Source organism: Chroicocephalus ridibundus, chromosome 3 (genome assembly GCF_963924245.1).
Source record: "Chroicocephalus ridibundus chromosome 3, bChrRid1.1, whole genome shotgun sequence".
Lineage (NCBI taxonomy): Eukaryota > Metazoa > Chordata > Aves > Charadriiformes > Laridae > Chroicocephalus > Chroicocephalus ridibundus.
In genome coordinates, this window is record NC_086286.1 from 122565525 (window position 1) to 122697206 (window position 131682).

Genomic DNA, 131682 nt, shown 5'->3' on the forward strand with positions numbered 1-131682 from the left:
AAGCATCCTGAAGGACTGAATTTAAGGATTAAGGACTCACAAGCTTGTGAATATTGGTGCAAACGTTTCCCAGGCTATTAGATTCTATATGGACAAGGAGAGGCCCTCCCTTCATTAAGGGGACAGATATGAGAGTCCTGGAGCATATCCAGGTTCTGTTCTTCTTTGAAGCAAAAAATACATTAGGAATTTGTGGGAAAAAAAAAAAATGTTTTTACCTTAGATTGATAATATTACTATGATATTTCTCTTTTGGAAACACGTTTCTCATGGTTCCTTGGTGAAATAATTTGTCCTTAGAGAAAGTTTTTCATTATGAAGGTGTCTGCTAGGGCAGAGAGAGGGAGCCATTTCACATACTTTGGTATGGAAGTAAAGAGAGATTGCCAACATTGTCCATTCCGGGCACAAAGGTCTTCAGTCCAAGGCTGGAGATTGTGTAAGAGCTTGGGATTGTTTTCTTACAGATGATACTTGAATTGCACCTTTTATCAAAAACTGTGAGAATCTTTCCAATTAAGTGCTATGGCTTTTTACAACTGGGGAAAAAGTCTTGGCAGGACACAGGCATGTGTAACGATCTTGGCTTTTAAGATCATTACCAGGCAAAGGGTAACTTCTGTGTGTTTTCAGAAGAAATAAACCATGCATCACGGTGGCAATTTCATTAGGCTGTCTTGTGTGTTTTCTCTGAAGTCTAATAGGCTTACTGGCTTTTCTGTCAACAGCACCATCAACAGGGGATCTCTTCTCTTACCAGCCAGCTATCTGTATTGCAGTTTATGAAAATGCATTATGGCAAAAAACTGCTACGATGCTACTAAATTGGGGGTTGCAGATCACTAATGTGGGAACAGGTGCACACAGATGCACACACAGAGCACAATCCTATCAATATCAGCCTTATTTCCCTTTAGAGGAGCAGGCGTCTTTCAAATGGTTTCAGCAGAAGTTTTCTACTTAATGAGTTTGCCTAACTAGAAAATTAGATTTTATAGCATGGATAAAAACCTACAAAATATAGGAATTGATTGTAAGGACATCAGGCCAGCCCCAGGACTCCATTCAGAATAGTGTCACACTAAAGTCCATCATCTGTACCATTTTTTTGGTGTTCCAGATTTGTAGCTACTGAATACACCACGGATAAGTTGAGAGGACTCAATAATACATTTTTTTGAGGAAAAAAAAAAAAACAAACAAAAAACAACAATCTGAGAACGGGAACTGTTTTGTGGAGCTTTTCGATATCTCTGTACATCACGGAGCTCACAATAGCACATTGTAAGACTTTTTGCTTTGGAGGCAGTTCATTGCAGTGTACAGAAAAAGGGGCCCAAAAGTCAGAGTCTAGATACTGTTAACATCATCATCATCTTCATCAACATGATTCAAGATAAGACCAGGTGAGTAACAAGATTAATCACTTTTAGTGCTGTTCCTGGTCTTTGATCAGAGAAGTTGTATCAAAATCCAGCTACAGCTACAGATTGACTTACAGTGGTCCCAGGCGTGGCCCAGTGTTTCTAAAATCATATCTTTAAGGAGGTCTTAAAATCTAGGGTGGAAAACAAGCTACTGACGAACCTGCACTTCACAGAATCTGACTTGAAGGTCAAAACCCACCTGTAATAATTTCATCCCACCAGATTGTCACGTAGTCATCCCGGTCCATCCTCGACTGCTCATGGTAAAATCCTAACGCGTGCAGGATCTCATGTTCCACGATTGCTCTGTAGTCACACCCTGCCCCAATGGAGAGGTTCTGCCCAGTCTGCAGGTCCCCCACCATGGACCAACACCTGAGAAAGAGAGACATCTTACTGTCTGTTAAGTAGATTTCTTCTCCATATTTAAGTTCTTGGTAGGCTCATTGGATTTAAAGTAATATCAAAAAAGGTTTAAATGTAAAAGGAGTACTTAAATCATTGTTTAGATGCTGACCAGATGCCTTGATACTCTAAAGATAGTCTACCGTGAAAACAGACTCAAAAACATGTTCACTGTCACTTGCTTGAGGCCAGCATTTTACGTACACTCTATTTAGACGTGCTCACCCCTGATTTTTGAGATCCAGAGAATTTTAGCCCCATATCAGCTGCCGTTTTGCCAAGAAACATAATACATGTGCAGAACCAGTAAACTTGTCAAGACAGACTGAGCTTTTTTGCAGTCACTTGGGCTAGAGAAGAGATCTAGGAGGATTTATGGTCCTTTTTAACAGCAACTATGCAATGCATTGGCCACAGGTGTGAAATCACATTTTTCTGCGAGGGCCCAGCCACTCTTCCATGACTCAGCAGAAGCTAATCATGATTGAGCAGGAAAAGAGCTCCTCAGCAAATTCTCTGGGAAGTTTTTAGGGCAGTCCAAGGGTGATGTGACAGGCAACTGCTAAACAGCATCTGCTGGGGCTGTAGCTACATTTGCACGTCCCAAAGCAGTGTTGGGTGGAGTTTGTTGAAGGAGCTCTGAGCACACTAATGTGGGTACTTAAAACAAAGAACTTGAGCCTATGGTCCCTTGAATGGCTGCTACCAGGGAGTTTCTAGTACCAGGCTCTTCAGCAGCAACTTGTCAAAAATCATGGTACTTGCGGTCTTGTAAGAGAAGTGTCATGGGACGTATTACCCAAGGAAGAGCTGAGGGCAGAAAAATCAGTGCCTCTAGGCCTTTATGAAGTTCTGGGAGAACAAGAAATATTCTCAGCTGACACAGTGAGAAGATTTTTGTGCTTTTCTAGGTGTTCTTTCAAAACACATTTAGATATAGGAAATAAAATAAATCTTTCCCGTTCCTGAAAACCCGCATCTCTGAGTATAAAACCCTTTCAAATTTTGATAGAGCCTTTCACTAAAAGAAGAGCCGCGCCAAACCAGTAGCAATATTACAATAAACTGGCTTTCCACAGTTTTTTTTGACCTGTCTGCCAAAGATTTCAAAACCTAAATTCTGGCTTTTCATATCCTTGACATGTTTAGAGGATGTACATGGGGGTCGTTTCGCCCACCACTGAAATGGAAAACATCAAAGTGGAAGCAGTTGATGAAAATCCAGAGATGCTGGAATTCACCTCATCAAAGAGTAACCATCCAAACATCAGATGCCCATTCCGAGTTCATCATCTAAATACCCTCTGCAGTCAGCAGAGGGAGGCAGCTGCTTCCAAGCTTTGGGTCTAAGAAGGGAAGATGTGTTGCTTTCTTAGTGGCCTCTTTTTTTCTGATGACAAGAACCTTAGACTAAACTTTTAGACTGATGCAGTCAAATGGAATGAATTCCCAGGTGATTCTACACAGAAAAACTAAACAGAAATTGATATAAACCTTACCCGCTTTCTTTTCTAAAGAATATGTAGGTTCTCTCTCCTTCATATGGCTTGAAATCAATGCAAGACTTAAGACGGAACATTTCAAATGCCTGGAGAATTACTCCTTTGGCATTCAGATCTGGAAAACAAAAAGGAAAGCACCTTTAATGCATTGCAGAACATTCACCCTGGAGAGGTAAGGTAGGCACACAGATATACACATGGGACCAAAAGAAAAATGATTGAAAAGAAAAATGATTGAATTTGATTAAATTGTCTTTTGTTATGACAGCTGTAGAATTAAAACCACGGTTTTGATACAAAAGAGCTGTCTAGTTATTAGTGAATTTTAATGTGAGAGAACCAGTTCTAAAAAAGGCACATTTTTTATCACAGTGACACCAATGCAAATAAGGATTGGAGCTAAAATCTGAATAAAGTATCTGCATTACCTAGGTCATCACCCAGAATATAGGGAATGGGGAACTTCCATCTGTAGGTCTCATTTCTTAGGGCATTTCGCTGATTTTGCTGAAAAGGGAATTAAGAAATGGTGATGTACCTGGTGAGGGGAGATGGGCTGATTTGTGCCAAAAATACAATTAGGACAAGTGCTAAAGTTTTTAATTACTTACAGGGAGCAAGATATCACCCTGAAAGAGGTCGAGTCCAGCAGCTGAAAAGTAATTTAATGAAAGATAATGTAAATGAAATATCAAATATCAAACATATTTCACCTCATAAACCATATTGAGCCTACTTACACAAGGTCAATGTCCTTGAGCATTTACAAAAAATAAGGAAGGACCAGCCTCTTTACACTAAAATATAGAGACAGGCCTAAAAGTTTCTACTCAATATTTGCTACTCAGCAATGTCTGCATTTTTAGTGGCAGAAATCTGGTGGCCACCGTTATCCATGTCTAGTTTGATAACACATTGAGACAACGCTTTAGAGAATACAGTAATATTGAGTAATGCATCAGGAAGAGTATTGTACAGTGCCCCATCAAAGGATGTATAGAAATTTGCATTACGGGAAATAAAAATAATTTAGGAAGACAGTACAGCGTGTTGTGTCTTTTCCATCTGATTTCCTTACGATGTATAGAAGTTCAATAAACATCTAAGCTATTTCCACTTTGCAAAAATTTATAAAAGTCACATAGAGCTTGTAGGAATGCTGGTGGGACTCCAGAGCCTTTCCAATTGATACAGTGTGTTACTGCCTTAACACTGTAGGTCTGTCCAAAATTCAGAAGTGACAGACACCTGCATCCCTTGTTTACGTAGGGTTACAGCCCGAGGAGAGATTCATGTGGCATAGCCAGAGGAAGGTAATTCAGAGCTCACTTAACCTCATTTCCCTTGTTACCATGAACTACCTGACCATCACACACACACATCTTTTTAACAATAATGAAAACTTGGCATTTTGCTCACAATTTTTCAGGCCCTGTGAGAATTTAGACATGAACTCACCTAAGTTTATGTCTGGAATGTCTTTGATTATCTCACCAGCTTCAGCATCTGCTGCTGCAAGACAGACAAAACGTTATGTGCTCAGATGTGGTGGCACACAGCAAGCAGAAGAAAATGCTTCAAAACTCGAAACGGCTCGCAGAGCACTTACCAGCTTCACTGGAGAGGTGCCCAACCTGAAAGAGAATAAAATACAAGCAGTATAAGGTATGAGACGTCTCTGGACTGAGAGGAGCCTGTGGAAATTAGGTTTTTACTTACAGAGACTGGACTACCATGAGCATAACATGATAGAAGCGCTAGGCAGAGCGGGAAGACGCTGGAGCGCATTTTTGCAATGGAAAAAGAAGCTGGTCCCTCTCATCTCTTGCAATATATAGGGCGTGCTGCTGAGCTTTCCACAGAACATCAGCCAACCAGCTTTGAACTTTCCACCTTTGTATTATTATTATTATTATAACAGCAAGATTTTCCTCCTAAATGACACGTAACAGCACTGTTGTTATCAGTTACCTAAGTCCACTTTGAGGAATGTTATGGAGAGGAATGTGATAACTTCACGTCTCTAGTGCAGCTGGTGAAAGGCCCACCCAGGCTTTGTGTAAGAAGATCTCAATCTGCCCCAAAGCTGCTGACTCCTTCCACTGTGCTCATTATCTGTCAGCGTTACAACCTCGACTGCACAGGAAGAAAGCTTAAGCAGAATTATTCTGGGTTTATAGCACTCCAGTAACATTAGAGTTTGGCCCAGTGCTGTTTTCGATTAATAATTAACATCACATTGTAAAGATTAGAGATAAAATAAATATGATTGTGAATGCCCAAACAGTGTTTTCCCACAGCTGAACCCATCCCGGGACTGATGCCCTGGTGCACAACATGACACTCTTTGCCTCCGGAGGTGGTCACATACATCAGTAGATCCTTGGCATTCTGGCTTGATGCTCCTTTCTTCTGTGGTGGGTTTCAGAGATGAAAAACTCTTGCCCTGCACTTTTCTGTCTTCTTTCTTGGGGGACAAGGGTCAGGGAGGGCATGTGGGCTAAATAAGCCAAGGGTCCAGAAAGCTCTGGACTTGTGGAAGCGGTAATGGCCATGAGGAGATCTTAGAACACGATCTTGGAAAGTCAAGCATTGGTGCTTCTGGCCAGGGAAAGCTGGCCAGGGAGATTTCAGACACAAGAACTGCGGGGGAGTAAGCATTGCCATCAGCAAAGATAAACAAAAGGAATGAAACATGGGAAGAAAAAAGATGATCTAATTAAGACAAGCGCTTTCCTGCTTGGGCCAAAATAATCTTTGGAGAGCCTATGGGTTTAGTCTCTTAAAAATAACAAGGAAGCTTAGTTCAAATTCTTAAAATACAGAAACCACAGAATACAGTTTCTTTGGGGAAGTAATATATTTCATCTGTCACAGATGACTGTTTGCACTTGTGGTGAAGAGGTTGAGGGCGCTTCAAGGATGGACTGGGACTTAGATGTAACCAAAGGGGTGAGACCTGCAAGAAAATAAAAGAAAAAAATAATTAATTTAATAGATGGAGTATATCGTACAGTTCTACCACGTATTTTGGGATGACTTTCAGGCCGATTCCAGGGGCAAGAAACGAAGCAGCAATAATTCACTCAAGTATCTGTAGAGGCTGCAGCAGTACCCAGCGAAGGAGGTGGGAGGGGAAACTGGAAGGACAGGGAGCTGCAGCCGTGCGTGGGGCTCCCATCGGGGTCTTAGAATCATAAAATCATAGAATCATAGAATGCGTTGGGTTGGAAGGGACCTTTAAAGGTCATCTAGTCCAACCCCCCTGCAGTCGGCAGGGACATCTTCAACTAGATCAGGTTGCTCAGAGCCTCATCAAGCCTGGGTCTTTGTCAACCCCAGCAGGGGATCCCGGGTTTACTGCACTGGAGGGAGACTGAGGCAAGAGAGTAGAGGGCTTGGGTTGGAGGTGATCTGAAACAGGGCTGGGGGGTGAGGAGAGAGGGTGGGAAGGCTCGTGGAGAAGTGGGAGGGATGGGGCAGATGGGGCAGGGTTGTGAAGTTTCTGATGTGCCAGATGTTGGTGGGGCAGTTTGTCTCTGTCAGGCTGGTGCCATTGATGGCAATCCCTCTTGCAGACTTGGCTGGATCTCCTCTGAGGCCCTGAAACCCATACCGGAATTCGGTTTGGACACCAAAAGGCATGCTGGCCAATTTCCAGCGATGTTCTCCACCAGATGAAGGGGAAAATAAATACGTGTGAGAATGGAAAGTGCAGGACACAATCCCAGATAAAACTGTGTCTTCCTCAAGCATCCCATGACCCCTTTGGATGGTGATTGTCTGATGCCCTGCACCCCAGCTGAGCTGGGAACAGCCTTAAGGAAACCGCCTCTGAGCCAAATTCTGTTCTCATGGGCACTAACTCGGGAGTTGCTGAACTGAAGCAAACGGAGGTTAGATTTATTACTGGACACTTGAGCAAACTTTTATACAATAAACCACGCCAGTGTTGTCTCGTATCACACTTTGCCAGCACTTCAGATATGAAATCACACTTTTACTGACCTGTAATAGCGTGCAGATTTTCCATCAGTTCCATCATTTTTCTTAACACGGACAACTACATTCCTGTGCTTGGATGTGCTCCCATAAACGTTGCTGGCCATCTGCAGTAAGTTCCCCTTAAATAAAGCTGCTTATTTTCCAATAACTGCTGACCCGTTTGCTCTCAGGAAACTTCTGAAGGCTGACTAGTTAAGTTTTAAACTTTTTTTCTTCCCTCTCCTTGAAGCTGAGCAGTTAATTGTCTGTCACCGGCCACGAGAGGCAGGAAGCTGCTGTCAGCTCCCCAGCCACATGCTCTGTCACACATCCAGAGCCTTTACAGTGTCAGCAAACCGCACACCCTGCAAACCGCAAGCAAACAGCCCGTCAAACAACAGCCAAACAGACTTGTTCCTCTAGAAACGAGAAACTGCCAACGATGGGACTTATACAACCCTCCTGTTCATTTTTTCGCTCCCTGCTCGGAGGGTCTTCCAAGCGTTGGTTTTTGCAGGGTGCCCTTCACCGGGCGCCCATCTGCCCCCTCGAGCCCCACATGTGATGAGAACCGGAGCATCCCTGTGCCCCGCGTGCCGCACCCCTGCTCTCCTCCTCACTGCCCCCACATTTGGTATAACCACGGGATCTCCGAACTGTAACCAAACGCAAGTGTGTTCCCGAAACAGAAGTGACGGTTTGTCACAAAAGCTGCTGCCCAAAGCCATCTCTTGCTCTTTCCTCCGTGGAAGCAGGTTCCACAGAAATGGCTTTCTTTTCTATGCAGCATTTTTTTCCTCTCCTGCACCACGGGACGCTTCTGTGACTAACCGTCACTGGTGTTTTGGGAGGCCTAACTGTGCCTAACTGTAGGAGTGCCTAACTGTGACCACTCGCACACCGGGCAGCTAGGCTCATGACTGTGAGTTTCAAAAGAAACACTTGGCTTGGGGATTTTTGGGCTGTCTGTGTAGTACTCTTCTTCAGAGTTTCATTTTCTCCCCACTGCCTCTGAAACAACAGGCCTTACTCAATCCCTGTGTCCCAACAGCAATTGAAATTCTGCAGAACTCAATACAATCGTATTTGTTCAATATACGCTTAAATCAGTGTAGTTGGAGCCATGATCAAAAGGACCCCATGCAACACTCTCCTCGGAAGAGGGGAAATCACTGCAGGTTTGCCTTTTAGATAATCCTTTTAGATAATCCTTTAGCCTCCCTGTGCGGTGCGGCTCGAACAAACCTCGAATTACCAGCGGCTGGTACAGCTCTGTGTCACACGGCAACCCCATCCTCAAAGAAGTCTTCTGAGGGTGGTTTCCTCCTGCTCTGTGACACATTGCTGAAGCTCAGCTTCCTATTTTGATGATTCTGGATTGGTTTCAATGTCAGAATTTGTCTACAAACAAGATTTGTGTATTGTGGTATTTGCTTACGCCTGTACTTCTGTGGGGATGCCTCAGGTGAACTCCTGTACAAAAGGAAAGTGTCTTTCAGCTTTAAACAAAAACTAGAAAATTACTCAATATCCTCTAACATCTGCATAAAAGGAGAAGAGTCTCACCTGATTCATTTCTATGGAGTTTCACCAAAGTCAGTTGTGGCAACCTGGCGGAGCTCCCTTCATTTTAATGGAGCTGCCACCAATTTACAGCAGCAAAGTCTCAAACTGTTGTTTCTTCGTGAGATGTTACAAGGTAGGGAAGAGATTTAAGGAAACATTTCAAATGAAAATTATTAGCCTTTCTATCTGAAAATTCAAGAGTCATGTTTAGCATCAGGTATACAGTGATTAACATTAATAGAAGGGCACTCCTAGTGACTTATTTATCGCTGTATATCTTCATTCTTGCATCTCATAAAAGCATGGTGAAGTCTAATAACCATCTAAAACTATATGCGCTCAATTCCAGACTACTGTTACTTGAAGAATTTATCATCATCAACAGCACGATGATCATCGTCCATGAAGGAAACTGTAACTATTACAAGTAATATTATGGGAAAGTCTGTGTGAATTAAAGGTGTTAGACCCTTGATTCACTCCAATGTTATTCTACAAAGAAATTGGGATCTGGCCACCACGGATCTTGCTGCTGCATAAGGACTATAGTTTCTTTTAGCACTGCGAGAGGATCCCAAGGGTGAAGTGTTCCTGCTCTTCTCATGTCACTCCATCCATGTTTTCACAAAGCTTGAGGAAGAATTTTCAAATACCTGTGTGAGGAGAAGGACTTATTGCAGTTGTACATGAGACTCAGCTTCAGTAAGTCAGTCCTGATGAAATCCAATCTCTGCCCAAAGATCCCATTAAATTCAGGAATTTTTGTTGTAGTGGAAGGAGTGTTGCTATTGATGTTGAAAGAATATGCATGGTCCGTAGTGCAGGACTGACTCATAATCATATGGGGTATTGAGGTCATGAAGGAAACTCTCATTATGTTTGTCAAAGGCATATGCAAAACCTATACAAAAACATACACACGTGATTAGGCAAGACCAGAAATAAAACTTAGTATGTAACTTCTTTTCAATATGTTTTACCTGCGACTAAATAATGGTCTGGCTATCAACATGTAGGCAGCCATTCTTAACCAGACACCTTTTAGCATTGTCAAAAAATGCTAAAACGCACCTACAGACGATTCTTAGTCATTTCAGACCTGCGATGTACCTTCAATAATTTCATCCCACCATAGCTGAATATAGTCCTTGTGATTTGTCCTGGATTGCTCCTGGTAAAATCCCAAGGCATGCAGGAGCTCATGTTGCCCTATGGCTTTGTAGTCACATCTCTCTCCTATAAACACTGTCTGGCCACTCTGAAAGTTCCTCATGTAAGACCAGCACCTGCAAGGCAAAGACTCAGATATTGCACCCATTTTGCGTAATACCTTTTATGACTTGTATCTACACATTAACTCAACTGCAAGACCAAGGTAAAAGTAAAAAAATCATATTTTTTAGAATTTCCCATCTGTGTTTTCCAGTCTTGCCCAGACTAGGTTCGCAATGCCAGAACACAGAGCAACATGTACCTTCAGCATCCTGCCACAGCTTGGCAGTGAGTCCCTGTCCCAGGTGTGATTGGCCTCTTTCTTCCTTTTTGCTTTCCACGGAGGGCAGCACATGCATGTTCTTGTAAAGGAGGTGGTGATGGCAAATGTTATTGCTCTTCAACTCTGGGTAGCCCCAGACCAAGCAGTGTAGGATGGGGAGAAGCAGAAGATGAACAGCACAGGGTACGGCAGGTTCCTGATAACCTCATATTCTGCATTGCCTGTCGTTTATATGTATGTTTATCTAAGTTTTTAAATAACTGGCCCGATTTTCAAAGGCGCTGAGCAGTCTCCAGTGTACTCAGGATGCACTGTCTTCCTTGGTTTGGTTCCCAAATACAGATTGAAATCCTAACTTTTCATGTCCATTCAGAAATAATTCTGTGGGTTTAAAAAAAAACAAACAAAAAACACAAAAAAACACAAAAAACAGCTGCCCAAAAATGCCATGCACCAGTCTCCCCCGCACCCGAGGGCAGATCTACACTGGAATCCTTGACATAGACACCATCTGGTGTCACCAGCTCCTTCCCAGCAAATGGGGAGGTCCCCCGACCTAACTTTAGGCAGTCACACTGTTGGCATCTGCTGCTGAGCTGTCTTCCCTGGCACCTTTACAGTCCCTGGACAGTAATAGGGATTTGGGTTGTGAGTCACCAGACCTGTTTTAGACTGCTATTTTAGGAGAGATGGTTTGTGGCCTGGAAGAGTCACGTCACCACCTCCCTGCTGACTGCAAAGGCAACCTGAGGTGACCTGCCCAGCCGTCGAGGTTGGTGGCTTCAACATTTGGTCGGTTAAACCCAACCCTGCATCTGGAAGCAAGGAGGAAGCTACAGGCTAATGCCAACACACTAGTGACAAACCCTGCCCCTAATGGACGCCAGGAGGAGATTATTTGCTTGTTTTCCCTGAAAGAGTGCCAAGAAAGGGATTCATTTCAGTAGCTAGGATGTGAATGGAAATAAAATAATGTTTTCTTATACTAAGAGAACATCAAATGCAGATAATACCTTTGGTCAGTCTGTTTGCATTGGGTTTATGTCCCGTGTAATACAAATAAATTTGTGGGCAGAAACGTGGCTCAGGTATTTATGTCCTTTGTACAAGCAAGAATGAAAACGAATGTCTCCTGAGCTGGAAAAACTATCATATCAAACAAGGTGGTACAAACCGGATTGTTAATACAAAATTACCCGTCCAGCTTCTCAAATTTCAGGTAAGTCTGTTCCCCTTCGGAGGGCTTGAAATCAACACGAGACTTCAGCCTGAACACGTCCTACGCCTGCAGGGTAACGCCTTTGGCATTCAGATCCGAAACACGCAGCAGAGGAGAACAATAGCAGTTGTTCTGCTTTTACAATATCTGTAAACATAATTCTACATAGAAAGTATGACCAGCGAGCATTAAAAATATGAACATATATAAAAAATATCTACCTGGATCAAAGGGCTGTTAGCAGAATTCCCTGACTGGAGTAATTTTGCCAGAGGCCATAGGGAGAGATATTAACTTTTATTAGATAAACTGATAATGCTGAAACAAACAAGCTGACTTCTGGACATCCAGGGCATTGCTCAGGTTCTGCTGGGGAATTTTATTGCATGTTATTATGTGATTTCAAGTTTATAGTAAACTTTGAGCTCAGGGCTGGTAAACACACAAGAGATCCATATGATTTTAACGCTGATTTACTCTTAATTTTGCCTCCTAAATTGTTCAAAAATTAAAATAGTGCCTAAAATTAGATGAAAACAAGCAGGGTGAATGCTCTGAACTTTTTAACTTATACAATACCTGCATTTCCTTTCTGCCTGTGCTGAGCTGGGGCTGTTAAGAAGAGATAAAGCACGAAGATCAACACGCGTGTTCTTGAGATTAGGATTTCCTGACTTCGTTATCTAGACATCTCAGCCAGATACAACGATGCTAATTAAATCGGCTGCTCATCAGCATCCGGCCGGTGACTGGGGCTCTTACATTGAAAACTACATGTGCTGGGGCAGAGCTGTGTCGCGCTGTCCGTCCCGCAGTTACAAGGGCATTGATGCAGCGTAACTCAAAGGCAAATGAGACAAAAGCAGCCCGGAGAGCTGGACAGAGAGAGTATGTCTAATGCAAGTAATATAGTGCTAACATAATAAAAAGCCTTATTACCCAGGCTATTAGCTAGGAAATAGCGGATGGGAAAATTCCATCTGTAGGAGTTGGTTCTTGGAGCATTCCTCTCCAGCTGTTGATGAGATCAACATGCTTCTGTTAACATTTTAAGCCCAATCTACACTCTTGCTGATGTTGGTTTAGATCAGCAGCCCATACCGGTAAGATAATATCACCTTCAAAAAGCTTCCTTCCCGTTTCTGAAATGACGTCATCAGCCATGTAGGCCAGAGTAACATATCAAGAACTACAGTGTGTGTTTTTTCAAAGACCACACCACTTATCAGGCCACCTCATCAACCAACCCATCTCGCTTTAAACAGCAACTGCCCAGAAACAAGCAAACAAATAACCGTTGCCAAACTATAACTTGACAGTCCTCCACCTGCAGCTAAGGAGGATTTGGGGGCTGAATTAAGATTCCCATAACAATTTCATAACAACTGCCCAGAGGAGATTTTATTCTTTTTTCCGGGCTTGTACCTCAAAACAACTGTGGACTTCTGAACATGGAAGTTGATATATAGGTCGAATGGATTTGTCCAGAAGTTAGGCATCTAATAGCCTAATGAGTTAGCTAACCTAGGCTAATCATCTGGGATTCCCCATGTGATCAAAGGAGACAGACAAGGACTCTGTAGAGGGAAGAAGTTCTGTCCACCTTTTCAAACACCTGAATCTGAACTAAGCTCAGATTCGAGCAATTAAATCTAAATGCCTACGCCACAGTACCCATGTATGTACTGTATGTCTCAGATCCCATTACAGCTGTGTGTCCATCCAGTTGCCAAAACGTAGGTGTCTGCTGCCATATGAGATGCACAAGGGTATCCGAAATATCCACATGGGCTAGTAGATAGAAAGTTTGGAGGACTTCTTCCCCTTCTGGAGTGGTGCTGGAGTGGGTGGATTTGAACTGGGAACAGACACCTGTGTTTTAAGCACCTGATCCACACCTTCCATGCTTTAAAAACACAGCATTTGAGACTCTAATTTTATACCCTGATTTTTTAAGGTGCCAGATTCCCCATGGAGAGTTAAGTCCAGACCCCAGCCACTGTATGGTCCTGCTAGTGTAACATTTTCATTTAATGTCCTGATATAAGCACATTCCCAACACAGACAGTTCATATTCAGACCTTTTGTTATAGTAATCAGTTATATTGTCCTCACATACATATGGAGAAAAGAAGAAGAAAACAAAAACAACAATAAAACCAAACCCTACACCATGTTTTCTGTTCTGACAGCAAAACCAGAGGAAACTTACACCACAGCATAAAGCAGATAACAGGCAATGTCAGGAAACAAAAACTCTCTCAAGGCAATGCTCTGAAAACCTGGGGCAGGGCTGAAGGTACTTAAGCTCCATGTCTTGGTCTTCAGTCATGTGAAACCAATCAACTCACTTAAGATAAATGCGCATCAACGAAGCAGAAGACAAATTAGAACCACTGCCAAGGTTTCTCCAGAAGTTGTGTTGCAGAAGAGTGCAGCGGGGAGGGATGCAGGTTCAGTCCAAGGGTTGCTGAGCCTTCCCCAGAAGCAGTTGACCACGTTTCCAAATTTAAGATAAAAAGATCTTGGGCTTCATATAAAATTATCCTTCTGGAAATTTCTTGGCCTTTCAATCTTCCCTTGCCAACACCAACCTTTTCTGGACCTTTCTGTCCTCTGCCCTGTGCTCTGCTCCTGCCTTTCCATCTTCTCTGGCTGTTACCAAACTCCAAAGTAGAGATCTTCTCTCCAGAAGTAGCTGGTGTTCACCCCACACATTTTTAATTGTCCCGCAAAACTTATTGTATCCATGATGCATTTGGGGTTTTTTTTCACATAGGAGGGAACTTTCACTCCCCTCTGGTGCCACCACATCTGCCAGACTTGTAGTCCCCAAAGCCTAGCTCAGACCTTTGTAATAATTCAACACTCTGCTTATTTACTGTCCTGACTTACCTGAGTTTATTTCTGGAATGTCCCTTTTTAGCTGCCTCCCATCAACATCACGAACTATCAAAAGAAATACTACACCTAAGTTAGTGACCAAATGACATGAGTTGATATATAGTTCCCCACTTGATGACTGATAGGCTTCCACTAATATAAAAGTATTGCATCTTTACCTGTCTTCAACAGAGCTTTGCACCTGACACATAGAAAGTACAGTTTCAAAATCACACACAAATTAAGTGAAATCTCACCTTGATCCCAAGCCAGAAAATGGAGGATCAGGTGGGAATACCATAAAGGCTGAAGAGCAGGTAACCAGTGCTGTGAAACAACATATCCTCCAGGAATCCATTTCAGAAGATCATCTGGTGCTACCTGCCTACATAGATACAGTGTCCTGCAGGTGAATAGCCTTCAGAAGTACTGATAAGCATAACCCGCAAAAAAAGTGAACTGTAAAAGGAAGAGCAGATTTTATTCTTATTAGATATAGTCGTAAGCCAACCCAATAAGCAATCTGCCTCCCCATTTTATAACTATTCTTAACGTATTAACCCTTGTAGCAATCAGGAGCTATTGAACTGTGACTTCTTCAGAGATAATCTCACTCTTTTCTTCTGCTTTAGGAACCATCCTGGCCCCATCCTGACATGAGACCACTGAAGCTGCTGAGTATGGAAGTAACAACCTCTTCAAAAGAAGAGGCCTATGGTCTGCAACCTGAATAAATCACTTTAAGAGAAGGTTGGCTTGGTGGGATGTGGGGTTTTTTTGTATTTCTGGAAACATCTTGGGAGATGCAACTAAATTTTTGTTTTCTTCTGATTCTATGGGTAAAACATCATCTTTAATTTAAAAATAGCATTATTTTTGTAATCAACATAATGTCAGCCATCAAGTTCCAGCAAAATGTGTTGGTTTGGGTTTCCTCAGGAGATCTTGAAGACATAGTCTCTCAGAGTAGAAGCACAGCGAGGGGTCCTGGTTTGGTCCCTCTCACGTACCTATGAAGCCATGTGCTCCCAGTGTTTTGCATGGGAACCACACCCGGGTCTTTCCCTGTGAACACAAATCATGTGGGCCCGAGTGAAGCAGGGCAGGAGAACGTCCCCTTGGTGAGAAGGCAAGAGCAGGGCTGAGCTTTGCCTCTGACTGTTCAAAGGGTTTCTCTTCCTGGCAGCCACAAGAAGGGGCTTTGCACGCTCCTGCACACTCAGTACTGCTACCCGCATGGGGCATCTGCCTGGCCGATCCCATCAGTCCAGTGGTACCAGAGAGGGGAGTGAGGATCAGAGAGTGCAAAGCAGGAGTTAATCCACGTGCCTCATCTGCATCCTTCCCCTAGAGGCATGAACACAAACATAAAACCAGGGTCAGAGGAAACAGAAACTGAATTCACCGAAGAGCACCCAGCAGCTGACGCTACCCAGCCTGCCTGTCAGAGGAGCAGCAGAATGGGGGTTACGGGGTGAGGACTTGCCCAATCAGCCTCCTGAAACACAACTTGCAGGGGAAGAAAATCCACTAATGGCCAGCTGGCACAAGCCATCCCCGACTCCTGGACTCAAAGGCATAGACCAAAAAAACAGGAACAAATGTCATAGAATCATAGACTTGCCTGGGTTGGAAGGGACCTTTCAGATCATCGAGTCCAATCATCAAAGTAACTCTGACAAAAACCATCACTAAACCATATCTCTAAGCACTATGTCTACCCATCTTTTAAACACCTCCGGGGATGGTGCCTCAACCACTTCCCTGGGCAGCCTGTTCCAATGCTTCATAACCCTTTCAGTGTAAAAATTTTTTCTAATATCCAACCTAAACCTCCCCTGGTGCAACTTGAGGCTGTTTCCTCTCGTCCTATCACCTGTTACTTGGGAGAAGAGACTGACCCCCACCTCTCTACACCCTCCTTTCAGGCAGTTGTCGAGATTGAGAAGGTCTCCGCTCAGCCCCTTCTACTCCAGGCTGAACACCCCCAGCTCCCTCAGCCGCTCCTCACAAGACTTGTGCTCCAGACCCCTCACCAGCTCCATTGCCCTTCTCTGGACACACTCCAGCATCTCAATGTCTTTATTCTAGGGAGGGGCCCAAAACTGGACACAGCACTCGACGTGGGGTCTCACCAGTGCCAACAATTGGGGGGACAATCCGGGGGACAATCAGATCACTTCCTTAATCCTGCTGGCCACACTGTTCCTGATACAAGCCAGGATGCTGTTGGCCTTCTTGGCCACCTGGGCACACTGCTGGCTCATATTCAGCTGGCTGTCGCCAAACACCCCCAGGTCCTTTTCCATGGGGCAGCTCTCCATCCTATAGCGCTGCACGGGGTTGTTGTGACCCAAGTCCAAGACCCGGCACTTGGCCTTGTTGAACCTCAATGCATCCTTGCCTCCCAGTCTCTACAACTTTCACCCTCTCTAGACATGAAAGTGATGGCAAATGAGATACAGTGAAGTGGGTCATTCACTAAATGCTGCTTCCTACTGATATTCCACTGCAGGGCAGCATCATTGTATCCAGTGCCCATAAGGTTGCTCTTCACACACACAAGAGTCTGATCTTCATCATTTTTTGCAGGCCGTGGGGATCATCTGGCTTCATATTAATTCTTGTATTTTTAGTCTCAGAGAAGTGGGTTGCTTTCTTTAAGCGCCTCTCTTGAGCTTATAGACAACATATATTTATAACTGCAGTGACTATGTCTAACGTATTCACAGTCAAGCCTGACTTGTTTTAAATGATCCATAAAATTTTTGAATGACTGCATCCAAACCTAGCTATGATGTTGATGTCTTCTAGGCAATATGATAAATAAACGGTGGTGAAGACCTCACTAGAGCTTTTACTAAAACCATCGGACTATCTCAATAGATTTTATGGGAACATCTTGGTTGAATTTTGCAGTTCCTGGACTCTGCAGCGGAAGAGGACAGTGGCTGCCCTGATTGTGCTTTGATGACAACCCCTCCACGTGACAGTTGGAGGTGACTACAGGACAGGAGAACCCAGATCATGAATCCTGAGAGCCATCAAACACACGACGGTCGTTAATCACAATGCTGTCCACTGCAGACAAGCATCTGCTTTGATCTACTTTGCTTGTGTCACACAACGCAGCTCTTCTGAACTGAAATTCAAATATCGGAGACAGACGCTGATACCAGCTAAGGGAATAGCCCAGCACATTTACATTCCTGCACCTGCCCTGCTCTGAATAGGAGCAGCACCGCAATCCCCACCACCACCACCACCTCTATAAAGCTCCCGTTCCATACGTGACACTCGGGAAACGGCAGCCGCCAACCTGCGCTAAGCGTTAGCGCAACAACCTAGTGTTCTGGCGCAGCACCGCTACCCATCCTGGACGATGGAAGCTTGTTACTCTCAAGGCAAATTCAATGCCACTTCCTATGATGTCATGGCTATAGTCATCGTCTCCCTTCAGACATTTGCTGGCATGTGGATCAACGCTTTCATGACTTCGGTGCTTTGCATTGCCTGGCTCAAAAAGAAAAGCTTTAACTCTAATGAGAAGATCTTGCTGTTTCTGGGATGCTGCAGGTTTTGCTTTCTGGGCATCACATGGGCATATTCCTTTCTTTCAACAATTTATCCCCGGTGCCTTTATGTTCACCCCATACCCCAAATATTGTCAGCTATTCAAAGCTTTTTAAATTTTTCCAACTTGTGGGTTTCTGCCTGTCTTTGCATTTTTTATTGCCTAAAAATTGCAAATTTCAGGAACACCTTTTTCATCTACCTGAAAGGAAAAATTGACAGGATCGTGTCGTGGCTCTTGTTGGGTTCAGGGATTTTTTCCCTGGTCATCAGCATCCTTGTCTACAACAGCATTGATGAAGCACACAGTGACAACTTCAATTCCACTGGCCAAGGAAATTTCTGGAAACTGAACATCAAAATGGATGAACACTTGTTCCCTCTTTTTTTTCTCAGTGGCGTTGGATTTGCCATGGCATTCATGGCGGTAATCTTTTCTGCCCTTCTCCTCCTCTTTTCTCTCTGGAGACACAAAAGCAAGATGCAGACAAACTCCGGGAAGAACCTCAGCATGGACGCCCACGTCAAAGCCATGAAATCTATTCTGTCCTTTTCCTTCATTTACAGCGTTAACTTTGCATGTTTGATCTTGACCATGATTTATGCCACAAAGAAGGCAAATCCTGTGGTGTTTCTCTCTTTAGTATTACAGTGTGCTTTTCCGTCTGTTCATTCCCTCATTCTGATTTTCAGCAATCAAAAACTGAAAAAGACACTGCGCAGGACTCTGTCCTGTGGGAAGTGCAAGGGTTGCATGAGGTAGGAAATGTATTGAAAGCTGGAGCCCACTAAAAATGTTGCTGTTCTACAAAACACATAATTCAATCTCTAAGGTAACTCTCCAGCCCGTGTAAATAATACAGATGTTCTGTCTTCACCGTCTAAGTTAAGGAAACTTCATTAACATGCTTTGAAGTAAATTATTATGAGTTAAACAAATTATTATTATCATTTGATGTAGGTAATTCCTTGGGTTGAATTATTGTCAATAACAGAGTAATTTAGAGCTGGTACAATGGCTAGCTGCAAAAGGGGAACAGCAAAACTGCAAGCCTTCAGAAGGGCTTTGGTATTTTCGGATCAAGACTACTCAACTAACCTACATGTTTATATCTATTTTGCTTTACATTTATTTCTGCTGTGGCGTTGTACTTTGTAATATTATCACTGCTTGCATTGGTCTATAACTTTTGCGTGAATATGTTGATCACTCTTTAATTCACCCGAGGTGTGGGAAGGACCCACAAAGGAGCAGGGGAAGAGCGTGAGGCGGAAGGAGTGGAAGAGACAATGTGTGTTACGAACTAACCGCAATCCCCAATCCCCATCCCCCTGCACCGCTCGGGGTGAGGAGGTAGAGAAGTTGGGAATGAAGGACTAAGTTGAGCATGGGAAGAAGGGGTGGGTGGAGGTACGGTGTTTTACTTTTGTCTTTGTTCCTCATCATCCTACTCTATTTTCAAATGGTAATAAATTAAATTGATTACCCCCAAGTCGAGTCTGTTTTGCCTGTGACGGTAACTGATGAGTGATCTCCCTGTCTTTGTCTCAAACCGTGAGCTTTTCCACCCCTGTCCTGTTGAGGAGCAAGAGGGAAGGAGTGGCTGGCTGCGGGTCTGGCAGCTGGCCAAGGTCAACCCACCACAGCAGATAATCTAAACGTGAAATAGTTCCAGCATGAACAGAGCTGAACCTGAATTGTTCTTTCTTTCTCCATCTCTGGCCCAGAGGAATACCTTACCTCATGCCAAGTGCCAAGTGGGTATTTCTCATGCATCTTGGCAGCTTTTGTTTCTGCCTGTTTTAAAACACTCATCCATAAGGAATACATTTGCCAGGTGTGGAGCCTCAAATCTCAGAGGCTTCCCTACGGTCTGCAGAGTTCAAATATACCCAAAATGCTCTCCAGGGAGTCACCTCAAGTGTTGCATCATCCCTGCTGGACAGCCATTCACCCCACACAAGTCCTGGGGCTTTTTCTCTCATGTTTTCGAGAACAACCTTTCATAGAATCATAGAATGTGTTGGGTTGGAAGGCACTTTTAAAGGTCATCTAGTCCAACCCCCCTGCAGTAAGCAGGGACACCTTCAACTAGATCAGGTTGCTCAGAGCCTCATCAAGCCCGGCCTTGAATGTCTCCAGGGATGGGGTCTCCACCGCCTCTCTGGGCAACCTGGGCCAGTGTCTCACCACCCTCAGTGTAAAGAACTTCTTCCTCATGTCTCATATAAACCCACCCTGCTCTAGTTTAAAACCACTGTCCCTTGTCCTATCGCTACATGCCCTTGCAAACAGCCCCTCCCCAGCTTTCCTGTAGGCCCCCTTCAGGCACCGGAAGGCTGCTATAAGGTCTTCATGGAGCCTTCTCTTCTCCAGGCTAAACAACCCCAACCCTCTCAGCCTGCCTTCAAAGGAGAGGTGCTCCAGCCCTTGGATCATCTTCGTGGCCCTCCGCTGGACTGGCTCCAACACGTCCATGTCCTTCTTGTGCTGAGGGTTCCAGAGCTGGACACAGGACTCCCGGTGGGGTCTCACCAGAGCAGAGTAGAGGGGCAGAATCACCTCTCTGGATCTGCTGGCCACGCTGCTTTTGATGTAGCCCAGGATGCGATTGGCCTTCTGGGCTGCAAGCGCACATTGTTGGCTCATGTTCAGCTTTTCATCCACCAGTGTGGATTGGTGTTCTGCTACTGGTGGATTTTAAAGTACTGCTATTAGCAGAAGGCTTCTCAGACATTCTTTTCCCACAATAAAGGAGATGTGGTCATCTCGTAGGACAACAGTGTGAAGGACTCACTAATTTCTATGTACTCTCTATTAGAAATCAACACAGATGAAGAGTTTCTGCTCAGAGAGCATGAGTGGCCCCGGGACGCTAATTTGAAAAGATGAAGTGAAGGCAAAAAAACTTAGTTTGTAACCGTTCTATTTTAAGGGTTGCCTTTTCCATGGGCAAAACAGCACTCCCTTCCCTCTTCCTCTCCATCCCCACAAAAACGAAAGGGGAAGAGGTAAATAAGAAAGTATAAGAAAGGGGGTTTGAACCATTAGCTTTCACTCTTTTCCGGCTTTTCTCGCAGGAGTAAACCAAAACAATTACCTTCACTAAAAAGAAAGGGTTTGAGTCATCTGATCACAATTAGACACTCAGAGAACACTGCCTTTAGCTTTTTGCCTTTAGCTGCAATTGCATTTTTACATCAGATGCCAGACTCCACCGAGTCCCACTTCCACAGCAGGAGACATTCCGCGCTATCCCATATCCCAGTGGAGGCAGATCTTAAACATCTCATCTGGACACATCTCCCCACCTGAAAGGCCTTTAAAGGACAGGCACCACCTCCCTTCCCTTCTTTCCCTGCCATTGATCCATGCACTTGATCCTTTAGCATGACAGTCCCCAATGGCTTCCACAAAAACACCATGGAAAATCCTTCTTACTCCCTACATCCCACGCAACACCAACCCTCAAAAGCTCGCAGAGCGCAAGACTCAGTAGATGAGTTTTGAACACTGGCTCCGGGAATCATGCCTAAGTTTGCCCTTTTCTTCGATAGGTTTCAGTTTAAAAGCAAGCCTGATTATCCATCAACGCCTTCCCCGCCATGTGGCTGTGCACTTACAATTAAGGCATCACCACTGGGAAAACGAACATGGATTTCAGTGCCCTCAAAGGATAAAAATGAACTCCCGTTTCCAGCATCTTGGTTGAATTTTGCAGTTCCTGGACTCTGCAGCAAAAGAGGACAGTGGCTGCCCTGACTGTGCTTTGATGAGAGAACCCCTCCACGTCACTGTTGGAGGTGACTACAGGACAGGAGAACCCAGATCATGAATCCTGAGAGCCATCAAACACACGACGGTCGTTAATCACAATGCTGTCCACTGCAGACAAGCATCTGCTTTGATCTACTTTGCTTGTGTCACACAACGCAGCTCTTCTGAACTGAAATTCAAATATCGGAGACAGACGCTGATACCAGCTAAGGGAATAGCCCAGCACATTTACATTCCTGCACCTGCCCTGCTCTGAATAGGAGCAGCACCGCAATCCCCACCACCACCACCACCTCTATAAAGCTCCCGTTCCATACGTGACACTCGGGAAACGGCAGCCGCCAACCTGCGCTAAGCGTTAGCGCAACAACCTAGTGTTCTGGCGCAGCACCGCTACCCATCCTGGACGATGGAAGCTTGTTACTCTCAAGGCAAATTCAATGCCACTTCCTATGATGTCATGGCTATAGTCATCGTCTCCCTTCAGACATTTGCTGGCATGTGGATCAACGCTTTCATGACTTCTGTGCTTTGCGTTGCCTGGCTCAAAAAGAAAAGCTTTAACTCTAATGAGAAGATCTTGCTGTTTCTGGGATGCTGCAGGTTTTGCTTTCTGGGCATCACATGGGCATATTCCTTTCTTTCAACAATTTATCCCCGGTGCCTTTATGTTCACCCCATACCCCAAATATTGTCAGCTATTCAAAACTTTTTAAATTTTTCCAACTTGTGGGTTTCTGCCTGTCTTTGCATTTTTTATTGCCTAAAAATTGCAAATTTCAGGAACACCTTTTTCATCTACCTGAAAGGAAAAACTGACAGGATCGTGTCGTGGCTCTTGTTGGGTTCAGGGCTTTTTTCCCTGGTCATCAGCATCCTTGCCTACAACAGCATTGATGAAGCACACAGTGACAACTTCAATTCCACTGGCCAAGGAAATTTCTGGAAACTGAACATCAAAATGGATGAACACTTGTTCCCTCTTTTTTTTCTCAGTGGCGTTGGATTTGCCATTGCATTCATGGCGGTAATCTTTTCTGCCCTTCTCCTCCTCTTTTCTCTCTGGAGACACAAAAGCAAGATGCAGACGAACTCCGGGAAGAACCTCAGCATGGACGCCCACGTCAAAGCCATGAAATCTATTCTGTCCTTTTCCTTCATTTACAGCGTTAACTTTGCATGTTTGATCTTGACCATGATTTACGCCACAAAGAAGGCAAATCCTGTGGTGTTTCTCTCTTTAGTATTACAGTGTGCTTTTCCGTCTGTTCATTCCCTCATTCTGATTTTCAGCAATCAAAAACTGAAAAAGACACTGCGCAGGACTCTGTCCTGTGGGCAGTGCAAGGGTTGCATGAGGTAGGAAATGTATTGAAAGCTGGAGCCCACTAAAAATGTTGCTGTTCTACAAAACACATAATTTAATCTCTAAGGTAACTCTCCAGCCCGTGTAAATAATACAGATGTTCTGTCTTCACCGTCTAAGTTAAGGAAACTTCATTAACATGCTTTGAAGTAAATTATTATGAGTTAAACAAATTATTATTATCATTTGATGTAGATAATTCCTTGGGTTGAATTATTGTCAATAACAGAGTAATTTAGAGCTGGTACAATGGCTAGCTGCAAAAGGGGAACAGCAATACCACAAGCCTTCAGAAGGGCTTTGGTATTTTCGGATCAAGACTACTCAACTAACCTACATGTTTATATCTATTTTGCTTTACATTTATTTCTGCTGTGGTGTTGTACTTTGTAATATTATCACTGCTTGCATTGGTCTATAACTTTTGCGTGAATATGTTGATCACTTTTATTCACCCGAGGTGGTTACTGACTTGCAAACAGCAGTGCAGAAATGACCTCAGGGGGGACAGGTGGAGTGGAGAGTCCACTTCCCACCCCAGCCTCACCTGTCCTCTCTCTGCCCCGCTTCATGCAAAAACATGATTTCCCCCACTCTGTGTGACTGCTCTCCTCATCTACTCTTCTTTTTTTATGAGATCATAGAATCATAGAATGGTTTGGGTTAGAAGGGATCTTAAAGATCATCCAGTTCCAACCCCCTGCCATGGGCAGGGTCACCTCCCACCAGACCAGGTTGTTCAAAGCCCCGTCCAGCCTGGCCTTGAACACCTCCAGGAATGGGCCATTCACAGGTTCCCTGGGCAACCTGTTCCAGTGCCTCACCACCCTCACAGTAAAGAATTTCTTCCTAGTATCTAATCTAAATCTCCCCTCTTTCAGTTTAAAACCATTACCCCTCATCTTATTGCTACGCTCTCCTGATAAAGAGTCTCTTCCCAGTTTTCCTGTAGGCCCCCTTTAGGTACTAGAAGGTTGCTATAAGGTCTTCATGGAGCTTTCTCTTCTCCAGACTGAACAACCCAACACTCTCAGCCAGTCCTCACAGCAGAGGTGCTCCAGCCCTCGGATCATCTTCATGGCCCTCTGCTGGACCTCCTCCAACAGGTCCGTGTCCTTGTTGTGTTGAGGACTCCAGAGCTGGACACAGTTCTCCAGGTGGGGTCTCACCAGAGCAGAGCACCTCCCGCGACCTGCTGGCCATACTTCTTCTGATGCAGCCAGGATGCAGTTGGCTTTCTGGGCTGCAAGTGTGCATTGCCGGCTCACCCTGAGCTTCTTGTCCACCAGCACCCCCAAGTCCTTCTCCTCAGGGCTGCTCCCAAGCCCTTCTCCGCACAACCTTTATTTGTGCCTGGGATTGCCATGACCCAGGTGCAGGACCTTGCACTTGGCCTGGTTGAATTTCATGAGGTTCGCATGGCCCCAAATCCCTGCATCATGTTGATGCAAGCAGAGGGGAAGTGAGGCAGACGCAGTAAGGGGAGGGGAAGTAAACACATAAAAGATGTCAGAAGTCTCAGATTCACAGAATCACAGAATGGTAGGGGTTGGAAGGGCCCTCTGGAGATCATCTAGTCCAACCCCCTGCCACAGCAGGGTCACCCAGAGCAGGTGGCACAGGAACGTGTCCAGGCAGGTTTGGAATGTCTCCAGAGACGGAGATTCCACCACCTCTCTCAATACAAATGGCTGCCGAGTGCTAGCATGACATGGAAAACTGCTTTGGCTCAAATTCAATTTTTTTATGATTGAGAAGTGAAACATTTAAAAACACCTTTGTGATGGCAACTGTTGATGAGCAGAGGGATCGCTCAGGACCAGTTCCACAGCATTCCTATGAGCATAGACATGAAAACGGCTGGGGCACTGCTAAAAATAAGGCAGTGCTCTAAGTGTCTTGGCAGTCACAGATGTCTGAAAGTAGCAACGAGGGAGCACGTTTTCCCTTCTGCTGGGCCAGGAATGGTCGATACAGGCTGTTAGACCCATGTGTCCAGCAAAAGGTCAACATCAACGTCTCCTCTTCAGCCAGAAGAAGCCACTACACAGCACTCCCAAAGAAAAGAGAGAGGCACCACCAGAGGCTACGAGCCTCTACAGAGCCCCCTGGTTGACTCAGGACCAGAACCAAACAAGCAAAAGCCACAAATGGCACCAGAGTGAGCAGAACCACAGTCCCAGATACTTTCATGAATCAATTAAGAGCAAAAACATTTCCCTCTCAGACGACATGGGCAACTGCTGTAATTTCTGTAAATGTACACATTTCAGTGGGTTAGATTATTGGCATATTTAAACTCCTTCTGCAGTTTCCTGATATTTGAGATCTGATTTACATAGAAGTGCAGACAGACAGGAGCACTTCTACCTGCTTCCTATTAATGGTGGTATTTCCAGTACATCACAAAATGCATTCTTGTGCCCATCTGCTTCTCCTGTCCATCCGTATTTCACCCTGCAGATGCACCTGGGGTCTGCCAGTGTCTTTGCTCTGCACTGCAAGTTCTCAGTGGCACCAAATAGTCCAGGCACACTACTGCTTCCTCCCTTTTTTTTTATTTTTCTTTTGAGCAGAGGATGTGTAGTTCTCCCGAGAACACGGTGGATTTCTCTCAAGCTCTTCTTTCTTGAGTTCCCAGTCTTCATCTCTCTGGTCTAAGGGGATTCCTTTCATTGCGGCTGTCCTGCGATAGTTTCTGCTCTCCACCTCTGCTCTGGGGAAGAAAGCAAGAGTGTACCTTCAGACACCGAGCACAGCACAGTCACACCACTGCTCATGAGAGGCCCATCTACAGGATCAAGGGGATCGTGTATTTGTATGGTCAAAACACCGTTGCCAGCACTACATGAAAAACCACTGAGGATCATCCCAAATCCAACAGCATTCATCACCCCAGGTGTCCAGGTACTCAGTGAGAGTTGGGCTGAAGTGGGAAACCTTCAGTAAGGATCTATGGTGAGACTGGACTTTTACCAGTGGAATCATAATTTTAACCATAAAAAGCTCCCAAAGATTCATCTTGTGAATTTGTGTGCTGTTAAATAAATTTAAGCACATTTAATGCAATTGTACATGGTATATTAACTTACTGCAACTGCAACATTTCTATTTTCTTTTATTTTTTGTACTGCTCATTCGTATGTACTAGAAATTCTTAATGCCAAAACATTAATGCCAGATCTGAAGGTGACTGGAATTTGGGAGGATTCGTACCTAGTTCTTTTTTATAGGTGACCTTCTAACCTCAGAAATCATCTAATCCTAATCCAGTTCAGCCCTGAAATTTTCTAAACTTTGCATTCAAATTCAGAACTGAACTTCACAATTCATGCTTATTTCTGTTTGTTTGGTTTTTGTTTTTTTTTTTTTAATAATAACTTGAATTAAGCAACGTCATAGAAATAAGGCTGTGCTTCAAGTGCTTCAAATTTTGCATGGGAAAACATTATGCAGAAGATGCCGTTTTTGCCAGTCCAAAATCTCCATCCACGAGTCATTCACAACTCTCCTCTGTTGCTGGGGTTTTTAGCTGTGTTTTTCAGCTGTGTTTTTCAAGTTAGCTCCATGATTTCAAGAGTGTGAAACCTGTGGATGTCAGACACTGAACCATCATCCGTCCAGACCTTGGGATTTCCAAGTCAGCGGTGAGTTTGCTCTTGGCATCTGTGATTTTCCAAAGTCCTAATTTTTTTATGATATTCATATAGTTTCTATTAAACGAGTATAGTCCTGGATCTTCAGTGAAAGACACTGTACAAGTTAACATGAAAATAAACAGGCTACGCTGGAGTTTTCCTTATAGCCTTGAAATGTCGATGTTTTTTCATTACACTTCCCATTGCAAACAACCAAAGCAAAATAAAAACCACTTTCATCAAGGCCAAAATGCTCCTTTGAGCAGCAGAATTTTTTTTTTTTTTTATCATCTCCGTTATGGTTTTGTTAATCACAGCTCTTAAATATTTTTCCCATTAAGTGTTGTTAACTTTCTCTTTATAATCTTTACACGTGCCTGGCACTGACACAGCCAATTATTTTGGAAAAAAGTGACCCCAAACTAAAAAATAGATAGCAACTTTCTGCATTTTGTAGACACCAAGGGATTTTAAAAGAACGAGTACATCTATCCTTCATGTCCAAGTCACACAGCATAGGATCATGGAATGGTTTGGGTTGGTAGGGACCTTTGAAGATCACCTAGTCCAACCTCCAAGTTTCAAGTCACTGAAAGTTTCTTTCAGCTCTCTTTCAGAAATCAGCAAAGGCAAAAACTCAGGCCTTCTTTTCTTTCTCACATGAGCAGTAAGCAGGGGAAAATGCTGAAAAAACAGGAGCTGCTGTGGTGGGTTGCCCTTGGCCATCTGCCAGATGCCCACTCAGCTGCCCTCACTGCCCCTCCTCAACAGGACGGGGGGAGAACGATGAAAAAGCTTTTGGGTCAAAATAAAGACATTGAGATCACTTACCAATTACTGTCGTGGGCCAAACAGACTTGGGGAAAATCAATTTAATTTATTGCTAATTGAAAATAGATTAGGATGGTGAGGAACAAAGACAAAACTAAACCATCTCCCCGTCACTCCCTCTTCCTCCCAGGCTCAACTTCAGTCCATTCCAAACTCCTCTACCTCCTCACCCCATGTGGTGCAGGGTGATGGGGAATGGGGGTTGTGGTCGGTTCATAACATACATTGCCTCTTCCACTGCTTCCTTCTCCTGCTCTTCCCTTGATCCAACATGGATCCTTCCCATGGACTGCAGTCCTTCAGGATAAGCCAGCTCCAGCATAGGCTTTCCATGGGCTGCTGCTCCTTCAGAGCATGTCCACCTACTCCAGCATGGGGTCCTCCACGGGCTGCAGTGTGGATATCTGCCCCACCATGGTCCTCCATGGGCTGCAGAGGAATCCCTGCTCTGGACCTGGAGCATCTCCTCTTCCTTCTCCTGCTCTGACGCTGGTGTTGCAGGGCTGTTTCTCATACTTCTTCCCTCACTCCTCAATCTGCCCTTTCTTAGACATATTTTCCAGAGGAGCCACCAGGGTTGCTGATGGGCTGAGATATGTCTTGTGGTGTGCCCGGTGTGGTGCAGCCCTGGTCTCTTTTCACAGAGACCCCCCCTCCACACCCCCACTTCCAGCACCTGGGCACGGACACCCCAACTTGTACATCTTGTCCAAGAGAAGACAAACCCTTTTTTCCTACTGCAGAGGTCTGATTTTGTAGGTACTCAGTATTCATGGAACTCTGTCAAAAATACCACCAAACATTGGGGGAAAAAAATCCTTTTTTTCTGTAATACAGCAGCACTGTCACATCAGCACAATGCTGTCCTGGCTGAGCTCCATGCAGATGTGCTTCATAGCGTGGGCTTACTATATAGATGTGTATATATCATAGAATCATAGAATCATAGAGTGTGTTGGGTTGGAAGGCACCTTTAAAGGCCATCTAGTCCAACCCCCCTGCAGTCAGCAGGGACATCTTCAACTAGATCAGGTTGCTCAGAGCCTCATCCAGCCTGGCCTTGAATGTCTCCAGGGATGGGGCCTCCACCACCTCTCTGGGCAACCTGGGCCAGTGTCTCACCACCCTCAGTGTAAAGAACTTCTTCCTAATGTCTCATATAAACCCACCCTGCTCTAGTTTAAAACCATTGCCCCTTGTCCTATTGCTACATGCCCTTGCAAACAGCCTCTCCCCAGCTTTCCTGTAGGCCCCCTTTAGGTACTGAAAGGCGTCTATAAGGTCTCCCTAGAGCCTCCTCTTCTCCAGGCTGAACAACCCCAACTCTCTCAGCCTGTCCTCATAGCAGAGGTGCTCCAGCCCTCGGATCATCTTCGTGGCCCTCCACTGGACCGGCTCCAACACGTCCATGTCCTTCTTGTGCTGAGGGCTCCAGAGCTGGACACAGGACTCCCGGTGGGGTCTCACCAGAGCAGAGTAGAGGGGGAGAATCACCTCTCTGGATCTGCTGGCCACGGTTCTTTTGATGCAGCCCAGGATGCGATTGGCTTTCTGGGCTGCAAGCGCACATATATTCACATACACACACACAAACACGTGTGTGGGGGTGTATATATACGCATATACACATGTACACACATATGTGTATGTACATATGTGTGTGTATATATGTATATGCCCTGGGATTAGACAGCAGGAGCTGTTGGTGCGGTTTCAACGCACTTTGCAGAGAGGCTGGCACGAGCCACGGGTCTCCGTGTCACCTCAGTGCCATTGCCGGCAGCTCTCACAGCATCCAGGGTAAAGCTCTTCTCATGCAAAAAAAAAAAAGAAAAAAAAAATTAAAAATTATGATGCAAATTACACATTTGTTACTCAGAAGCAGCTGTGTTCTGAAGGCCGTTTCTTGTTCTTTGCATGTCCATGCAAACCTCGGTGAGTGGTACGGATACTCTGTAGCAGAATATTCCTAATATTTACATGTTAATAATATTTACCTGTCGATACATGTAATATTTCCATGTTGATGTCATATTTCCATGTGGATGCAGTCAGTGCCCAGCTCAGAGCAGTCGCTCAGCCCAGGCGTAGGTCCATGCAGACCCGGGGGTCAGATACACAGCGCGGGAGGATCACGGTGGTGCTAGAGGGGGCTGAACTGGGATTCAGGAAGGATTTGGATGCTCCTAGCCCTGTTCGGACATGCACATCAGCCCTGCATTTGGCGCAGGCTGTTGTTTTTAAAATTGCCTTTTCTCTCTTTTTTGCATGACAGGCAAATAACCCAAACTGACGGTGATGCTCTGTAACAAAATATCCCCCATATTTACATAGTAACCCCACAGACACCGTGAGCGGAGGGCAGACCTACTCCGCGCGCTTCATTTTCTGCCCACAGCACACATCGGAACTGCCCAGCTCCCACCGGAGCCGCGGACCCACTGCCTGACCATGGACATCCCCTCTGGGACCTTCTGCACACCCGAGGGAGCAGAAGGTAATCCACATTATCCTACAAATGCCAGTAATTCCTCCTAGTTACCTCCAAGTTTGCTGACGCGAGGAGGTGAAACCATTGCAGGAGGGTAAAGGCATCCACTGTGGTTGTCAACTAGAGTGGGTGGGCTTTAAAAAAGGGTTCCTGAGCCCTGGTGATAAACTCTTGGCTGCCCACGTGATATGTTATGGCCGTGAGGTGATCATACAGGCTTGGTGTGCCTTATGAAACGTCCTAGGCATGGGCATTCAAAGCACTTTCCCAGGTATTAAGTTCTCCCAGCCACGCAGCTGCAGGTCAAGTCAGGCCAGTACGCGTCCCTGAAAGACAAGTTTTCCACCTTAAATTAGCCGTTCCCCCCAGAAAACCTTCCATCAGCTACAAAAGATGCCCTAGGCTGTTGACTTGGTGGCTCAGAGTGGGGGTGTCAACCGTCCTGTCAATCAATCCTCATCCCGTCAATCGTTCTCCCAGCCGCCTCCACCAGCGCCGGTGTCTCCGTCAGCCACAGGCATCGCCCGTCAGCATCATCCTGGCAATTCCCCAAGTCTTGCCCGTCACCTCACCGCTGCTGCCCAGCCAGGAGCACGGCAAATGCTACAGGCTTGGCCGGACTCGCTAAGCAGGATTTAATGGGGAGATTAGTGCAAAAATGACGGCGCTGAATAGGTAAGCGATTGCCATAAATGATTAATCCAGGGCAAGAAGCCTGCAGACCTTTCGCTCTCTAGGATGGACAATATTTACCTCTTCTGATACAGAAACTAAGCAAGCCAAGAACTGAGAACCGAAAAAAAAAAAAAACAAAAACAAAATCAGAAAACCCTCCTCTGGAAGAAAGTGCCCCATTTTCAAAGAACGGGCAAACCTGAGGCTATCCCAGCTAGGGTCAAGGTCGCAAAAAACCTAATTTGCAAAACTCAGATATCAGCTGCTTGTTGTTTAAATTTCTTTAAACTGAAAGCCTAAGGGAAATAAGAGCTGATTATTCTGTGTGGAATAGTGACGGTTTTCTCCGTAAACAGCGAGGCTTCAGCTGTGCAGCTGTGAGGTGTCCTGGATGTGGGGTGGGCAAGTAAAATGCCAAAGTCCCATCAGCTTCCACAACAGCCAGGGCTTAGAAACAGGAACGTGTGGCTCCCCTAGAAAGTTTTTTGGGCTCTACAAGGGGATTTTACACAGTTTGGGTGTCTTTTCCTATGGAAGGAGGCTGACGCTGTGTCAAGATTAAAGGTGGGCATGGAGCATTTCAAGCTGTGGGAGCACAGCAAAAGGATGGCAGCACCCACAGAAAGGTTTACGTGGATTAATGAAAGGTGGCATTTGGTAGGCACTGGCCACCTCAGACGTTGGCCCAGCCACTTGGCAGCTCTTGTGCTGAACTGGCAAGCTGGAGACTTTGAGTTGGATATGTGCCTATAAAAAAATGCATGATTTCTACGGTGCCCAAGCAGTCTTGAGAACGTGACAGTGGTGAAAAAGGTGCCAGTTAAGGACTATGGTGTAAATTCACAGGAAAACCCAGGGAAGGAAAAGCCTTTGGGGGCTCTCAGCATCTCAAGTTCCAGCATGTACAGTTGGCACTTGCTTGTAGAGATCCAGCCATGGTTGCTACCCGGTCGAAGGCTGTTGTTAGAAAAGCTGTGGGCAACCAGACAGAGCCCCCACGCAAAAATATGGGAGCCCAGGCCTCTGGCTGCAGAGAGTGCCGGAGCCTGGCACTCGCGATGGAGGGCAGCGGAGACAACACCTGTGTCAGATGTGACCAGGTGAATGATCTGCTCATTCTGGTGGCTGAGCTGAGGGATGAAGTGGAGAGGTTGAGGAGTATCAGGGAAAGTGAGAGGGAGAGTGACTGATGGACCCACTCCCTGAGAGAGAGGGAACAGGGTGAGGCCCCACATAAGTCAGAGGACCCCCTCCCCTCTCGTCACCAGGCAGCAGGAGGGGATCGCAGAGAAGAGGGGGAATGGAAACAGGTCCCTGCTCGGGGAAGCAGGAGAACCCCCTCCCGGCCCCTCCCACCTTCCCAGTTACCCTTGCAGCACAGGTATGGAGTCCTGCAGGAGGAACTGGCTGTTGGAGAGGAGGATGAGACACCCAGGCCAGGAATGTCAGAAAGACCAAGTCACCATGGACCCAGCATCACCACTGGCTCCAAAAGGAAAAGCAGACGGGTCATTGTTGTGGGTGACTCTCTACCGAGGGGGGCGGAGGGGCCAATATGCCGTCCTGACCCACTTCACACGGACGTCTGCTGCCTCCCTGGGGCACGGGTCAGGGATGTGTTGGACAAACTTCCGGCCCTAGTAAAATCCTCTGACTATTACCCCCTCTTAGTATTTCAGGTGGGTAGTGATGAAGTGGGTAGAAGGAGACCAAAATCAATTAAAAGAGATTTTAGAGCCTTGGGGCGGCGGCTTAAGGGGTCAGGAACACAAGTTGTATTCTCCTCCATCCCTTCAGGGGCTATCATGAATGAGGAAATTAACAGGAAGAGGCATCAGGTCAACTCGTGGCTCCGGGACTGGTATTATCATCAGGGCTTTGGGTTTTTTGATCATAGGCTGCTATGTGAGACACCTGGCCTGCTGGTGGCAGGTGGGACGCACCTGTACCAGAAGGGGAAAAGAATTTTGGGGCAGGAGTTAGGAAGGCTCATTGACAGGGTTTTAAACTAGATATGAGGGGGGAAGGGGAGACAACTGGGCCTGTCAGGACTAAACCCAAGGGAGGCATGCCAGGGCTTGAAGGGTGGTGGACTAGTGAGGACTCTCGCTCTGCCATTTCATTTGAGAGAAGGGACAGACGCTTAGAAATCATGGAAGCACCCGAGAAGGGTCTGGTAGGAAATGGGGCCCACACTCACAAAAAGGTGTTGGAATCACTAGTTCATCAGAAGTGCATCTATACCAATGCACGCAGTATGAGCAACAAACAGGGGGAGATTGAAGCCATGAGGCACCAGGAAAACTATGACATAGTGGCTATCACAGAAACGTGGTGGGATGCCTCACACGACTGGAGTGCCACAATCGATGGCTACAAGCTCTTCAGGAGGGACAGACAGGAAAGGAGAGGTGGTGGAGTGGCCCTGTATGTTAGAGAATGCTATGAGAGCTCGGAAATCAAGTATAGTGGTGATGGGGTGGAGAGTCTTTGGATTAGGTTAAGGGCCAATAAAGCTGATATCGCTGCGGGAGTCCGCTATAGACCTCCCAACCAAAGCAGTGAGGTGGATGAAGCTTTCTATAAGCAGCTGGGAGAAATCTCACAGTCGCTTGCCGTTGTTCTTGTGGGGGACTTTAACCTCCCGGATATCTGCTGGGAATACAACACAGCAGAGAGGGAACAACCCAGGAGGTTCCTGGAATGCGTGGAGGATAACTTCCTCACACAGCTGGTAAGTGAGCCGACCAGGGAAGGTGCCCTCCTGGACCTGCTTCTTGTGAACAGGGAAGAACTTGTGCGGGAAGTAAAGGTTGGTGGCCGTCTAGGGCACAGTGATCATGAGATGACTGAGTTTTTGATTCTTGGAGAAACAAGGAGAGGAGTTAGTAAAACAGCCACCTTAGACTTCCAGAGGGCAAATTTTGACCTGTTCAGAAGACTGCTGGAGAAAATCCCTTGGGAGGCTGCCCTGAAGGATATAGGAGCCCAGGAAGGCTGGACATACTTCAAGAGAGAAGTCTTAAAGGCACAGAAGGAGGCTGTCCCCATGTGCCGAAAAACAAGTAGGCGGGGAAGGAGACCGGCCTGGCTAAATAGGGACCTTTGGCGGGACCTCAAGAACAAAAGGAGAGTCTATGACCTCTGGAAGAGGGGGCAGGTCTCTCATGAAGACTATAAGGATATAGCGAAGCTCTGCAGGGAGAATATTAGGAGAGCCAAAGTGCAGCTAGAGCTCAACCTAGCTACAGCTGTTAAGGATAACAAAAAAATGTTTCTATAAAATCATTAACAACAAAAGGAGGATTAGGGAAAATCTCCCTCCCTTACTGGATGCAGAGGGAAACATAGTCACAAAGGATAAGGAAAAGGCTGAGGTGCTCAATGCCTACTTTGCCTCAGCCTTTAGCAGTGGAACTAGCTGTTCCCTGGGCACCCAGCCTCGTGAGCTGGGAGACAAGGAGGGGAAGCTGAACGAGGTCATCACAATTGAAGAGGAAGTGATCAGTGACCTGCTACACCGCTTGTATGTGCACAAGTCTGTGGGACCGGATGGGTTACATCCAAGAGTGCTGAAAGAGTTGGCAGACATGCTCGCCAAGACACTTTCCATTATCTACCTGAAGCCACGGCTAACTGGGGAGGTCCCAATGGACTGGAGGGTAGCAAATGTAGCACCCATCTACAGGAAAGGCAGAAAGGAGGATCCAGGAAACTATAGGCCTGTCAGTCTGATGTCGGTAGCAGGGAAGGTCATGGAGCAGATCATCTTGAGTGCCATTACAAGTCATATAATGGACAACCAGGGGATCAGGCCTAGTCAGCATGGGTTTATGAAAGGCAGGTCCTGCCTGACGAACCTGATCTTCTATGACAAGATGACCCGATTATTGGATGAGGGAAAGGCTGTGGACATTGTGATCATGAAATGATTGAGTTCAGGATCATGGGTACTATCCACAAAACAACAAGAAGTAAAATTACAACCTTGGATTTCAGGAGGGCTAACTTCGACCTCTTTAAGAAACTGCTTGGAGAGATCCCGTGGGCTAGGGCTCTGGAAGGCAAAGGGGCTCAAGAAAGCTGGTTGATATTCAAAGACCACTTCCTCCAAGCTCAGGATCGGTGCATCCCTAAGAGAAAGAAATCGGCCAAGGGACGCAGGAGACCTGCATGGTTGAGCAGGGAGCTTCAGAAAAAGCTCAAGTGGAAGAAGGAAGTTTATAATAAGTGGAAGAAGGGACTGACCCCTTGGGAGGATTACAAGAATGCCACCAGAGCGTGCAGGGATGAAACAAGGAAAGCCAAGGCCGCCTTGGAATTAGACCTGGCTAGGGACATCAAGCAAAACAAAAAGAGCTTCTACAAGTATATTGGAAGCAAAAGGAAGACCAGGGAAGTTGTAGGCCCACTGCTGAATGAGGCAGGAGTTATGGTGACGGAGGATGTGGAGAAGGCAGAGTTACTGAATGCCTTCTTTGCTTCGGTCTTTTCTGCTCGGCCCAGCCCTCAGGAGTCCCAGGCATTGAATAAAGTAACAGGGAAAGAAGACGACTTCCCTTGGGTTGAGGAGGAGCGAGTGAGGGACCAATTAGATCATCTAGATATTCACAAGTCCATGGGCCCTGATGGGATGCACCCGAGAGTGCTGAGGGAGCTGGCGGAAGTCATTGCTGGGCCGCTCTCCATCATCTTTGAAAAGTCCTGGAGAACAGGCGAGGTGCCTGCGGACTGGAGGAAAGCCAATGTCACTCCAGTCTTCAAGAAAGGCAAGAAGGAGGAGCCGGGGAACTACAGGCCGGTCAGCCTCACCTCCATCCCTGGAAAGATGATGGAACAGCTCGTTCTGGGTGTCATCTCAAGGCGCGTGGAGGAAAGGAAAGCTATCAGAAGTACTCAGCATGGATTCACCAGGGGGAAATCATGTCTGACTAACCTGATAGCCTTCTACGATGGCATGACTAGATGGATAGATGAGGGGAGGGCGGTAGATGTGGTCTACCTTGACTTAAGCAAGGCGTTTGACACGGTCTCCCACAGCATCCTCATAGGGAAGCTTAGGAAGTGTGGGTTAGATGAATGGACAGTGGGGTGGATAGAAAACTGGTTGAAAGATAGAGCTCAGAGGGTTGTGATTAGGGGCACAGAGTCCAGTTGGAGACCAGTGACGAGTGGTGTTCCCCAGGGGTCAGTACTGGGTCCAGTCCTGTTCAACATATTCATCAATGACCTGGATGAGGGGATAGAGTGCACCCTCAGCAAGTTTGCTGATGACACCAAGCTGGGTGGGGTGGCTGACACACCGGAAGGCTGTGCCGCCATACAGAGAGACCTGGACAGGTTGGAGATCTGGGCAGAGAGAAACCTTATGAAGTTCAACAAGGGCAAGTGTAGGGTGCTGCACCTGGGGAGGAACAACCCCATGCACCAGTACAGGTTGGGTGCTGACCTGCTGGAGAGCAGCTCTGTGGAAAGAGACCTGGGAGTCCTGGTGGACAACAGGATGACCATGAGTCAGCAATGTGCCCTTGTGGCCAAGAAGGCCAATGGCATCCTGGGGTGCATCAAGAGGAGCGTGGCCAGCAGGTCAAGGGAGGTCATCCTCCCCCTCTACTCTGCCTTGGTGAGGCCGCACCTGGAGTACTGTGTCCAGTTCTGGGCTCCCCGGTTCAAGAGGGACAGGGAACTGCTGGAAAGGGTGCAGCGGAGGGCTACGAGGATGATTAGGGGACTGGAACACCTCTCTTATGAGGAAAGGCTGAGGGATTTGGGTCTCTTCAGTCTGGAAAAAAGACGTCTGAGGGGTGACCTTATCAACGCTTATAAATACTTAAAGGGTGGGTGTCAGGACGATGGGGCGAGGCTCTTTTCAGTGGTGCCCGGGGACAGGACAAGAGGCAATGGGCACAAACTGGAACATAGGAAGTTCCACCTAAACATGAGGAGGAACTTCTTTACCCTGAGGGTGGCAGAGCACTGGAACAGGCTGCCCAGAGAGGTGGTGGAGTCTCCATCTCTGGAGACATTCAAAACCCACCTGGACGTGTTCCTGTGTAACCTGCTCTAGGTGACCCTGCTCTGGCAGGGGGGTTGGACTAGATGATCTCCAGAGGTCCCTTCCAACCCTATGATTCTATGATTCTATGATTCTATGATTGTCTACCTAGACTTTCGAAAACCATTTGACACTGTTCCCCATAGAATTCTTATGGAAAAACTGGCTGTTCATGGCCTGGATGAGCATACGATCTGCTGGATCAAGCACTGGCTGGACAGATGGCCACAAAGAGTGGTGGTCAATGGAGTTAAATCCAGCTGGTGGACGGTGACAAAAGGTGTCCCTCAGGGCTCGGTGTTGGGACCATTTCTGTTTAACATCTTTATTGATGACCTTGATAAGGACATAGAGTGTATCATCAGCAAGTTTGCAGATGACACAAAGCTCAGCGGGAGTGTCGATCTGCATGAGGATAGGGAGGCTCTACAGAGAGACTTGGATAGATTGGACTGATGGGCCAATGCTAATGGAATGAGCTTCAACAAGGCCAAGTGCCAGGTCCTGCACTTGGGCCACAACAACGCCATGCATCACTACAGGCTTGGGGCAGTGTGGCTGGAGAGCTGCCTGGCAGAAAAGGACCTGGGGGTTCTAATTCACAAGCGGCTGAAGATGAGCCAGCAGTGTGCCCAGGTGGCCAAGAGGGCCAATGGCATCCTGGCTTGTATTAGAAATAGTGTCACCAGCAGAAGGAGGGAGGTGATTGTCCCCCTGTACTCAGCACTGGTGAGGCCACACCTTGAGTATTGTGTCCAGTTCTGGGCACCTCAATACAAGAGAGATATCGAGGTGCTGGAGCGAGTGCAGAGGAGGGCAAGGAAGCTGGTGAAGGGCCTGGAGAATAAATCTGATGAGGAGCGATTGAAGGAGCTGGGACTGTTTAGTTGGGGGAAGAGGAGGCTGAGGGGAGACCTCATCACTCTTTACAGCTACTTGAAAGGACACCGTAGAGAGGTTGGTGCTGGTCTCTTCTCACAGGTAATTAGCGACAGAACAAGAGGGAATGGGTTCAAGCTGCAACAGGGTAGGTTTAGGCTGGACATTAGGAAAAAATTCTTCCCAGAAAGAGTGGTCAGACACTGGAATAGGCTGCCCAGGGAGGTGGTGGAGTCACCATCCCTGAATGTGTTTAAGAGTTGTTTAGATGTGGTGTTAGGGGATATGGTGTAAGGGAGAACTTTGTAGAGTGGAGTTGATGGTTGGGCTCGATGATCCCAAGGGTCTTTTCCAACCTAAATGATTCTATGATTCTATGATTCACAAGCAATGTATTGAGATACCAGGTAATGTGTGGGACTACAATTGTCGCTGAAGACGCTGGTTAGCCTCTGGTGATCTGCCACACTGCTTTACAGAGATGGAGGTGTGGGACACGGCTCAGACCTCTTCAGGACAGCACCCTGATCCAGAGAAACAGGATGAAAATACCCGTGAGCCAAATCAGTGGCTGAAAAACAGGAACGGTAACTGGGAACCCTTTAAAAGCATATTACTCGCTGCATCTGGGCGCCACAGTGATAACTGTAAACAGTTAAGGCAATAAGGAGTTTTCCGAAATTTGGAAGTTATATGTGGCCATCCTATTAACGGATCAAATGGTATAATTTTCAATAATTATGTAAAAAAAAAAAAAAAGGATGGTTCTGTTTGTTACTACAAGAAAAGCCAAGTGATATACATACGCTAACATCAACTGCTAAAGAGCTGTTCTTAAATTCAACCTGTGTATTCAGTATTCACCGATCTAAAGGGTTAACACTTGTTAGTTCTTGCTTTCACTTCCATTGCTTAATAATCGCTCTGTAATATCCTTACAAAAACAATGATGTCATGAAGTGGTAATGACTTTGAAAACATACCAAGGCAAACCAGAGAAGGCAGCAGAAGGAATGAATGTCTTGCCAATGGCTCCCTTGTGACAAAGATCCTTATTTGCTTATCTACTACTTGTGCTCCATGGCTTTAATAGGCTTTAGGTGGAAAGATAAGTAACACACTCGTATTCATTCTGGTCCTCTCTACAGCAGCCAATTTAATTTTCATTGCTGGAGCCCCATCAGCCCCGTCAGTGGGACGGGCCATCGTTACTCACGTTTCTAAGAACCTGGAGCAGTCTTGGTGACCGTAGATTTCCGCAAGCCTCTTGGGAGTGTCGCCGAAGAGGTCGGCCGCATCCATGGCAGCGTGCAGGGAATGGAGGGTGCGGAGCACTCCAAGTCTCCCCGACTCGGCAGCAAAGTGAGCCGGTGTCCAGCCCACATCGCTCCGCAGGCAATGCCGGGCACCGTGGTCCACGAGGAGTTTGACCAGCTCCGATTGCCCTGGCGTTGGGCAGCAAAACAGAGAGAGAAGGTGCACCTGCGTTAGGCTTTAAACCTTCAGGATGCAGAAGACGGTCACACACACTTGATCATTGGCCTTGACTCAAGGCCAGGCTGGATGGGGCTTGGAGCAGCCTGGTCTAGTGGGAGGTGTCCCTGCCCAGGGCAGGGGGGTTGGAACGAGATGATCTTTACAGTCCCTTCCCACCCGAACCATTCTGTGATTCTGTGACCATAATTCCCTCATTCATATAATGACAGATTTTACCCACGACCTGGCCATTTGATTTATCAAATAAATGATACACATCGGAAAATGCTGATTTTTTTTTTCAACGTAGTCTGCTTCCAGAAGCATTTTACAGCAAAAACATCAATAAAACAAAAAAGCTTTCTACTATTTTCTGAACAGTACATCTTAACTAGTCATTGACTAATTGGGTCTTAACTATTTCGTTGTTTCATTTTGGTTTTTTAATTCAATACAAAATAAAATTTAAACATTAAAACAATGGAAAACCTGTGAACAGCTTTACTAAAGCAAGGGTTTGTTTGACAGGAGATAGAGAAATTACTTGTTTTCATTCACCTTCACATTTTTCTAATTTGTGGAATTGCTTAAAGAGGCAAAAAAATTTTTTTCTGCCCCAGTTCCCACTGCCTTTCCTGAGCTAGATCGTTCCCAACGGCAGCAAGGCCACGCCAGCCTCTCGTCATCCTTTCACAATGACCTATTGCTATGGAAATGTGCTTTTCTTGCCGGCCATAGTTTTCAGTGCGTATCATTTTGAATTTATCAATCAGAGACGGTCACAGCATTTACAAATCCTCGTTCCTCGATTTCATGCTTTGACAATTTACATTTTTAATCACATATTAACTTTTTGTATATTATGTTGATGTATATCTATATATACATGAAACGGCTTTTTTTAAATAGCTCAGTTCTTTTTTTTTTTGCTGCCCAAATGAGTAATCAGGGCAAATGGAAAGCACGGTGTCAAGTGCAAACCAGGAAATCACACACTTGATTTCTGAGCAAAGACAGATGCCATGATGTGAGATCCCAACGTGTAACACACACGGGTCCAGTTTCCCATTTGACACAGTGTACAATTATACATTATATATATTGTTGCATTAATCTCTTCTCGGGGCTGCAAAGGGGTATTTGACTTTAACAGACACTTCTGACGATGAAGGACCAAATGGGAGCTGCAAACGACTCGGGTCCTGTCTTGTTCATTCGACCAGATGGGATAAAGGCAGAGCAATTTACAACACACTGTAATTATTTTGTTCTATCGGGTTTGATAAATACCTGGTATAAATTCAGTGGGTCTGACGTTCTGCTCATTTATGCGGGCACACATGGGAAATAACTCCTCTGCACTGCATGAAGCCACCTCTTAGAGAAGTAATGATGTGCCGGACAAGCAGGCATGCTATACGTACATATCACATAATTTGCAAATTTTCACAGGTGACAGAAAAAAAACCCTAAAAAAATCACTTTGGTGGTAATTCCATACATTATTTTGAAGGCAAAGTTCCCATTTAAATCGGTATTTTTCTCTTTTGCCTCATTAAGGACAAAAGGATCAGATAACGAGCTGTGACTATCACCAGCGTTAATTGCTATCACAGCAAGACATGATTGCAATCAGCATCACCTGTTGGGATGCTAATGCCGTGGTTCCCAGAGTAAGGGAGCGCCCTTACCTTTTGCCGCAGCCCAGTGCAGCGGGGTCCTGTCATGCCAGTCAACATCCTTGTGATTTGGGTCGCAGCGCCCTGTCCTCAAAATCTCATCCACCAGGTCATAGTCCCCCAACGCCACGGCTTCGTGGAGCTCTGTCATGCTGCGCACCTCAGAAAGGCGCCCGGTAAAAGGGTGGTGGTCGTCTAGTGGGTGCTCACTGGTGTGTCGGCTCCTCTCAAGAGCAATTGGAAGAGATCAAGCAACATCTGGATTAACAATGAGACATGCGCTGCGAGAAACCAAAAAAAATAAAAAAAAAAAAAATTATCAACAAGTGATCACAGTCTGATGGTGATGTTTAATTTACAGTCATGAAAATCTGGTGCAAAGCGCAGCCCTTTATATAAAGGAGAAAACCACCTTGTGTTTCTCTAGGATGTTGCTAACGAACAGCCGGCTCAGGCCAAACATTTGCCACCGGCCTGTTGGTACTCACTTGCCATGGAAACTGGCTCCTCCCTTGCCAACGCTGCAGATCCGTTATTGGCGGCCTTTTCTTGCAATGAAAGAAACGGCTGGGCAGCTATCTGCCAATCTTCTTCGGTGCAAATAACGTGGCTATGCCTTGCTGCCTAAAAATCTCCTCTCCGTGGCCGTGCTTTGCGCTTTCCGGTCCCACACAACAGACCCCCAGCAAGAAACACAAGCAGATCTTTGGCACCTGCAAGGCTGTGGATTTGAATAATTACACCTGTGGTAAGGGATATTTCCTCACTGTTCTGCTGGCCGGGAATTTAAGCAGCTTGCAAGGATCACTGTGGTACCCCCAGTGACGGAAACACTGCAATATTTTCTCCGGTCTGGCCTTGTGGAGAGAAACCTTGTATATTCCCGTATCAACAGCCGGTCTTAAGCTAATTAGTCCAGTCCCCCTCATAAACCAGAAGAGTTTTAGGACTTGCTCCAGCTTTTGCATTGTGTTTACTTCATGGAGTAATTTTCAGAGATGGAAAAAAGTGTGATTTCCACGTTCAGCATGTCGGAAAGGACCAACATTGGATCTTGCAGAGGCTGAAGTGACGGAAGGTGTGCAACTGTAGGGGCTACGTCCTGGGGTCATGTCCCTGCTCCCAACTCCCATAAACATCCCAACCACCTCCCAAATCCAGGCCGGAAGGACACACCACCATCTCTACCCTGCTTTCTTGTAAGAAAAAGATGAGATACAAAGGTCAGAGGGAATCACAGCCTGCTTCAGTAGGTGCCCTGACTTAGGTGGTTGGACTGTGGTAGACCAGATCCAAGAGAAAGATGCATATGTGACTTCTACCGAGTTTGACTTGTGAACATCTAGGAATATCTGAGTATATTAAAAAATAAAATAAATTCTCGGGCTCCTCGGTTGGCCACAAAAGTATCACTGGCTTTGGCATGTCTCTGTTACTTTAACCACTCACGCACCACCTCCTCCTCCTCACTGCTTCTCACTAACCTGGAAGAACCTGTTCCTTTAGATTAAACAGAGGTCTTCAGGGCTGTTCTCCAAGACCTTTCATCAGCATTAAATCTACCCTGAAATTTTTACACTTTAAGACATCCAGCCTGTCACTGAAATGAGCGCTGGACAAAAGTACAGAAAAAAAGATGGACCTTTTCATGCAGCTTTCTTATTATTTCCCAAGGAAATGCCAAAAAAATTCAAAGTTGAAAAATATAACTTACATTTCAAGCCCCTTTGTGCCCTGCTAGCTTCAGATCATACCCACACACGTACAGGCAAAGGGAGAAGAAGAAGATCCCACCCCAGGAGCTCACCAGCTCTCCAAGGAGACGCTCCACAGGTGCGGCTTCATAAAACAACAGAGGTCAAGCCAAATTTTGCCTTCCCTCCCTCCCCTGCTGCCTCCCTTTGCCAGCCTTGAACCTCATGGGGCTGTTTCATCAGCTGGATCAACCGGCTGATCCCTCAGAAAACTATTCTTTTATTATTGCTGCTGGTTTTAGGGTTAATTCCCTACATTCAGTGTTATCGAGGGGGCAAACGCTGGGGCTGCGCAAAGGCGGGGGGTGGATAAGCCCTTTCGGGAGGTTCCTGTGTTTGATCCACCGCTCCAGGAGCTGCAGCCAAAAGTGGGACCGGCTTCCTTAGGGGGTTGTTATCCCCTTCTCATAAGGTCAGAGGGAAAAGAGTTGGATTTTTACGGAGGGACCTTGAGCCAAAGGTCTCCCCTCCTGGCCCCACCGTAAGCGTCGCAGCTCCTCCGGGGGATGTCGCAACCCGGCCGGGGGCATTTTCTCACGGGCATCCCGGTGCCCGATCCAGCCCCCGCGCTCGGCAGCGCGGCGGGGAAAGCCAGAAATTCACGGCCACATGCAAAAAAAGCCCGTGTCTCAACCCGTCCCTGCCCCGCAAAGGCACAGCCTGGCATCTCGGCAGCCGCAGGCTCCTCTGGGGCGTGCAGCGGTTTGGGGCTTTTTTCGGGATGTCTCCCTGCCGGAAACTTGTTTTCCAGGTGCGGGGAAGATCTCTCCCGGAAAGATTGTCTCATCTGAAAACTAAGGCAAAGTTTGGTCCCTCCCCTTCGGGGAGAGCCCGGCAGTCGGTCTGCCCGCGACAGAGACCTCCTCCTGCGGGAACAGCCGCCTCCCGCCTGGCTCCGGAGGGCCGCGGGCGGCCGAAGGCTCCATCCCGCTCCTCGGGCCAGCGGGACGGCAGCGGAGGGCGGCCGGGACACCGCACACCGGGTACGCTGAGCGCCGGGCGCTGCCAAAGTCGGGGGGGGTGGGTGGGGGGAAGGGTTTGGGGAAAGCACGGGGAGGAGCGATGGTGGTGCGAGGGGCATTTTGAGGAGCTGAGCAGTCTCTGCGCAGCTTGGTGGTGGTCCGGCTTCCTCGGCTTCAGCCCAAAGCCTGTCCCCGCTGGGGGCTCGCACCCTGCACCAGCGCTGCCGCTCCTCCGCTTCCTCCCTTCCAGCCCCTTACCCCGCCCCAGATCCCCGCGTGTCCCTGCGGAGGGGTGGGATTCGCGCCGGGTAAGATGCGGGGCGGGGGGGGGGGGATGCGGTGACGTGCCCCTTCCCCGCTGCGTGTACGGGCCGGCGCTCCGGGAAAGGGTGAGTTGAGTTTTTCCCGTTGGGAAAAGTAACCCCCCTCCTGAGACGGGCGTGGGATGGGAAGCAGCAGTCGCAGGCTGCAGCGGGGGAAACTCAGACTAGGCGAAAGGGGGGGGGAAAAATTCACAGCGAGGGTGATTAAACCCCGCTTCAGGCATCCAGCGCGGTGACATGCGACATTGAGGCAGCCCCAAGCGTGCCCTGCTTTGAGCAGGGGTTTGGACTAGGTGACCTCCAGCGGTCCTTCCTGACCTAAACTCTTCTGGGAGGCTGAGAGGGACACAGAGCAGGTTTTGGGTGCTCTGCCTGCACGGCAATAATCTCCCCATAACCTGGCATCTGTAGGGCATCCCTGCGTGGGACCCTACGTCCTGGCTGCTGTTAGAGCCAGAGGGGAGAAAGATGGTGGTTTAGGACATGGTTCCCCCCCCCAGTGTGTTTTAAACCTGATGAGCTCAGATATAAGTGACGAGGTGGTGGACTGTAACATTAGATGAACGCGTCGGGAGAGCTTGCCCGTACTTTGCCCCGTGATGCAACCATCTGAGCCTCTCCAGGAGCAGCAGGTGGTGGCTTTTCGGGGTAGGGACTGAGGGTGGCAATGCCATCCTGACTTCCACGTATTAACCCAGCTGACATGATTTATGAGATCTGAGAAGCTGTTGTGACTTACTGCTGGGGACACGTGTGATCCCTCAGTGGTCAGCCCTAGGAGAAAACTGGAGATGCTCAAATCTCCATCTCTGGCTGTCAGTGGTGGTTGGACTCCCCTTTTTCTCTGCCTGCTGGAAATGAAACACTTTCTCTCTTCAAAATCAGCCAATATTAGGGGGGGAGGGACCTTTCTGCAGTGGAGTTGTGCTTGCAGAGAAGTGAGAGAGGACATTCCTGCTGGGGGAAGTACACTTGGATTTGACCCTTGGATCCATAAGCTCCACGGTTTATGGGAAGACTGAACCCAAGTGCCTCCTCCTGCCGACTCCAAAGCTGCTGCCTGTTGCTTCCACCTGACGTCGCCATGTCCCTACCACACAGCAGACAGGTTCTCCACCACCCAGGTCCTGCTTCGGGCCCAAACCAGCAAGCAAAGGGTGAGAAAAGTTGATTCACTGCTGAAAACAGGGCATTTAAGAGCAGGGACCAGAACTGGGGCTCTCAGGCAAAAGCTGTCATAACACTTAGGTGTGCTTTTTCCCCCAGACTCGGTGAGTGTTGGAATCTTTTGGTATCTGGGGTAGGGACTATGAGGCGATCCCGTGACCTGGTGATGAGAAATGGCTCTTTGGTTCCATCTCCAGTGCCAAATCAGGCAGGAGATGTACTTAAAACGGAGTACTCGGAGTTCAAGAAAGGGACAGTGACACCTCCATCTGGTGGGGAACATGTCACTGGGGAGTGCGACCGAGATGAGTGCATGGAAGTGCCCTGAGATGTGGCTGGGAGACCCTGGCCTAAGCCAGGATGCAGGAGCATCACTGAAAGTCTGGGAATTGCCCAGCTGCACCTTTGCTTCTCTCAGTCTCCATTTCCCACCTTGAGAAGGGGGATGTACCGTCCTTCCCCAGCCCCGCGTGCTGCCCGTGCTCGTGGTGATGTGCTGCCACCGAATTACTGAGGTCAGCATCTCCTCTGCACTAAGCCACACCAAGATGTCGGATGGAAGCAGCCTTTAAAGCATGCAGTATGCTTGTTTACTGGGAAAGAAAAAGCGGCTCAGAGCAGCAGAAAAATACACATTTGCATTTCGGTGACAGCCTCAGCCATTTACACCCCGCCACACAAAAGGCGGCAGTGTGAAGGACTCTTTCCTTCAGCTCCCCCGCATTCCTCAAGCACAGCTCCCCCGCTTTGGCAGCCTTCAAATAAAGGACGAGCCAAGGCCAGGGGGAAAAAAAAATAATAAAGAAAGAAAAACAAAAGGCATAATCCAAGTGAGAAATCCCGCCTGGGAACTGCTCGCTGTTTGCTCTGAAGGCTCTTGCACTGCCCAGAGCCCCCCACGGCCCCTTCCTCCCTCGCTGGAGGTGGCACCTCTCCAGCCCCCAGCTGCTGGGACAGATGCTCATGGAGGTGACAGGTTTTGTCAGGCATGGGGACAGCTCGCCCCGACACCAGCACCATCCTCCTCCTCCACCAGCAACATCCCATGAGCTTCACGGAGATGCTGAGCAGCCTGAGGAACAGCAAACCCACCTCAGAAGGTGCTGTGAAGAAGCACGGTGACAGCCATGACCCCGTCCTGCCGCCTCAAGCATGTAAGCTCTCTCACTGCAAGCCCCCAGAGCCTGGAAAGTTGGCAGGATCTGGCCCCAAAAAGCGCAATGCCTTTTGGCGTTTCACCTCCTCGTGCCAGGAAGCCAGTGCTGATTTTATACCCACGTTGGATCCAGCCTTGGAATTTAAAAACAGCCTCCGTGTTTATCCAAGTGCCAGGAGAGGCTGCCGGAGCTGCTTCCTGCGCCCTTTCAATCCCTGGGAACCGCCCAGCCGCAGCACGTCAGCTCTGGCAAACAAACTCAAACCCATGAACTAGAGGTAAAAACACGGTTAAACATGGGGAAGCCGTCATCCGCCGGGTTGCATTTACAAGCAATAATGTGAGCGTGCTGCTGTCAGGTGTGACTTCTGGTTTTGGATCGAGACAACGCTCCGTTTATCGCACTGGAAGTGGACCCAGCGCTCCTCCTCCGAGGCGTGCGTGGGCTCCAGCTGTGAAGAATCTAGGAGCAGGACATGCGTCTCAGGTCTCAGCTACCAGCAAGGCCACAGACTTCCAGAATTAAGACACCCACAGACATATAAAGACGCAACCTGACGCATTTCTTTAAAAACACATGAGGATCTGATTTCTAATGCCGCAGAAGGAGAGCGGGGGTGATGGATGCTGTTATCCCACAGCACCCATAGGGAAATCAAGTAGCTACTATTGTTGTAGTGTAATTTAACAGCCTACAGGGTTTTGGGTTGTTTTTCTTCTGCTACAGATGCTGGAGGTGCAGAGATGAATGACGAGAAGTTGCTTTAGGACGAAAAGAACAGGCTGAGGATATAAACTACGGAGTCTAACAGGCTGGAGGTTTGAGATCTCCTTTTCCCGATGGTTTTTCAAGGGCTGGACAAACCGGGCAGAGCAGCAGTTTAGCATCCGAGTAGTAAAATGCCCTGCACAGGACACGTCGCCGTGCTGTTATTTAAATTCCCCCACAAGAGTAAAGCAGAGCAAATACACTATTTTAACCCGCACCTGACTTAGGCACCTTCTGAATTTCCCAAGAAATAATGACATTGTTCTAGATGAAAGCTGGAAAGGTGTTTAAGAAAAGTCACGCTTCACAGTGCGAAACGTCTTCCCAATTTTTATTTATTACCCTAAGCAAGGTGCGTGCCCCGAGAAAAAGGTTAAGGTGTTACAGGTGATGTTTTACTGAAATAAATCCAAGTATAAACAGGAGTAGTTCCTAGGATAAGCAAAGAGGTTTCCCCGCCTCTTTTTGTGTCCTTTCCTTAATATCTATTATTGCTTTAAAAGTTAATGCTCTGCTTGATACATTTGGCTTACGAGATCGGTGGGAATTTTAACATTTGGTTTGCATTTTAAAAAACAGCTATAATATTCAATGATAGTTTCTGGCATTCAATAACCCCAAAATACTCCTCCCCTAAAGACCTTCCCTGTTCAGACATGCCACACTAAAGCTCCCAGACCCAGAGCGGTGGCTGCAGCCGAACTCCAGCCCTTTGGATTTGGGACAGGAAATCACAGCTCCGCTCCTAAACCTACTTCCAAATCCTTTCGTAGCCCTGGGTAAGGGAAAGCAAGCATTTCTAGCAAAAACCACTTAAAAACTCAGCAGCAGCCTTGTAGCTATCTAAAAAAAAAAAAAGTTTGCATAAAAAAGTTACATAAAAGAAGTTGCATAAAAAAAAAGTTCTGCAAGGTGACACAGGGCTTACTGGGATATTTAAAAATCACGAGAAACCCTCAGAGAAATGACGACATGAAATAGCACACAAGTTTCTTCAGCAACTTAAAACAACTGTTTTATTTTTGCTTTTCCGCTCCTTATTTCAACGTGGAATAAAGTTCCCAACAGCCCCAGGCGGCCTGAGGCTCCCCGCAGATCTCATTTTTGTTTGGCTTGGGTGCGAAACGCAGAAGTTCCCCCCCAGATTTGCAGGCAGGGTTAGGACAGCTTTCGCTCCAATTAGATCCTGCTCCGTAAATGATGCCTAATTGTCAGCCGGGACCCCTCACACAGTGGGGATACTGAACTCGGAGTGTCAAACTTCCCTTTATGACATCACATGAGAAGAAATTTGGCTTTTTTTTTTTTTTCCCCCCTCCTTTTAATTCCGTTTTTGGCTAAAACTTTTACAGTTCCAGAAATGCAGTACTTGGCCTCCTTGTTTACTGCTGACCCCAAACAACCCCTGCGTTTCCCCCGTATATGCACATATTGCTCGGTATCAAGACAAAACTCTTCCAGAAGCAGCTCCTCCGGTTGCTGCAGGACCATCAGCCGAAGGAGGAACCTGCGGGGCCACTTCTTGGAAAAGCAGCAGCAAAGCCGCCAAACTCAGTCCTAAAACAGCCACTTGGCCAGGCTTAAAAACCCTCCCAGCAGCTATTATTAGCAGCCAAGCACTTAAACCCGACCACATCCCCTCCTGCCATGGGGCAGAGACCTTTCGAAGCACTCCGGTGTTACAGGATGGAAGTATGATAGAGCTGGGCTGTTTTCTCGGGGCGATGGATGTGGACGGGATGTTTCTCCACGTGGATGAACAGAGCCGTGGGCCATGACGAGGAGCTCAGAGCCGAGCAACAGGTTACTAGAACGCATTGCTCTGCTCCTAGCTCATACTAGTGAGCGTGTTTTCCCCTTTCAGGTGTGTCTCAGTTGGGTAAATGTTCTGATGGTGGCACCGTGGCGGTTCCAGCCGCGCGCCTCTATCCCCACGCGTGTCCCACGGGGCAGGGAGGAGAAGCGAGGGCATCCCTAGGCGGCCAGGTCGAAGTCGTCGCGTTCCTGGTTGTAGTCCAGGACCTTCTGCCGCAGGCGGGAGGTGTCCACCCAGGTGATGAAGTCCTCCACGGCGCGGGGGATGAGGAGCGCGGGGTCGGTCACCACCTCGGGCCCCACGCGGACGTGTCCCTGCTCCACGAAGGTGACGGCGTGGCGCAGGTTCTGGGCCATCCGCAGCTTCACCAGCAGGCAGGGCAGGCGCCGGCGGCAGAAGGCGGAGGCCGAGAGGCTCTCGCAGGCGGCCAGCGACCCCCGGCTGCTCACCAGCCCCAGCCCGTACAGCTTCTCCAGCAGCGCGGCGGCGCAGCGGGCGCGGAAGGCGGCGCTGGCCGGCCCCAGGTCGCGGAGGCGGCGGGCCAAGGCGCGGACGGTGCGGGCCAGGGCTTTGTACTGCACGTAGTCCTCCCGCCGAGCCAGCCGGTAACGCCGCAGGGCCTTCACCTCGGCCAGGCTCCCCCCCGCCGCCTCCCAGCTCACCAGCTCCAGCCGCCGCAGCAGCTTCTGCTCGTGGTACTTCAGCTTCCGCACCATCTTGGAGGGAGGGAGGGAAGGAAGGAAGGAGGGATGGAGGGAGGGAGGCACACAGCTCGGCACCGGCCGCCCTTTCCGGGGAGGAGCGGCCCCGCTCCGCCCCGCAGCTTCCCAGCGGAGGGCGTCGCGTCGCGTCCCGCCCCGGGGTGTCCCGTCCCGCCCCGCCCCCGGGAGGAGCGGAGAGTCTCTCGCCGGGTTAGGATGGACCCCGGCTCTCTTCCACTTCGTGCCCGGAGAGGGGAAGGCGGCGGATAGATCCCCGCCCGGCCGGGGGATGCTGCTCACGCCGGCTGCCCGCTCTGGGATGCGGCGGGTCCCCCCCTCCTGCGCTCGGCTCGTCCCCAGCCTGGCCCCGAGGTGTCACCCCAGGTACGGGCCGGGGCGGGGTGGGGGGTGTCAGGCCTTCCCAACAGCCTCTCCTGCTCGGGCAGCCCTTCCTTTTCACTCCAGGGATCAAATCCAGGCTGCGTCGTTCCTCTTGGAACAATGGCTACCGCGTCGTTTTTTTCCGTGACATCCTTCTCCCCCATCCCGACTTTGTTTACGGCAAAAACTTCCCTCTCTGCCGTTCCTACGAGGAGAAGCAGCTCCAAGTCGGAGCCTGGTGGGAAGGGAACTGCCTTCGGCCCTGAAACTCACGGCTCTTGGGCTTGCGCTTCCCCGTTTGTGCGCAAGAAGTGACACTGCTGCTGCTCTGCGCCAGCTCAGCCTCCCCGGTGCTGCCGTGGCCAACCCGGCCAAACATTCCTCCCTGCCCTTTCTGTTCAGTGCACAGCGTTGTCTGATCCTTGGGATTCAGGTCACTCCGCTCCGAGGAAATTCCGCAATAGAGCGGGTCGGGTTGGTGACTCAGGATTTCAGATCTCTGATTCTCATGAGCAGGTTCTTGTATCAGCTCAACCCTGAATTTCCTCCTACTGGACCTTCGACGCAGTGGATGTTTTTCAGGGTAGGTGATGTGGTCACGCTGCCCATGGGGGTCTCTTGACTTGCTTTGTGTTTTTCCCCAGGCTTGTCGGTGAAGGTGCCAGTGGAAATGGGGAGCAACAGCACTGAGAAGTTTTACAGGATCCCTGAAGGGAAGGGACCACACTCGGTTGGATGCACAGACCTAATGACAGAAAATGCAGTTGAGGTAAAGGTCTTGGTTCTTCCCCCTTTGGATTTAAGCCTCAGTGTTAGTGAAACAACCTGCTGTAGTTTTGCAGACGAATCAAACAGGAGGCCTTGTATGTGCAGGGATGCTCCGTGGCTGCCACAGCTGAGCTTACTATCCTCTCCATCCCAATGTGGATGTGTACCGGGCATTTACCAGATGGATGTAACCTGCAAGCCTTCTCCATGGCTCCCTCCTCCTAATACCCTTGCCTTCCTGACTCCCCTACGCAGGATACTGCAGAGAAATGGTGTCCTCCTGGGCCCCACACGGTTCCTCTGAGCCACCCCACCGCACCCTTCTGCGCTGGGCTCCTGGGGAGACTCCACACGAAGTCTCTGTGACTGTAGCTGTTCTTTAAAAGACGGGTAGACATAGAGCTTAGAGATATGGTTTAGTGATGGTTTTTGTCGGAGTTAGGTTGATGGTTGGACTAGGTGATCTGAAAGGTCCCTTCCAACCCAGGCAATTCTATGATTCTGTGATTCTGTGCCGACAGGAATCAGCAGGGTTGGGTGATGAGGGTCTATAGTGTTTCATCCGCAGGGTAAAGCAGGAGATGTCTTCTCGAAATTGTATCTAGCTGAAAAAGAACAGGATGTCAGTTCGGCAGGTGGTTAGTATGGAGAGAAGCCACGATAAGAAGATGGGGACAGTAAATGAGCTCACTTGTGGGTTTCCATTTCAAATCCTCTTGCTTTTTAATTTTCTTATGTGAATAGGCCTGCGTTTAGACTGTGGCTTCACTCTTCAGACTAGCCAGGTGTAGTGGAACTTGTGATCAGTTTGTAGTGGTTATTCATATCTTTTCCTTTACTGAGCTTACTCTGTAATAGCACAAAGAAGCCATTAGTTTCTCTTTGCAATCAGCCCAGGTGTTTTTCTTAGATAAGCAATTCGTATAATTACAGTTCTCTCAGGCATAGATAACGAACCTCTTTCCCTTTCTGGTAAGCAGTTAGTCACCTGGGAAAGTTCACTAGGGCTATTCTGGGATCAAGTTAATATCATTACCAGTGAGGATGAAGGTTTGAGGATTTCTTCCTTAAAGGCCTTTGGGTCAAAAGTTGATTTAAGTTTGATGAGTAAATAGAAACAAGCTTCATAAAGCAAGCTTTTGGCACACGTCCTGTATGAAACTGATAAATTAGCGTTCGAGAAACCAGCTTTCATCCCAAAGCTCGTGTTCTTTTTGGCCCTAGGCTTAACTTGTGAAAACAAACGTACAGTTGGAGCAACGACGGTGAATTTGAATCATGTGTCGCAAATTCCCTTGCAAAGCAGGAAGTAAGAATGCAAATTACACCCAGCTCCTCTGCCGGGAGGTCTGCTTTAAGGTGTGCCATTGGTACATCACCGCTGTCTGCATTGCAAAAATACTGGCAAGGGGGTATGGAGGGTCCGTGTGAACACGGAAAGCTTGGGTGGTTTCCTGGAAAACCTGGAGTGCAGGCAGTAAAAGATTCAGACCGGTGGTAAGAAACAGAGGCAGATAAAACACAAGTTAGTAAAATTGCATTTAGAAAGATGGAGGACTACAGGCTTTTGAACATCTTGATGAGGAGGAAGAACAATATATTGCACTCCTTTGCTGTGCAGCTGCCCAAGGGCTTTACGGAGAGCCTTTTGCTCAGGTCAGCCAGGAATGCTATAGCCACGTGTCCTGGTTTGAGGTGAAAGAGAAGCAATTTTCTGTTTGGTAATTTTACTTCTTAGCTAGGCCTCTTCTAACTCTCTGACGTTAACAGCATGTTGTGCCGAAAACAGTTCGTTCTCAGTGATAAGACCAATGTCTACAGTTTGTGCCAAGGAATGGTACGCAGAGAGGCTCTTGCTTATATGTATTGCTATAACAACCAAGGTTGGCTAATTTCGTTCTTTGCTCCATTGGAGGGTCGGAAGCGGAAAAGCGTAGAGGGGTCCCACCTGTAGGGAGGAGCAGACAGGACAGGTGACCCAAAATTGACCAACAGGGGTATTCCATCCCATCTGCCCCATGCTCAGTATAAAAGCTGAGGGATCAAAGGGTCAGCCCTCTCTTTCTTCAATGGCCGACGCCTGAGGAGGACCCTGTCTGTTCATCTGCCTTTGATCCCTATCCATGGGTTCCTGACTCCAGCTGTGGAATCCAGTTCCCACCCATTGCTGAGTCCAGTCTGGGACTTCCCCAGTGCCTGCCGGTGACGTCATCCTGGGAGCTTGATACGGTTTTGTACATACTGTATCTATTTCATTATTTCCTTTTTATTTTATTATCAATATTTCATTAAAGTAGTTTAGTTTCTTCTAAACTTGCAAATCCCTTTACCCCTCCTCCTCCTCTCCGTGTGCGAGAGGTGAGGGAGGAGAGCATCTGTCACCGGCCATTGGCCAATTTGGCCAAAACCACGACACCACACCGAGACCATGCCCCTGACTCGCCCCGCATCTCATCTGCTGGACCGCACTTCCAGAAACTAGTCTCAGGGTAAAATTTGTCTTGCAAACCTAGTGAAAAAATATACTTCTAGGAGGGTATACTTTTCCCCCCGAGTTTAGCAAGCGGAATTGGTTCAGTAACAGCTCCATGGGACTCACCGGTACAAGGAAAGCAATGATGGCTCCCAGCTGGACGGGTGAAGGAGACGGAGCCACCCCTGTTAAACTGCTCAAACTGCTTCATCGTACTGTTCCCCCAAGGGAGGCATAGTGAGGAAGACAAAAGAAAAGATCCGGCAAGATGCAGAAATGGAGCAAACAGGTTGTGAGTTGTGATTAACTTAATTAAATGGAGCATTTTGAATTAGCTATAGGCTAACCTAGAGCAGGCAACGTGTATCTCTGCGTGGATGCCAGCAGTCATGCTACTTTAAATTCATTGCAGGGACAAAAAGATAGTGACAGAGGATTGGCATCAAAGCCTGTATAGGATAGTAATTTTCTTGTGAGATTCTCTTAATTCTCTTGAGCTGTCATTCTTGCATCTGAACCCTTGACATAAATGCTTTTATCTTCCATATATAATGAAATATCAATCTTCCTTTTTTTTTTTTTTTTTGTGTCCCTCCTAATCCCAGGGAAGCTTCTTGCGCCTGTATTATCCATCGTGCGATGCCACAGCTAACGAAGAGGCACCATGGATTCCTGATAAAGAGTACTATCAGGGACTCTCTGACTTCCTTAATATGTACCGAATTGTAGGAGAAAGGCTTTTCCAGTACTATGTTGGTAAGACTGGTTCTGGTTTTATTCCTTGACGTAGTACAAGGGCATGAGCTCTGTACACAGGTCGTTGCCTCACTGCTCCATAAGCCGTGTATTATTGCTGCAGGACTAATTGTCGGAGCAATTTGCTCTAGGAAGAGCTTGGCTAAGCTGCGCCTCTGTGTCGGGATTCAAATCCCACAGGGAAAAGTGCACGTATACAAAGGTCAGATAGATACTAAGGTCTGAATGCCAACAAGACTTGGATGCCTGACTGTTCTTGAAAATCTGTTCTCGTAGGGTTTGAAAGGTATGTAGGCTGTGGATGGGAGGAGGAGAAGGAAAGGATCTTTTGCCAATTAGAAAGTATTTTCAGAATCAGATCCATATTTGCCTTCTGTATTTTAAGGGATGAGATTTGGTACCTTATCTTCAGATGACCGCTCTGAAATCAGTGGTCACCAGATTCTCTCCCACAGGAACAAAGGCTTTCTCTCATTTCAGTAATAATGACATATGCTTCGTTTTTTATCTAGGTTCAGTGACCTGTCCTGCAAAGTCAAATGCTGCTTTTAAGCCAGGAGAAAAATACCCACTCCTCATTTTTTCCCATGGACTTGGAGCTTTTCGGTAATTCTGCAGTTTGTTGACAAACTATTTTTGTCGCCTGTGGCGACAGCGATCTCCAAGGATGGTTCTGAACAGATTTTCAGTAGGGGGGTGAGATCCTCGTGGAGTTGAAACAGATTTGAACAACAGGCTGCTGCGTATCAGTATGCCTCCGCTGAAATCAACAGCAGTAAATAAAAGCAGGGTTGATGTATTTATTTGCGGTTTCCCTTTGTATTTTAGGGGTGAAGGTATTTACCAATCCATAAGCATGTTGTGAAGATCAGCGAGTTGATTTCTGGACAGCTCTTTGAAGATGCAAAGTGCTACTTTTTTAAAAATCATTAGCATTTTTCCTTCGGAATAGATAGTAAAACAGTAGCAGGGTTTTGTGAACAGGCTTTGGTGCCTGGCGTACAAAAGCCTGCTCTACTGGCTAGCAAATTCAAACAGAAGAAATACTGACTAGGGGCTAGCACATACGTAGTGCGGTCCATGTTTAAGAAGCAGTGTAATTGAAATAATTATGTATGCACGTGTCTCACCAGAGCATGGTTTTGATTGCAGGACAATCTATTCCGCTATTTGCATAGAGATGGCTTCTCAGGGCTTCATAGTGGCTGCTGTGGAGCACAGGTGCGTATACGGCACGTTTTTGAGTTCTGATGGGAAGAAACTTTCTCACATTGAATAGAATGTTATTTATTCTAAAGAAGAACTTAGGGTTTTTATTTTTTTTTTAAAAGAAAAACTAACGTATCTTCTTCAGCCCTGCCCACACCCCCTGTTTCTCTACCTCAACTCTTATCTAAGCAAAAGGAATTTGCTTAGCCCTTGACTGGAAAGTCCCAGGGTTGATATCATTTGTCATTCTTCAGGCATGCTATTTTTCCCTCTCTTATTGTTAGAACCTGGAGAATATAAAGGAGGTGGGAGTTTTGGTGGGGTTATTGCATTATTTAGAAAGTCTGTCTGCACTCAGCTGTGGTTGCAGCAGCACTGGGTGGTAGATGGATTTCCTGAGATAAGTGAAATCTAAAACTTCTGCTGACTTCATCTCAAACCAAACGGAATACATCCCCAGAAATAACCTTTGGTTGATATTACAGAGACGAGTCTGCTTCAGCAACGTATTACTGTAAAAAAAAGTCCATTTCTGAACGACAGGAAGAGTCTACGTCAAACATGGAGAAGGAGTGGATCTACTACAGGAAACTAAAAACTGGAGAGGAAGAGCGCTGCCTGCGCCATAAGCAGGTACTCATCCCAGGGCTGTGCTCTCGGGGTGAGGCAGGAGCGGCGTGTTTAGGACAAACTAGCTGGCTCTTTCCTGTTGGCCATGTCTGCAGTCTCCTGCCATGACTTGGGGGATATATAAATATCATCAAGTCCTAGGTTCCTGAAGATAGGAAAGCCAACAACAGCTTTCTTCAGAGCATAGACCACTTCCTCAACAGAGCTTTCTCATGAAGTTGCATGTCAGGCTTAGTCAGCTGTTTCTCCTCTGGTTCCACTCAACTTTCTGTTTCTTCTCTGTATCTTCACACTTTTGCTGCCCAGCCCAGTCTTTAAGTGACTCAGCTGAATTCAGATGTTTTTGTGTGGCCTTAGGCTTGCTTTTGTTTACCGTTAGATAGGAAGATGAATCATGGCTGCTCTAAGGGTGAATGTTTGCTTCATCATCTTTACACTTTAACGTGGTTTATAGCAATGTAAACAATGCAGACTTCCTGATTATAAGCAGCATTCATGCTAGATGTGATATGGCCATACAGACGAGCTCCTCCAAGCATAGACTTGACCTTTAAAATATGGGAGTGTTTTCTTCCAGCTAAGGCGCTCAGCCCAGGGAGGCATTTCTCTTTATCTCCCTGGGCCCTACAGACAGCAGTACAAGAGTCATTTCCTGTGGGCATACAAGATCCTACTTACGAGTCTAAATATCTACCGTCTGAGCTTTGAAATAACCTCCAGAAGCCCTTGCCTGCAAGTTTCACTAGTAGGGAAGTCAGGAGATTGAGATTTATTTGAAATTCAGTGATGCACAGACATCTTGCTGGCTGCCTACACACTGTGGGTCCCAAGAACTGTTCTTTGGTTCTTTTTGAAGCTTTTCTTTTACTAAAATATCAAAATCAAAACCACTTCTTATACCAAACAATGAAAACTTATTTGCAGCAGCTTTACTACGGTCTTCAAGAATGTGTATGTGTATATATGTAATGGGAAGGGCTTCTTGGCTGTTTCTTATTTTGGGTTTATCCAGTGTAAAGACAGTTTCAGAGCTACCATGGAGATGGGGCAAGTGATGTAATGACATTTGCTCATCAATATGAGCATGAGGAAGAGCAGCAAGTCAGCCTTCATTGTAGTTGTGTAACTTAAGCCTTTGTACATCCCAACAATCCCTTCTCTGAGTAGTGACAGGAGGAAGGAGTTGAAGGTCTTTGGCGCATGCTGTAGGGATAAATTCCTCGGTGTGCAGAGGATCTATGCAAGAGCTTCAACTCTTTGGACCTCCAGAAGTCAATTTTGTTGGTCAGACCTTGTCAGAGTTCTGTTTTACAGTTCCATTCTGCAGTTCAGAACAGTCACTACCATATCAAATACTTTGGGGGAAAAAAAAAAAATAAAAATCAGAGTAAGTCTTATGTTCAAAGGGCCAGCAAACCTAGCAGTTGTCTGATAATTCCTTCTACTGCTCAGACCCAACTCTTCTTTCTCCCCAGGTGCAGCAAAGAGCACAGGAGTGTATCAAAGCTCTCAACCTCATTCTTAAAATCAATTCAGGAGAAGAAGTGATGAATGTACTAAATTCAAACTTTGACTGGAATAGCTTAAAGGTGAGTGAAAGGCAGTGACTGCATTTTGTTAAACACCTAATAATACTTCTGTTTTCCCTCTTCCATTTCTAAACTTGTTCCTGTAAACTATTCTGAAGATCACACCATAGATCTGTGAACATATTCTCAGGTCATCCCAAGCTGGATAGATAGTAATGGAGCTGAAATGATGCGCTTCCTACTTCAATAGGATCTATTGCCTAATAAATTCTTCCCTTTAGGGAAAAAAATAAAAAGTTTGGGAAAGAAAGTCTCTTACAGCACCTGGATTTTTTTGACAGGATTCTGTTGATACTAGCAGAATAGCTGTGATGGGACACTCTTTTGGTGGTGCTACAGTTATTGAGAGTCTCAGCAAAGAAATAAGATTCAGGTAAGTATGCAAAACAAGGCACGAGACGCTTCACGCTTGAGAGGTCCGGAGCAGGGGACCTTACCTAAGATCCCCCAATTACTAATGAGCTCTTGAAGAAAAGTTTTGTTGGGCATGTCTTGTTTCCTCAAGTCATGCTTCTTTCAACTGTGGGGATGTGGTGGAACATAACGGCTTTATCATATTATATCATGATACTGTGGGACCCTTGAGCATCCTGGTGTAGTGTGAGGTGTCCCTGCCCACGGCAGGGGAGTTGGAACTAGATGATCTTTAAGGTCCCTTCCAAACCAAACCATTCTATGATTCTATGACCCTGCAGAAGCTCCTGCGCCCAGCTACAACTGGCAATGGCAACAACAAATGCAATAATGGTTTAATTCTTTTCCCCCAGAGTAGACATCATTTTGAAACAAAATGATTCATTAACCTGTTTACCTGTTCAGTATCATAGGGAGTTTCTCTTTCCCATGTCTCCTGCAAATCAAAGCATGCTGAGAACTTCCATACAAAGCTTTTTGCTTCTGTGACAATATCCAGTGGTTTTTGACAGGTGCGGCATTGCCCTTGATGCATGGATGCTTCCAGTAGGTGATGACATTTACCAAAACAGTGTCCAGCAACCCCTGCTTTTTATCAACTCTGAAAAATTCCAGTGGGCTGACAATATCTTAAAGATGAAGAAGCTCGGCTCCAATGACGCAAACAAGAAAATGATCACTATCAAGTAAGTTTCCAGGATCCATCACTTCTGTGGCTGAAGATGAATCTTTATTCTCTTGTTGGAGCTGTTCCGTTACATGTAACTGCAGACAGACAGTCAGTACTTCTTCATGGCCCAGGTTTTCACTGCATGTTTAAATTAGACAGTGGTATGTCCTCCGCAGTAGTAACAGAGACCTCTCTCAAAGTAGGCGGTAACCCTAAGTTTAAGATACTCCAAGGTGCACATTCCTGCCCTGGGGCACAAGTTTTGTCCTGGGCCTCGTGCATCATCTGTTTCTGAGCACTAAATCACCTTCTGGGTGAAAGCACCGCATGCCGGGGAGTGGGTGGCTCTATCATCCACCTTGCAGCAGAGAGGCAGCTTGATCTTGAAGTTTTGCCAAGCCTACTCTTTACTGCCGTTGCAATTATAGCGACTTACAGTAAGCACGTACCAAACTTCCTCCCTTCTATGGATAGGACAGAATTTACTGCTGATCTTGCATGCTCGTGAGATGAACCGGTTTGTCTTCTTCTGCTAAAGACGACGGCATAAGATGTGCGACAGTCTTTCGAGAAGTCCATGCAACCCATGGCATCTTTTCATCGGCCGACTGCGTTCTTACAAGCCTGCTGATCATTGTTCTGTTTGCAGGGGGTCAGTACACCAGAGCTTTCCTGACTTCACCTTTGTGAGCGGAGGAATCATTGGAAGATTTTTCAAATTAAAAGGAGAAATAGATCCAAATGAAGCTATTGATATAAGCAATCACGCTTCATTAGCCTTCCTGCAGAAACATTTGAGTAAGTTATCTGTTTACATCAAAGTATGAAGTTAAATTACTACTTAATTCCTGTGAAGCTTTTTACGTAACCAGTCTGTTTAGAACAAAACCAGAAGTAATGTGTCAGAAAAGCTGAAGTAGAAAGAACAAGTCAGATTCTTTTTCTAGAGGTTTGTTAGTTACTTTTGTACTCTAAGGAATTCAGGAGGAATGTTGCAGTTTTGCTCCAATACATACAAACCTGGTGTCATTTTCCCCCTCCTTAAAACATCATGCCTCCCCGACTTTGCCAAGTTGATTCATCTGTACTATAATTTAATTTTTCAATTTAGCTTTACAAAAAGCTGATTATTTAATTCATTACCACTTGGGTTTTCTTTTCCCCATTTTATAGGTCTTAAGAAAGATTTCGATAAGTGGGATTCTCTTGTGGATGGCATAGGAGCCAACGTTATTCCTGGTACCAATATTGACTTATCTCCAGCTGAACCTGAATAAGGAATACAAAAGAAGTACTGAAAATGCCACAGACATCAGGACACTAATGTTGGCCAGACGTTGCTCCGACATGTGATCGCGTTGGCCACCTACACAGCTTTTGGGGTGTGGAACAAGAAAAAAAGATAAGGCATTAGGTTACATTATCATGAAAATGTAGAGAGGTTTTAGTTCAAATGAGTTAGTGGGATTCTTTGAAATACTGCAACAGGGTAAATTCTGCTTTACAGGCAGCCGGGGGGGGGGTGGGGGTGGGAAATCACTTGATGGTAATATAAACGCTTTTCCTGGTTTTGACTTAGAACCAAGTTTGCGGAGAGATTAAGCTCCAGGGAATTAAACTAAAGTCCTACTTACTAAGCTTTAAGTCAGTTTGCATCCAACAAGCCTTTTTTGCAGCATAAGAAGAAAAAAAATCTTTGTTATTAAACTACTTAGTCTTTCAGCTGTGCTCTGACAACAGTCAAGAGTTGGAGCAGGTTTTTGCTCCTTCTAGTCAGAGAGGTGCCAGTGGAAAAAGAAGGTCTTGAAAACTGTCTTATTTTAATAAAAGTCACAGTAAAAGCTACAGGAACTAGTTTAAGATAACAAAGGAAGGTGTTTGTTCAGACATAGGGCATCTCATATGAACTTAATCCACTTACATTTAAGATCTGTGTTTACTGCCATACTTGGAGGATGTTTCCATTCCAAAAGCTGCTGAAATGGTCACTCTTGTTGTAGCAACTGTAACTCCCCTTAGGCAAAGGTCCAAGTAGCACCTCTCTTGTTAATCTCTGTATTACCACTATCACTCAGTCGTACTGTTATAGGTGAAATTACAGGAAAAGATGTGTCACTTCTACCACTCCTTTAAAAATGAGTATGTGAGCATCGCTTGATCATCTCGATGTCTCCCGTGGTTGTAATACTCTTCAGACTCTCATCTTTGTCCGGGTACTAGCTCTGCTGTCTGTATCTGTCAGTAGAAGCAGTTAACTGTGTGGTTGGCTAAAGAGGGCTCTGATTTTTAGAACAAAACTCTTTGAAGCTGCCACATGGAAGGGCGGCTTCTAAACGAGTAAGCCTTGCAAAAGTGGGACTACAAACTGTAGCCTATTTGTTTCAAAATCAGGTTATGAACAAGACTGAAGCAAGTGGAACAAGCAAAGCAGTTAATGATGTAATTAAATATTTATATAATCTGTGATCTTAACATGAGATTGCAACACCACCTAAGACGTGTTTTTCAGAATGTAATTAAATTCTTCCCAGCCTATCATCATGTATTGTCTTTATTAGGGGAATCAACACGCAAGTGCGTCTCTTACTGAGGGAGCACCAACACTTGAGATCTACTGTGATACTCAGCCAGACTATTAACATTGTCAGAGATCTTGGGCTCCTAAGACATTATGGCAGGATGAAAAATCCACAGCCTCTGAAGGAGGAAAATAAGACATTATGGCAGGATGAAAAATCCACAGCCTCTGAAGGAGGAAAAACCCATGCTGTACAGGAGCATGGAACAGGACTGGAATATAGGAAACCCTTTTCATCTTACCTTTTCTTTTTCCGCCTCATAAGCTGCAGCTGTTTTAAGGAAGAGTCCTCACCCCATTGTACATGTGCAGCATCAAAATGATTCTAGCAGGTCTGCTTCACATTTAGAGGAAAGGCTTCATCTTTAATTAGTGCAGTTAAGGCCACATCATGAATACAAGTTATATTTTATATGTGACTGCATGGTGTTTCAAAGCATCCAGTATGGCTCACAGTGCTCTGGAGAACGGCTTAGGGTCAAAACAGAACCAGTAACCGCAAGATACGCATAGCTACATCTAAACTCCAGTACGACCCTATGCATACCGCATTTGGGCTTATGCATAGGGAAAGAACACAAGTCATTAACAAAACACCGATCAGCGTATGCTAGCCAAAGCTTTATTCCAGCTTCTTCCATTGTGCTTCATAACAGCACCAAGTGCAAGGCTTCAACCCCAAACAACTGTTTCCCTACAGAGAAAAATCTCCCCCTGCCCCAAGGAAAAGAAAAAAAAAAGAAACCCTAACCTTTTCTTAAGGAAAAAAACCTACTACTTAACAATGCAACTTTTCAAAAAGCAAACAGAAAGCAGAACTGTGCAACGCAGTAGCCTGTACAGCAACTCACAAGAAACCTTTATTCAAGAACCACCCACCAACAGCTAGATGCAAGTTAGTGCACACACACGTTCAGTAAGGAATGCCAGTCAAGAGACTAATTCTTACTTAAGTAAAGAAAATAAAGCTGTCAGAAGCCAAGCTGACAATAACAGTCTACCAACAAGCACTGTTCCTTGACAGGGAAGTATGGTAGTGGCAGGCATTTGTTCAGTTCGGTAGAAGAAACCCTCAATGTGTTCTTGTTCCCCTGAAAATACATTTCCATGGGAATGTTTGTGTACACAGGCACCTGTTCAGCTTCACATGGTGAATGTGTCACTTGGTTTCAGGAGTGTTGAAGAACATGAGGATCTTCAGCTAAATCTGAACTGCAGCCAGTTTGCTTTTCTGCAGGGAATAAAGACAGATTAGACCCATCAATATGTTTATAGAAACATGTATAAATGCATTAATGTCTGAAGTTGTAGCTCTACAAGGCTTCAGACTAAATGTCATCAACAAATCGATCATATTAAAAAGACTATGCTTATGCAAAGTTATTGTATAAGGATAAGACAGCTGAAACAACGGAGCTGCCCAAGAAGACAAAGCAAGCAGTGCTCCCAGATTTCAGTTAGAGTTCAAGCCGCTCCATCCCTCAGTGGACTTAACATACATCACTGCAGGAGTTTTTGCATCCTGTGGATCAAGTACCTTCTACTCAAACTGCCTTTCCAGGCAGTGACCCACACGTGCAGCAAGATCCAGTTCTATACCATATGGCTGCACGCCCTTAGCTCACATTTTCTGCACTGTTCCTGAGGGTGCATACACTAACACCGTGCAGAATATTCAAGAACACAGACAGTGGGCAAATGTGGACAATAAAAATTAGCAACCAAAAAACAGGAAAAAAAAAACCAAAATGAAGTGGTAAAAACAGTAAAAGTATCAAAACCACAAACAGCAAGATCAAGAACAATCCTGTATTTGAGCGATACAATTGAGGGAGGATCTGTAGATTCACCAGTTTTAACACTTTAATCAAGTTCTTTTAACTACTTTTTTGCCTAACAGGTAACTAGATATCTGTTGTGGCCTTCATTATTTGTTAGCCACAAACCAGTATTCCAGTACAACTGTACTGGAGGCTGACAATTACCAGTTCAATCACTGAGAACACAAATGCTATCTCTACTTATCATGCAACCACTGGTCAAACACAGGAACAAGTTGCCCAAAGAAGTTCTGGAGTCTCTATCCTTGGATAGATTCCAGACCTGAAAGGAAGGTCTTCAGCAATCTGATCTAGCTGCCCCTGCTTTGAGCACCTCCAAAGACTCCTATGACTCCATAGATTAAAGAAATAATATATAATCAGAAAGAACCTGTACTATTTTCTTTAGTACACACACTAGGTGTTCACCAGTAACACTTCAAAAGTTTGAAGTAACAGAAGATGTACGTGCACTATTCACAAGCTATCCTTACAACAACTAAGATGATATTATTATGGGTTTAGATTCATAGATCAAGATCTATTAAGGGATTGTGGCACCTAAACTACAATGCATAGTAGAGCCTGCCTAGCGGTCGCTCACCTTGCCTCAGAAACGCAAGCAAGAGTAGCATGCTGGCGGCTGCTGCTCAAAACACTATCAAAAATCTGACACTATCAAAAATCTGACACTATCAAAAATCTGACACTATCAAAAATCTGACACTATCAAAAATCTGACACTATCAAAAATCTGACACTATCAAAAATCTGACACTATCAAAAATCTGACACTATCAAAAATCTGACACTATCAAAAATCTGACACTATCAAAAATGTAACCACCCCAGCTTGTTCAAGAGGCTCAACCTACTAGGCTGAATAAATAAATACAAAATTGATTTCTAAGCAAGACAGAGTAGCAGCTTTCATTGCATGTATTCACCATTAAACTGACAGCACAAAAGCTAATGCTACAAAGAAATTAACAACAGTATTAGAGTAAATACATAATAATTTAACAAGTTTCCACTGTTTTTCTAAAATAGAGCATTGTCTAGAAAATTAGAAAGCGTCCAAACATGAAGTACGCAACCTCTTTCAGAGGTTTAAGGTAGTCTTACCTTGAAGTAAGGACTCCTCTGGTAAGGACTGCAAGTTTTCTGTTGCAGGGGTTATTGCCTAAACAAAAGGGGATTCTCTTAGGAAGCTGGCACTATTGCCAAGACCGTTTTCCAGTGAGGCGTTTCCTTTAATACTAGACTAACTTTTTACATCAGCACTGCTGGACTCTCATTTACCACTGTTTTATCCCCTTATGACTCACTACAGAAATCTTCTGCCCACATTTTGCTTTGATGCAAAAACTGCATTTAAGAATGAACTGTGAATTCATTCCGTTGTCGTCGTCAGGAGCACGGCTGACAACCTGAGTTTTGGGTTCCAGACATGAGTTTTTCACTCATTGGTACTTCATGAAGAACACTGGTGAAAACCTGATTATCATTTCCTAATTATTTCGTAATAGAAGTATTTTTCATGATTTACCAGTTAGTTACATGCTCTACTAGCATGATCTGTCAAAAGCCACATATCAGCAGCATTGTTCTACAATTTTGGATTAACAGTAGTCTTACAGTAGCGTTTCTTCCTTCAAACTGTTTTCATTAATCTATTCCCAGATTGAATTCACACTCCTCAGGCCAAATGGCTGACAGTTTATATAAATCTACATAAATAGTTCACATAAGTTATATCAGTTATATAATACATTTAGACAAATTTCTATAGTCTCCATAGAGATCTATTAGAGAAGTAAGGACAACTGTGGTCTTAAATTAAAATACTGTGCTTCTAGTGGTTGGCGTGAATGCACATATTTAGATTAATGCTACCTCACCTTTCTAATTTTCATGGTGACACAGAATCACAACTAAACTCAGAGCGCCCTTTCCAAAAATCGGTACTATCCCCTGCCCAATCCACCACCACACGGCCATACCTCAGACGATCTGCAAGCCCAGTCAGGAACAACGTTCCAGACATTCTCAGGATTCACAATCTCCTCATTGCCACTGGAGAGAATCAAGACCTGTACAGACAGAGCCAAATCATTATCTATCACGGCAGTGAATCCTGAGAATACACCCAGGAAATAAGGCATAGTAGTAGGAAAACACAATCGAGGACTCCCTGCCTTTGAAAAGACTTTCAGTCTGGATCTCACAAGGAAGAGCAAATTAACCTCTAATAAAGCTGAATATCGCTACTGAATCTGCTGAAGGCTCTCCTGGGCTCCTAACCCAAGTATGGTGAGAGAGGAAGGCTGGAAAACCCCTACTAGATCAGAATCAGTAGGAAACTGATGGACAGGGATATCACTACATACCTGACACTCATCTGAATACAGCTGAGGTTAACTCTAGATACATAAGGAATACATAGCAAAAGGGCTGGCTTCCCTGATCTCAGGCATTCCGTCTTACAAAAAGTTACTTTTACAAAATGATCTTTTGGATTTGCAACCTTAAATTACAACTTAAAGGCCCTTTTATTTAAGTATATGTGTATACATACGCACACTCACCCTGAACTGGAGGACTTCTCATTTATTCCATTGCTCAAACAGCCGTAGAACAAGGTAGCCCATTAGATTATAACCTACTGTTAAAGTTAACTCCCACCATCCACTAATTGAATACACATTTCACTGAAGTAGGAATAGTTGTGTATTCTTTATTAGTTGCAGAATAATTTCAATTTCTTCCCAAGTTTCTACTGTTCTAGCACTAATTCATCAAACAATGCCGAGTTTCATGAGCATTTAATGGTACACAGCTCCATAGCAGAGTATTAATTGCAGGCCAGATAGAAGCACACACGTATGAGTATGCGTCTCAAACCAGAGCCAGATCCTTCAGTCTTCCCAGCTAATGCAGGGGAAGATGTGAAGGGAATATCATGTGTTGACATACAGCATCAGCTCTCTTTGAGGCACTGCTGTTTTCACATCGTCTGCAAGACCAGAACCAGCCTTTGCAATACTAAGTCTTAAATTCTGTAATAGACTTCTGTAAAATATTCAAAGTTTGGAGGAAGGCCAAAGAAATACCGGATCTTAAGCACGCAGAAAGAGGATTCAAACCATACTTACCCTGGTACCTTTTTCAGATACTTCCAAAATGCGAGCTTCGCACCATTTTAGAGAGGTCCACACCACACATTTGGAACCAACAGCAAAACCCTTCAGATTACAAGTATACTCATCATGTTCTGCAAAAGTGATGATATATCAATGAAGGAGGAAGAAAAAAAAAAAAAACCACACACACACAAAACACCTCCAAAAAACTCAAATACCTCACAGCCCTACTGCCATATTCCCCTGCCCCCCTCCAAACTACTTTTACTTAATGAATATTTGAAAGTTAAATTTGTCATCCTGAACAGTCTTGAAAATGCATTTTGCGTTCAGAAATAGATTTCCAACGTAAAAATCACTGACCTCTCAAGATTGGTCGTTGTTAGACTGTCACATTATTATCAGTGATATACTACACTTAGTCTGACGTCTTTAACCAATTGAAGCATACTGACGTTAACACTAATATAGCAACTTATTAGGGAATAAAAATAAGGTTTCTACAAGAAAGCCATTCTCACATTTGAACGTGCACAACATTTTAATTATTTAAGTCCTTAAAATCAGATACTTTACCTGCACCACAGTCAGCCAAGTTCTCATTTTGCTTCTTTTCTACTTCTTCATCCCCAGGTTTACAGTCTGAAGACAGCACAAGTGTATTTGCAGATTCTTTAAGTGAGTCCGTCAAGTCTTGTTTCATCCATTCTTCCACATAACACTCCTCTTTCTTCTTCTGCCACTCCTTACATTTCTTAACTTTGCAGTCACATGATTTTACAGTGTGAACAGGCCTCTGATTTGTTAAGTCTTTTGTAAGAAATGAAAATTGACTTCCCCTATTTGCAGAACTTTGCAGTGCAGCATGTTCCAACCCTAATGAGTCCTCCTCCCCATCTTCCCGAGAAGGCTGCACATTAGGCAGCACCAGTTCCAGAAGCTGCTCAATTTCAGCACCTAGCATTGACAGCATGTCATCGGTCTTCAGGTCCAGTTGCTTCTCAGATGAAGACAGCCTTAGGGGAGAAGGCTCTACTTCCATCCAATCTTCTTCTATAGCTTCTGCTTTAGGAGTTCCAGGCAAATTCAATCCCAGTTTCGTTGCCTTCTCTCCCAAAGCAAGCTGAACATCAGATGGAATCAGCTCTACTGTCTTCTCTCCATCACTAACTGAAGGCACCATGTTCTCTCTCTCATTAAGTGATGGTAAGGTTTCAAGAAATTTCAGAGCTGCCAACTCCCCCGTCTCCTCACTCACAACTGGCAGCTCAAACAATTCCTGTTCCAACACTTTCTCTCTTGCTTCACTGCCCCAAGCTTTCTGCGTTTCAAATGCGTGTGTCCCCAAAGCTTCCTTTGTTTCTTCACCAAAGGAGGACTGCATTGAAAGTGCCTCTAGCTCCAGTATGAGCTCTTTTAGATCATCATACGAAGAGCGCATTTGTAATTGATCCAGTTCTGCTAGTGTCCCCGTTTCATCGCTTGAAGACAACTGTACCTGGAGCACTGGCAATCTTTGCAGTTTGTCCTGTTTGTCTCGTAGGAAAAGACGGGCTGCTGAAGCACTGCCTGTCAGTTCTGCTTTCAGCTCAGCGTCCTCTCGAAATGGTACCTCAGATAATTCTTGTTCTGCAGCTTTCATTTCACTCCCCAAAACGTGAAGACTGCAGCTTCTCGTTGGTTCTAGTAATACTTTGTTATCACTCTCTCCTTCAGATAGAGGTATCTCTTTATCAGAGTTGCTCTGATGCCCAGCTGTTTCACAGCCATCATTGGCCTTCCCAGACACATACTCAACAGCTCCCACTGACGCATTTGCTTCTTCTGTATTTAAACACCCAGAAGTTACACGCAGGGAAGGTTCAAAACAAAGTAAAGCACTTTCACTTTTTTCTTGAGCTAACCCACAAAGAGCAGTAGTTTCTCTTTCAAGACAAAGACCCATATCATTGTCTGAACATCTGTTTTCCTTTAAGGGGTTCTCAAGGCTTGAGAAAGCATTGTCACCGGTTCCTTTATTAGCCTTCCAAAACGGCTTCATCTCTTCATTAATACTCTTGCCAGCAGCTTCCAGCTTGACAACAGACAGAGGGACTTCAGAAGTTTTATCTCCCTGAGTTTCTACTACTTCAGCTTCTAATAAGAGGTCTTTGGTCATATTATAAAACTTCTCTTTTGCTTCACTGAGCCACGAGCCCTCTGAGGAATTGAAACCTGACAGACAGCAAGCAAATGCTTGATTAGGTACTTTGAGCAATTCACACGGAATTTGTCTGACCATCTCCAAGCTAACAGTTTCCTCACTGCCGTAATCCACATGTCTAACACCTACATTGTCACCTTTTACGCTGCTGACTTCAGCTCTGTAGAACTTTCCATCTTGACTATATTTTGCCAGACAGATATCACCACTCTTAATACAAGACCTGAAATCATTCAAAGAGTTTAGTCCAAGGTTTTCAGCTTCCTCTAGTTTTTCCTCTATGTAGTTCATGTCTTCTGTATCCACACCGCGACTCCAAAAATATTCTGGACCATTTACCACTGTGACATAAATTTTTACAGTCTGACCTGCCTCTGGAAACTTCCAGATAAGTGATTTACAATCGCTTCCACTGGAAATTTCCTTTTGTGCCTGAGGAAGCAAAGGCTCACGCACGGTTACCATATCACTGTTCGCTCTATCAAGTATTTCCGTTGAACAAGATCTTTTCTTACTTGCAAGATTTTCATCAGCTAAATCCACTGTTATTATACCTTGATGGTCACTGAGAATAACTTCCCATCTGTCTTCAACCTTTTCCACAAATTCACATGTTAGCAGAACGTCACTTGTTCTCTCAGTGAAGTAAAGCACTGCTTTCTCTGCCCAGTCTGTATTTTTTTTGCGTTTAAGCCCACCTAGGAAGCAGTGAATGCTTATCGCCGGAATAGATGACAAGTCTTCAGGGAGTCTGTGCGCTTGATCAACATTAATTACTGAAGTATTACCATAATCGATATATTGTACACTTAAACTGTCAGAAGCCTTCTCTTTTACTACAGCTCGATACCACAGGCTGTCTCCTGAATAAACAGCACTGATTAAGTCTCCTGCTTGGAAAAGTTGTCCACAAGGGCTCTGTACTTGTGTCCCATTGTTTAACCTTTCTGAAATTCTGTTAAGCTGAGCCTCGTCACTTTCTAGTTGAACGTAAAAATCCAATGGATCATTTACATGAGACACATACACTAACACTTTAAGAGCTGGCACTATCTTCTGTTGTAGCACATCAGATACATTTTTAAGCATTATACACCCGCCTTCAGCATCAGATTTAATATCTGACTGTGCACCCATCTGGATGGAGAGCAGAGACTCCTCCCCTGCTTTATTTAACAAAAAAGCATCCTTCTTCCTGCTAAGCGTGTCCTCAGATCCTAGTACTCCAGCTACCAGATCTCCCTTAGTAGCAGACTGCAGAAGGTTTACATCTTCTTTGACGTGCCTTTTGCGACTCCCCTCTCCTCCTCGGGCTTCAGATCCGCATTTTTTATTTTCAGGAGGCCTGCCTGCATTTAAAGGGGACTCCGCAGTCTCATTCCTCTCATTCACATCTGTATTTCTAGAGCACAAAGTTTCATTTTCTACAAGCCTACACAGTCCTGTATTGTTTATCAAGCTTAACTCCTCCTTCAGTTTTGCATTAATTTGAGTTTTACCGTCAAACAACTCAATCAACAGTTTACCATCAGATTCCCTTGCTACCACAATTGCTTTTAATTGCCTTTCTAGGACAGCTTCCTTAAACCACGTTGTAGCTTCTTTGGGAACATTAGATATATCAGATAAGGAACACTTTATGGCCTGCATTGGCAAAAGCAAAACATCACAAGCATCCCTGGGTAAAGGAAGCAGATGATCTTTCTCTATTGTCTCTGTGTTCCCAAAATCCACAAAGAAGACTTCCGTGTTAGGTTTTGTTTTCATAACTACTCCCCTATACCAGTGATTGTCAGTATACTTTGCTAGACACAGTCTCCCAGGCTTCTGCAAGGTTTTTAAGCTGGTCATTGTTTCGCTTAAGCGACCGATGCTATCGGTAAGCTGTGCTAAGACATCTGCACATCTTTCAAGTTGGCAGTAAAATGTCCATGGATCCTCCACATGTGTGATATAAACATCTTCCTCACTCCCAATTTTGATACCATGCATAGAATAATAGTAAGAATGAAGCTGAACCGAGGATACCAGAGACTTTTGAGGAGACAAAGGCCTGGCTACGCCTCTCTCAGTCAGAAACCAGCAAGCACTCTGAAAAGGTGTCATTAAATCTACAATGTTAAATAGCTCCTTATTGTTTATCGAAGCCAAGGCAAATATTGTACACTTCAGTTCAAAGTGAGACGATGAAGTATCAACAAACTCCTGAAAAGCCTGAATCGCTTCTTCATCCCACGCAAAAGGATCATGACCATTTGGTTGGATTAAGTTGTAAAGGCTGCACCTGAAAGCCTGAGCCTCTAACCTAAGAAAGCGTTCATTAGTTGAGCGGAGGTTTGTTAGAGAGACCAACTCTCTGTTGCCATAGTCAACATATATGACTTCTACTTTTTCTGCAGAAGTAACTTCACTAATAATTAAAGCCCTGTACCATTTTTCATCCTCTGAGTACTGGGCTAAACACACAGAGTTTGGCCAAGTATGTGGGTGGGATGAATTTTTACAATACTCCTGAATTTCAGCCATTAATACCTTAAGATCATGGCAATTTCTACTTAACTGACACCAAAAATAATTAGGATTTTCAACATATGATACAATCACATTAACAGTACTTCCCACTTCTAATTGACCTCCATAAGAGGAATTTGGCTTCATTTCCACATAATTCAGTCCCCAAGAGATGGGCAGGTCTTCCTTGCCCTCATACTTCTGAGCAGTAAGAGATTCACTACTTTTAGAACTGTGAATGGCTGCAACAGGGTGCTCTCTGACCATTGCAGCCCCATAAGGATTAAGTGCTCTATCACTTCTCTTTAGATCAGATCCTTCTCTAAGCCTCTTCTCTGCATTTATTTGCTTTTCCTCCCCAGCACGTGCTGGGGAAGAGTCCTGGCTCACAGCCTTAACACATGATTTCTGGAGAGTCTCGGGTATTTCACACCTCTGGTATTCAGCATACCCTCCCTGGGCCATGAGTTTATTTACACTTTTCTCTCCTAATTGGGACTGGTCAAACATTTCAACCATGTATTTGTCACCCTGTGCACTCAAAAAGTGAACATTCAGTCCCTTGTTCAGCACAATCTCTCTGAAGGCAGACACAGATGCTTCACTCCAACTCCCTCTCATAGGGGAGACACCTGCCAAACAACACTTCAGAGCTAAAGCCGGTAGTTCCCTGAACCGTGGGAGCAGCTCCTTTACCGCACACCGATCTACAGTTTCGGTATTGCCTGTGTCCACCAGGTGTATTTCTACCCCACTGTCCAGTACCCTGGTGATCACAGCTCGATAAAAAACGCCCTCTTTCCCACTAGCACAACAAAGGGACCCAGGCTGTAGGTCCCACCCAGCACCATCCAGCTTTGTGGCATGGGAGTAGAAATTCCACATACACTGCCTCAGCTGTCTCAGGAGACGGCAATGCTCATGGAGTTGCAGCCAGAATTCGGATGGGTCTCGGACATAGGAGACCTGCGCATCATGGAATGTACCTAACTTCAAATGCACACCAACTACAGGAGCAGAGGACAAATCTCCATGCATTAAAGCAACAGGAGGTGCTCCTGGTGGCAACTCCAGTTCTTCAGCTGTGTATTCTTCTACTTCCAGCTGCTCCCGAGCCTCAATCTGGCTGACCTGTGTATGGCAACAAGCCTGTACCCCAAAAAGATGGTTCAAGTTGATGCCATTTTCCCCATACAGGCGCACATAATAGCAATGCTCAAAGGAGTTAAAGGCTTTGATGTGAGCACTCACTCTTTTGCCTAGCACCAACGCTTTCAGCTCATCGATCTGCCATGGGGACCAGCCACGACCCCCATCTGAGATACCCTGAAGAGCACAGGCATAAGTCACCACAGGCATGCGAAAACACTCAACAGGCAAATGGCGCAGGTTAGCTCTGATGACAGTCTCCTTCCTGCCATAGTCCACAAAGATCACTAGAGCCATTTGCTGGTCCTGCTCCCCAGCAATAAGATCCAGCAGGAGTGCACGGTACCACTGGCCATCTCTGCCACAGGCAGCACAGGGTGAGCCCACTTTGGGTAATAAATCCTGCGCCCACTGGTCATAAGCGTGGCGCATGGTATCAGAAAGGCAACGAATCTCCTGGGACAGGCTCTGCAACTGACAATAGATGCGGTGTGGGTCAGAGACATGGGTCACTACAACAGGCTCTGTCACATCCAAGCGAAGCTGCGGGTAGAAGTAATCCAAGGCAGGTGACATAGGCTGATAGGACAGCAAACCATGGAGAAGCTGTGGCACTGCAGAAGTCACAAGGGAACACGGTGGAGGCTGCACCTTGAGGTTGTTCCTTAAGTGACTATAAGTCAGGCTACGCCTGACCACCTGGCAGAACCAACTGGGAGGGACCTGCCTGGCCAGGCCCAGGTGATGCATCTGGGCCACAAGCTGGGGCAGCTCAAGCACTATGAGCTGTGGCGTCACCACTGCCTGCACCAGGCCAGACACCTCCTTGCCATGCAGGTAGCTGAGGAACTCCATAGCCTCCACTGTCCAGGTGGAGCCTGGGGCATCCCCACTGTCTGATCCCCTGGGGCCTCCGGAGGGCATGACATTGGCCACGATACAGCTCAACACTTCTGGTGGCAGGCGGAAAAGCTCCTTGCAGCCCCGTGCCAGGTAATAAGCAGACGTGACCACGGTGCAGCCCTCATCCAGCAGGAACACACGGTAGACTTGGCCATGACGACTCACCACACAGCAGCGGTACCACAGCCCCACCACCTCCACCAGGCCCAGGTCCCCGGTGCACAGCTCAGCCCCTCCAGCCGCCAGCCCAGCGGGGCTTGGGGCGGCCGCCAGCCGCGGCCCCACCGCCGCCTGGATCTCCCTGCGGAGGCGGATGTACTCAGCACTGTGCTCACCCAGCAGCCCCCACAGCCACACCACGGGCACCTCGGGGCGCAGGCCCACAGCACAGACCCGCAGGGTCATGGTGGCGCCGGGGCTGAGCATCCCCGGGCCGGAACTCATCCCGCCACCGGCTTCGCCGCCCGCACAGCGACAAATGGCCGACGCCGCCGCCGGCCTCATAGGGCACGCGCCGCCCACGTGACACGCGGGCGGCCGAGTCCATTTTGATCCTCGCGGGGGGGGGGGTGAGGGGTGCGAAGGGGGAACGTGAGAGGGGGAGCGGGCTAATACATCGGGCCCGTCCTGCTAAACGAGGACTCTTAGAAGGCGGCACAAGGGATATCGCCGGGGCGCGCTGGAGCCGCCGGGCTCAGCCCAGAGCCCGCCGGAGCTGCCCTCTCCCAGGGTGGAACGCTCCACGCCGGCACGGCCGGGGAGCGGGCCTCGGGGAGAGCCCTCCGAGCCGCCTCAGCTCCCGTTGGTCAGAGCGGGCGCACGGGGCGGGGCGTGCGTGCAGAGCTGGGCGCCCATTGGCCAGCGTGGGCCGGCAGTGTGAGGGCGGGGTGGGGCGCGGCGGGGCGCGGCGGCCGTGGCGGTCCCTGTCCCTGAGGCAGCCACGGCCGGGCGCCCGCCGGCGACAGCCCCCGGCCGACGGCTCTCCCCGGCCTGGCCGCAGCCAGCCTCCCAGCGGGGCAGGGGCAGCCCTCTGCCGGCAGCCAGGCCCTGCCGCAAGCCGGCCCCAGGCTCCCTTGGCCCCTTAGGCTCCCCGAGTGCCGCCTGTCACTCTCCGATCTGTGCTCTCCATCTGAGGCCGCCCTGTGGCACAGGGCACTGGCCTCCACCAAGGCCTGGCTGCATCCAAAGCAGCCTGGCCAGCAGGTCGAGGGAGGGGATTCTCCCCCTCTGCTCTGGAGAGACCCCACTTGCAGTGCTGCCTCCAGCTCTGGAGCCCTCAGCACAAGGTGGTTATGGACCTGTTGGAGCAGGTACAGAGCAGGCCACAAAGGTGATCAGAGGGCTGTAACACCACTGCTGTGAGGACAGGCTGAGAGAGTTGGGGTTGTTCAGCCTGGAGAAGAGAAGTGTCCGGGGACACCTTATAGCAGCTTTCCAGTATCTGAAGGGGGGCTGCAGGAAAGCCGGAGAGGGACTTTTTACAAGGGCAGGTAGTGATAGGACAAGGGACAGTGGCTTCAAACTGGAAGAGGGGAGATTTAGGTCAGATAGCAGGAAAAAATTTTTCACTCTGAGGGTGGTGAGACACTGGAACAGGTTGCCCAGAGAAGCTGTGGCTGCCCCATCCCTGGAGGTGTTCAAGGCCAGGCTGGATGGGGCTTGGAGCAGCCTGGTCTGGTGGGAGGTGACCCTGCCCATGGCAGGGGGTTGGAACTGGATGATCTTTAGGGTGCCTTCCAGACCAAACCGTTCTGTGATTCTATGATCTGCAGCGCGGGGAGGGTAACACCAGACAGAGGGACAGCAGCATCCAGGGCTGTCCTCCCTATGGATGGTAGGTCAGCTGCAGGCTACTACCACCTATGAGGACCTCAGGAAGCGGTAAACGCGGGTGCTCTGTTTGGTGGCCCCCTCGAGATAGTCTGTGCTGTCACACTGCTCAATTTCATCTGTTCAGCTCTGCCATCGTGTGATTTCTCCCTGGTTTCACCCCCACCTTTTTCCAGAGATACCTTTAAGGTTTTGATGGGGCTGCCTTACAGCCTTTAGGGTCAATGGTCAGAAGTGGAGGTGTGAGGAAGAGGAAGGCTCAGGACTTCAGCGAGCCTTTCTTAGGCCGCATCAGAGTCCAGCCAAGGAACCTCAGTGCCATCCTCAGGCTAATTCTTTGCTTCTGAAACTGAAGCTCGTAAGTTCTAAATAAATACGGCCAGGTGCTTCATAGGGTAGATACTTCTGCTTGAAAAAATTGCAATTACAAAGCACCAAGAAGTAATTCAAGTGGCAAATTTACCTATTCAAATTATTTTTATTTTTCTTCATACAAAATGCGAGGAATCAGCACTGTTACGAATCTTTTTAGTGTTTCATGCTCAAAAAAAAAAAAGGCTTTATTAAGAGTTAAAACAGTTTTTCACTACAAGACTTCTAAAATTACGTTTGTTAACTCAATAGATCAGGTACTTCTGCACATCCCTCACCAGGGTTATCTGAGTAACAGGATTGCAGGCAGGACCACTGAGGATGTAACTGAAGAGGCTGCTTTGACTGCTGGTTTATATTCACTGGTGATGGTGTGCAAGAAGGAAAAAACTCAGACTAGTTTCTCAGGCTGACAGCTAGAAAAATAACAGTATTTCTGAACAAAATTTGACCCCCTAATAATGGTGAGATTAATTTTTTCCAGGCTGGAATCACACACCCAATTGCATGCAGCCACAACAGATCTACGATACAATTAAAAAGTACAAGTGCAAGCCAAGAAGACCCACAAACTGTATTTAATCAGAAATTGGCACATTGAAGATACTAGTTGCAAAGACTAGTCTAGAAGAAATCCTGAGTATTTACTCAGAGAACTAAGTCTTGTACAATCATTTCATTACTAGATATTGCTAAATCAAAGCCAGCTTTGTTCTGTCTACATTATGATTGCTTTTATACTGCATTTTTGACTCCTGATTGCCAAAGATAAGCCTAGTGACAAACAGCAGCAGTCCCCTTTCCCATGAAATCTGAAGAGCTTTAGGTTAAAAAAAAAATAAAATTGCTCATATTCAAACATTTTGTGGTTTTGAAAATAATGTTGTATTTTCATCTAGATTCAAAATGGGCAGAGCGTATATTTCCATGGAAAAGTGATACCTTAAATGACCCGGCCTGCCACGTCAGCACTGGGACTCCAACAGGGACAAGTTGTTCAATTAGGTCCTGTGGACAATATGTGTATTATCAGTCCCTCAAGAAGGACAGAGTGAACTAGGCTTTCGATATCCTTGGTACAGGACTTCATTTCACTCATGGATACTGCTCAAAAGGTTGAGTGAAGAGGTCAGGCGGTCTCTGGGAAGCATGAGGAACACAACCCCTTCCGCCTTTTGTGCAAAGCAAATTTGAAATCAGGTAAGCTGCTTTAATCTTTTTCAGTTCCTAGCACTACAGGCTTGGCTTGCTGAGGCATCAAACTAACGCGAGGTAGTTCTTTATGTGTGTGCAAATGTAATAATAACAAAAATTCCCAAACAATTTTATGGACTGCTTAGCCACAGAAGATGTTCAGTGCTGTTTTGCTCAACCTGCTTTTGTCCTTAACAATAGGAACCACATCTATTATCAAACAAGCAAACTATTATATTCTACTTGCTTGGTGGATTTTTTCTACCTTTGTTTACTGTTTCAGAAAGCTGACGCTGGCTGCTAGTTGAAGTATCATTGTGGCAATTTTACCCTGAGGATAACTTAAGTTTCATATAGCAGTCTGATAAGCAAATAGTATCCTTAAGCCATGGCTACTCCTAACACGGAAGGTCTGGATTTAGGGCAGCAACCTATACATGGGATCCTACTGCCAATCTCCAAAATTAATTAGTTCTCTGTGGTGTCGGGATGCCTTGTGGCATGAGAATTCAGCTTTCCGATTCTTCCATGTTTTGTGAATATTAAAGTGGTTTCGTGATTTTAAAAAGAATTAACTCCACAGATCCTTCTGATTTGTTCATATGTAAGCCAGAATACCAGTGACCAAGGAGCCTGTGAAAGAAAACACTGAAATTAGAGGCTTAAAACAAAAGTGACCCAATAAATAAAACCATTAGTTTAAACTGTCTACCCTTAAAAATCACATTCTTAAACTCCATCTCATATTATGTCTTTCATACAAAAATCATAGTGTTCCATACGGTTAGGACTACACAGTCCTTCACAAGACGCCCAAAACTTTAATTTTTCTGCTTGCTAACCCATAAATGAGCTGAAATGTTTCATACTTGGGGGCTACTTCAGGCTGAATGCTTTTTAAAAACTTTATTAAAGGGTTTACTTGTTCTAAAACCTTAATCAGAAAATTACACGGTTCTCCTTGCATAAAATTTATATCCTGCACCCATTTAGCTGAGATACTCTGGTGGGGTTTTTTTGGCAATAGATTGGTGTTTGGCACCTGCTCCTCTTAAATACTCACTAAACATTCCCCAAATTACAAGCCCTAGGGAAATCTAAGTTGGCATGTGCTCCACAGAAATTTTTAGCTTAGTAGGAAACTCGCAAAGACCCCACCAATACTGAATGTGCTCCGACTCAGGGACACAGGGACTGTGCAACTGAGCAGAACCTTCCTATAATTGCTGTTACCAGAGACTGTGGCCACTGTTGTACTCAGTTAAATTAGAGAAGGGAGGCTTTTGCCTTCAATCTTAGTGCTCAATCTGCTAAATTAAGCAGCGTCAAGACCTTGAAGCCAGCCATCAGAGTCTAAATGTAGCCATATTGTTAAATTCTTACAGACTTCAAAAAAAAAAAAAAAGTGGTCACATCTAGATTCGCTGTTGGGAATTGTCCCTTGCCCAAACTAACAGCCGAGACAGCCAGGTTCCGGTTCCCAGGCTCCAACTGCTGCTTGGCTTAATTATACAGACCTAGCTTTAACGGCCCAGCAGCGCGCAGGAGAAAGCCGCTGCCCTGAATACAAGAGGGGCAAAAGTGAGATCCGGGGTGGAGCAGTAATAAAGCAATTCTGTGATCAGGAGAGGAGGAATGGAAGTAAGAGAGATGCAAAGGGAGTCCAGGGCTGGGAGTAAGAAGGGAACAAAGGTGAGTTTAGGAAGGGAGAAAGGAGGGAGCCTGAAATTGTAAAAAAAAAAAAAGCAAGGAAAATCACTAGCAATTAATCAGGACAGCATTTTCCAAATTAAAGAGATGCAAGAGGCAACATGGGGGAAGTGACACTGCATGCACTTGTGTCATCCACTACATTCAACTATGCTAACTGCAGTTAAATAAATCAAGAGACCCAAATAGTTTTGGAAAAGCATTGACACAGAATGAACTCCTTAGATTTTAATGACACATTGTTCAACTGTCTTGTAAAGAGAGTTAGAAGGCACTTACCATTCGCATCCAGGTTGGTATAAAGCCTTTGTATAGAGACATAAACCCTTCACCCTGTACAGTTTGAATCAAGCAGTCCGTGGAAGACTTATACAGCAGACCTCTAGCAGTGTGCAAGGAGAACAAATACTGTTAGGACTACCAACAGGTGATTTTAAAAAATCCCATCCCTCCTGAAAAATAATTTGTATCTGATAAATTTGTACAAGCACGAGCTCTTTTGTAGGCTCACTGGAGTCTCATCAGAACTGAAATCCACTGGAGTAACTGGGTATGCTTAGGCGGCCATCACAACAACGCCCCCCAGACGTTTACTAAACCAGTAAAATGATCATCAAAAAGATGAAGATCAAATTAGAAACTTTGCACTTCTCTCCCAGTGAAACCAGTGAGACTCAGGGTTTCAATTTTCTACTGAAAAGTCAAGTCTCTGAAGTGTCTGTACCTCCCCTGCTTATCTCTCGGCTGGTTCATTATCCGGGTTTTGACCACGTCAGCAGGAGTTCCCAGAACAGCAGCTACCAGGCCAGAACAGCAACTGTCAACAGCAACAGATACTTAAATGAGAAACTAAGATTTATCACAACAATTTAAGCATCGTGATTCCAGTTCTAATAATGTATGATACGCTATATTAAAACAGTTACCATAAAATCATGAGTAATGCCTCATAAATTAACATAAACTTGATTGGGGAGGAGGCTTTTGCTCTGATGTCCTCCCAGCGACAGCGTCCCTCACCTCTGTGTGCATTTCTGAGGCAGGGATAAAGGATCCATAACAGGCAATTTATGATATGAATTTATTTTAGCTGTTTATATAAAGCAGATTTATACTGCTCATTCTTATGATTTGCTAAAATTAAAACTAGGTTAGAAAAAATAGTAGCGATTCTAGAAAAGTGAAAATTCCTGTGCTCTCACAGATGGGGGAGGTGTTTAAATGCATCAGCAAGGCACTTCTCGTGAGGGCAGTTTTGTAGCAATGGTTGCATTCTTTGTCTTGTGTCCTTTGTCCTTTTGCTCTCAGGCAAAAAAAGTATCTATAAAGGGTGCATTTTATCATCAGTATCACTCCCAAATAATAGCGGCTTGTGTTGGCACAGAGAGGCAGATTCAAGAACATGGAAACATTCTGCAGCAGAAAAGAGGTAATCGGGGAACACGGCACCTGGCAATGCTGTGAGTCACACTATTGTCCACGAGCGGCGTGTTCAGAAGCAAAAAGTGTTTCACTGAGTCATAAGTGGTCAGATCTGTAAAGAGGATAATGAGAAAAACCAGCATTTTCATAAGTAAATGATGTCTGTTCATTACTGACATGGATGGAGGCTTGGCAAGACCTAAACTTCCAGTGCAGCTCCTCCCATTGGCACGGCTAGTGCTCCGTCCCCAGTTTCTGATGACGGTTGTGGCACCTAAATCCTGTCATTAGACATCTGAGTACATGCTCGCTTTTACTACCATCTTCTCTGATTTACCCTACAAATGATAAAATGGATCTCAAGTGGAAAATTCTGCAAAAGAACTCATTAACCAAACCCAGAAACATCACAATAAGGACAGTTCTACCCCTCCCACCTCCGCGCAAGTGTTATAAAAACATTAGAAATGTTAAAAAAAGTAGATGATGGCACAGAAGTTATGTCATGTTCTTCTGAAAGCAGATGTGAGTTATGGCATCTGGGCATCTGAATGAAAGACAGTGATCTGAAACTTAACAGCAGATCTGGGTTACGTTTCCAATGTCCTGACCTTAAAACTTGAGAGCCCAGCGTACTAACCAGGATGACCCTCCCCGCCCAAACATACCCAGTGGAGATCATTTCCCACTTGTAAAAGAGTTTTCTCATTTAAGTTTACACGCTGAGACCACACGTCAACGTTCTGTATGGAGATACGTACCTTAGTTAACAGTCATTCTATAGCCCTCATTTAACAGCTCCTGCTGCAAACATTATCCATCCAGTAATTCCTTTACTGCTGCTTAGCAAGGTGTAAGCTTACACCGCCTCTCCTATCTTCAAAGATATTTTTTGGTCATGCTGCTAGCATATCCCTGTGCTGAATGACGTAGAAATTAGAAGCTGTCACGCCAAAGAGATTTAAGCATGCAAAATAAAAAATTGCCAAGGCAATGCTATAATATGTGCCACCAAGCACAAAGTATTTATGGTGGGCATCCACAGGTGGCGTCTTTCGGTCCCAAAGACATCTCCCTCCTTACTTTATAAACAGAATGCCAGGAAGGAGAGCAAAGACCACCTGACATATCCTAGCAGTTTTGGAGAGACACAGGAAAGCTCTATCTATATGTGGAAAGAGTGAGGGCTTCTTCAATGGATTCAATGGAATCCTGGGCTGCATAGGGAAGAGTGTGGCCAGTAGGTCGAGGGAGGTCATTCTCCCCCTCTACTCTGCACTGGTGAGGCCACAACTGGAGTACTGTGTCCAGTTTTGGGCTCCCCGGTTCAAGAGGGACAGGGAACTACTGGAGCGAGTCCAGCGAAGGGCAACCAAGATGATTATGGGACTGGAGCATCTCCCTTATGAGGAAAGGCTGAGAGAGCTGGGACTCTTTAGCCTGGAGAAGAGAAGGCTGAGGGGAGACCTTATTATGGCATACAAGTATCTAAAGGGTGGGTTGAAGGAGGATGGTGCCAGACTCTTTTCAATGGTTCCCAGTGACAGGACGAGTGGCAATGGGAACAAGTTGGAACATAGGAAGTTACGATCAAATACATGGAAAAACTTCTTTACAGTGAGGGTGACAGAGCACTGGAACAGGCTGCCCAGGGAGGTTGTGGAGTCCCCTTCTCTGGAGGCTTTCAAGACTCGCCTGGATGCAGCCCTGAGTAATGTGCTCTGGGCAATCCTGCTTTGGCAGGGGAGTTGGACTAGATGATCTCTAGAGGTCCCTTCCAACTCTGAAGTTTCTGTGATTCTGTGTGATTCTGTGATTCTTGGATCAGCTGAGCACTCAGGCAGCCGCCCCACCTTATAACCCTCAGCCCCTGCCCGAACTACACTGTCTGCAGCTCCATCACACCATGTCTGGGCTGTGGACCTTGTTTTATCTGGACACTGACCCATGGGCTGTCTCCCTAGCTCGACCTTGGACCTTTCTTATCACCATGGACTTGCTGGTGATAACTGGGCTGTGTCTGACTGACCCTGGTGGGCCTCACCAGACCTGATGCTGGCTCAGCTTCCTGGCTCGGCCTCAGAGATGCCTCATCACCATATGCTTCCCTGAGGATCTGGATCTTGGTGGAACCTGGCTGCCTTCACTGCCTCTGCCCTGCTCACCTTGCTTGGGCACCAGGGAGCTGGGTCGTGGCTGGCTGTGGACCCCCTCTCAGCTCCCAGCTCACCGTCCCTCAGGCTCAAGCACACACTGTTATTTTTAGGCAACTTGATGTCCACAGGAACAAAATGCTCAAGGCAGAAGTCACTTTTAGTGTGCTTCAAATAGGTCCTCAGTGTAGACAACCAAGAGATGAAGACCAGGGGAGCAGCTGAACTCTCCTTAAAGCTTAGACGTGGCCTTAAGTGCTGCAGACCAAGTTAGGAAATTTACCTCCCATGTTCACCAGAGCCGCTCTCTGGACATTTGGCACCCATCCAGCCCAAAGCCCTCGTATTCCTCCTTCGGACAGGATCTTCATAAATGCATGGTGCACGCCTCGAAACCTGAAATCAATATGCAACCAGTAGGTAGAGAGCCCATCTGTGGAGAAATCTTTGCATATTCCAGCCCTTTGCTGCGCCAGGTCCTCACATAGGAAAGGCAATTTATACCTGTGAGGATCCGGTCCTCCGTATCCGTTTTTTGATTCATTTTTTGGTCCATCTTTGACTTTCATGCCGCAGTATTTTACCAAACGTACCAGCCGCCCTGGTAAGCATCAATCTGGCCGCTAACAACAAACCCTTTGATCCCACAGCTGTCTTGCAATACTAAATGTACGAGACACCAAAGGATGCCAGCAGTTTTGGATGCAAAGAGCAGCACATTCTGGTATCTGCAGAGGGTTTTGAGCCCTGCTGTCTGCAGGTGACCCAGCCCTTCCCTGCATCTCTGCATCCTGCACGAGCCATTTCCCCCGTCCTTTCTCCCAGCTTCCCTTCTTCAGAAAGCATCCTTCCCTCCTCCGTCAGAGCGCTGGCATGGATGTGCTGCACGTGTAGGATGGGCGAGGGTTTGTGGTCTCTGGGACCAATCCATCAGAATGAGGACGGTGGATATGAATGCAATAAGGAGGAAGTCTTGGATCCCCCAGCGTCTTCACTGCCCAGAACCATTGTGTGCCTCCCAGGCATTGCTTTTCCCCGAAAGGGCCCTAAGCAGCTGGGGAGAGGGGGTGGCAGAAAACAGAAAGAACCACACCCTCAGCCAAAGGGTAACCATTAACAGGAAAAAACCACCAGCTTTGAGAGGAACCAACCGTGACGGCTTTCCTTCCAACTTCCTTTTTCCTTCCATCTGCATCTGCACCTTCACCAGGTCAGTCGGGCTGGCGAAAAACTGTCCGATGGCACCCGCAGACATGCCTCCAACTACAGCTTTCCTGGCAAACAGGGGAAAAAAAAGTCCACCAGAATACACTGAAAATCTTCGCAAATTGCAGTGCTTGAGCTGAAGGGTTCAGCAGCACGACCCACGTGAAAGAAGTAAATGGTTAAAAGTTAGGGTAATAATTGTGGTGACTGCAAGCAGTTAAGGTAGTCAGTAATATTTCTGTCAGTTTTAAGAAAAGGTTAAAATGCATCTGGAAAAAAATCAAGTTATTATACATCACCAAAGTGCTCTGCTTCCTCTGCAGGTTACATTGTGCTCCTCACATAAGATTTAAAGGCAGGATGTCAAGGTACGGAGTGAGGGATGGTGCTCCATATATTATAATAACTGAATGCCAATCTGAAACTCTAAACTGCTTGCTGATACATAAAACTTTTCTTTATCTCCTGTTGCTACTAGATGAGTTGTGTTAATTTTCTGGTTCTACTTATTTTAGTAGAACCAGAAATTTCAGTACTATCCCAAGTTGCCCCTTCCCATAGCATCAGGCATGACAAGTATGTTATCTGTATTAGATTTTATAAATCCCATCTTAAAAACAGTTACATTTTGGACCCCAGATTTTATTTTGGAGTAAAATACTTCATTGGATATGATACTGTATATGATTATAAGGATTTAACAACTAGAAATCACCAAATTTTGCAAAAATTACAGAAAACTGCTTCATTCCCCACAAACAGTTAATTCTGTGACTGTATACTGCTTGCATTGTCAAAATGGGATTGTGTGAGATTTAAGTGTTGCTGAATTGAACTTGCAAAACTAAGACTTTAGGGTTGTTTTTTCTGGGGATCACTTGTCTCCTCAGGAAGGATGCACAGATTTAACTCAGGGTGACAACTACAGATAGGAACAAAATAGTGTCTTCACAATCTGCCTCTTCAGTAGCCAGGAAATTTCCATCTCTTGGGCTAAAATACACCACCAGACTCAGCAAACCAGCCTATTCTTACACTCCCCGTTAATAATCCAATGGCCGTATAATTTCTTACCCAGGCCGTCCGGCAAGCAGCGAAACAGCGGAGCATTGCCATACAGCTGCTGGACAACACATAGCGGGACCCCTCCCTCCAGGAGTTGGAAATCTGAGATGTATCACCCCTCACTTCTTTTCTGCAAGGCTCCAGAGGATATTTGACATGTCGATCACACCTTTGGAAACATGTCCTCACCCCGCGTGGAGCTAATCAAGCTCTCGGGTGACCTCGGAGCTGAGCGAGGTACAAGCTGCGAGCCTAGCTTGGCTCAGCTGAACCTCTGGTTTGCATTACGCAGGCAGCTGTGGGATTAGTCGCAGTTACTCACGCTGGCGTCAGGTTTGTGCAATAGCTCACCCTCTCTCCACAGCGGTACAGTCAGCCACGAGTCACCTGCACTTCCCAACATCCCCTGGCCCATGTGGAAATAAAAGAGCTGCCACTGCATCGCAGACCTTGAGTCATGGCAAAGCTGCCCGACCTCCACTCCGATCCAGGCTGATCCCCGCCAGCCCAGGACGGCTGCTCCTATTGATGTGGTTCATCATGTTTCTCCATCTCTTTAGCAGAGTATCCTTATTAAACTAATCATGGTCCTAGTTAAGCCTCTGAGAAATGTATTTCGTAGAATCATAGAATCATAGAATGGTTAGAGTTGGAAGAGACCTTGAAGATCATCTAGTTCCAACCCCCCTACCATGGGCAGGGACACCTCCCACTAGACCAGGCTGCTCAAAGCCCCATCCAGCCTGGCCTTGAGCACTTCCAGGGATGGGGCAGCCACAGCTTCTCTGGGCAGCCTGTTCCAATGTTTTACCACTCTCACAGTAAATAATTTCTTGCTAATATCTACTCTAAATCTCCCCTCTTCCAGTTTGAAGCCATTACCCCTTGTCCTGTCACCACATGCCCTTGTAAAAAGTCCCTTTCCAGCTTTCCTGTAGGCCCCCTTTAGGTACTGAAAGGCGTCTATAAGGTCTCCCTAGAGCCTCCTCTTCTCCAGGCTGAACAACCCCAACTCTCTCAGCCTGTCCTCATAGCAGAGGTGCTCCAGCCCTCTGATCATCTTCATGGCCCTCCTTTGGGCCTACTCCAACAGGTCCATAACCTTCTTATGTTGGGGACTCCAGAGCTGGACACAGGGCTCCAGGTGGGGTCTCATGAGAGCAGAGCAGAGGCACAGAATCCCCTCCCTCGCCCTGCTGGCCACGCTGCTTTTGATGCAGCCCAGGATGCAGTTGGCTTTCTGGGCTGTGAGCACACATTGCTGGCTCATGTTGAGCTTCTCATCAACCAACACCCCCAAGTCCTTCTCCTCCCGGCTGCTCTCAATCCGTTGTCCACCCAGCCTGTGTCTGTGCTGGGGATTGCCCTGTGCAGGTGCAGGACCTTGCACTTGGCCTTGTAATATTTCAATATTTCTTAGTCCTGTTTCCAGCTGAATGAAAAGATACTGCTCTGAAACTAAAATCAGAAAGTCCTTACTGGTACTTAAACCCCTACTTTATATTTACCCTCTTTAGGGTAGGCAAGCCATGAGGAAAAGACAGCTTTTAGGGCTGCAGGACTCCTACAGTAAGGACAATCCCGAAACAGGCAAAAGCATAACTACGCAACATTACCAGAAAGGAAAGCTTTCATCCTCAGACCTGCCAAGCACGGAGTCACGGAGGTGTTCGTACGCAACCATCCGAACGCCAGAGTACACTGTGGAAAACAAAAGCAGGAGATGATTCTTGGGTCTGCCCTTTCTGGAGGTTCACGCTGTGATAGATCAAGAGACTTGTAAAACACTCGGGAGCTTGCCTGGGTCAGCTGGTCACTGCTCTCACGTTCGTGATCAAAATGGGGAAAGCGAGGGGGCTGCCTGGCAACCATGCTACAGCCAGAACTTCTTAGCATCAGAGAATCTCTCTGGCTGAGCCATACGTCTGACAGGAAGCAGCATGGCTTATGCCTGCACACTGAGGAGACACAACCTCATTGCTTCCCTCTCAGCTGGTTCCAAGAACAAAACCTCCCACGTGTGCTTTTGAGGTTTGTTGTTGTCACCATATTTCCAAATGAAACACAGAAAGCTGTTACCTGGGGCCAAACCACCAATGCATTTCTTCATCCTAGCGCTTGCAACCTTATCTTTTTTGCCCAGCCCAGCCCCACTTCCCTCAAATGAAAGGTACTAATTGTTCTGAGGACTCTTGAGTGTCTGCTTGCACTGAAGACCTTCCTGCAAAGACCATGGGGAAATTATATTTTGTTTTCCCAGAAGCCAGATTAAGGCTGTGAAGGAATGGTCAAGAGAGGGAAGGGAGGACGTTGAGCCAGAATCCTATATATTTCAAAGTTCCTATATATTTCACAGGCTGCCCAGAGAGGTGGCGGACTCTCCTTCTCTGTAGTCATTCAAAACCCGCCTGGATGTGTTCTTGTGCGGCCTGCTCTGGGTGACCCTGCTCTGGCAGGGGGTTGGACTAGGTGATCTCCAGAGGTGCCTTCCAACCCCTACCATTCTGTGATTCTGTGATTCGGTGAAAGTGGGATTGCAGGGTAGACTGAAGAAGTCCTCACAGATGTATTTAAAGTACAAGAAGATATGTCAAGCTCACACCAAAAGGCTGTTGGCCACAGAAGGCAGGACCCAAACTTGTCCCGTTGTGAGGAGATAATCACCTATGTGGCGGTAGACGGCCGGCGTGGCTCCTTGCCAGAGCTTTCCTAAGCCCTCCTCTCGCACGATGCCAGCCGCGGTGCGCAGCATGCCACGGTAAGGGACAGCCTGGCCGCCGGCAGCTCCATTGCGGTGAACAGCAGCTTCACCTTGGACCTGCAGCCGAGTTTTCGTGAGATCCAGGGGAAAAGTCACTGAAGAGAAAGAGCAGGGAACAAACATGAATACGGGGAGACCTGCCACACTGGTGACATCGGTGCCACAGTCCTCGCTGCCAGGCGGCCAAGGGGGCTGTGCAAGCAGCAGCAGGCAACAGGGACTGTACCCAACGGCGGTGCAGGTGATTGGTGGAGAACAGGAGATTCACGTCCAGATCTGTTAAAAGTGGCTCTGGGCATGAGCAACCAAAATACATTCCCATCAAACACCGAGTCTTTCTCCCGTATTTCTTTTTGCAGATTTGTTATGCGATATGCGTACTTTCCAAGGGACTGGATTAAAAAATCCTGTTCCAGTTACTCCCCCTGAATAAAGATCAGTCAAGTATCTTATCAAGCACGTGGCCTATTCTGCCCAGCACAGCGGCAGCACAACGTTACAGTCAGGAGCAACCCCACAGTGGCCTTCACAATGCAGACACACATGCAGGTGAGCATCTATCCAATGAACCAACCTAAACCAGGCTGCTTTCCTGATGCAGACGCAAAAATCGCCTTTAGTCTCTTATTTCCCTCATTGAAATAACTTGTGGCCAGGAAAGGTGCTCCACCTCAATCTCAGCTTCCCAGGGCTGCTCCTGAAGCAGTAGGGGCACATATTTGCTGCCGCTAATTTCAGTTCCAGGCCAGAGGTGTCTCAGGTGGTGAGTTCCCAGGAGCAGGGGTTGTCTTTGGTTCGATACCTCTGCAACACGCCACGCTACGGGGTCCTTCCAGAGCAGGGTTCAGTGATATTAGGGGAATGGAGTCAAAGCCTCAGCAGATTTACAGTCTATTCATGCATTGAGTTTGGTATTCATGTTTGAAGATTAACAAAGATTGTGAAGTTATAAATCAGAGCAATGCAACCGGTTTGCCCGTAAAAGCTTGTAGAAATTATACAGAATATGCTGAGAATTATTGAAAATAAGTTACTGATCACTAAGTAGTGCTACGCAGATGCCAGGGTGCTTCTTTCCTGCGTTTCAGCAAGCAGTTTACTCAGCTTACTATACTTTTACAGACATCTCACTGTAACCAGAAACCTAAGATTCAATTTTTTCTTTGATTAACCTGCATTAACTATGCAAAGCAGATTCCTGAAGAAGTCAGCCCCTTTGCTACTAACTTAGACAACGGGTCATCCTGCCTCTTTAGTTTTCTTCCAGAAACCCAGCAAGCGCAAAACTTAAATTAGTCACGACTGCTCTGTTGTGACTGCAGCCCTTCCGTCTTGGAGGCAAAGATTTTGACTTCAAAAACCCCCTCCCTCCAGCCACAGTCAGGTGGCGTAAAACACTTGCAAGGCTTAAATTATTGAAAAGTCACGACGAGCAGAGTGGAACGAACAGATTTGCTGGAGCGGAAAAGCCGGAGCGAACACCGAGGAACGAGGTGTCCGGGGACTGAAGTCCCCCCAGCCCCCCATAAGTAAATTTTGACCCCCTTCCCTCTCAGAAAATCACAGTGAGTTGTACCTAGTTCTGCCACAGCCGCTGCACAGGCTGACAGAGCGAATTTGCTGGCTCGGGGCCATCTCTCTGGAAGAGGTAAGCTCTTCTCTTCTTCTGCAGGTGACATCTAGCGTCTAACATGAAACAAGGCTAACCAGCCACCCCGCGAGGGTCTGGAGGACAAGCAGACCCTAGCTCAGCTCTGTTCTGGGTCGCTTAGGAGACAAATTGCTGAAGGTCATGTTTCTCCAGCTCCAGCACCAGGATCCGCAGCAGCCCAAGTGCCTGCTGCAGAGCTGCGAGGTCCTCCTGCGGTGACACAAGAGGCTCCGGCGCAACAGGCTCCTGGGAAATGTAGTCTGTCACCAACATGACCCGCTGCCAGGAAACCGTCAGTGCAGGTACAGTCATATGTACAATTTTGCCAGTTATCTATACTAAAAAAAAAAAAATAATATCATTAGTGAGACCTCAAGATTATGAGAACATGGGGTCTGTTTGCTTTATGGGGTGCTGTTTGACAGCAGCGCCTCGGGAGCCCCAAACTGCGTCCCTGTGCCGGCACCCAAGATGGATGAATTGATCCAGATCTGGTTTAAGGAAGGCTGCGTTAGCAACATGCCGAGCTGGAGAACTAAATTCCTGGTGCTTGTGAAAATTCACTTCTCCTGGGGATTAGGTGCAGAGCAGCGCGGTTTGAGCGAGAGGCACACAAACCCAGGAGGACAGAAGCCGATCTCTGCCCAAAGCCCCGTATGTGACAAGTTGCAAGCTTTTCCTGGCTGAATGCTGAAGCACTGTTAATTGTGTGCCACTCCTAATTTCTCTTAAATTAATGCAGGCATATTTATGTTCTCATCACGAAAAGAGAAAAAAAAGAGTAAGGCATGTGCTGTTCAAGAGGCGCTTTTCATTTATCATTAAGGCTCAGCTGAATCACTAAGTTAATCATTAGCCGTTAATCATTAATCCTCATGCCGAGGATTTGAGGATTTTTTAGGTCACAGAAACTTATCCCAGAACACCACCCCCCGCCATACACCCCCCGTCTGGCTAACATTTTGGTGTGCAGTCCAGGTCACAACAATTCAGGGAAATGAAGGGATGACTGCAGGTGGAATATTCAGCTGAAGTGAGCTGAATTCATCTTGTCACTCACCAGTAACCGGTTTTAAATTGGACCCTTCTATGGGTTAGAATTTGTTAGAATTCATGCAGTAATAGGAGAAACCACTGACGGAACCCTGATTAAAATGGGAAGAAGGCACATTGCAGTTTATGCAATCTGCCGTTAGTGCTTTCGTGCCTCCTTCCATAGCTGTTTTCCGGGCTTGGCTCAGCTTGTGCCACTATACATCAGCCTGTGTGTCATCAATTGGTAGCTTAATTTAGGGCAGAGAGGACCTCTAGAGGGCATCTAGTACAGTCCTCAGCTCAGAGCAGGGATAGCTTCAGGGTTACATCAGGTTGCCCAGGGACTTGTTTGGTCACCTGAAAACCTTCAAGGATGGGGATTTCACAACCACGCTTTAGGGGGTGGAAGACAACAACCAGATCCTTAAAATAAGCCATTATTTTAAGGCATTGCAGCAGCCTGTGGAGAGAGCAGCTCTCCACGGTTGTTTTTAGTCTGGGGAAATACGTTCTTTTTTAAACCAGGCTGATTTGGGGATGGCAGTGAGGAAGAATTTTCCCTTCCCACAGGACATTTGGAATGAGGCTGACCTGGAGACAGATGCTTGCATAGACATCTCTGATTTGTGTAGCAGCGAAGGGCCTTTTGCTCTTTTATCAATATTGTCCCTTTGTAGGAAAAGAAAGAATTTAATAGATAAAATAAAACCAGGAAAGAAACATACAAAGAGCTGTGAGAGATAAACATAGAAGTGTAATAATATCAGAGTTAAAAGTGAGTTATCTGTTTCTTCCGGACAGTTTGCGAAATCCACATCCTGCTTGTCACAGGTGACATGTTTGGGCTTTTTCTTCTGCACCTGTGACCAACGTAGGTAACATCCCAATGTATTTCAGCATGACTGTTTAATGAAGGCCACCGATCTGTTTTTCACAGCTCTTAACCTCCTGCTGTCATCAGGTGTATTTCTGCTGTGCGACTTTTACTGTACTGCCTGTCTGCACAGGTACAAAGGTGCCTGTCTGTGCACCTGTTCCTGTATAGGAAGGGAGTTCAACTCTATTTGTACAAAGCGCTTTAAATCGAATGATCATGTTCATACAACGTGGTGTAAAAACTGTGCACCGTACAAACAGTGCGGTGTTCCCATGGCATGGTGTTTCAAAATGTGGTAGTGATGAGCTATATCCTTCTCCTAGTAAAAGACGTAAAGCTGGTGAGTGGGTAGGGCCTCTGGGTTAGTAGAGGACAAGCTCAAGCACGCTACAGGTCGAACTCTTACTCAGACGCCAGCGTGGTTTTATTCTAGTGAGATTTGAGAGCACAGAATGGTTTGGGTTGGAAGGGACCTTAAAGATCATCTTGTTACAACCTCCCTGCCATGGGCAGGGAAATGGGATAGAACTAAGGGTTCAGGAGGAAGGACATGGGGAAACAGTTCTGGGGGCAGAGCCAGAAAGGCTGAGACTTATTAAAAAGGAAATGCATGTGTGAAGGTAGTATTTGAATGAAGGGAGAAATGTTAAGATGTGATGGAACAGCTGGATGCTTGTGCATGGAACAAACAGATGAAGGTCTGGAAGAGCTGAGCAGGGCTTGTTCAATCAAGAAGTCTGGGCCTGGGGATCAGGTCCTGGGACTGAGCAGAAGAAGAGATTTGGACAAAGAGCCAGAGCAAAAAAAGAAAAAATCACAAAAAACCCACCAAACACTTAAGGTTGGAAGGAACCTGTATACTGGCTACTCCAACACCCTGCTCAAAGCAGGGTCGCTGGAGCAGACTCTCAGAACTGTGTCCAGCTGGATTTTGAATGTCTCCCAGGACTCCCCACCCTCTCTGGACAACCTGTTCCAGTGTCTGGCCACCATCAGGACAAAAAAAATAATTTTAAGTGGAATTTTCTCTATTTGTTTGTGCCTATTGCCTCTTCCCCTTTCACTGGACACCACCATCCTCTTTGCACTGTGCCTTCAGGTGTTCATACACACTGATAAGGTCCCTCTGAGCCTTCTCTTCTCCAGGCAGAACTGTCCCAGCTTTCTCAGCCTCTCCTGAAATGACAGATGCTCCAACCTCTTTATGAACTTCTTGAAACTTTACTGGGCTCACTCCAGTTTGTCCATGTCTCTCTTGCACTTGGGAGCTTGGAACTGGACCCAGCACTCCAGATGGATTTCTCCAGCACTGAGCAAAGAGGGAGGATCACCTCCCTTGTCCTGCGGACAACACTCTTCCTAATGCAGCCCAGGGTGCTGTTGAGTGCAAAGGCACGTTCAACACGGTATCTGCCAGGACCCTCAGATCTGCCAAGCTGCTTTTCACCCAGGTACCCCCCAGCCTGTACTGGTACATGGGGTTGTTCCCACCCCAGGGCAGGACTTGGCATTTCCCTCTGCTGAACTTCATGAAGTGCTGTTGGCCCATTTCTCCAGCCTGTTGGGGTTCCTCTGAATGGCAGCACACAGACCAGATGACCAAGCTCAATCAAACCTCCTAGTTTTGTATTGTCTTCAAACTTGCTGAGGGCATGCAGGGGTAGGCTGTGAGAGCAATTCCTAGGTGTTTTATGCTTCATGAATTCTGTACGTAATTTTGGCATGCCACTTCCACACACCCAAAGAAACCAATCTGACCTCTCTGAAATCTTGTCTTCTGACATTGCAGTGGTATTATAGGGGCCACCAGCAGGTTTTGAATTCTCAGTTCAACCTCTGAGCCTTTCTCTGCTCTTCAGACACTGGAGACACATCTAGCCTTTAATGGGATGATCTCAGAAAAGTGAGAGATACCTTTGATAAGCCTTACTACTTCAGGTGATGCCCGCAGAAGTTTCTTGCCATCTGCCTTGCTGAGAGCTAGATGTCTGCAAATCACAGCCTCTTTGCTTTGTAATCCTGATATTGCCAAAAAAAAAATATATATGTATTTTAATGGAAGAAAGTGACACACTGCTTTGCCCCAGTGTCCCTGGCTGTGTCCCTGGCTGCTTGGGTAGCCCTCCAGCAGCTGGTGCAAAGTTCAAGGGTTTATCACAGCAACATCTAAGTTTTGCAAGCCGTGGAGTTGGGCCTCGTCCAAGAGCGGAGGACAATTGGCTCTGCCTTTTCCAAAACAAGGGCTTGTCCCCTGGCCTGCTTGGTGCTTTGACGTCTTGTCTCCATGGCAGTGATCAGCTGGCAAGACTGATAAAAGAGGCCCTCTATTCATTGACTGCAGTAATCCCGGCCAGCTCGGTCCTGCCGGGTGCTGCAGCAGGCGGAGCAGCTGCTGCGGCAGGCAGCGAAGAGGCAAAATGGCTCTTGCTCTCCTCTTGGCAGCAATCCTGGGACTTCTCATTGTCAAGGCTGTTTTGTCTCAGCTGAGAAACCCGAGCTCCCCTCCTTGCATCAGGGGCTGGATCCCTTGGTTTGGAGCTGCGTTTCAGTTTGGGAAAGCTCCTCTGGAGTTTATAGAGGAAGCTAGAAGCAAGGTAATGGCTGTGGCGGCGTGCCTGCTTGTGGGTGCGTGCTCAGGGTGGCTGCCTGCAAGGGGAAAAGCGAGGAGAAACTTCTGCTTTAAGTTTGCTCCTTTCCTGTCACATTTTATAGCATCAGAAGCATTTAGCTGGTGAAGGATCCTCTTTGTACCAGTAACGTTGCTGAGTTGTGGATGCGATCCAGGCATGATCTCTGTGCTGTGATCATCCTGTTTGGACCCAGCACCTCTGCTGTTTCGCTTTTGCAGTCCGGCTGCATGTTAATCTTGGTTCCAGAGAATGTGGAAAGCCCTGTGCCAGGCGCTGGGACCAGGAGACTGATTATTTATGTGCCTAAAGTTAGGCGAGGTTTTTGAGTAGCAGCTGGTGTCCCTCAGCATTCAAGAGAGGCACAGGCATGCTTGGCGGGCAACTTTTTCCATCCTGAAAAACTTATGAAAGACGGGTGTGAAAATTTAACCCCTGGACATGCCTTTTTTTCTCTATGTCTGTCTGATAGGGAGAGCCTAAACGATTAATTTAGATTAGATGTTTAATTTCTAGGCAGCTGATACTAACTGACATAAACCCCATCTTCCCATTTGCATTCGGTGATGATACCACCTGCTACTGATGCGATATGGTCAGCTTCAGGTGAAGGACCGCACAGCCCCCTACTTGCAAAAACTAGCTAAAAATGAAACTCCTGTAACATCCTGAAATTTGAAAAAAAAATATATTAACAACTCATGGATGTGTAAAATTTTCTTTCTCGTTTTCAACTATTAGATTTCCTATTTGTAAGTACTTCTCTGCAGCCATGGTTGTTAAACTCGTGGTGTTAAATGAAAGCAGAGGTTCAAGCAGAATCAGCTGAAGTACGAGGTGTAAGAACATCAAGTGCTGTCGGTCTTGTATTAAAGCACATTGGGTGCACCTTAGAGGAAGCTCATGTGCCTCATGTTCCTTGGCTTCTTCAAGTTTAACAGGCTGGTTTTAACCTTATATTGCTATGCCCTTCCTCTGTCTTTCATCTATGCAAATCATGCTCAGTTACTTGTTCATTCATCTTAGGGCAGAAACGTAGGACTGGAAGAAAACTCATTCCAGTCCATTCTCCTACTATTTCAGAAACCATACCACATACTAAACTAACCAAGCCTCACTCAAAAAAACCAATCATAATATTTCTTTGACTCTTCTGATGCGAGGCTGTTAGAGAACCTCCTTGTTCTATTAAAAACAAATCCTGGTGGCAACCAAATTAAGGCAGCCTGCCAAACTGTCCTTTCCAGTGCAATGCCTTTTGGGGACAGAACGGGGGTTGTTCAGCCTGGAGAGAAGGAGCCTGAGGGGAGACCTTCTCGCTCTCTACAACTGCCTGAAAGGAGGGGGTAGCCAGGTGGGGGTCGGTCTCTTCTCCCAACTAACAGGCGATAGGACAAGAAGAAACAGCCTCAAGTTGCGCCAGGGGAGGTTTAGATTGGATATTTGGAAAAATTTCTTCACCAAAAGGGTTATCAAGCATTGGAACAGGCTTCCCCAGGGAAATGGTGGAGTCCCCATCCCTGGAGGTATGTAAAAGACAGGTAGATGTGGTGCTGAGGGACATGGTTTAGTGATGGTTTTTGTCAGAGTTAGGTTGATGGTTGGACTCGATGATCTGAAAGGTCCCTTCCAACCTAGCCAATTCTATGATTCTATGTTTCGCCGTGACTTAAGCTTGCCTTTAATTGCCTTTTTTCCCAGGAAACTTTTAGCAAAATCTCTTAGATGAAATTTTAAAACAAACCTGACAGAAGAGTCCTTTTTGGGGGTCCATTCACAGATTGAATGAGCAAAACTTTTACGTACTGAAGAGTGTGTTGAAGTACAAATGCTAACTTAGTGGCTCTGAGTCCATTAATTTTGATGTTCATTTGCCTGGGGACCCTTTACGCCGCTGTTGGTGCTATGGCAGCTGCTGCCACATCTGAACACACCAGAACCCCCTGAAGGACTGTATAAACTCCAGGTTTTGTTGGGACAAGAAACATTTTCAATAGGAGAAAACTCAAAATAAGGCAAAGGTGAAAGAAAAGGCTTTCTTACGCATCTCCCCTTTACTGTGTGCTTACAGATAGGACTTTCCCTTTGACTTTTTTCTTAGTCCAGCAACTCAGCGTCCTTATGAGTTGTGACCTCTCCCTTCTGGTTCCCCGAGCCAAGAGGGACCTTTCCGTCCATCACCCCCAGGCTGGCTGCCTGCCTGCAGCACGATCATCTCCCACTATCCCCTTCCTCTCCTTAAACATCCCAGGCATGTCCCCCTCCCTTCCCACCTCCCACACTGGCACGAAGTGCTGAGGCCAGGAAAAATAAGCCTTTTCCTGCCTCCTCCCTTTTAAAGGAGTAGGCACTGTAGCATCCTAGAGCCAAAGCAAATAACAGGTGCTGCTGCCAAAGGGGTCATTAACGGGCATTACAAGGGTTGCAAAAAACATCTGCAATAATTTCGTAATTAGAAGATTCCTCCCCTGGATTAATCCTTCAGTCTGACAAAGTGACACTCATTTCTTTTTCTGTCTTAAACAGTTAACTTTCTTACTGTTGGCCCTTTTGTGTGTATCCCTCACTGCTTTTTCTCTCAAGCCCCGGAGTAACACACCAGACTTCCACTGCTTCTGCTTGAAGTTCACTGCTTCTGTTTTCCTCCTGCAGAAGAAGACGTGGGCTGGAAGAATAGTCTGGTTTTCCCCTTGTGTCATCCGTGGGTCTAAAAAAAGAAAGATCCTCTGCTCTAGTAAAATATTTAATCTCTGCGCTAATAAAAGATACCACCTCTTCCTCCTAAAGCTGCCTGGCTAGTTAAAGGAATTTTGCAGGTGGTCTGAGATGAGCAGGGTGGGTAACTGGAGCCACCATACAACGCAAGAGCTGCTTCATGAGGGGTTCAAAGGATGTGGTTCCTCACTCTGCCTGGCAAATGTGGTAAGAATTAGTAAGGAATTCCAAATGCTTCCCAACAGCTTGCTAATTAAGCTAACAGGAAAAGTTCAGTAAACCCATGAGGCTGTTCCACACTGTTGTATGGACCTGTGGATCCAAACCTCACTCTCAGTGTGTTGATCGCGTTCAGGACACGGTGCCGTGTCTCAGGAGTCAGGTAGACGCCTCTCAGCCTTATTCGCTGCGTGTGCTTGGTTGAGGGGTGGCTGGCTGGGTTACCTGGCAAGGGATGTGCGTCCTGCGTGAGGTTTGGTGGAGGGGAAACAGGCTGGAGGAGAGGACAGGGCTTCTGGTGGAGTGTTTCTGAAGAGTGTCCACAGCTGAGTTGCTAATGGTCTGTGACCCTGGTCCTGTGTACAGACCAAAATTCGAAAGTCCCTGAGAGAGAGGGGACATGGCATTGAACTCGTGTGTGTGTGCATGCCAAGGGAGAGAAAACCAGCGGAGCGCACCTACCTCCCAAAATGCGTCTTGGCAGGACTGCAGCCGAGGGTTGTTGCTCCCTGTCTGGCTGTTTCCCTGATTTCTTTCCTGTGGTATTTCAGACAATGTTCTTCTGAAGTTTTTATTTCTCTGGAGCATCTCTTTCATGCAAGCTCAGATCTGCCTCTCATCGTGGCACTGCTGTTCTTTGCGGTTCTTTGCTGTTCTTTGTCCCAGTCTCTGGGAAAGAAAGAGCTTTCAGACCTGAAAGCAGTTTCATAGGCCCTAAATCCTAACAGGATTTTTATTTTGCTTTCTCTATCTTTATATGTCATCAAGGTCTCCTTAAGCGCTGTTTCAGACAGAGCAGTAAACTGGGACATAGTTTTGGCAGGCAATGCCCATGCTTTGTTGGTACCCACCCGTAACACAGTGATGGTAAATGTCGAACTGCTTGACAGCTTGTTCCAGTAGCTGTTTTCGTGACATTAGACCATCAGCATAATTACACCGGGACAGATGAAAAATGTGTTTATTCAGGTGTCTGTCTCGAATAGCAGCTATTAGTAGATGCTCAGTAACAGGGTGTAAGGAGCACACCCAGGGAGAATGCCGCCTTCTGCGTTTCCTTCCCAGCTACTGGCTGGCAACAGTTGCAGGATTTCCTAGGCTGGAATTTGCACCCAGGTGACCTGGCTATGACAGCCTAATCCCCTTTTTTACCCTGTGTGTAATTTTGGCTTCCGCAGCATCCCGGGGCAATGAATCCATAATTTAACCATGAACCATAGGAAGAAAGCTACCTTCTAATAGGTGCCCATTAGCTTTTGCATTATGAGAAACTGGGAATAATTATTCTCTTTTCACCTTTCCTGGGATCTAATTTGACTTGGTCTCCTGTTATTGAACGTTTCATTCATGCTTGCTGTCCGTTCCTTTGCCTTTTCTAGCTCAGTCTAACCTGATGGGCAGAGATGGAATGGGCAGAGACACACATTAAATTGAAGGTGTGAGCCCAGGATGGGTTTGGATACTTGCTGTCCTTTCTCCACCCTGTTCCTAGCAAGATGAGAGCTCTAAATTAATTATTAGCACTTGTATAATAGATCTTGGGGTCATTTCAGAATGTGATTCTTCTAGCCATTCTTCTTCTGTGATGTTTCGAGGTCTCCTCATAGTTTAGACTATGACTCCAGATTATGCGCAAACTTTTAATTCCTTCTTCTAAGGACTGAATTTGGAATATATTTAAGGCCACATATCCTAAAAGCTGTATTGGGCTCTTCGGTACACCCTATTTATCCACTACTAATCCTGGTCTTTGATAACGCTTGTACAAATTTGCTGAGCACTGGAATGACTCTTTGAAGCTTCCCAGGTCCTCCTTCAGGAGCCCTTTAGAAAGGCACCACGTTTGCGTGTCTGTCCTCCCGTTGCTGAGGGTGATTTAACGGATCACGGTAGGTAGTTCTGCAACTTCATATTTTAATCCCTCTAGAGTTTTGAATTGGAATATTTTATCACTGGTTTACCCGGCACTTGTTTAATTCTATTCTACGTAATACTTCCTTCGAAACAAGATCTCAGTCCATCACTCGCAGTGAAAGGCTCCGGGGTGGTCCTTGTCTTGAACTGGTGCAATTGCTAACTCAGGTTGCGTCCCCACTTGGTTTCGTTACACCTTGAGCATTTATCAGGCTCGGCGACACACTGGGCGAGTTCCTGCATCTGGTATGTTTGGAAAAGTCTTTATTCTTGGGGGTGGGGATTGCCATCAGCGTCTTGATCCTCAAACCTTTTTTAATATTTTAATTTATCAGCATTTTAAAATGTTTAGTATTTTAATTTTACTATTTTACTATTTTAATATTTTAATAAATATAGTATTTTAATAGTATTTAATATATTTATATTTTATATTTTTATACTTTAATATTATTATAAATATATTATTATAAAATTTATTTTATTATAAAATTATTATAAATGTTTATATATTTATATATAATTATATATTATATATTAAATATAGTTAATAATAGTATTTTAATAAATAATTAATTTATTAGATATCATATTTATTTGTAATTTCGTGTTTGGACACAAAATTCTGCTGTCTGAAAGACACGTTTTTGAATATCCACCACCATTGTGCTGTTCGACGAAGCTGACTTGGTCCTTTTTAATTCCAACTGTGTTTAATCTCGGTGTAATTTTAATTGCTCTAAATAGATTGCAGTACGTTGGATGAGATTCAGCACCGGACTGTTTGTGTAGGCGTTTACAGGTACAGGAGACGTCCAAGCTTTACTGGTAGTGAGGGGACACCCAGTGAGTGCTGTTAGTGGAGCCTACGGGCAGTTCAGGTCGCCTTCGTGAAGGGAGGCGTGCGGGAGCTGCTCGGATGAGTTGGGTTTTAGGCTCCCCTGACTGCACGGACCCAATCTCTACTGCCTGTAACAGGAGCGTGGGCATCTTGCTCACACGTAATCGTCTTCTATAAAGTGTTTCAATCTTTAATTGAGTGCGACCTTAATTAAATAATTAAGTTTTATTGCAGGTTGCTGTTAGTTCAGATTTAATTCTATTTTAAAATTAGTTTAAGTACATTTTCATGTTAATTTAAAATTTAAAAAAACCTCGTTTTAAAACACAGTATAAATTCACTGATTTTTATCTAGCCTGATGATGAGGACCATAAAAATCCATCCTTAGCAGTTTGGCTATTATTAAAACGATATTTTATTTATTATCACCCAGAGAGTTTAAACAGTCATTCTTTCTTTAATAATTTGCAGTTGAAGGACACAATCAAAATTCAATCGATATCAAGAGGAATCTTTTCCTTGGCTTCAAAGAGCTTTTAATGAAACATAAAGCCTGTTTCATTAAAAGCTGTTTCATTAAAAGAATACAGACACAAACAACACAAGAACTGGTTAAAGTCAATAGCATAAGCCGGGCGAGCGAGGAGGTCTCAAGGCTTTTCAGTACTCCACACAGGTCAACAGAAACCTTTTTCTGACCCTTATCAGCAATGTAACCTGGAAAAGAAAATCAGGTTTCCTGATATGCCAAGAGACGGTAGGAACCCCCAGACCTTTCCATAGCTACAATGACTTTGCCAAAAGAAAGGGGTGTGCATATAAATGTGAACGCTGGGCTTTTGATTTCCAGGGCTGTTGCGTGTGAACAGAAATTGCCTCCACTAAGAAAAAGATGCTAAAGTTGCTTCATTTCCAAATTTTGATTTTTATACCGAAATCTAACAGCCAGTAGGTACTGCACGATTGTTTGCTAGTTTAGAGTATCTACAAATACCAGTGATTTTTCTCATAATGTAGGAATTCAGAAGTGAATACCTATTGCTGAAATTTTTGAGAGGACGCTAGGATTAAGGGAAAATGAAAGAATGATTTATGGTATCGAAAACTTTCCCTGAATATAAGTCTCAGCGAAGTTGTTACTTATTTTGGTATTAATCTTTAAATGCCTGTACAAGAAAGAGATTTTTTGTATTAGCAGAACCTTTAAACTATAAAATAATTTAAAAAAAAATTTTAAAAGGATGCAGGGGTGGGGAGATTTTGTTTAAAAACTGTAGATTCAAATAAGTAGGATTATGGATTTTTACAGTGTGGGTACTTTGCGGTGGCAGCGAAGGGATGCACTAGAGAATCCATCACTTGAGTTCTTTAAATCTAGGTAGGTTGTAATTTTTGAACTGTAATGTAATTCAAATATAAAATATTGATCTTGGGGAAGGAATCTCTTCTGCTCTGCAAGACGTTAGGCAGGCCCCTGTGATCTTCCCTTCTGATCCCTAAGTTGAGAGATTTTGGCCTGATTCCTGTTCGTCTTTGTGCACTTCTGAGCCAAGGTGTACAGAGAGCAGGAAGGACCAGGTCCTCCCTCCACACCTCTCGGCAGCGCTGAAGCCCTGTTGGGGCTCCCGTCAGACGTGTTAACAATACAGTAATATGAAATCTTTGTTTGTTCCAGCATGGGCCTGTATTCACAATATTCGCTCTGGGAAAACGGTATACTTTTGTGACTGATGAAGAAGGATCTGAAGCTTTTTTTAAATCTAAAGACTTAAATTTTGAACGGGCAGTACAACCAGCTGTCGAGAACGCAGGTAAATGAGACCTAGCTCTTTTTTAAATGGAAATCAAATCCAGTTACCCAGGAACATTAAAGCCCAATCCAAAGCCCTTTGGCTTTTTGACCGTACCTTAAATGCTTATCTTAACCCATGACCACGCTACAAAATGAAGGCGAAATGAGATTCCTTCGTATGGATCCAGCACTATAAGCCTGCAAAGTGATTTGGATTCAGTCTCAAGGCATCAAAGGTTTCAGATCCAGGGAATGTTATTACTTTTAGCCTTAAGTAACCCCGGTTTGAAATCAAGTCCTTTTCTGTGGCTACACACTCCACCTTTGTGTACAAGGTTTGGAGCAATAGTATGTTGTCCTAGTACTTAATTTGCAAATCAGCTTGCAGCAATAATTAGATGTTACCCTGCAATAAAACAGTCATTAGAACGGGATGAGGTGTGTATCTAATCTGCAGTGGCATGCTCCGTCAGCTCATGTGCTTGTATCCACGTGGAATGGCACAGACAGGAATTCTCTGAGTAGTTTGGCAATTCTGGACAATGCAATGAGAGAGAAGCAACATGGCAGAGAGATTAAATCATAGAATCACAGAATCCCCATGGCTGGAAGGCACCACTGATAATCACCCATTCCAAGCCCCTGCTCAGAGCAACGTCAGTGGCAGCAGGTTGCTCAGAGCTGTGTCCAGTTGGGTTTTGAGTATCTCCAAGGATGGAGACTCCACAACCTCCCTGGGCAACCTGTTCCTGTGTTTGACCATCCGCACAATAAAAACTTTCTTACGTCTCAGTGGAATCTCCTGTATTCCCATTGCCTCCTGCCCTGAGAAGAGCCTGGCCTCATCTTCTTTACTCCCACCACCAGATACTTATCCACACTGATAAGATCCCCCTGAGCCTTCTCTTCTCCAGGCTGAACAGTCCAAGCTCTCTCAGCTGCTCCTGTTATGACTGAGACAATGTACTATAGCATGAAGACCTAAAAACTGTTTTTTCTTGTTTTAATTTATTTTTAATTTCAGTCAGTTTTGCGGAGCGCATGCGCGTCTCTGTACAGCCACACTGAAGCTGGGGGGAAATCTCTGGATTATTGCTTCTGGCACTGAAGCTTCACGAGGCAGGAAGAGGTTACCCAGACGGGTAGAGGCAGAGGGCTCACCAAAATCTTTACAGGGTTAGAATGAAGCTTTCTGGGAATTTCACTCTAGGAAAATGAGGCATTTAAATTAGAGTCACGAGTGTAAAAAATTTCGCTCTATCTTTCCATGAAAATCTACTTCATCTACTTTCCAAAACATGTTTCTGTTTCTTTTTGTGTTTAGTTTCTGTCCCTGCGGAAGCATTTTATCAGAACCATAGTAACCTCTACAGCATGATGAAAGGAAAAATGGGTCCTTCTAATCTGCACATGTTCACGGGTACTTTGTGTAAGGAACTGCAGGAGCACATGGCACAGCTGGGCATGGAGGGCACAGGCGACCTCAATGACCTGGTTAGGTAAGGGAATTTTGCAGCACATCTGTATAACACATGGGTGTCCTACGTGGGACATCTAAACACGTTTTATCTAAAGGTGTTTCTCCCAGGTAGGAGAAACATCTCAGTAACCTATTTGGAAGAAAAAAGAAAACACAGTATCTTCCAACAAAACCTGTTTCCCAAAAGATGGCATAAAAAGCTCCATGTCTTTATAAAGAACTTAAGAACAGACAAAATGCTTGATCTTCAGCAGGATGAAAACGTTCCCTGTGTGGTTTGGGCCAAGCTTAGCCCAAAACTTAAATAAGATCTCTACAACTGACTTTGCTGCCAAAACTTCATCCTCCATGTAAAAAAAGTCCCTTTACTGACAGTTTCATGTGACAACAACAGAGCTTGTAACTCCTCCTTCTTCCTGATCATCTGGGAGAACACCTAGATCTTACCTGCCCATCAGGACTACAAGTTGAATATTGCCTTTGGCTTGGACCTATTTCTAAGACCTCACACCCAGGTTGTATTTTGCTGACTTTTGCTGCATAATACATCTAAGGTACAGCTTTTTACTGCAGCTAAACCTGCCACTTCAATTACTGCAATTTGGATTAACTGGGGAAAGACGTAGGGGAAAGGGGCTTTGAAACCTCCCAGCCCTCGGTCCTGCTGGTCTCAATACTGGGGTGCAAACCCCCACATCCCATGGTGTTCCCCCACCTGGCTTCTGAGATAAAAGTCCCGTCTGCTTCTTGTGAAAAAACAGAGTCATGGAATCGTTAGCGTGCTACGCCACTGCCTGGTACGCTAATATGGGCTCACGTTTTCTTGTTATTCCCCTGTCTGAATCCGTCCGTGGTCTTTTACCTGGGCTCAAGTTTCTGAGGGGAGGGATGGACCTGTTGTTCTTGTGGTCCGCACAAGGCGTGGGTGCCCATGGTGGCGTGGGTGCCCATGGTGGCATGGGTGTACAGCTCATACGTGAAGCGTGCCTGGCTCCCTGCTGCATCCCTGCTGCAGCCTTGGGGAACAGGACGTTCTTCCCACTGCCGTGGCTGTCATGGAGACCGGTCACCAAATCTGAATCTGCTGCTATTTGTCTAAAATGAAAAAAAAGTCATAGGCTAGATGGTAAACTACAGAATTCATAAGTCATCCCCAGTAAATCTGTGCTGAGTGTAATCTGTTCTTATGGTTTTGCCAGACAACACAGGATAGAATTGGAATGCAATGCCCCGGATAACTGTTACTTAGCTGCTTCAAAATTAAATCCATAGAGCCAGCAGGTGGCTCTGTCTGCCTTATGATCTGTAGAAAAGCAAGAAAGCGAAAGAGCCATTGCCTGAAATATGCGTTTAGCAGCTGCTGGAACCCAGCAAAGATGCATAAGGGCTTCTCAGGGCTCAAGAGTACAGGTGAAGCGGGCTGGGAAACGAGCTCAGGGTTTGCAGGATAACAGAGGAGCAAACAGGGAGGAGTGAGATAAAATAAAAGAAAAAAAGCATTGTTCAGTCCAGCAAAGCTGGAGCCAGAGGGAGGATTTCTCGGAGTGTCTAGTTGCGGAAGGGCTTGTGCAATGCCCGGAAGGTCCACGTGGGTTATACCTGAAATAAAAGGAGTGGTTAATGGGGAGAAGGGGACCTCAGTGCCCAGAGCCTTTCTGCCACTGCTCAAGTGACCAAACGCTAACTGATGAAGTTCAGCCACATGCAGAGGACTAGCCCGAGGTCCACGTATCTCCCAGCCTCTGCTTAAAATCTGCAATAAGGGTGTGAGTGAGGTATGAGCCTTGTGCCAGCCCTTCCATAGTGGTGCAATGCTTGAGTCCCGCACTTTTAGTGTTGGCAATTCAACACGCCGTGTCCTGACCTAAAACTGCTGCAACAGCTTCCCTGTAGCCTGTAAGTCATGGGGATCTTGTCCTTGCAGGTATGTCATGTATCCAGCAGTGGTGAACACTTTGTTTGGGAAAGGCATCTGCCCGACAAGTCAGAGTGAAATCAAGGAGTTTGAAGAACATTTTCTGAAGTATGATGAGGACTTCGAATATGCTTCTCAGATGCCCGAGTGCTTCCTGAGGTAACGGAGCAGAGCTGATGCTTGATGCAAGCATTACAGGCATTTTGCTTGCTGGGATATCAACCGCAAGAGAGATTTTCCCTGGAGGATGATGCACTGTCTTTATCGATGGTGTGTCCTTGGATCAGGCAGGCTTTCAGCTAGGTGCTTCAAAAAAGTTCTGACTTTGTCTCACGCATTTCGAGCATTGGAACAGGCTGCCCAGGGAAGTGGGCCAAGGAACTCCAAGGAAGGGAGCTTGTCAGTGCTCTCAGGGCCATGACAGCACCTTGAACACCTCCAAATAGCCTTCAGAAAGAGCTAAGTATGCTCTAAAAATGTGGCCTTTATGTCTTAGGGGAGGTCATTCTTGAAAAGATTGAGCTATAAATTGTCCAAAGCCGCAATGAGAGCCCGCAGTGGAATAGATAGGAAAATCTCGGAGTCTTGTGGTCACCGGTCCTGGCTGCAAGATGAGGTCTGGCCAAGGTGAAGTCAACACTACTGTCAGATTGACACTCGAGTATTCATCCACTGACTGCTGCCCAGGGGCTTTTGGAAAGAAACCAAGGAGTCCTTCTCATGGAAAAGGAAATGTCGGTTTGTGCTGCCTCAGTTAAGTGCTCCTTGTTTGTTGCTTTTCTTTACAGGAACTGGTCTAAATCCAAAAAATGGCTTTTAAAATTATTTGAGAAAGTAGTGTCAGATGCTGAAAAGACCAACCCTTCAGAGACCACATCCAAGGTAAACATCCAAGGTGGTGAAAGCTTACTTCGTTGTATATTCTGATTGAAGCGATGGAGGGCAGGAATTATTTCAGTACTGGAGGACATAAGCTAAATATGTCAGCTTTGATAGCTGTGCCTTAATTGTCCAGTATTGCTGTGACCTCCATTAGGTCAGACCCCTAATTTTGAGTCCTACTCCTCAATTTAGTTTATTTCCTACAATTCTGACAATTAACATCTTTCTCCGGGGAATTTTAAGCCAAGGGTTCAGAGCTGTGACCCATTGCCAGCCTCCAGTATCGCAGCCGCAGTGAGCAGTTGAAAGAGGTGAGAGAAAGACCTCTTCAGTTGTTTCTCTGAGGGCACCGCGCTGTGAAATTTCAAAACCTTGCATGTACTATTTTTAAACCCTGGTGTAGAGTGAGTAGATCCTCCAGCAGCCAGACTAGTAGAAAATAGCTGATTACTGGATTGGAAGCCAAGTACCCTAAATATTGATTGTGTCAAAGCTGTGATAAGTTGTCCCCCTGGTTATTCTCCTTAGCTATGGCAGGAATTCTGTCTCTCCAGTTGACAAATGCGAGGGCAGACTGGCCTGGGAATTTTGATCTACCAAATGGTTATAGAACAGATCATTAAACAAACCAGGTTTTATTTGGACTTTAAAAGCTTTACATACCACAGTTTCTTTCATAAAATAAACCAGAATAATAGAAAGAAAGAGAGGGCTGGAGAGGGAGTGGTGGGAGGTAAGAAGGTGCGGGAAGTAGGAGGCATGTACTTGCTGTCTTAGATTGGGTGGGAATTTGGAAAAAAGAGCGGTCATTTTTTATTCAAGGTCATCCTTTTCACCTCTGAAAAGTAGACAGGAAGCTTTGCCTTGAAGGCATGGTGGCCCTGTAAATATTTAAGTAAATACTATAAGAAAAAGCCGATGCTAGAACATTACACAGTTGCTATAGTTTCAAAAAATATCAAGCCATTGAAGTCATTGGTTAGGTCACTAACAAAGCACCTGGAACTAGGGACTTTGCTGATACATCAGACCATCTCTTCATAACAAGAACCTTTTTGGCAGGAACAGAGAGAACATTTTCTTCATTTCCATTCATTCAACTTGTTCAGCCCCGTTGTCGGGTTCTTTAAAGTAGAGAAGTAGAGCAGGAATTAAAAAAGAATAGAGATTTCTTTTTTCTTTCTTCCACATACAAGCAACAATGGGGAGCGAGGGAAGCAGGTTCCCTAAAAACTTTAAGAAAACGGAGGGCAGTGCAAGTATTCAGTAGGGATTCACGTGGCGCACTGACGACTTCTGGCCCTCTGCCTATGAGTCTCAATTTCTCTTAACAGCTATCGTCTCTACTTTGTGACTGCAAAAAAGCCATAACTAACTTCACTTCTCTTTGATAAATTAGCCTCACGTTAATATCCTTGAATTTTAGTAAGCCCTACCCTAAACTACATTTTAATATATTTTTGGAAATACACATTATTATCTTTTATTTATAACAGACACTACTGCAACATCTCCTGGACAACTTGCAAGGAAAACATCTGGGTCCCAATTACGGTCTCCTGATGCTCTGGGCTTCCCAAGCAAATGCTGTCCCTGTAAGTACCTCCGCTAGAGAAACACATTCTCTCCAACCTGCTCAAAAGCCTGTGTTTGGGAAGCAAAGACTTCGACCCAGAGGTCACACACACTGCATGTATTCCAAAGAAGGGATTATCACGCCCACGTGCATCACTACAAATATACCCAGGCTGCAATGTCACAGAAGCAATAACAAGAAAAGCTCTGCTTGTATTTTTCCTAAATTATTATGTCCCTATCGTAACATTTCGGGAACATATGTCTTATAGATATTAAGATCACAGTCTTAAGCTGGGAAGAGCATTTAACTCTATTTTAAAGCACTGTGGCTGCATTATAGTAGGGACTCTGTTTTAAATAGCCTGGTGTTATCAATTGTAAAGAATATCAAAAACATATTGTAGAGTAACTTCATCTGTGTGTAAATCCTTGAGTGATTTTGACTCTTTTGCTTTGGGGGATCTGCCGTACAAATGCCAATGTTGCTTCATGGGCAGAAAAGGAATAGTTTGATTCTACTGCCACTTAAGTTTTGTCTATGTTAGGAACGGATTTGACGGATTAATGATACAGATATATGTATGCTAACGAGCCCAATAGATCTAGCACACCTTAGGCTGACCAAAGACATTTATAGGAATTTCTCAGATGAAAAATCCATAGCAGCAAAAAACATCCTTTATTTACCATGACTACTAAGCTCTTTCCAGCGCAGTTATGTCTGTTACAGATGAGATGTAGAAAAAAATGATAGTGAGTTATTTTTATATGTACTCCTAGTGGATATATCTATGGTTTTTCTAGATTGCGTATTACTACAATTTGCCCAAAAGGAATTTCTTCCATTTCAGTGAGGTTTCTATGGATTCACGTGTTGGTATAAGTGAGAGGCATAGCCTGCTGTCTGTTATCAGGATAACTGACATTCCTTCCACAACACGATCATTACTTACTCCTGTAATATTCAGCTGTAAATAGACATACAGATATTTCGTTGTGTCTCAGAATAGTCACAACCACTGTTCTGGTGACGGGAATAATGAAAAAAGGCCTTTCACTTTCCAAGGGGATTTTTTTACAAGTGCATTAAACCCTTTTATCTGAACCAGTTCAGTCATCCCTCCTCGTCCCGTGGAGTGAAGCCACGCTGTCCAAGTGCTCTACAAGAAAACTAAGCTGCCGGATTTGTTGTGCAGAAGGAGGGCTGCGTCCGCGCGGGGCTATTTGGGAAATAACAGTAGGAGTTCTCATCCCTCGCCGGCACAGATGGCCTGCGACCAGATCTGTGTGCAGACTGCATCTCCCGCTAGCTCAGCAAGAGGAGAGAGACTCCTGGCAGGGCTGAGAGTCCTTCTGGTTTCATCCTACTTAAGAGGATTTTCTCCTTTCCTAAATTTCTTGATTTTCAACCTCATTGCATAATCAGTTAGTAAATTATTTCTAAAGGGGATCTACTACTGCTTGTTTTGCTAATTAAAACTTTTCCTGCCCATTTTAGTGTGACTCACTGTGACAGTGCCCTGCAAGTTATTTAACCTCATTTCTGCTAATATTAGTAGGAATTTACTATTTAATTTTTCTTCCATTCATGCAGCTAAATCTAATCACACATAACGATTTAGTAATTCATTTTAACACCTAGTTATTTGAAATTAAAGAAAGGATTCTGTGTTTCAAAGGTCAAAGCCAAAGCGATGTAACGTTCACTGAAGGTAAGTACACAGCAGATGACTAGAGCTAATCTCCCAAGATCTGGGCCCTTAGATGTGGATTTACCCTGGAAGCACAGCTCCCTGTGCATCCCAACTACAACAGGCACATCCAAAAACGTACAAATGTTTTCATCTGCCTCTGTGATTTGCTACAAATATACTGCAATTCTGTTCCATGTTCCTGTGTTGAAGTACTTTCATCTCTGTTTAGGTTGCGTTTTGGACCCTTGCTTTCATACTCTCTTATCCTTCCATTTACAAGAAAATCATGGAAGACCTGACTTCTGTTTTTGGCAAAGCAGGTAATAAATCTGATCGCATCCGTCTGGAACCTAGAAATTATTGATTCTGTGTCGGCCCAACACACGGCCAGTGGTCCATGGCTGGGAATAATGAATGTTGCTGCTGAGGGTACTACTGATAACATAGAGTTCAGCTCTGAGTTCTTTACTCTGTATAGGCTCAAGACATATTTTTAAGCAAAAACACCTTTGATGTTATCACAAGAAAAAGAACCATATGTACCTGTCCCTTCATTCCACACCGATCATTTAGATCTAGATTTGTATTGACCAGCCTCATGGTTTTTTCATGCCTCTATGATAGGGTCAGATGAGGTTTTTCAATTCAGCTGCTTTTCATGGTGTGATGTTCACCAGAGTTACAGGTATTCTGTGGAAAAACAGGTCAGGAACTGTTCTCTTTTCTCTCATCTGAGGCCAGTTTGTCCGGCACGAGTCACCCCCACATGACTAATCTCTTTCCTTCAAAAATCAGTCACCCACTGGGAGCAGTCACTCACATATGCACTCCCTTGAACCCTGCTTAGACTTTCCTGTAAGACTCTTAGTTGGCATGGATCAAAACCACATCAAGGAACATGTCAATCATTAACCAATAAGGATAATCATGAACCAGTGCTTAAGCCTTTCTCCTGGCCCCGTTTCATTTGCTGGTGTTAACATAGCCCAAGAGCTCTTGGTGCCTACAGTCCCTGAGATTTCCATGCAGCGTCCTACCAAAGTAGTGAAAAAGTCCAGGGACTCTTAACTTCCAAGATGACCTTCGTTTGGCCTCTTCTGGCCAATACCATACCTACAGCTACCTTAGAGTTATTAAATTCTCTTCAACAGCTTTTCTTAATTGTACTGATTTTGGTCCATTTATTTACTTTGAAATATAAAGAAAACTTCTGGGTAAAAAGTCTTAAAGTCTTGAGGTATTGTATCAGAAGGTCTAAAGCAAAACATGTCAGCATGTACCAAAACAAGTATGGAATCTAATTTTTACACAGAGTCTTCTTTCTCATGCCACAACAGGTAAAGATAAAATAGAAGTGTCTGAAGAGGAGCTTAAGAAGCTCCCTTTTATTAAATGGTGCACTTTGGAAGCCATACGGCTGAGGTCCCCAGGTGCAATCACCAAGAAAGTAGTAAATCCAATAAAAATTCAGGTGAGTTTTATTGGTTTTTGGTTTTCCCCAAAAGGATACAAAAAGATGATTTTGCTTGGAAAGGGGCCTCCTAAAAGATCTGGATAAAATTAAAATAGTAGAGATATTCCACAATCTCACTTATATATTCTGTTTGGGTTTAACAGATTTATTCAACATCATTAATTTAATCACCATTAATTTAAGAGTGATTTTGCTTCTCTTGCTCGCAGTCTTACCTTCGATTTTGAATTTACTTTAGATTTAATTGAATTGAGGTGAAGATACTGTGCAGATGGTATATGAAATAGTAATCAGACACAACAAATACAGTAGAAGGGACCACAATTTAGTAACTGGTAAAACTCATTTTCTGTTTGTCCTCCTCACTGCCATTCCGAAGGGAAGTGCCAGCGTTCAGGAGTCTAACAAATAAATGTTTGGGAGAAAAACATTCCCTTAAGGAATCACCACTCATGCCTATTTAAGAAATTACGAAAGTCCCATAAAGGTCTACTGTCATATAAGACTTTCTATGAATTTCTTTGCATTTTGAAGGAAGCGCTTAACAAAAGATTTAGCAACAAATACCAGTTCATACGATACATCAAGAAGCAGGAAAGACAGAAATAATGTTTCTATTATTTCTCTACCTGAGAAACCAAATTAGAACAAAAACAGTCTTTCCACGTTCTCCACTGTTTAAATCTTACTTATGGAGAAAAGGCCAATGGCAAGAAGAAGCTTCAAACATGTAATATGTCCACCACGGCTTCACCACTGTCACTTGCCCTCTGTTAGGACCTTCTACTGATGGAAGAGAAGTACTAAGGAAGGACTGTTTTGTTAGTTGAACCTGTGATTTTCTCTTTTCTTAGAGTTTTTTTCTCCTTTTCAGAATTACATCGTCCCTGCAGGTGACATGCTGATGTTGTCGCCATATTGGTTACACAGGAATCCAAAATATTTTCCTGACCCAGAAATGTTCAAACCGGTAAGTCGTCATTCTTACCGTGGGTATTTTGCTGTCTTTTCTCCTCTTCACTTATTTCACAATAAAAGCACATGGATAAATTGGCTTAAAGTTGGGTATTCCCCATTGTCTGCAGGATGGCCTTGTATACAGAGAAGATGTGCAAAAAACAGAGCCTGTAGGAATAAGCAAGACTTTAAAGTTCAGTTATATATTCCAAATAATATGGTACTATTTTATATCACTTTGATCTTGATCCAAAACCTACCATGGAAGGACCCCACCAATTTCACTTTTGAACCCAACTCCAAGAACTCTCCTCTCACTGTCATCACAGACTCATAGAATGTGTTGGGTTGGAAGGCACTTTTAAAGGTCATCTAGTCCAAGCCCCCTGCAGTCAGCAGGGACATCTTCAACTAGATCAGGTTGCTCAGAGCCTCATCCAGCCTGGCCTTGAATGTCTCCAGGGATGGGGCCTCCACCACCTCTCTGGGCAACCTGGGCCAGGGTCTCACCACCCTCAGTGTAAAGAACTTCTTCCTAATGTCTCATCTAACCCTGCCCTGCTCTAGTTTAAACCATTGCCCCTCGTCCTATCACTACATGCCCTTGCAAACAGCCCCTCCCCAGCTTTCCTGTAGGCCCCCTTCAGGGACTGGAAGGCCACTATAAGGTCTCCCCGGGGCCTTCTCTTCTCCAGGCTGAACAACCCCAACTCTCTCAGCCTGTCATTTGTTTGTGTAGCTCATCTCCACATATTTACTCAGGCTTATTGGTCTTTCCAGTCAGATGGTTTCTGGTAGGTATTAGCTCTTCTAATTCAGTAGCTGATCTAGGGTTTCTTGATTATTATTCCACTCCAGGTGGCCGTGTGGGCAGGCTTGTAACTGCTCTTTTTAGCACCATCCGCTATAGAATGGTTGGTCGTTTTTATAGAAATACATCAAGGAGTAATTTAAACAAAACTTCCCTTCTAGAAAACTCTTTACCAATTTGAAATCCCTCATAACAATTCCTGCCTGTTTGAAACCCTAAACAGAAACCTTGATGTAGCGCCTTATTTCTTTAGTAACTTTATTCCTAAGAAGCGAGATAGCTTGTTTTATAGAAACTCACCCTTTTTCCATGAAGAATGGGTGAGTACCCCTTGCACATTGCCATTCCAAATGGTAATCGCCTTGCTTTGTCACCACTGAGATTTTTTTTCTTGCTTTTATTGGATTTTGATACTAACAGGTTTCCTCTTCAGAAAGCTCTAAACAGCCCAAGCTGAAAAAAATCCAAAATAAAAACACAAGATTACATCTTCTCTAAGATGGCTCCATCAGAGGAGTTAGCCACCATCAACTTGGCAAGGTGTTACTTGAAGGCTTTGGTAGAGTTGCGCCGAGTTTCTGGAGGCTGGTGTGGTTTATCACCCAGCATTCAAGAGATTTACTGCTGTCAGTGTCACCCACCCAAACTTCGGCCCATATTGCCTCGTTCCTTTTCTCTGAAAGCAACTCAGGGTGGAGGAAGGAGCCCCGTGGGTACAGACAGGCTGGTTTTGTTGAGAAGAGTTCATTTTGTCACACGCTGGCTTGCACCTGTGAATGGGGCTGGGCAACGCTTGCCTTTCTCCTGCGTGACAGCGCACGCACCTTCCATTTATCTGTGCACAGCGTCTTAGAAATGGTTTGTGTGCAAGATGCGCATGAGCCGTTTGCGTGCTGGGATACAATTTTGTGGCTGAGGGAAGGTACTGGTTGAAAATTTACTTTGAATGTGCATGTATTTAAAAGGAGAAGGCCACATTTTTACGGGCGTTTCGATAGCTCAAGACGCAGGATTTAGAAAAACGGGGAGGTATATAGGAAGAATACTTTTGGAGCGATTTTGAAAAGCCTTCCAGCACTAACTATGTTTCAAATGGGACCCTCATTTCTTTCCCTGAGGTAACGCTGACTTTTGAATCCAGACTCTAACACTAACAGGTTGAATGCAAAAAATGGCATTAGTGCAACTTTGTATTGAGGATTAGCTGTCCAAGGTCATTTTTAGCTCAGAGAAATAAAGTTAAGCTTTATTTATATAAGTCTCTTTTGGAAAAAAAAAAGTTTCTTCCCACAGGATCGTTGGAAAGAGGCAAATTTAGAGAAGAATGCTTTCTTGGACAGCTTTGTGGCATTCGGAGGAGGGAAGCATCAGTGTCCAGGAAGGTCAGTGAAACAGCTGGGGTTTATTTATTCCCAAACCCTGCAGAGAACAACTCTCTTGAACTGGGCTCTTACACTTGGACATAAAATGTTTTCATTGCTTTGCTCTTTCTAAGTCCCCTAATGTTCAGTATTACTTGGACCTTGTTTAAACTGATTTGAAAGTGGTTTCATTCCTGGAAAAGACAGGTTAAGTCACGACGTAAAAGCAGAATCTGAGACTAGCCTATCGAGAGATATCCCCCAGGGAGGACAGTCAGCCTAGCTCTGCTGCTGCTGAGGCACCTTTTCATCAAGGGAGAGTTCTTCCACTTACAAACATGCCAGTTTATAGATGCAGGCATTTAGGTCGCCATAAACAGCTCTAAACTAACCTAAAGAACATTTCTCTGGTCTGAGACTCTCTTTCCATCCTCTATCATGCCATTGACATCTTTGCTAATCTTCAAATGTCTTAAGTGGCTCCTCTGTTTAAATCTTGTCTTTGCATTAGGGCCCATGCAACTGTGTGATGGTTTGAATTGCAGATCCCGTCTCTCTTCCCTCCTCCAGCAATGCCAGCCTCGGTGCTTCCTGCATTCCTTCTGCTGTTTTCTCTGCTGTCCCTTTTCCTGGAACCAGTCCCAGGGAGACGGCTGCTCCTCGTTTCTGTGTTCAAACATCTCTATGCTCAATTCTCTGCCTTCAAAACCTGGTCTCCTCTAGGAAGCAAATAACCAAGAATCCTTAAAACTGGTCAGTTTAACTCAAGAGTCCCATGTGGATCGAGGAATCCAGAGGGTGTTGCAGAGGATCTGCGGTCTTGAATCTGCAGCCTATAGCAGGCTGGACATGACTGTCAGATAAACTTTGTGAAGGCATTAAAGACGTAAACAAAATGAATTAAAATGCATTCAACCATTTAGGCTTGCCGGAGGAAAGTGCTCACTCACTGCTCTACCTCTGTGACTTGTACCGTATTCCTGAGCTCAATACGAGCCCAGGCTCACTCCCAGCCAGGGCGACAGCAGAATTCACAAGAGGCATCCGCAGGTCCAGGACAAGCTGCAAAACAATGTTTCTGAAAGCTGCTTGTTTATATATACTGACCTAATTCTTTGTTCAGGCTGTTCTCTGGACTCTGATAATATCTTTAAAATAAGTTTGTGGTTGGAAAGAAAATTATAACGTTTCTGCGTAGGCAACGGATGGAGAATCTTTTTCTTGCTGACGGACAAAAAGTCCTTTCAAAAGCCTTTGGCAGCCTACTTGGTAACACACACCTTCCTGCTTTTCAGCAATCATTCTAAAAGAATAATGTTGTGGTCTTAGAAGAAAGGAAATCAAATCAAGGGATGTATTTAGATCCTATGTTGCAGATTTCTTTGGTATGACTGAATGAAACAAAGATATTCAAGTTTAAAATGCATTTTCATTTACTTCGGTACTGGGATTTATAAATGAAATCTGTTCAACTTTTAATTTCTCCGTTGCAAAAGTTCATAATGAAATTAAAAGACAATTTAATCGAACAAAGCTAGAAAATAACTAACTTGTCAAATATTCTAGCAAACTGGCATGGGGAGAGCTCTCGCAAAGCCATTTGTGTGCCATCTTTTTTACCTACAGGAAAAATTCGATGGCAGTGAAGCTACTTTTATCTAACCAGGTGACTATTGCCTGTGCGACCGTGCTTATCTTGCCTGGCTCTGTCTGCTGTCTCCCATCTTATGCTGACTTCGTAAACCCTTCAGCACAACGGCCCTGATTTCGTTCTCAGATTCCATTTACTGCTGGACCTCAGTCCACAGCTGGGCTCCTGGTCTCCAGCACAACACCAATACATAGCAGTGCACTGGGGGCGAGATTTCAGAAAGCACATCTTTGTCGCTAAATAAAACAGGAAGGCATCAGTGCCTCAGAGTTTTTACAGGAAAACTGCTCTAGGACTCAGTCATGAATACGACGGGCAGGTGGGAACTAAGGGGCATTTAGCTGCAAGAAAGCTCATGGTTTCTGCTCAGTACAAGGTGCTGTGGGAGAGAGGGATGCACTGGGACTCTGCAGTCCTGCCTTTCACTCCCAGGCTGTCCCTCTGCCCGCCCTCAGATGTGTGTGTTACTTGTCATCCTTGTGTCTCAGCATCTCTGTTTGCAGAGCAGAGTAACAGCAGCAGCCTGCTGGGAGAAGCACTTTGAGATCTAGCGGTGAGCCGTGCTGCAGTCAGTTACGGGTTACATCCGTTGTCGCGCAGAGGCAGATGAACCCCGCCATGGGTACGGAGGTGTCAGAGCTGGCCAGCTTGCATCCGGCTGTGTTTGAAGGACAGAGCCCTGTAAATGCAGCATTTCCACTTTCAGGCCAACCGAGAGGCATTTTGGCATTTGGCCACATCGTCTGTGCCAAACCACTGAGGTTCAGAGGCAGGACCTCAGGCACCAGGAGCCCAGGACCACACAGTGCAACCAGTGCAATGACTGTAAGGAGCCCACCTTTGTACAGTGCACTGGCACAGAGTTTGGGCTAGCAAGTCCTGCCTGACCTGAGCTAATTTCCATTGAAATATCTCTGCACTGCATTCCCCCGAGCTCAAGGTCACCAAAAGCTCCCTACCTCAAGGTAATTCCAGTGTGAAATCACAGAGATAATTTGGGTTTGAAGCTATGCCAAAACCAACAAGCATCCTCCCACTCCGGAGCACAGGGCGCAGATCTGGATGGCTCTGCAGGAGTTAGCCTGCGTCTCGCGGGGCTTATTAGCTTCCTCTTCACACCTGCCAGGCCAAATCCAGCCTGACGCCATGTGCCGTCGTGTGGCCTTCTCCCCAGTGAATTCCCCAATAGCTGCTTTCTCCAAGTTTTCCAGCATCTCTCAGAGAATGGAAAATAAACTGTGTAGAAGAGCAAGGTAGTAGTACTATTTTAACTAGGTATTTAAGACTTGGGTCTGGATTCTGCAAGTGAGTAATCCCTTGACCCGGCATAGGTACATGGTAGTGCCTGAATGCAGAAAGCTCTTGTATGGATCGACTTTAAAAAACAACAGCCTGGAGGAGTTCACCTGCAGTTATCTGAAATCTTCTCCGGACTGACTAAAAAAGACCTTTCTTGAGAGTGTCACAGAAAAAAAAAAAATCCTGCCCTTGGGTCTCATACTGCATTCTAACGCTGACGCATTAAATAATAACTCCCGCTGTCACAGCCACTCTGATGTCACCAGGCTCCCAGCTGTATTATATAACTTTATATAGCACAATTAGTCATATAGCCTTTTCTATATCTGACTGTCTTCTCACTCCTGTGAAGTTATTTCAAGTCGGCAAGCGTTAGAAGAACATAAATGTTTGTACAGTGGAAAAAACCATAATGATAAGGGGCTGTTCTAAAATAGGGTGTCAGAGGGATACTGTCGGTTTAACGTTTCACGGGAAAGAAGGGGCAGCCGCTACATTCACGTTCTTTGCTGAGTAACGAAGCTGAACAAAGCTACAGCATATTTTCCTGCTGGAGATAAACTTTCAGGCAGGACTGAAGCATGGAATGTAAAATGTGTCAAAGACACCTTGTTTCTTACCTGATGATAACACACGTGTGATGGTGAGGCTGGATGCCCAATGTTTTCCTCCCTTTTCTTGCAGGTGGTTTGCTATCATGGAAATCCAATTGTTCGTTGTGCTATTCCTATACAAATATGAATTTGTGCTTTTGGATGCGGTACCAAAGGAGGTAAAAGATCCATGCGTTTGTATGGCATTCCGCGTCTTTATATCCTTCATTCATCACACTCAGCTGAACAACTGTGCTCAACTACGGTTATCTATAATGAAGCAAATTTTTGAGAGGAGCGTTAATAAAACATGTAATGAGTAAATTGATCTTCTTTTAGCTCAGGGAACCCAGAGTAACTCCAGCAATGTTAGTGGGGCTGCGCTATCCATACAATAATGCACCCACAAGAGTATTTTGTCTCATCGTTGCCTAATCATTACAAGAGATTTTATAACTGCTTTCTGCCACTCACAAAAACAATGAATATGGAACTGGATTATTAATACTTTAAAGATATGAAATGAGATGCATGGCATGGGCTTTGTATGATTGCCCTTTAGGCTGGAAGTTGGAAGCTCGGAGAACTTAATTCCTCTGCTCTCCTTGAAGAACATGAGATGTTGATCTCAAGTAGTGGTGGAAAGCCCACCCAGAATATGGAGGAAGGTTGCCTCTTCCTGATGGATGCTGTGTTGCCATGCCAGCTCTCACTGGAGTTGATTGTAATTTGGGTCCGCACCCACAGGCAATTATGCTGATGAAGATATTCAAAACCATTAGAGTTTCTTAAGATCACATGTGTCATCCTCTGTCAGAGTGAGTGGAATAAAAAATAATCCTTAAGGCACTAGTCAGTGGCTTCAGCAAAGCCAAGAAATACTCCCAGTATTTAGTCCAAGAATATGTTTATATCTTAATATTAAAGCATGATGATGATTCCATTAACTGAACTAACTTAAATGTTTCTACTGATTTTCTTCTTTTTGCAGAGCCCTTTACATTTGGTGGGGACACAGCAACCCATGGCACCATTCCGGATCCAGTATAAATGCCGGGAATGAAAGCTGCCCAGCGGTAACTTACCTTCCTTTGCCAGCCACCCCTGGGTAGATGGACCACTGAGCTGTGTCCCTGTCCCACATCTTCAGATAGGTTCTCTGCCTTAACAGTTCTTAATTTAAACTTTAAATGCTGTGTATACTCTGGGTTGTGGTATGCCATACCAGTATAGTCATATCTGTGCTCCTCACCTGATTGCCTACCTCCTACCATTTAAAAACCAAGTTCTCCTGCCAAATTTGTAATTTGTGGGCCAATTATTCACAGACTTCGCAAATCTGATATACTAAACTCAACAACCAGACATTCTGAACAAAAAGGTGCTATGTTTGGAAATCCTGCATGGAAGTTGTGCTAGAACCAGAGGAAAAGCAGGTCCCTTGGGCCAGGTCACTGTTTCCTGCAGGTCTCTTTGAACCAAGGCTAAAGTGGTGCCTGATGGAGACTCCATAGAGCTCCCTGGTGCTGGTGTGCACAAAATACAGGGCAGTGCTGAGCAGAGACCTCCGGATCAGATCTGCAGCCACGATAAACTAGCGTCACTTATTTATCACTGCCTGTGTCGCTAGGTGAAGATCTGGCCTGCTCTGCCTACAATCGGTGCCAACTTTTCGCAAATAAAATGCATTTATAATGGAAAAATTGCAAGCATGGGAAACGCTGGGGTCTTGTCCCACTGGAGCACCTAAAATTTCTGCTGAGCTTTATTTGCTCCACAGGAGTCAGAATCGGCCCTTGCGTGAACATGCAATGAAAGTTTGATCGTGATGTTTGGCTTCTAACGAAAAGCGATTGCAAGAAAAGCTATTGCTATTCATTAGACTGGTTGTCTAATATCTAGAACACTTTTGCTTTCCCTTTAACATGTCTTACTTACAGAACAAATTGCACAAACCTAAAAATATTTAATCCTATAAAGAATACCTAGTAAAAGTTGTGCGAAGAAGCTGTCAAATAAGTTCAGATACCAACACTCTAACTGCTGTCAGATTTCATATACGATAATAGCTGGCATGTATTTTTAGTCTTTTAAGTAACGATTATTCATCATTTGAGAGGTATTTGCGGAAAAACACAAGTGGACTTTCAACAGCAGTAAAAACTATGGGAATAACATCCATAGGAAAATAACGCATTGGATAAGTCATTAAATGGTTCGCATACCTCAATTATGGATAAAACAATTTAACAAGCTTTATTGATTTATATGGCTGGAAAATGATTCGTCCGACTTCTAATTTAGCTCATAACGGTTAACTCTGCAAGAGTCGCACTCTTAACTGGGGTGTCAGAATCTCTTCCATAACTGAAAACTACTCCCTTGGTTTACATATATGGTCGTTACCCAAAAGTGTATATTTTAATTGTAGAATTTGGAAATGTCCACAATATCTGTTCAGGTATCTTGTAGCTTTGCAAAGATTTCTTTTTTTCCCAATGTACATTTATTTTTATTTCTCTGTTTAATTAACTCTGGGTTTGGGTTTTTTTGTGTGCGTGTGCAGTTTTTTTTGGTCAGGGTTTTTTCCCAAGCTCAAAAAAGGAAAATTCTGTAATGGCAAACTTGACTTTAAACTAAAAAGGTCCCTAAAGGAAAGTATTATTACCTGAAGGTCAGCATCAGTTTGGTTAGAATGAATAAAAGGCACCTGAAGCCAACTAAAAGCGAACATTTAATAACACACCACTGCACGGGGCTTCTGATCTGTCGTAAAGAAGAGCACAATTCTGGTCTAGTTTCTGCATATTGCTGAGTTTTCCAGACTTGGTGTGATCTTGTGCCTGGTGAGAACTACGTTCTGCCTCCTTCCACATCCTGCAAGAACAGCCTGGGGACTGCGTTAGGGTATGTGATAAAAACCACATTCCCCCCCCAGAAACAGAGGAGCAAAAGCAGGTGGGGACCCTGAGCAATGCCCTGCCCAACACCTCCCAGGGCTGGCCGTGTCCAGGGGTGACAGCCACCGGCGACAACGGGAGCAGCTCCCACCTTTTGAGTTGCGGGGGGACACTGCCTGGGGGTATGGGACACGTTGTGGGCAGCTTGCACAGGACTTCTTACGGGATGTTTAGGGGAGGAAGCAACGGTGGGAAAAGGGAGGGATCAAGGTAGGTTGAGGAGGAACAAACATGGAAAAAAAAGAGGGATAAGGGGATAAAAGAGGTTAGTTGCATGTAAACAGTTGCTGACTGGTATGCTTGTGCCTGATCAGTGCAGTCTGTCCTGTCTTCTTCCTACTCTCCATTTTCAGATCTTTTCCTGGGTAAGGGGCTCCCTTTTGTGTGCGCGTGTGGGTATGGGGGTGTGAGTGCAGCAACTGGAGTGGGACCACGGCTCAGAAGGGCCATGGGTGTGTGGTGCCGGCAACGCGAGGGAGCATGGGTGTGCATACTGCGTGGGTGCAATACGTCAGTGTGCGATCGCTAGGCCAGCGGGCGAGTAGGTGAAGTGTGTGTGTCTCAGGGTGAGGCACCTGGAGGGGCTGGCTGCCGGAGGGATGAGGGGATTCAGGCCAGCTGCTGGAGAGCCCGTAGGGTCTGGGGGTCGACTGAGACCCTCTTATATGTCTGCTTGTGTGTCTCTGGGCAGGAGGCAGCTGGGGAGAGCGAGGATTCAGGACCAACTGCTGGAGGAGTCCGTATTGTACATGTGTATTTTTACATATATGTCATGCTCACGGACTTTGGGATCCCAATCTACCAGAGAGGGGAGCAGGACGAAGCTGCTGGTGTGAGTGCTGAGTGTTTCTGCCTGTGTTGGCCAGTGGGTGCCATCAGTGCGTACATCACATTGTACGTGCGTGTTTGTGCATTATCCTGCTGGGAATCCACGCTCAGCCTCGCTGCAGGCTGGACCCAGGGCCGTGGAGCTGCGTCAGCCTCGCCTCTGTCGGGCTACCAGATTTAGCAACTCCCTAGCAGGCTAGAATCAGTCATGAAGAAATTTGTCCTGAAAGGCAGGACATATTTTTATTAAAGCGTAGGCTTTTGGCAGGAAAGAAGTACCTGTTCTTGGCAGCCAGAGAGATACCAAAGAAGGAGACGAAGAGTGGGTTTGACTGTGGGGTCCCATTGCTGTGTGACTGCCCTGTGGTGGGTGACAGCTCCGTGCACTTGCCATACTTTCCTAGGCAGAAAAAAACAGGGGAGGTGGATTAGTAAAGCAATGTGGTGGTCAGGTGATAGGGCTAAATGGGGTCTTCTACCTGGAAATATTCAGAAGCTTCTGGGGGAGGGAAAGACAGCACTTTCCCACTGGGACAGGGTTAAACACATATTAAAAGGTCATCACAATACCCTACTCGGGAGTGAATTAACAGTTTCTAAATTACTACCACCACAAGGGTAGTATCTCCTCTCCACAAGCAGGAGATTTTTAACCAAAAAGTTAAAAAAAAAAAAAAAGTATATTTGACCTACCTTATGTATGAAGTATGGATGTTAAAGGCAATGCAGTGGGGCATCCCTCAAAAACCGTCTTGGAAAATGCAATTGTCCCTCCTCCAGATGTGCCATAGGCCAGATCTATCAGAGCAAAACCCACGGTTTGGGCTGGCCAGGACTATATGTTGGTATTCATTTATATCGGCGTAAGGCGTAAATAACTCCCAGCGTCTAAGCCAGTGAAGCAAATGGCAGGAGTCTTCTTAACAAGAGAGAAGAAATCTAGAGTTATGAGAAATGAGCAATAAAACTCTTTTGTATCAAATTTTCTTTAATAATTTTTGGATTTTATTGTATATTAAATAAGAGTCTTCAGGAAAAAGAAACCCAAACCATGGAAACTATCCTGTTGCAGCCAACCTTTTTTTGATACTTTTCAGGAAAGTATAAACATTTTCCCTGAACTCATCTTTCTTGTGGAAATATAATATTTGACCGAAAACTCATCAAAATATTTTGAGTTAAAATTGTTGACGGACTGCAAGGGAATCTTCTCCAGTCAGCACGGTGAAAAGATAACCCGTGGTATCAGCAGCCACCTCCCAGAATAATTGCAACTTCTTTTATGTCTTCCCTCTCATGAGCCTCACTGAAGGCCCCTCTCATCTGCACTTAGCAGTCAAGTATTTCAAGTGGTCTCTTTCTTTACACTAGGAACGGTATTCGATTATCTTTTCTGTGCCACTGATTGTCACAGAAACCAGAAGTTTAGGCTTAGCACGTATACCTCCTGAAAATAGATATCTGGGGACTGCAAGATATGGCTCTAGCCGTTGAAGGGTAAGCTAAAAATAATTACTTCCTTTCGGAAAAAAGAAAAGGATAATTCTAAGGCCCTAGCTCTGTGCTGTGCTTAAGCACTGGGCCAAGCAAAACTCGACTTAAGCATGTGTTTTGCTCTAAGCAAACACTTAAAATGGATTTGCAGAATAAGAATGGATTTCAATTTAAGCACACGCTTAAGTGCTTTGCTGAGCCAGGGTCTAAATACCTCGGTTGCTAACCCATTGCTTACAGTTAGTCTTGGCATCTGTGTTGTAATTTTAAAGATATACAAGGGTTAGTGGAAATACCGAGGTAGTTTTGCTCATTTTAGGTGAAACTGGCAAACGTTAAGGGCTTTTAGGAAAAATATTTTTTTTAAATGGTCACATTTATAGCATAAACCAGTAGGCTTGATTGGCAGCAAGCGTCTTTCCCAGTTATTTGGTACATTCTAAATGTGTGGCTCATCACATGGCAAAAAATATTTCCTCTCCACCGGCACGCAGTGGAAGGGGAATTAGACACAAGAAAGGCATTCGAAAGATAGCAAGCGTTTAATTGAAACAACCAAGGAGAAGCTTTCATCATGTAGCCATTCTGAATGACATTGGACATGCGACTGATTGGCACGGCGTTATTTATTTTTTTCACTTTGATCATAAAATTACTAGGAAAGGCTTAATGGAGTTATAAATATCTTGTTTCCATGAGAGTCCTGGGAAGATAATTATAGCACTGAAGTCTTTACAAAGATAGAGCATTTATAAAATGATATTATCTGAGGACTCCAATGGATAATGCAGGGAATTCTGCACTCTATTCCCAGCTCTCCTGTTGACTCACTGTACTTTTTGGGTGAATCACTCCATCCCTCAGTGACTCAGTTTCTTCATCTATACATTTGGGGTAATAATGATAATTACCCACTGCTGCGAAGTCTATATGGATTAAAAATTGTAAGTATTGCTCATACTCATCAGAGCACTCAAGCCTGCTTAATGGATGTCTGTAAGACTTCGGATAAGCTATCTGCTTTCCTGAACTGGAACTGTCATATTTGTGTTACTGGTAAATTACTTTACTTGTAGAGTTACAGTCAAAATAGTCAGAAGAAATACTTTAAGTCTCTTGGTTCACGCTTTTTAAGATGCTGATGAAAAAGCTGTACCCCAGACTCTTCGGACATATTTTGGTTTTAATGCAAAGCGTGGAATTTAAACACTATGGACAAGTTTCTTGTTGAGCGAAAATACAACATCCTTTCATAAAACCAGCTGCTACAGAGAAGCATTACCTAGAAAGTTGTCTAGCAGCTACCTGTGAGACAGGAGCTACATCTATCCTCTACCTTCCCTAAGTTGTATCAGGCTTTTTCACTCGTGTACTGCTTTTACTGCATTGGGAATTTGATACGTCATCTTTCCCAAGTACCTTGCAGAGTATTGGAGTAACGAGTATTGAAAGAGCTTGATGTACAAGTACAGCGCAACTATTACTGTTAAATCTTTGCAGCTTTGAAAAAGACAAACGAGGAAGGAGTTATGGCAAATGAACAACAGCTGGGCCTGAGCTCCAGTGGGATACTATGCCTGAAGGGAATAACATGGATTTTGGATAGGAAAACGAGAACTTCTGTGCTGGAGAGGAAGATACTATATCTCCTTTTGATAGCACTGTAACTGCCCTGGGTGTGATTCCAAAAGGCTGCTGATAAATTTGGGAGAGATCAGAGCTGAATCAGAAAGCTGATGAAAATGTGGCTAAGGCTGCCAAGTCTTGGAGTCCATCTGGTTAACTTGAGAAAGGGAATGCTCGGAAGTGACTTGAGCACAGGCTGAGGATACCAAAGTTCAATAATGGATGGGTCTTTGGAGCTTGCTGTACCTTTCTGCAGCAGACCAAAGTGAAAACAAGCAGATTCCCACCTGAAATGAGGCAAAATTGCAGATCAGGAAATGGAATCGTTTCACCAAGGACTGCAATTACATTTCTATATTAATAGTCCTGACAACAAAATTGCACATTATTCTGAAACAGAAGCTTTTGATCTGGTGTGGGTGTGTGTGCATTCCTGAGGCGGAGAGAAGAGGGAAAGGCAACCTGATTACTTTTCAGGAACCTGCAAAACATAAATCAGAAAAGTCTGAAGACCTAAATTCTCTATACAGGCATTCCGCTTCCCTAAAGCAACCTTTAGGTAGTATATAAAGGCAGAAAACATCTTTTCTGAGGGTATAATACACCACACAAGGCAGGTAATCACAGCTGGCCAGAGAAGCCTAAAGCTAAGGAGGATCATGTTCTTTTCAAAGTGTAATTAGGGAATGGCAAGATTTGGCACTCACTTTTTCCTGGGTCCTTGCTCAGAGACAATTACCAGTGATTTCTGTGAACACCTGACCCAAATAAGAGGCAAGCAAGGCTCTATGGACATAGTCCTTCAGCACTGCGTTTCCAGACTCCTCTAGTGGTGGTGTCTTGTCCTGGTGAAGTGTCCTCTGAGCTGAAGATAGGGCTCTGTCACTCTTTCTCATGTCAAAGGTCTCAATTGTAGCGAGGCTTGACTCTTTGAATTAAACACGAAAGTTTCAGTGTGTTCATAGCGTTGGTCTTTGTTGCCACTGACACAGATCCAGAGGCAATTTCAAGGCATTGGCCTTTTATCTGACCTTTATTCTGAAATCTGTCATTGCTCAGAAAAGCAGTAAGCGTGTCCGTCTGTTTGCTTGATACCAAAAGAAATTCAAGTGCTTTCCAGTATCGTGACATGGCTGCCCAAGTGTGGTTCCCAGGTTAAAATGAATGGATGAGCAGCGCAAGATACTCAAAAAGCTCTACTCTTTAAATAATTCATTACAGCTCAAGATATTGCCTTTGATGCTCTTTTTCTGTCCAAATCTTGGTATTAGCATTTACTATTTTAAGCTTGTTTATAGAACTGGAATAATACACAGATAAAAAAGGATGGTTATAAGAGTGTTTTCAGGCATTAAACCTGAGGTTTGAAGTTTCTTTTTTTGAAAAAATAAACCAAAGAATGTTTTACTGTCTGAAAACCTGGCAACTGGTCTTTGCTTACCATGAACTTAAATCAAGCACCACTTTGTTAAGAGCCAGTCTCATCACAATGATCTGGCTGTTCTTTAAAATAATAAAAAGACCCGAATCAGCAGGAGACGGTTATATTCTGTCCTTTGGGTATTAAACAACGTAATCAACCTTGCTAAATTTTTCTTACAGCCTCTGACCTTGCAGTCTGGTTCAGAGGTCTTGCAGACATGCCCAGTTTGCACTTGTCGGCATAACGGGTGTGTAGGAACAAATTGGGTAATGAGTTCTCTACGTACCCACAAGCCAGGACAAATCCACGTGACAGAACATAGAAAAAGTTGCAATCACTAAAGCATCTGCCCTGAGCTACCCACACCTGCCAGCACTGATCCACACATGACAAGATACATTTATCCCTCCACACAGAGACATGCTGGCGTTGGCATCTTTGTACAGGGGTTGAAGGTGGAAGCTGGGCAAAAGCGGGGAGCTGGGGCTGTCTCACCTTCTGGACTCCGAGCATCTCACAACCTGGGAGCGTGCTGTGCCACTGGATGTCTTGATGGGCTGGTTGTCTGAACGGGATGTCTCTAGCACAGGCTCTTGCTGCAAACAGATTTATATAATGAATTCACAGCACAGCAGGCTTCTTCCAGAGCAGAGCATTGGAGCAGCCCAAGGGCAGAATCTAGACCAGAGGCCCTGTTTCTTCTCTTCTTTTCCTTTTAACTTCTCTTTACTGTTCCTATCCTCCCTGGGCACTTCACTAGTGCCCTTTTTCCCCCTTCCCAGCTCAGCTCTAAGCCCAGCCTACACTTTCCTTCAGGATTTTCAGATATCCAGGCTGCCAAGTATTTGAAAAGCTGAAAGTTGGAGTGCAACACTGCAAGGGTAAGACTGGCAGAGCAGTGCCTCGGTAGGACTTAATGCCTAGATGGACTGGCTATCTCTTTTGGGGCTCTGTCACACATCTTAGAGAGCAGGAGGAAAGGGTAGAGACTTCCCTCTGGCTGATGTGGAAGGATGACACTCTTCAGAGGTTGCTTTGCCACAATGATTCAGTGCCGTGGAAGCTACGACTGCCCAAGAATATCTGTGTCACAAACACCATTTCCATCTTGCCATCTCCAATGTTCACCTTGCACAAGGGCTGGCGGTACATAGGCACTGGCACCATCTAGGGGCCAACTGCCAATCATTGATGTATTTCTAGAAGATCCGTGTCATAATATATAAAAATAATAATGTATGTAACCATGTATTAAGATAATGTATCTAAACAAAACATATCCTAATAGAAGTGTTGAAAAAGGCAGTGTGCCTAAGTCTCTACTGCTATGCACAATTCAGGCACAAAAATATAGTCTCAGTTGTTACTTATCTGCTGCTTATTTTCTATTAACTGAATGTATATGCGGTGTCATGTGCTGACTAATAACTCATCATTCATACTCCTCTGCTTCCAATAATATTCCAATTATACCTTCAACAGTCACCAAAAGGTGTCAGAATAATGAATGAAGACTTCAGAAACAAAAGAAAAAACACAAAAAGCCTCAAGACTATGGATCACACTTTAAGAGAATGAAACACATAAATAATTCTTTATGATCTCTCAATATAAACAAAACTCCTTATTCTGACATTTTTGAAAGCCTTTCTGTGTCAATCTCTATAACTATGGATAAAGATTAATAAAAGGCAAAGAAATCTAGTACAATGGACTTCTCCATCAAACCTGTCTAGCACTACTTCTCAACAATTAATAAACAATAATTACCACACTATTCACTTTATAGGAGTAAGTTGTGTCTTGCAGTTGATTACACTCTGTGGCTTTCTAATTAGTGCATGTAAAAATAGTATTTGTAGTACCTTTGTTTTCTTAGTTGTTTACATTCTGCAGGAGATTAAATAATATATTCAGAAGCTCCGTCTGTATTTAGATACCTAAATAAGCATCTTGATTTTTCAGAGCACCTACAACTCTTGGGGTTGCACAGTGCTTCTGAAAATCAGGCCATTTATTTAGGTGTCTATATTTAGGTACATGAGTTTGAAGCGTTTGGCTTGAGGTCACATAGCTATAGCTCATTGCATTTTTTTTTTTTTTTTATTTCCATTTGGGTCACAATGGGCAAGTCACTTCTAATAATTCTCATCACAAATCTAGGAAATAGCAGGAGAGGTGGTAAGAATTACTTAACTAAATAACCTCACGATGCTTAGCACTTCCTCAAATACATGAAGTTTCCCTCCTGGAAAATTTAATTCTAAAAATAAAAGATAGAAATCAGTGCATCAGAAAGGTAAGACAGTATGTTTAGGGACTGAACTTATGTTCTGATTAAACTGTGCTCATTTCCTGGATTTTATTTGTCTGGCATCATTGTCATTCCCTCTATAAGCTTATGATCATTTTGACAAGCCAGATGTTTTAGCGTCCCGTATTTTGATTGGGTAAATCCTAGAAACCAACTGCTTCTACTTGTTAACACATGGCAGCAAACTGCAGTTTATTCTTGAGGAATTTGAGCTGACATTATCAGTCATGCTGTTGAACTGTGACTGTACCTCCAAGACTGCTTTTGAATTTGCATGGTAGCTTGCACAGGCCTTGACCTTAGTGAACCAGTTATGAAATAAACAGTCTAAGACTCTGCAGAAAGATCACTGGGAAAAGGACATCAAGAGGAAAAGACAATCTTTTACAGAAACAAGGAAATCAGTTTCCTTAACATCCTACCTTTGCAGTTTGTCGTCCCTCTGCTTCACAAGGTGAGACGCTTGTAGCTTTGGTAGCAGGTATACACACCGTCAGCGGTTCACACAGCGATGCCTTCATTTTGCACAGAGATGGTGGCTGAGAAGAAACAGGCAGCCCATAGGTGAAAAGAATAATCTTAAATACCTTAAATATATTTCAACAGAATGAAAACCTCTTGATCTTTCAGCATCCTCTTTCAAATGGGAGAATTTATATCTGGTCATAATATTTCATATTTGAGAGAACTGAGATCCTACTTTAAGGATGGCATTAGTTACAGAACAAAAAGCTTTTTTTTTTTTTTCTTTCTTGAAATGCAGATTGTTTTAAAAGTCAATGAAACCCATTTTTTCCCCTTGATCTATTGTGTATCTAGGCTAAAAAAACATGTCTTGGTTAAAAATATTCCTTAACCAGAAATTGGGGCATGGCATTTTTGTTGTCTTCAAAACTGAGGGTTAGCTGTAAGATAATAAAGCTCTATTTCGTGTTAGATGCAGAATTTTTGCAATGTGAAATCAAAAATACTTTTTTTCAGGCAACTCTCACTCTCGGAAGTGGATGAAAAATGTGAAGATTCTTTGTTCCTCTTCTCATGGCTTTAAAAGACACGGGTCTCCTGGCTGACCTTTGTCTGACCCTGAAGATGCTCGGAAACAACAGGGATATACTGGAGAGAGGGTTTAGAGAGCAACACAGCCAAAGGCAGGTTCTGTCCCACTGCAAGGCTGGGAGTTCAGGGGTTCTCAGGGTGCTGCCACAGGTTCTCCCCATTTGCCTGACCCCCACTTACCAGATTGGGAGAAAACCGGCATCCCTGTGCATGGCGGAAGCTTGTGCTTCTCTGCATCTCCAAATCCCCAAAGAAGGAAACGGCCCATCTCCATGATCAACCTGCTCATGGAGTATCATGTGGAAGGGCATTACAGGCACTGAAATATTACAGGAAGTGAAGGATACTCTCCTTTCTGCAGCAGTTTTTCATTGGTGCAATTATTAATCATTCTTGCACCCAGAACTGTGCAAAATCCTCTGTAGATAAATGAAAAAAAAAAAAAAAGAAAAAGAGACAGCCTTTGCTTCACACTTTTTTCTTTAAACATCTGCAATACGTTGTATCTAAGCGGCTTTGCAATTGCTACACACATGCAGGATGAACTGGAGAGGTGTCGAGACAATGTTGTCTCACTGTACTGAGTGACTGGGCGATAAAATAGCAGATGAAATGCAGTGGTGGTAAGTGCAAAGTAATGTACATGGGAAAAAATAACCCTAACTATACATACATAGACACTGGTGCGAGCTATCGCTTTTGCTGCAGGAGATCTGGAGGTTGAAGTGGAAAGCTCTCTGAAAATGTTAGTGTGGGGCTAGGAAGTGGTCAGAAGGGGGAACTGAATGGGAATAATTAGTAGTTCCCCCCTTAGAAGAGAAGGAGACCAACAAAGTCATAGGACTTTATTGCTCATATGCTTGGAGTTCTTCTGAATGCTTCGGCCATACAGCTCTTGCCTATTCCTGATCTAGCAAAATCCAATAGTCATTTTAGTAGATTCAGAGTTTTAAAGAAAGTAGTGTTTTCTAGTAAAATTAGAAAGGATAAAGAGGGCGGCGACAAAGTTTCACACTGGAAATAGAGAAAACCATATCAGTTTGAAAGAGGGATAGCTGAAGGGAAATGCAATTAAAGTCTGGAAAATAACGATGGTGAAAAGATTAAAAAAAATCATTTACTGCCTCTATAACAAAAGAACGCTTAATAAAACAGTTCAGGAAGACTTCAAATTGTGTTTACACAGTGAAGACTTATCATGGCACAGCATTGTGGAAAGCAAAACCACAAATGGGTTCAAAAAGAGTTAAGACAAACTTGTAGAGAACAGGACCACTGGTAGCTCCTAAGCAGAATAGCTTGGATACAGCCCTGAGTTCCAGAAGTCCCTACCTGTCTAGCTGCTGGAAAATTATAAGGTAAATAGGAGAAGAATACATGGTCTATTTTTACACTGTTTTACTAAGCATCCAGTCTTGGCTGTTGGAGACAAGATGCAGAGCTAGATGGATCCAACTGTGTTTTTATATTCTAAAAAAGTAACAGAAACAATCAAGGGTATGCTAATGCTGATAGAGTCAACATTAATTTCACTTGCTTTATCCACTCTAATCTCCTGACTCAGCCATTTGCAAGAAATCATAATCCATATCTAGCCAAAGAATTTGGGATTATCCCAGCGAGCAGAAATGTAAAAGAAGCAAGGTTCACTTCTTAAGAATCTACAGATTCTGAGCCATTTCTTCTGAAAAGAGAAAACTTTGTCACCAAAGCTCCTACGGAGGCTGCAGGAGTGAGTCAGTGTTTGTATTTTGATGATCAGAAATCAGTATAACACAGGGGGCCAAAGGCTTTTGCTGACAGTACTTTATTTATGTTGAAATTCACTGTGGTTTCTTCAGTACATCCGAGAGGTCACTTTTGCTTACAGATTAAATCTGTAGACAAGAAGCAGGTGCAGACTGAAGATAATGAGTGGCTCAGGATTTGGATGAGATGGGCTAAGCCTGTGCTCTGAGATACCAGTAACAAAACTCCCACTCAGTTCTGCTGGAGCAGGACTACAGCGCTGCTTGCAGATCTTGCAAGTAGCAGCTGTTTTATCACCTCCCTTGGTATCCTTTCCAGAATTTCAGCTTCCTCCAGATTTTGGCACTCTACAACTACTTGGGTTGTGGGAAGATGCCCACGGCATTTAGGAAGCACAGGGTGCCTACTCCGGCTGCGTGGCCTGAATAGCACTGGGGTAAATGGTGCGACTCCAAGAAAGACGTTCTCTTAGCTCTGATTTTTGTAGCACCACTTTTCCATGTCTAAATAACATATTATTTTGTGATCTTCCCTAATAGCAATCTTTAATGCTTACAACAAGGGATATTAAAAACCCCGCAACTGTTGCCATTCTCATTATTATCAAATTTGAACGACATTTTTACGGCAACCATTGGAATTTAGGTTTTTTTCCCCCCTTCATCTCAGCAATAATGTCTGGATGCATATAAAAGCCAAACTACTGACTTAGGCATTCGTCATTTTTCCTGAACATGGATTTAGCTTGCTTTCATAACCGTAGAGATTCCCATTTTACTACGAGGAAAGCATATGCCAGGGCAACTTCCTGACAGTGAGAATATTCTTCTCAATATGAAAATATGAAAAATAATAAAACTTGAGACTGGCTACTGTGAACAAGACACAGTTAAGAGGTATGGGGATAAGAAGACATGAGGAAATTTTATAACATAAAATGCGGGACAAAAAAAGCACGGTGGATGCTCTTCCTACTCAGAATATTAAAATAAGACATCATGCAAAAGGAACGCATGTCAGTGGAGACAAAGGAAGATATCCCACAAGGTTTAATTCTTAAAACAAAAACCAAAACAAGCATATCATTTGATTTAAAACCTGGTTAGTTTATACTGTGACATCTTTTCTTCCATAGCTTGCTTTCTCTTCTGCGTACCGCCTAAAGCAATAGGATCATGGTCAGGGATTTGTATGTTAGGCACAAGGATAAAATAACACGAAATAATAATTACTACTATCTGTTACCTATTATATATTAAAAAGGTAGAAACAAAGAAGAAAGCCTGGAAGGTGTCTAAACCAGATATGCATCAAGGCATAAGTCAGTCCTTAGTTAATGGGACCAGGAAGAAACTCTTCTGCTGCAAATACAACAATCTACAATGCATTGCTCTTAGGTATTTGCAGAGGTGAGGTGGGATACAGTATTGATCTCATTCATTACAACAGTTTTTTCTGCTGTTATTGGAACATGCTGCTATAAATGGCATACATCTTTTTATATATTTTTATCTAATGGAGAATTATTCCTTCCATGGACTTTTTATAGGGTATTTAATAATTATATAGGAGTCTTCTACTTCTCCGTTATATTCTATAGATTTTCAAAGCCATCTTTACAGAAACCTATTTACATTTCTGTATCACGCTATTGATTAAATCCCTCTGTATTACATTCCAAAGCAAAGAGACCGCAGAAAATCAGCATTAGCCTCTGACACTTAGCAGTCTCGGATGTACAGCTGGAAGAGAGAAAATAGCCCTTCCTTTAATAAAGCATGCCTTGGGGGCATCTGAATGCTTTCCCTTCTTTTTAAACCCATGACTGCTTTTTTTTAAAAATCATGACCATGGCCTTTTTCCACTGTAATGCTGATGTTCCTTAAGAGTCCTACAGATGCACCTTCTGTAATAGGGAGATACGCCTTATTCACCTGTTAGTCTGAAGAAGAGATGAATGTCAACTGCGTCCATTCCAGATGGAGCTCATTTTAAAGGGCAGTTTGCTTATCGGTGGACAGAAGTGGGAATGGTGGTTGGGAGCTCCATCCCCCAGAGGGAATTAGACCACCTACAAAATCATCATGGGCGGCATTAGGAGGTTTGTCACCAAAACCATGGCTAGGTGTGCTGGCACTTTGTGGGCATCCATCCCACCTCTTCTCTTTGCATCCCATCCCACCTCGTCTCTCTGAATCCCACCCCAGCTCTCTCCATCCCATCCCACCTCTCCCCTACTCCATCCCACCCTTCCTCACTCCCATCTGATCCCACCCTACCTGTCCCTACCCCATCTTGCCCCATGTCTCCCTCCCCTATCCCATCTCACCCCATCCCATTCCATATCACCTCACCCCATCCCACCTCATGTCTCCTTAACTCATC

The 131682-nt window shown here is 45.3% G+C and overlaps 9 protein-coding genes across 15 annotated transcripts in view; 4 read left to right on the forward strand and 5 right to left on the reverse strand.

Annotated features, from left to right (window-relative positions):
• Positions 1–5200, reverse strand: part of MEP1A (meprin A subunit alpha) — a 14225-nt gene extending 9025 nt beyond the window's left edge. The window contains exons 1-7 of the mRNA XM_063330613.1: positions 5054–5200; positions 4944–4968; positions 4793–4846; positions 3946–3986; positions 3763–3841; positions 3332–3449; positions 1627–1802 (exon numbers count right to left, since the gene is read on the reverse strand). Coding sequence (XP_063186683.1) covers positions 1627–1802; positions 3332–3449; positions 3763–3841; positions 3946–3986; positions 4793–4846; positions 4944–4968; positions 5054–5122 — 562 coding nt within the window. The 5' untranslated portion in view covers positions 5123–5200. The remainder of the gene's footprint in view (positions 1–1626; positions 1803–3331; positions 3450–3762; positions 3842–3945; positions 3987–4792; positions 4847–4943; positions 4969–5053) is intronic.
• Positions 5201–17194: 11994 nt separating this feature from the next.
• LOC134512440 (taste receptor type 2 member 9-like) lies at positions 17195–20041 on the forward strand. Its single transcript, XM_063327806.1, has one exon. The coding sequence runs from the start codon at positions 17864–17866 to the stop codon at positions 18815–18817; it is 954 nt and encodes a 317-aa protein (XP_063183876.1). The 5' UTR covers positions 17195–17863; the 3' UTR covers positions 18818–20041.
• Positions 20042–20924: 883 nt separating this feature from the next.
• LOC134512441 (taste receptor type 2 member 9-like) lies at positions 20925–23228 on the forward strand. Its single transcript, XM_063327807.1, has one exon. It carries the CDS (start codon positions 22242–22244, stop codon positions 23193–23195), a length of 954 nt encoding a protein of 317 aa, XP_063183877.1. The 5' UTR covers positions 20925–22241; the 3' UTR covers positions 23196–23228.
• A 153-nt stretch (positions 23229–23381) lies between these two features.
• On the reverse strand, positions 23382–41389 carry ANKRD66 (ankyrin repeat domain 66). 2 transcript variants are annotated; one of them, XM_063330612.1, is made up of 4 exons: positions 41335–41389; positions 40935–41203; positions 38984–39212; positions 23382–25914 (listed from the first exon to the last, which is right to left on the reverse strand). In XM_063330612.1, the coding sequence occupies exons 2-4, from the start codon at positions 41071–41073 to the stop codon at positions 25734–25736; spliced, it is 549 nt and encodes a 182-aa protein (XP_063186682.1). In that variant the 5' UTR covers positions 41074–41203; positions 41335–41389; the 3' UTR covers positions 23382–25733. The 2 variants fall into 2 exon arrangements, with proteins under 2 accessions (XP_063186682.1, XP_063186681.1); XM_063330611.1 differs by having other exon boundaries at positions 40935–41355.
• Positions 41390–43382: 1993 nt separating this feature from the next.
• PLA2G7 (phospholipase A2 group VII) lies at positions 43383–60995 on the forward strand. Of its 3 annotated transcripts, none has more exons than XM_063330615.1 (11): positions 43383–43659; positions 50596–50720; positions 53798–53948; positions 54461–54554; positions 55101–55169; positions 55643–55790; positions 57263–57376; positions 57658–57749; positions 58303–58476; positions 59110–59258; positions 59634–60995. In XM_063330615.1, exons 1-11 carry the CDS (start codon positions 43398–43400, stop codon positions 59735–59737), a joined length of 1482 nt encoding a protein of 493 aa, XP_063186685.1. In that variant the 5' UTR covers positions 43383–43397; the 3' UTR covers positions 59738–60995. The 3 variants fall into 3 exon arrangements, with proteins under 3 accessions (XP_063186685.1, XP_063186688.1, XP_063186686.1); XM_063330618.1 differs by lacking the exon at positions 43383–43659 and adding an exon at positions 43900–44027; XM_063330616.1 differs by lacking the exon at positions 43383–43659 and adding an exon at positions 49732–49954.
• On the reverse strand, positions 48317–49634 carry IMP3 (IMP U3 small nucleolar ribonucleoprotein 3). The gene has a single exon (XM_063330619.1). It carries the CDS (start codon positions 49583–49585, stop codon positions 49028–49030), a length of 558 nt encoding a protein of 185 aa, XP_063186689.1. The 5' UTR covers positions 49586–49634; the 3' UTR covers positions 48317–49027.
• Positions 60996–61084: 89 nt separating the features above from the next.
• On the reverse strand, positions 61085–73211 carry TDRD6 (tudor domain containing 6). The gene is made up of 5 exons (XM_063330614.1): positions 66578–73211; positions 66014–66132; positions 64862–64951; positions 63984–64041; positions 61085–62269 (listed from the first exon to the last, which is right to left on the reverse strand). Exons 1-5 carry the CDS (start codon positions 73209–73211, stop codon positions 62208–62210), a joined length of 6963 nt encoding a protein of 2320 aa, XP_063186684.1. The 3' UTR covers positions 61085–62207.
• Positions 73212–75080: 1869 nt separating this feature from the next.
• Positions 75081–88196, reverse strand: SLC25A27 (solute carrier family 25 member 27). Its single transcript, XM_063330624.1, has 9 exons — positions 88057–88196; positions 86384–86575; positions 85336–85420; positions 82600–82722; positions 81732–81844; positions 79323–79407; positions 78598–78690; positions 78153–78255; positions 75081–76796 (listed from the first exon to the last, which is right to left on the reverse strand). Exons 1-9 carry the CDS (start codon positions 88157–88159, stop codon positions 76725–76727), a joined length of 969 nt encoding a protein of 322 aa, XP_063186694.1. The 5' UTR covers positions 88160–88196; the 3' UTR covers positions 75081–76724.
• A 124-nt stretch (positions 88197–88320) lies between these two features.
• On the forward strand, positions 88321–119185 carry LOC134513623 (24-hydroxycholesterol 7-alpha-hydroxylase). Of its 4 annotated transcripts, none has more exons than XM_063330623.1 (12): positions 88321–88433; positions 100036–100171; positions 101477–101651; positions 103557–103706; positions 104336–104429; positions 105926–106024; positions 107931–108021; positions 109039–109172; positions 110050–110145; positions 112237–112325; positions 115939–116026; positions 116839–119184. In XM_063330623.1, exons 3-12 carry the CDS (start codon positions 101527–101529, stop codon positions 116908–116910), a joined length of 1038 nt encoding a protein of 345 aa, XP_063186693.1. In that variant the 5' UTR covers positions 88321–88433; positions 100036–100171; positions 101477–101526; the 3' UTR covers positions 116911–119184. The 4 variants fall into 4 exon arrangements, with proteins under 4 accessions (XP_063186693.1, XP_063186692.1, XP_063186691.1 ...); XM_063330621.1 differs by lacking the exon at positions 88321–88433 and adding an exon at positions 92399–92637 and having other exon boundaries at positions 112224–112325; positions 116839–119185; XM_063330620.1 differs by lacking the exon at positions 88321–88433 and adding an exon at positions 92399–92637.
• Positions 119186–131682: the final 12497 nt, after the last annotated feature.

Bases quoted from the DNA above. Each gene is read 5' to 3' on its own strand.
- LOC134512440 (XM_063327806.1), top strand. From the start codon at position 17,864: ATGGAAGCTTGTTACTCTCAAGGCAAATTCAATGCCACTTCCTATGAT.
- LOC134512441 (XM_063327807.1), top strand. From the start codon at position 22,242: ATGGAAGCTTGTTACTCTCAAGGCAAATTCAATGCCACTTCCTATGAT.
- ANKRD66 (XM_063330612.1), bottom strand. From the start codon at position 41,073: ATGACAGAGCTCCACGAAGCCGTGGCGTTGGGGGACTATGACCTGGTG. The intron at 39,213-40,934 runs GTAAGGGCGCTC...GCCCAACGCCAG, and splicing joins GCACTGGGCTGCGGCAAAAG to GGCAATCGGAGCTGGTCAAA. The intron at 25,915-38,983 runs GTGAGTAACGAT...TTTCTTCCCCAG, and splicing joins TGCTCCAGGTTCTTAGAAAC to AGCAGAGGTGGAGAGCAGAA.
- PLA2G7 (XM_063330615.1), top strand. From the start codon at position 43,398: ATGTCTCCCTGCCGGAAACTTGTTTTCCAGGTGCGGGGAAGATCTCTC. The intron at 55,170-55,642 runs GTGCGTATACGG...TTGATATTACAG, and splicing joins GTGGCTGCTGTGGAGCACAG to AGACGAGTCTGCTTCAGCAA. The intron at 58,477-59,109 runs GTAAGTTTCCAG...TTCTGTTTGCAG, and splicing joins AAGAAAATGATCACTATCAA to GGGGTCAGTACACCAGAGCT.
- IMP3 (XM_063330619.1), bottom strand. From the start codon at position 49,585: ATGGTGCGGAAGCTGAAGTACCACGAGCAGAAGCTGCTGCGGCGGCTG.
- TDRD6 (XM_063330614.1), bottom strand. From the start codon at position 73,211: ATGAGTTCCGGCCCGGGGATGCTCAGCCCCGGCGCCACCATGACCCTG. The intron at 64,952-66,013 runs GTAAGTATGGTT...CTGTCTGTACAG, and splicing joins TATCTGAAAAAGGTACCAGG to GTCTTGATTCTCTCCAGTGG. The intron at 64,042-64,861 runs GTATGGCCGTGT...CCTTTTGTTTAG, and splicing joins GGGCTTGCAGATCGTCTGAG to GCAATAACCCCTGCAACAGA.
- SLC25A27 (XM_063330624.1), bottom strand. From the start codon at position 88,159: ATGTCACCTGCAGAAGAAGAGAAGAGCTTACCTCTTCCAGAGAGATGG. The intron at 82,723-85,335 runs GTAATGTTGCGT...CCTGTTTGCCAG, and splicing joins GATGAAAGCTTTCCTTTCTG to GAAAGCTGTAGTTGGAGGCA. The intron at 78,691-79,322 runs GTGCCGTGTTCC...TGCTGTTGACAG, and splicing joins GTGACTCACAGCATTGCCAG to TTGCTGTTCTGGCCTGGTAG.
- LOC134513623 (XM_063330620.1), top strand. From the start codon at position 92,461: ATGGCTCTTGCTCTCCTCTTGGCAGCAATCCTGGGACTTCTCATTGTC. The intron at 92,638-100,035 runs GTAATGGCTGTG...TGTTTGTTCCAG, and splicing joins TAGAGGAAGCTAGAAGCAAG to CATGGGCCTGTATTCACAAT. The intron at 101,652-103,556 runs GTAAGGGAATTT...TTGTCCTTGCAG, and splicing joins GACCTCAATGACCTGGTTAG to GTATGTCATGTATCCAGCAG.